Here is a 143361-nt window from a genome sequence, read left to right as displayed (position 1 = left end):
ATAGCACATAGACTTCTTACCCTATGAGCACAAAGGTTCGTCAGTTGAACATAAAAGTTACAATAATAACAACACCGCAAGTTGTTAGTAATCTCCGCTTTTATTTTGAAATGTAAAATAATAATAATGACTTCAAAGTAAAAGCATAGACCCCATTTTGAAAGTCGATTATTTATTAAATTGTCGTTTTGTTTGTTTGTTTCCTAATCTTGGGTGTCACGTGCGGATGTCATTTGTCAAGATACACATTTTTAACTATTGTTTTAGTAATAGTTCATGTTTAAAAAAAAAAAAGAATGACAACCGGAAGTCGTGTTGTTTTGTTGTTGCCAGCTGCCGCCAGACTGACTGAGCTTCGTGGTGGGGAGTCTGCACGTGTTCGGCGAAAAACAGGGGAAATTGGACTAATTTACCACTTAATTGATAATTTTTGCACTGCCCTGTGTGCCTCTTTGTGGACAGGTTGTAATCTGAGGTGTTGAACTCCTGACATCATGATTACAAGAAGAGAAATGGATGTATTGGCGCTAGCTAACAGCATGTGAGTTAGCGTTAGCTGAGAACAACATGCCCAGACGTGTCCCTTACCGCACACGCTGGGAGAAGGAAGGAATAAGGACCCACAACGTTACATAATTTAGTCAATTTTTGTATGACGAATACAATGGATTACCAGTTCCCAGAGCAACTTTACCCTTCGTTTTACAACTGTGGACCTCCAGACTTGGTCCTGAAACACTGTGCAGGAAACTGGGGCTGCTACGACGGAGTCCGACCTCAGGTGGGTCAGCTGTCAAATGCTACTATTTCACATACGCACACGGAAACATATGAATATAAACCATATTTGTAAATATTCTCAAGCCATGCATCGTAATAACAATACTTACATGTCAGTGATATTACAGGGTGTCCGCGGGGTCTTAAAAAGTATTAAAAGCTGATCAATTTAGCGAAAATTAAGGCTATTAAAAAGTATTAAACGGCAATTTCCAAGGTATTACATTTTGTAGCTTGTTTTCTATAAGTATATGAATTGTCGAAAGAGGTTGTATTCTACAGTCTGCCTAAATGTAATCATTGCGTAGGTGTGTAGTGTGATTCTGTGTAGTTTATTTATGGCATCACGTTGGATTTGACGTAATCTGAACAGGACATCGCACGCTCACTGCTCGATAGCGCGCGACGGTCCGTTACGCCGGTTGGTGTTATGGGGAAATGCAAGTTTGCGTCCAAATGGTGGGAAGATAAGGAGGAAGGACAATCAATACTGTATAGTAAATGTGAGGTGAAGTGTGTCGCCAAGGTAACCGGTTACAACTCCAAGTGGCGATGAGGTCTTAAAATGTATGGAAAGGGTCTTAAAAGGTCTTTCATTCGACTTCAGAATTCCTGCATAGACCCTGACAAAACATGTCACTCCTTTTGTTCACATCAGGACCACATTGCACAAGGTCTCCTTCAAAAACCTATACTTCTTAGACAATCACATCTGGACTACATTGTCCTAAATATGATACATTTTATTTGTTATTAAACCTTTATTCTATTTGTGAAAATCATAACAATGTTGAATCCACTGTTTTTCTTTGACATGTTCCAGTGTGGAGCTGTTTTTTGTTTTTACCTTAACAGGATCAGACTTTCTAAGATGTCACCTGTAATGTCAGTCTTCTCGTGGTGTGTTTGTGTTTTCAGGGTGGCTCTGGTCCTCTCTCCAGCTGGACCTTTACCTCCAGGCATCAGGTCAGAGGGGAGACATGGCGTCACACAGAGCCAGCACCAGTTCCCCTCCTGCCCCCCAAAAACTGTGAGTGCATGAGGGTCATTCAGGTCTCAGACAGCAGTCAACATCTGGAGAGCTGAAGCAGGAGAGACACTTGACTTAAAATCAGATTTAAAAGGCTTATGAACTTTTTTTGTTTGGGCACTTTTTCCAGAAATGCGACACAGTACCTAACATAAAAGGAAAAATACATGACATACTGCAATAGACATAATGGTGAAAGTACATTGCAAGAATAAGACAAATATATACAAACAAAACATAAGACAAAGAGATTATACAATAAAGTACTATTTAGTAATGGAAATATTGTAATAGACGCATGAACAGTGTATTATAAACCCAGGCGAGGAGTGACACTTTACACGGCTCAGTCTAACGGCCCGTGGGCTAAAATTGTCTCTGACATTTGTTGTACTGTTGTTTAAAAAAAGATGCCTTACAACTGCCAACATATTGGACAGTCAATAATTAAATGACAGTGAGATCACACAAAGTTCTGTTGAAGTAGGGCTGCACGATATTGGAAAAAACTGACATTGCGATTTTTTTTTTCTTGCGATATGAAAACATACAGGAATTGAAGAAAATACAGTTTTTTTCCCGCAAACCTTCCTTCCTTGAACTTAATGCTATACAATTGGTATTTTTTTAACTATATTTAACCGCACGAAGGATTTTAGTCACGGACGTCTGGATCTTAAGTAGGGATGCACGATATTGGTTTTTTGAAACCGATACTGATAACTTCCTGCTTCTCAAGACCGATACCGATAACCGATAATAAAAAAAAAAATTACGCCACTAATTATTTTAACGCGATTAACGCATGTGTATTTTTTTACTTTGGCCGCCCCGTTGTTTCAGAGCGCATCGAGATTAAAATACCATCTACAAGCTGATGCTGACAGCCCCACTCCTGCCGCCCGCTTGTGGCAGACCACACTTCCACGCTCACCGGCAGGCACCGACTGGCCATCTGGAGGACCAGGAGGGTGTGTGTGTGGCCCGAGCGAGCGAGAGAGAGACCTTACGTGCATTGTTGTTGTTAGCATCTGGTGTATGGCTAACGGATATTAGGAGCTGTTTAAATGAAAACAGAGGAGCGCCATTTCGCCGCAACTGCGCCGAGCACTTGACTTGATGCAGGAAGCAGACAGTGGGACATTGTACGAAAAGTCAGCACACTCAGCAACATGATTGCAGCGTCCAGGCAGCTCCGGTTCGAGCATATGCCTTGAGTTGCACATAGCTCCAACGCGCACGCACACACACACACTTTGTATTGTATTATTGTCTTCGTACGCTTTTAACACACCATCGTAGCGATGGCGATGTTTCAGGTGACTGATCAGGTTCGAAGTATTAGGGAGCGCTGGATTTGTGAAGAACTCCCCTCTTCCTAAACCACTAATACCACAGTACTGGTAAAACGGGAGGAGCCGAGTGAAAAACAAGCGCCCCTCATCCCAATCCACCCACACCGCAGTATTTTTTTCTTTTTTTTTACCCAACAAATATATTGTATATTATCGGGGCTATTAATACTGTTATCGGGTTTATCGGGATGACGTCATCATTCCTAATATCGGACCGATAATTATCGGGCCGATAATTATCGTGCATCCCTAATCTTAAGTTATCTGAGCAACAAGCTGAGCTAGCTCGGTTAGCACCGCCGAACTGGAGAAACACATGAAACTACTTTATTCAGTGTGTTTACCTTTAATCACCGGGTCCCTTTGCTTTGGAGGCTTGATTGTGATTGGTGGTTTGCGGTGCATGCAGAGCCTGCATGTCACTCACTCAAGTACCCCGACATGAGAGCCGTGCGAGGTTTCCTTTTGTAGCAAGCAGCAAAATAATTGTAACATGACGTGTTTGAGTTAATTTGGCTACTTAAAGGAATGGTCCACTCATTAGATAATTAATCAAAACTTCAGTATTTAGTGAAACGTTATGTTTAAACCATACCCTGAAGAAATCAGCGATATTCCCCGGTAAATAATGATTTTATAGCTCTTTTTTATCAAGACCTGTATATTCCGTCTGGCCGCCGCCATGTTTGCCATTTTCAGTAGTCACGTGATGGTCGTGACGTCATCCATGCGTTCACTTTGTCAACACACGGAAACATGGCGGTGTATTTCAGTTCGGACTCGTCAGCAGAGGAACAAGTTTTGACCAATGTGAAGAGATTGGATGGGGGAATTCAGCCATACATATCAGTATGACAATACGACACCCTCTGCCCTCAGACCCTCACATCGTACAAGGAAAAACTTCCGAAGAAAACCCCCAGTTTAAAGGGAACATGGGAGAAACCTCAGGGAGAGCAACAGAGGAGGGATCCCTCTCCCAGGACGGACAGACGTGCAATAGATGCCGTGTGTAAATTGAAAAGATAATACATTTGCAACATAGGTAGTCCAAATGTTTGGAAATGCATGTGTGTATAATGGGAAGATTATATAAGATACTATATGTATGCATGTAGTACCACCCTTGCTAGCGATTCCCTCTCTAGTTTAGCATACTCAGCTTCGTTGTCCCTGGCCATAGAATCACGATTTTATGGAGCCGGAAAAACTGGGGGGAAATACACACTAGCCGGTACTACGCTATATGGAAAGGCCACCAAAAACTGTCCTGGCCTGGACGTTAAAACGGGGCTAGCCGCTGCAATGGAAATGCGCTATAACATACCTTATTCTTACTCCGAGCACTACTTCTGCTCCTCCGTCGCTTCACACTTGCAGAGGGCGATTTCTCAACTGGCCGAACTGGTGTCCTGGTCGGTGATGACACCAGAAAGACCGATGGTACTGCATCTCCATTGAGTAATGGTTGTTCCATAAATCCCATGTTATGTTTGATCATACTCTCAGAGTAGTCGTCCGGAAATGTGAAATGTTCGCTGCATACATGAGCCTGTGAATCTCTCGGTTCGGGCCGGCCACATTTCGCTAGCCACTGCCTCCGAATGTACTTCTTATGCTTACCTTTTGGCAACAGATGGAACCGAGCATTCCGTGGATTGTTCCTATCCGAATTATGGCAATATTTCGCGATACAGTGAGGCATATTTGAATAGAGAAACTACAGTAAATAACATGGAGATCAACGTGTCTTCGAAAACCAAACGCATGGATTACGTCACGTCCGGGAAATGGCGGCGCCCACAGTGTTGATGTTATTTCGGTATATAATCAGTTTAAAATCACTGATAATGTCATCGGATTAAAAAAAAAAAAAGAGAGACTGGCAGAGACTGGTCTGTTTTATCGGATGATAATTATTTAAAAATGAGTGTCATGAGCATACCATTCCTTTAATTTCGCAAGTCCTAAACATTTTTTAAATATCGCACGTCCACGCGATGTGAATATCGCGAATGCACATATCGCGATTATCGTCACGACAACATATGTCATATGTAGGGGCAGCCCTATGTTGATGTAGGGCTGCTCAATTAATCGTATTTTAATCGTATTTTAATCGTATTTTAATCGCGATTATGGCTTGCAACGATTACGAAAATGTGAACAGTATGTTTAATTAAACAATTAATTAATAATAATAATTAAAAAATAATCGTTTTATAACGATTATTTTTTAATTATTATTATTAATTAATTGTTTGGGTTTTTCAGTTGAATTATACTTAAAGTTCAGGGTAATCAACTGTTAAAAACATAATGTTCACATTTTTTTATCCAATAAATGGATGTTTTCAAAGTCAATGAATAATCGCATTTAATAATCGCAATTACAATTATTGACCCAAATAATCGAGATTATGATTTTTGCCATAACCGAGCAGCCCTATGTTGAAGTACCCTTATATTTAATAAATCATCTGTTTGTGTGTTTGTATTTTGTCCAGCTGTCCTCTGGCCTTCGACGCCTCCAGATCCGCAGGATTTCCCAGAACATGTGAGTGTGAACATTCAACAGTTTACAAACCCCCCTCTCAGATTCAAGAGACGTCTGTCTTAATCCTGAAATGCCTGTTATCATATACAACACAGATTAAGAAGACGTGTTTCAAAGCACATCCAAGCTCGCCGACCTGAAATCAGTTTTAAGCTTATTTTAGTTCTGTGTTTTAAAGTTTGTGAACATGCTTTGTTTTCAGATGCAGAACTTCTTCATGGACCACTGCCAGGACGCCTTCGGGAGCATGAGCGAAATTCTGAATGAAGACTTAATCTTCAAACAAGGAACGAAAAAGGTGAGATTCACAAGAATATACTCTACTTTCTATAACGTGTATTTCTTTAATTTCTTATCAATCCAACAGTTCTTCAAATGTATGGTTGAAAATATGAATAGACGCAAATAGCAGTGGCTGCCTTGTGATCTCCAGTTGGTCCGTGGCTCTGTTAAAGCATAAATTCCATTTTGAGCAATTCCCCTATAGTGATACCACATTATCTTTACATGCTATAATCAATAAGCTGTTGATCTTGCTTTGTATGACGTTATAATTAGGGATCGACCGATATGGCTTTTTCAAGACCGATACCGATTATTAATAATAAAGGAGACGATAACCGATATTTGGAACCGATATACATTTGCAGTAAAATCAGAAAATCTTGGTGTCAAAATGTAGAATAACACAAACTCCAACACAACGTCTTTGAAATGCATTTAAGCATAATTATGTTTAATGAACTTTTAAACATCTTACAACTGGTTTCCTCTCTCTGCCCTTTTCTTTAGTGCAGCCATCTGCAATGAGTTGGAGAGAGACAAGAAGTAGGGCTGCAGGCTGACATGCTTACTAACGATGCTTAATTTATTGCATCAAAACAATGCCTGTCTATCTAGCATAACATCCCAATAAGGACTATTAACTATTAAAAGTGAGGCTATTGCAGTAGACCTAACGTTAGTCTAGTAGCCTCACTTCTAATATTTTGCTAAACATTTTCTAGATACATGTTGGCTAGCTAATGAGCTTCACATATCAACCTGAAAAACTGCGAGGCTCCACTCGCAGCCCCCCCCCCACCACAGTTACTCTGCTGCGAGACGCTGCACGCACCCCCAACTCTGACTGACTTCCCGCGTCCCTGTGTAACTGTGTCTGCGTTCTTTCGCACCTGCCTGTAATCTGAGAAGGTCCCGCCTCTCTGGCTGGCTCCCGCCGGAAAATCTTCAGTGTTGATAGGCTATTACTGAAGTGTCAATCAGATAGCGCTGCGGGCGGGACATTGCTCGTGTACACAGAGTGGTGACTGCAGCCAGAGAAACGGCCGCATCAGAGCCAAAGTTGTATCAGCAATTTTATTAAAAAAAGGCCGATACCGATAATCGGTCAAATGAGGAATATCGGCCCCGATAATCGGTCGACCCCTAACTATAATATGATGCGTTTGGTGTGTTTTGCAGATGTCTCGCATTGACTCCGTCTACATGAGGAAAATGGAAAGCCTCATCAAAAAGGGGAAGTTGAAAAAGTGAGTGGCGCGGACTGACCGGTGAATATCTGTGGCTGTGTGATTGTTGGGTTTATTTGTCCCATCTTTTGTCCAGGCGTCCGTTGTCATTTCCGTCCAAGGTGCTGAACGCGTACGGCTCCATGCTGTCGGACGTGTTGCCCGCCGTGCCCCCCGCCCTGCTGGGCTCCCTGCTGTTCGAGGAGCTGAATGAGCAGAGGGAGCGCATGCTGTTCTCCGAAGCAGCCACAGGGGGCGCTATGGCCTTCGTCCCTTTCTCACAGAGCAGCAGCGACTCTCAGAGCGGCTGCCTCCTCTACCCCGGGAACCAGGGGCTGGACTGCCTCAGTATCCTGCAGACTGCATACTTACATTTGGAGACCAGGGGTGTTTCTCAATCGCGAGTAAAGCTGCTTCAGAGCCACTATTTCAAGCATACTACGTCATCGAGTGCCGCCGAAGGACTGTTCCAATCTCCAGCATACTTGGAATTCTACCGAGCCCGGCGTACTTCGTTAGGAGAAATTTCGAGGCTGCACATGTGTAGACTCCGCGGGCCTTAAAATCCCCACAATGCTTTGCGCACAGACCAATGTAAGGCGGGGCCTCTCATATGACGCACACTTGCTCGCCTGTTCCACTCTTCGTTTTCCGAATGCCAGGAAGGATTCTTGCCTCGCTTCTGAAGCAAGATGCTCGGAAGACATGTGCTACCAAGCAAGCGTACTCGAGATTGAGAAACACCCCAGGGTTGTGATCCAATAGTGTGTGAAGCGCTAAAGGGGAAAACAAAGGAAGCATTGAAGCTACTTTTCTTATCACTAGATTCAAGGCTTTATTGTCATGTGCACTTTAGCTACAGTGTAGATATGGCAATGAAAAACGTAAGTCACAGGCTCCTCCAACAGAGCAACACATATATAAAACGAATAAAACTGATAAAATAGTGCAAAAGAATTTGAATAGCTGTTATCATGGCGGCAACTTAGGTCATTCCAGGTCATTTCACTCCGTTTGCAACCTTCCTAGGCAGAAAGACTATTTGGTTTCAAACCCAGGAGTGGAGTGCACCAGATGGGCGTAAAAAAGTAGGGCTTAACTCTAACGTCGGGCTTAGCTACGTCCGACGTAGTGATTCGAATTTACACCGAGTGCACCAAGCCTGACTAGTCTCGGGCGTAGCTGCGCCTGGTCTTAAGATGCGCGTCCACGTGAATACACGCCAAACAGTAATTGTTGCTAAGCAACAGAGAAGAGGGAATTCCCACAGCGTCAGCGATGACTCAAGGGGAATCCCAAATGGCCACACCCTGAAAGAGAAAGAGGGATTTGTCAGAGCTACAGCGGGAACTGACGGAGAAAGAAATCGGTGCTGGAGGGCCAATGAAACTTGTCTTATAGCCCGACATGCAGTTGTGCGATGAACATTAATCATGTCTCCCACAGTATTTCTGAAAGGCCCCGTTCGCGTAGAATCTGAGCGCAATCAGCACCTGCTGCAAGGTTGGGGAGAGCGCAGCGTTTCGGTCTGATCCGTGCCGGAGTTGAGGGGAGATCTCCTCGATTAAATCAAAAAGGGCTTGTCTGCGGAAACGAAACCCCTCTGTCAGTTCACTGAATCGATGTCCAGTGGGTTTGTTCGATCACGGACGACTCTTTCTCTTCTTAATGCCCTTTCATTGTTAAACATGTAAACAAGACGCCCTGCCATCGTTAATATCCTTCTTGCCTGTTTTACCTGGTTACTATGGATACTAGTCTGTCTTTCCGATTTACGCCTGCTCCATACGAGGCGTAAAAGTGACACCCGGGCGCAACGCATACAGGGCTTAAGTCTAAGTGGTGCACGAGTCATAACTTTAGTTTGGTCTTAACCTTCGGTTCTACGTCGGACGTAGAGTTATGCCTCCTGAAGACAGTAGCAACAATAACGGTGGGGTGTAAGTAAAGCTGTTTGGTGTTCTTGTTGCATTTTGTTTCTGTTCCTTAACTCAATCCCTCAGACTTCCAGAGAGTGGAGCTGCAGCAGCACAGAGGGACCGCCCCCTGTGTGAACACCATTAGCTCTGATCTGTGGAGCTTCCAGCTGAAGGCCCCCGTCAGACAGATCAGCACCGTCTCACTTATCAACAACTGTAAGAGCCAGAAAGCATTTAGAAATGTCATCAGGGGTGTGATGCGGCTCCGGATATTTGACCGCGCCTTGGTTCCCAGGTTGTGTGGCCGTGCGCTCGGACCACCTGTGTGGAGTCTGGAGGTTCAGTGAAGGAGACAAGCCTCAGCTGATGGAAGTGGTCAACACCAAAGAGGTCGCCACCTGCATCAGTGTCAGGTGAGTGGGACCCAGGGAGTTGAATCCCCCCCCCCCGAGGCGAGGGGTTCCTGATATGTGGCAAATGTAAGAAATTAGGACCATGTGTTAAAATAAAGATAATCTGCTTCATGTTCAGTCCTCATGTTCTAGGGGAAGTTCTGGTGGCGAGCGAGAGCGGAGCGGTAGACCTGTGGACCGTCGGCAGAGGGTGAGGACAATTAGTTTGAGGACAAAGTGTTGTTTTCAAATCCAATCAGAACTAAAAGTGACCTTTGCCCTTAGGATGCAGAGGGTTCGGGAGGAGGGGGAAAACCTGTACTTCAACGCCAAGTCGTCATGGCGATGGTGCGAGTTCTCCGCCCACCCCAGGGTGATGGTGTATGCAGACAGGACGGGGGTGGAGCTCACTGACATCAGGGCGAGTGGTGTTGTTGATGAATAAGACACTTTGGTAAAAGTCAACTAACTGATGACTTGCAGTAAAATAGATGTACCTTTTTGAGGGGAATTAAATGCATCAATCTTGTAAGTTGTGTGGTAAATATATTCATTCTTAGATTTAGTCGAAATAACAGCCAACCTCTTATCCTTTTCAGTTCAAGTTCCATAAAGAAACCTAATCATCTTCTTTTAAAATCTCAGCTAAACACAACGTTTTTTTTAAGGTATTGACTCTGTCCTTCCTCCTCTGTCTCCTCAGGTGAGTCCTGTCTCAAATCACACTCTGTTTCGTATCAGCAACACCGCCGAATGTCGCAGTGGAGAGAGACTCATCCTGTCCAGATACCTGGCAGACATCCACCCCTTCCACCACCTCATCACCACGCAGGTACGGAAACATTAACAGGGATATAAGACACAGGTGGCTTGTCCAAAGTTTATTTAAACACACAGAACTTCGTCTAACATAATAATAATAATGATACTAAAGCGTCCAAAGACACCAAATAATTCACGATAGAAGTTGAAGAAATGTGCAGTACCTCACTGAGACCACTAGGTGTCAGGGTTCTCATATTTGGTGCTTATATTTGAACAATTAGCCTGTAAATGTGTCACTGTGTCTGTTATGTGATTGTGTTGTTTCAGTTTCAGAAAGTATATATTTTGTTAGTGTCCTCTCTGACTTTACCCGTGTCTCTCTGTCAGCACTCGGCCTACATCATGGACGAGCGTTTCCCCTGCGTGCACATGCTCAAGTGGGATCACATGATGCAGTCTCCACCAATGTTCTGTCACACTTTCCCTGGCTCCGCCTCCTCCCGGACCGCCAAGGTTCTGCTGGGCTCCCACAGCTCTCAGGAGATCACCCTGCTGCAGTACTCAGGTCTGTGCAATATGACATTTCTACACATAAGTGTACAATGTTTCAGTGTGTCGTGGCTTCCTTCCTTATTTTTCTGTCAAGCCACTAGGCGCCTTAAACAGACATTTGTAACTCGTTTTCTTTCCTTTATATTTGTGTTACTTACAGTTGATGAGTTGGTTTGGATGATATTATGCAATGGGTTTGCTCAAAATAAAATAACAAACGTTTACACAAAGAAAAGAGGCCTTTACAATAGTCAAAATAAAAAGGCAAAACTCAAATAAAATAACAAACAACTTAAGTATTCTTTCTTGCTTTCTTTCTTTGTTAAGGCTTGTATAACTTAAAGGGTAGTTGGACGTTAAAAGCTGCCTCGACGGGGCCTTTCTAACAGGTTGCCCATCACTCTTACTTTAGAGGAGGCGTCGTGGGAATTGTAGTCTTTTATACTCTGGTTGACTACAGATTAGGTGGCCTTTCTTATAAAAACAAAATACTGGCTCTAACACAGTGTATTGAGTGTCCAGGTTTGGTTCTTTTCTTGTGTGTGTGTGTGTGTGTGTGTGTGTGTGTGTGTGTGTGTGTGTGTGTGTGTGTGTGTGTGTGTGTGTGTGTGTGTGTGTGTGTGTGTGTGTGTGTGTGTGTGTGTGTGTGTGTGTGTGTGTGTGTGTGTGTGTGTGTGTGTGTGTGTGTGTGTGTGTGTGTGTGTGTGTGTGTGTGTGTGTGTGTGTGTGTGTGTGTGTGTGTGTGTGTGTGTGTGTGTGTGTGTGTGTGTGTAGGGGGGAAAGCCGAAGCCTGTTCCAGTCGGGGTCCTCCTCAGGCGCTGCTCAGACCCAGAGACAGCCTGAGACACCTTCCTGTCCAACTCCCTCACCGCCTGGAGCTGGCCACCAGCAGACTCTCCTCACCGGCAGCAGGTGTGTGTGTGTGTCACATATTCAAGTACTTGTGGTGTGTAATTTTGAATTTGAGTAACTAACTGGTCATTTCCTTTGAAGAATTGAGACCATTATATGTTCGGAGCGGGACGAGAGTGCTCCCTGGGGTTCAAACACTATTTCTAATGTACCCTAAACATATGGTAGTAAAATGAACATTACAATACTGACATCATTTCTCGTTCATTTCAAATACAAATATTATAATTTTTAGAATTTATCTGCAAAAAATCAGAACTGATGAAAATATCAAAACTGCAGGGTTTTTATGAATCAAATGATGCAAAGAAGAAAAGTGCATTTTATAAACATCACAGTACAAATGTTCAAAAATACTTTAGACATTAATATTGTTGAAAAAACCTGGTTTTACCATCACAGATTTGACCTGTTAGACATTTAGAGAACATTTTATTTTACACACAAGGCTATAAATAGTAAAACGATAGCATTTCTTTCAGTGGTCTGAAAAATGTTAGCTGTATACACACTCTGTCACAGTGGTTTGAGCTCTGTCCTAACTGTACGATGTGTAATCTACATAATATTCCAGACTTTTACTTAAATCACACGTGGCTGAACTTTTGTTGTTGTGTATTCAGGTCTGACTTGTATCCAGAAGAGAGGAGGGGGCGAGGAGTGTATCTGTGTCCTCCAGCTGACCGAGGCGGGGGATATTTTCTACCAGATCCTGGAGCCCGAGCAGTCGCACACCCCTCCACCAGCTCTGGAGAAAAACACCATTTCAGAGATAAATCCAGCCCAACAACCACCACCGTCTTTGAGGCTCATATCGGAAGCATCGAGCGACGAAGACATAATCGGCCCGACTCAGACGCAGAGCTTTGTGGCTGAAACACAGGAGGAAGAACGGCCAGAACTGGACACGTACGCCTCCTCGAACGAGTCCTGGTCCCCAAGAAAGTCCCGCCGCATGAAGAATGTGCAGCTGCAGGTCATCGTCAATGACTACGACAATGATGAAACCGTGAGTGGACTGGACACGGGTTTGAACGAGGAAACCGTGAGAGAAGAAAAAGCTGATATTCCAGAGGAACCCAGCCGCGTGGAGGAAACGACGAGCGGCAGCCAGAAGCTCAGCGACGGCGTTCTGCTCACATGGAAACAGTGGCTGCAGAAATTGATGCAAAAGAGTCACAAGAATAAGCCCCGCCCACAGCGCAGGCAGCCCTTCAAAATCACAACTAAAGAACTCATCGACTTGTCGTCTGACGATGAAGCGAGAGGAGAGGATTCGGCGGAGAAGGAGCGCGTGGAGAACGTGAGGCGGGACCTCAGAGCGTGCATGGCCAACCGCTCGCTGCTCGTTCACAGCGCCGTCTCCGCCTCCCTCGGAGCCCAGGAGGTGGTGGAGGTGCCCGACGCGGTGAAGACCGACGGCTGGGGGGATCCGACGAGCGAGCGCTTCACTATCTCCTGGCAGGGGGAGGGGGCCTGGCAGGCGTGGTGGGCGGAGAACCTGGGGCTGAACAGGGAGAAGAAGGTGGAGGCTCTGAGGAGGAAGAGGAGGAGGGAGAAGGAGGTGAGGAGAGCGTCCAGCCAGCGCTCGGTGCTGTCCAGCAGCTTCTGCTCGTCTCTGAGCTACCAGTCGGACCTGAGCGACTTCTCGGATCTGTCTGGGTGGTCCTCGTCCGCCAGTTTGGGGGCGTGGTCCGACAGCGGGGGGGGGCTGTCCCAGGCGGAGGGGTCTGTAGGGAGGGGGATCCCACGAGCTGCAACACCCTCCTCCAGTCAAACAGACCCCACGCCTCAACCAGGGAACCAGACCCTCACTTCTCAACCAGGGAACCAGACCCTCACTTCTCAACCAGGGAACCAGACCCTCACTTCTCAACCAGGGAACCAGACCCCCAGCAGAACCAACGCCCCCCCAAACACACCTAAACCTCTCGACTCCACCCCGGCCACTGTGAGGAGGAGCAAACCCCAAGAAGACTACCTCAGCGCTCTGTTCGCACCGCAGGTAAGAGGGAGGGGTAACGACTACAGATCTTCCACACAGAAGCTTTGGTGGCGGTTGCTAGCAGCAGTTAGCATTAAATACGTTGATTTAAGATAAGATAATAATAAGATACGAAGTACTTTCTTGATCCCAATTTGGGAAATGTTTGCGTTGCAGAAACATAAAAAGGCATTAGCAGAAGTTAGCCTTAAATACGTTGCTTTAATAGTACGTTGGATTTTGATAGCGCTTTTCCTAATGCTCCAAGACGCTTAAAGGTGGGGTAGGTAAGTTTGAGAAACTTTGAGAAAGATAGCAATGAATATCTGAAGTGCTTTGACAAAAAATCCATAAAAAATATCATCTGTGGAAGCCGTGGCGCTGTGAAAAGCACGACCAATCATCTGAGCCGGCTAAAGTAACTGGATGGCCTACCTGCCTGTCAGCCTTCCATCGGGGCACAAACTGATCTCGTGCCCTCATTGGTCATGTGCGCGTTCGTGTGTGTTGGGGGAGGGGCTCCGGTTGTGTATTTTCAAATTCTAGCACACTCGAGCTGGTTTCTCCAAACTTACCTAGCCCACCCTTAAGATAAAATCAGAACAGAAACAATACAAAGAAAACGAGAGTTATTTATTCTTTAAGAGTTATTTCTAAGACAACATTTGATATAATGTTGATATGCACTTCTGCAACATGTAAAAAATCCGCTTCGCTCTCGAGAGCAGACTGGAGATGCAAGGCAAGTTTATTTATATAGCACTTTTCAACACAAGGCAATTCAAAGTGCTTTACAAAAAATGAAAGACATTAAGCATTAAAAAAGAAAAGCTAATAAAATAAACATTAAATAAATACATGGATAAAAGTTACAGTGCAGTTTAAGATATTCGTTCAATTAAAAGCAGCGACAAAAAGAAAAGTCTTCAAACTTGGATGAGCCCTTGTCTTTTCCAGGAAGTGTCATTTTCCTTTGTTCATCTTTCCCCCCGTCTTTCTCTAGGACGATGCCTCGCAGCACGGCGGTTATTTCCTGGAGGAAGAGAGCCCCGTGCTCCACGCTCCTCCACCCGTGGCCTCGTCCTCCTCCCAGTCCGCCTCTCTGAGGAGCGTCCGGACCGGTTTCTCCCAGTCCCTCACCCCCTCCCAGAGCTCCCAGGGGAGACCGGGGCTGTCCCAGGCACCACTCGCCAAGAAGAAAAAGCCTCGGATGGGATTCTGAGTGTGTCCGCCACGCGTGGAGCGGAGCATTTGGAATACCTGTTGTTCTTCTTCCTCCTTCGATGCATCTGGAATCAGAGTTTGTGAAATGGATGTATTACGGTTCACTGGGTTTGGACATTAGGACGCACGCTGGATCTAATGGATGATGGACTGACTGGAAGAGCAACCGTGGCTCTGTCCCTGAAGACGAAGACGACTGTGCTTTGGTAGGAAAACATTACCTTTGTTTTGTGACTGGGCCTTATGGGTAACGAGGTGTGTGTGTGTGTGTGTGTGTGTGTGTGTGTGTGTGTGTGTGTGTGTGTGTGTGTGTGTGTGTGTGTGTGTGTGTGTGTGTGTGTGTGTGTGTGTGTGTGTGTGTGTGTGTGTGTGTGTGTGTGTGTGTGTGTGTGTGTGTGTGTGTGTGTGTGTGTGTGTGTGTGTGTGTGTGTGTGTGTGTGTGTGTGTGTGTGTGTGTGTGTGTGTGTGTGTGTGTGTGTGTGTGTGTGTGTGTGTGTGTGTGTGTGTGTGTGTTGCTGGTTCACTTTTATCCCTCCATTAGACACTTCATTCCATAACACTCCGAGTCACAGAGAGTGTGTGTGTGTGTGTGTGTGTGTGTGTGTGTGTGTGTGTGTGTGTGTGTGTGTGTGTGTGTGTGTGTGTGTGTGTGTGTGTGTGTGTTTTTTTTTACTTTGTTGATGAAAGTACAACCTGCACTGTTAAAACCTTTTGTGTGATCTGCTTTAAATAAAACAGAGAGGATTTAGTCGGAGGATGTGGGTTGTTCTTGAAAACCAACGGGACATGTTTGAACTTGAGTCAGTGTTATTACCGAGGGGAAAGGACATCATATTGTGAATCTCTCCACGCCTGACCAACCTTCAACTAAGTGGATATAATGTTAAAGGTCCCATGTCATGCTTTCCCGGTTATTACCCGTCCCCTTGTTGTGAAGCTTTCTCTGCAGAATCCAAATGGACCAATCCGTGGAGCCGTTACGTTACGTCCGTGGATTGGCTGGGAGTCGGTGTGTGAGCACACACACCGACTCCCAGCCAGGCTGCGGGTAATAATAATAATAATACATTTATTTTGGGGGGCGCCTTTCAAAACACCCAAGGACACCTTACAGGGTTACAGATTTACAATTTACATTTACAATTTTACCTTACAAATTAAAACAGTGGATTTAGTGAAGTATCAGCCGGGGTAAGACAAGACAAACAATAGGAAATGGACTACAAAAGGACACGGGGTACAGATTATAGTGAAAATGCCAGGGTGTGTGTGTTCGGGCTGGGTTTCGCTGGGGGGGGGGGGGGGGCAAGAGCTCCAGCAAGCCGTTTAGGACAGAGAGTGAATACTAGGGTTGGGAAGCGATAAGAAAATGCCGGGTACCCATACAAAATACACAATTTCGGTTCTGCTTAATGGTCCCTAAACGCGGTAGACCCTGTATTCCACCGGATCCGCGGCGACCCGGTGGAATACAGGGTAAGGGCGGACTGGCCATCTGTGTGTTCTGGAGAATCACAGAACAGCCGGCGTTGCAGTGAGGCTCCACTACGCTAAAAAAGACAAGGCATAGTGTGCCTGTTCGCTTGCCACGGGCATAGCTCGGTTAAAATAAAACAGCTATTGTGCAATACATTTTTTATTTGTAAAAATGTCAGTTAAAGCTTAAAAGAATAAAGATATTTTTGTTATCTAAATGTTTGACCTTTCTTTTATAATTTTGGAATCGAAGCGGGGAATCGATATTACATTACATTACATTTAGCTGACGCTTTTATCCAAAGCGACTTACAATAAGTAGTACATTCGAGCAGGAAGACACAACCTTGAAGAAAACAGAATCATATAAGAACATCAGGTTTCAAAGAGACAATCGTTTCAAGTGCTACTCAACTGGCTTTAGATAAGCCAGTCCTTTATTAGTATATAAGTGCTCTGTTAGCAGTTCTTTGTTAGTAGTTCTTTGTTAGTCATTCTATCGCTCGAAGTGGAGTCGAAAGAGATATCGAATATAAATGTATTCTAGTAGACCTCAACAATGGAATTATGAGCAGTAGAAATGGCCAATGTCACGGGACCTTTAATGCCAGTGTGTAACAATTTCACTTTGCATTTATGTAATATTTTGGACAGAATTGATCAAATATCCAAACTTTATATATTATTATTCACCATATTAGCATTTACCCATCGACTAAATCATTGCTTTCGTTATCTTTAGATTTGATCCAAAATAACTTTCAACATCATTTTCAAAAAGAAAAATACCGACAACAGATTTAAAAAATAATGTTTTTTATAAGATTTTAGACCTTTTTTAAAGTACAGTGGACAAAAACAGAATAAATAACGTCATATCTACAAAGAACTATAAACATTTTTTTGTTGTACATCATTTACAGTTTTACATGTTTTTTACATTTTTAAAATATTTTTGACAGTCAGCATTATTTCTTTCCATACAGCATTTTCGCATTTTCGCTTTCAAACATCAAACTTTTTTTTTTCTTCTAACCTACATCCTAAAATAATTATATAAATATAAACCAGGGTCATCCATGCAAACATCCTTGAACACACACACTAACTGTTTCATCTGAACACCCTGTGAACAATTCCATCAGATTCCCTCTCGGACACAAACCTCCTGTCCGCTCATTTCATCCTCTAAAGGAGATTTTTAAAATGTGCAAATGAAACTTTCGCTACAGACGGTGAGAGCAGACGTGCATACGAACAGTCTCATGTCAACAAAACATCACGATGTAATCTTCTAAAGAAATACAAACTAGTTTCCAACCCTGTTATTAAGAAACCGTTATCAGTGCCTTACGTTGGAGCTCTTCATAACTTAAACGTGTAAAGTCGCCGCTCTCAGCTTCTGTACAACTCTTATATTAAATAAATACGTTTTGGCAACGACGTGAACAACTGAACTGAAGCCTGAGGTCGAGATGTTTTTATCGGCACCTTAGAGACCGAACTTTCAATCTAACAACGCTCCTGGAATGTGACATCTCGACACGACTACACATCGAGCAGGAAGAGTCCAGACTGCTCAGTAGTTGAGCGATTCTCCACCGGTACCGGAGCTTTCGGACAATAAATTAAAGACGACAGGTGGAGAATTCGAAGGTTTCTTTTGGGGGGGGAGGCAGCGAGGCGTCAGGCGTGGAGGTGTTGGCGGCGGAGGTGCAGAGGGAAGTAAGGACCCTCGGCGTCGCTGCCCAGAGAACTGCTGAGCGACTCCTCCCCTGAACTCATCACGTCCTCACAAGAGTCCTCACTGTGGACACAAAGGGGTGTACTGTCAGCATACAGAGGGTTACATCGTCTCGGTGGATGATTATGAACTTGTACAGTCAATGAAGACCAGTTTGAATTCTGTTTCCGTCATACATACGTTAACCATGGATACTGATTAATAGTAGTAACCAACGAGTATTCAAATCATTTAAGTCAGGGCTGTCTAACTCAAGGCCCGGGGGCCAAATCCGGCCCGCCACTTCATTTTATGTGGCCCCACAAGAGCTTGCAAAGAATATAATAAGTTTATTATAATGTTACGTGCCGCTTTACAGGATAACGTTGCCCATAAACTACATGTCCCACAATGCATCTCATTTTGTGACATGCGCAATGAAGAGACTTGCAATGATTTGCCCTAGACTTCTGCTTTCAGACGTAGTTAATTATGAAGTTATTACCCTATCCGATGATAATCCAATGCAGAGGAAATATTGTAAAATAATACATTATTTTATATTTATTATGCATATTTATCTATGTATATTTATATAGTCTTAAAGTTACCACCGGCCCTTTGAGTGCAACCATAATTCTAATGTGGCCCGCGATGAAATTGAGTTTGACACCCCTGCTTTAAGTCGTTCAACAAAGCAATGGTTTTTCTTGTAGGTCTTTTTTTTAAACATATTTGTACATTTAGAAAACTCCCGGCTGTTAATCAGAGTAAGTGAAATAGGAAGATCTAAGATGTGCCGGGTCATAGTCTCTGGGGTGGATACAACTTTTAAATAGATACGATTTGAGGAAATAAGGATTAAGCTCGCTTTCCCTTCTGGGTGTTTTAAAATAATTCCTCGGACGGGGATTTCCCGATGATACGGGTGAAGTAACATTTCCTCCTTTTTAAAGCAGAACTAGTTCCCATCGTCTGACCTCATGTTCTGTGACGCGGCTGAAAGTCCAGGCATGGCGTAAAACGGGAAGAACGAGGGTTTAAAACCAACATGTGATGATAAGTGGGTTTGTGTTAGTCAGCGGGGGAATGTTTTGGTTCCTTCTCGTTTCCCTGAGCACAGACAGAAATGCCATTTCACTTAAGGCGAGGCCTCTTTCGACGTCACGGAAACGTCTGTCAGTGGGACGTGACCAGCGCCTCGCAGACATGATCCCATCATGCAGAGTGTGTGTGTGTGTCAACACTTCAGAAACGTGTGTGTTGCTGCTTGCCGAAGTAACAGCACACTTTTATAATGTCCCTCTGACTTTCAAAGCACTCGTTGCATATGCGTGACTCTTACTACAGGGTTTGTTTAAAGGAAACAGAAGTGCTTCTCCAGTAGGAACTGTATTTCTGGTAGAGCAACTGGATCACTTCCACATCTTCCACATCTGGCGTGTGTCTGGTGAGACAACAAGGTGTGTCTTCCATCAGCTGTCATCACATGACGTCACCGTGACATCATCACAATGAAACTGAAAACAACCGAATCCATTTGATCTTATCCTTGTCATTTCTATTTGAGTCCGAGGGTCTAAAGGTATCTGCTCAGGTGTTTTAAGGCTGTGTTAGTTTCCTTGGTGGGTTTAAGGTGCTATGGCGCTTTTCCGCTGCAGGGCCTCGCTCGGCTTAGTACGGTATAGTTAGGCCTGGCTCACTTTATGCTGAGTCAGTGTCTCTGTAGGGTGTGTGTTGGGCTCTGACAGTAACTGCTGAGGTGTGTGTTGAGACTCTCAAAGTGTCGGTTTCTGCTCAGGTGCGTTTGCGGCGCTCACCTCTCGCTCTCGTCCCAGCAGTGCTCGGGGATGGTGGGCAGCTCGGGCACGGTGCGGTAGCTGTGCAGGTTCTGGGCGGTCCGCCGCGACACGATCCACTGCAGCTTCCTGTGGTTGGGCTTGCTGCATTCAGGCGAGGAGTAGTCCGACAGACAGCGAGCCACCCGCTCGCTCCACAGCCGCAGCTCCGCGTCCGTAATCTGAAACCGCAGCAGGTCAGTTTAGCTCATTGGCCCGCTACCCTCGGGGTACTTAAACGGTAACCTGGTGTCCGTTGACATGTCTGGAAGCTGAGGGACCCCATGTTAAAACGGGTCTGTATGTTTGAAACCTGATCAGCTGCTCAGGCAACACCTGAACCCAAAAGTGTGTAAGTGGGAGGGTTCAGCTAAAGTCTCACTATGGCCGACACGTATCAGGATCCTAGACGACCTATAAATACACGTTCCATTCCATTTTCAAAGCACAACCTACTTTAAAAAGGAACACTTCTTAAATAACATGTCATCCTTGAATAAACAATGAAACGCTGGTCCTTTACTGCATCGTAAAAGTGGCAAGTGCATGTTTACCTTGAGGTGTCTCTGGATGTGACAGGCTATCTCCAGCATGTCCTCCGACTGAACGGCGTGGATCTCCTGCCTCAGGAGAGACAAGGCTAGGACGGACGGCTGATGAACAAAAAGAGACAGGAAGTGCAGTGAGACAAAGAAATGTGTTTTAAAACAGACTCAAACTAGCATCGTAACAATAGGAGCTCATGTCGGAGTGCGCCATTAGGCTGCGGAGCTACACTAACACCGTGTAACCTTTGACCCTCAGTGAATTCCTACCTTTGCTTTAGAGAAGGAGATCCGGCACAGACAGGCTTTGAGTTGAGCTTCCAGTTTCTCCAGGCTGAGGATCTCCTTTCTGTTCACACACACACACACATTCAGGTTTAGAGGTGGTTTGGGGACAGTTCCCAGACAGGCAGAATGAACTCTTAATAAGTTAAGAATAGAAAAGAAGATACATTTAAGTATTGACTGAAGATTTGTAAGACCCCGTGACAATGCAGAAAAAACTGTAATACCGAAACTGAATATACACATTTATTATGTAATTGTGTTGGACAAATGTTATCAGTGCCCTTTCAGTATCACACACTGACAGCTGGTGCATCAGGTTGACCTGAAGTGACTCGGCTGATCTGAACTCGGGTTTGAATGTTGACATTCTTCAGAAAGGTGTCGCAATGAGAGCTGCAAACATTTCCTCCAGAGAAAACCCTGCTGATTGCTAAAAAGGTGACTCTAGTGGAGTACGTCTCTACAGCGAGTCTCTTCAAGTAGATTTTCCTTAAAATGACACGATAATTTAGTTTAGTTTATTTATAGTGTCGTCGACAGTCCCCATCGATGAACTGTCACAAAAACAGTAAATGGTGCAGCTTTAGCCGACATGGCTAATTTCCAGCTGTTGTTAAAACCTTGGAAAACACCCAGCTGGAATGTCCCTCAACTCTTATTACATTACGAGTACTATTTCACCCCTTTAAATGCCAATTGCTCTGCTGTGTTGCCTGGATGCTTAAAGATAACTGTGTCTTTCTCGCATGCCTCCCCGGCGAGCGAAGAATCCAAAGGTCTTAGTGAATCGTGTTGAACAACAAAACATCCTTTAAATCTCTTGCATAACGCAGTATTATCAAAGTCTCATGTATCCAGTCACGCGCTCAATTCTCTCCACACGTGCCTTTTGCTAAAACAGGACCATCGGAAAACCTGTGTGTTTTAAATAGTGGGAAAGCATGGGATTTGGATTATACTGCACGTGTGGGCATGTCTTCATATAGTTTTGCTGTTGATATTTAAATTAAGACTTTTCTACTTTTATGGATTCTTCGTTCCCCCTGGAAGCATAAGAGAAGTTTTCCTCTCGTATCCAAGGTAACATCAGGCGAGTCATTCACTACGGTGTGTGAGATGTACTGCACTGGATGTCCTGTGTCTCGCTCACCCGTCTGTGCCGTGTGAAAGTGCGATCTGGTGGTACAGGTCCAGGAAAGTTAAGGCAGTGACGGCTTTGGACTTGAAGTTGAGTTTCTCCGCGACGATCTTCTCCATGCGGCAGAGGTCGGAGGCGGTGAAGCGGCACTGGCCGATGCGGATGAGCTCCACCGGGGGGGCGAGGTTGCACTCCTCCTCCGTCACTTTGGCCGCCATGTGGAGGCAGCTGACGCTCACGCAGGAGAGGTGCTTTGGCTGGATCTGAGGGGGGGGGGACGTGAGTAAGAAACGTGAACATTTGACATCGCTAAGCTCATTTCATAGATAGAAGTATTTTATTCATTTTTCATTAAAGGTCCCCTATTATACTCTTGTTCAACAATATATTATAGGTCTGAGATATATACAAAACATGTCTGAGAGATTTGGTTACAAAGAACACAATGGTGCTCTAGGAGGAGATTCAGGTGATAAAGGGAGGGGGGGGGGTACCTTGGTTGCTGATTGGCTAATGGTTACTCAAGCCAGAATCTCTTTCCACATGTTGATGTAGAAGACACATGAAAAGGTGGATTTTGCATAATAGGTGACTTTTAACAAGTGTAATAAATCTGTATTAAACAAATATGTTTTAAGTATATAGGATATCTCAATTGTGCAGCCCCTTTTTTATGAATTTATACTATGACATATGCTGGAGAGGTTTCAGGCTTTTACAGACGCTAAAGCTGTAGTGTCTGGTCCAATCAGGGGTGAGCATCTCGTACCCTGATCATGGCCAGGAATCTGTCCAACAAGTTAACAGCCAGGACGAAGGTCTGGGTGCTGTAACCGAAGAAGCTGGTCAGACTCCACACGTCCTCCACTTTGGCATCTCTGCACTTGGCTGAAATCCGACTGTCATCCTGGAAAACAAAGACGTTCTGTTCAATAACCGGATTAGTCGGCCACGCACTGCTGACTACTTGCATTTTGGAAAAACAAAATAGGCCTGCTAGTCACACTACAGAGCAGCTTAGACCCGTGGCTGGCATGCATTGTTGTTTTTACTTTCAATAGAGATAACCACACCTCAACAAGGTCACTATAATCAAAATAACTTCCAAATGGGAGCCTTTTCAGAATACTCCTCTTTTACTGACTCGACTGTAGAATAATGAGTGTTTCGTTGTGCTCACCTCTGTCGTGGATTCAATGAGCCTCAGCCCCGTCTCTCTGGGGAGATAATGCGCCTCCTGCTCATAGTTCACCCTCAGCTCCTTCATCAGCTTGAAGGCATCCATGTCTTGGCTGGCACTGCAGGAAGTGATTTCTTAGTTTCTGCAAAACAGAAATCAACCAGGTTCAACATAAACATAACAAATAAACATTCATTAAAAAAAATCCCCTTTTTTTACAAATGCATTTCTCAGAAGTCACAACTATAATCCAGATCTATTGTCAATCTTTTAATTGCATTTATTGTAGTCTCACACACCATTAAGTTATTTTGTTGCGCAAATGAATTTATGATTATCTGATAAGTTGATTTGTTTACAATATTAATTCCCCCCAAAGAACATTAAGCAGTTCACGTATATCAGATAAGGCCTTTACCAGCCCAATTAATCAAGATAAAATATCCAAGAACAATTTATATAAATGAATTAGTTGTTAGGGTATTCTTCTACCAACTAAAAAACATTACCTTGCAGTTATATTTGAAGACCAACATCATTTTTACCAATTGTACTGTGTTAAATCTCTCACATTTGGAGACGACAGCAGAGACGTATTTGTAACTATGCACCATATAGACCATGGGAAATTTCTGATTCTGATGGCCCAAGATAATATGGGTTTTTATGTAATACCAGGTCAAATATTATAATAACAGTATGTATCCATGTTTGGTTAAAAATAGGGTTTTAATGTATCAGTATCTTGGCTGTTTGGCTTCAGATCATCGGCCTACATTTGGTCTGAGCACTAACGGGTCACAGCTCGAAGATCCGCCCTCTTCCCTCAGCTGGGCTTCGGTGTCAGGTTTCAGTCTACGGTAGACGCCTTATCTCTTCTCTAGCAGACAGAAAAACTCCCATTTCAAGGTTTTTTCTTTCACTAAACAACCTAAAGCACACAAAAACATAACTCACGGGCCTGGAGAGGCTTTTTTATTATCGTTTTACTAGATAATAGCCGAGGAAGCTAACGGTAGCTAGCTGTTTAAAATCCTCCGAGGAGCGGGGGAGGGGCTGCCGTTTAATACTCCAAACCTTAAAAAGGTCTTCAGAATAGTGTTTATCAACATTACCAAAGAAAAAAACTAATGTATTATCGAGTAATGCCCATTGTTAATGTATTAAACTGATACGTGTGCTCCTGGGGGTTTATCTTGGTTAATATAATCGTGTTAAAGAGCTCTGCTTTGACAGGAGATACATCCAAGGGATACCAATAACAACAGACGAGCAAAACAGATCTAGCAGTAGAAATGAAGCGTAACGGATTATAGCAAGGTGTTTTTCATTTTTAAAATGCGTATATGAAAGAGGAAACATTCACTACTTATGTTACTATTTCCTTACATTGACTGTACATAGAAACTACCGTTCAATAACATGATCTGTACGAACTCTGTCAAAATTGTGCGAATATTTTTTACAACATAAAAAGGCGAAATGCATTTAGCATCAAATGTACTACAAGCATTGGTATTGTATTTTTTTCGATTATAGCTACATTTAAGTCCCATTGTCTACCGTTCACTTCAATCCGATTTTTTTTCTTCTCTCTTCTCAGATAGTTGATAGAAGGCAAATGTACCTCGATTAGTCAGTGGTTTATAAATATGAGTTCAGTATATATTAATGGTTTACTCTACCTGTTATGGCAGCTCAAATCCACATATTTGTTTTCTTCTGCTGTAACGTATATACGTTAGTCCTTCTCGTCTTGTCGCTTCTTTCTCCTTTCTCTTGTTCTGTCTTTTGTTGATGTTCATATCGCTCACGCCCACTTACCGACGTCATAGGACAAGCAACCAATCAAACGCCTGGGTTTAAGAATAGACTTCACCCACTTTTGGTTTTACCAGAAAACATTTTACTACACAGCGAATGTTTTTGGTGTCGTTTTCCTTAATATCTAACACTATTGTCATGAATATTGTACTTCAGATCCATAATGAACTTATATTCATCAATGACTGTCACTGCAATTGAAAATAAAACCTATTACATGATACGATCCTACTCTGACTGATGTTTCCCTTAACCAATCAGCGAGCTTCATTTTGGCTCGTTCAAATAGTCCGCTCAAAATAGGTTATTGTTATTGGCTCGCGGCTACACACTCCTGAGGACCTGATGCAACTATAATTACGTACGTAGTGCCTTCTGGCTGTGTATATTGTCTTCAACCAACTTTATGACTAATTACCTACATATCAGCGGTGAATGTGTACAAACACTCCCCAGTCTGGGTGTGGACTTGTTGTGACATGCCCTCAAAGATGAATCATTTATTTAAGTTCAACCTAAAGCTTAGTGTGCCGCTTTATTGAGGAAATATACCACATTTGCAAACTGATGTATACAAGTCATAGATTTTTGGGATTACATCATAGTTCAACTTCCAGGTAATTCCTCTCAAAACTTTACATTTTGCAAACTCACAATGTGTTATTTAAGCTAAATCGTTAAGCTGTCTTTGGCTCTTTTCCGCTTTAACAAATGTAAATGTCCCCTCTGTAGGACGAATAAAGTTATTCTGATTTTGAGTTGTAACACAGTAACGCACAGAAATATGTGTTCACCCATAGACTGTAGATATCAAGAGTAATTCCTCAAAAAAAATGCTTACATGCTATCTTAAATTGCTGTGTTTTGGTAAATTGACAGCTTTTATCATTTTCAGGCTGATGATTCTGTATTTGTGTGTGTGTGTATTTACCTTATATATATATACAGTCTATGGTATTTACGCTTAAAGTGGGTTCCTTTGGGTGGTTGGGTTTACAAATGCATTTTTGAGTTGAGGTTAATTGAAATACAATGTGCTTGAAACATAATAAACATATATTTGATTTGTGTTGTCATGTCAACCATTTCTGACCCTTATCCTATATGCCGTTTTTTATACATACCTCTAAAAATATGCTATAAACAAGGTTGTTGTTGTTGTTGTATTGTATGTGTTCACAATAAACTGAAAACTATTTTTGGAGAATAAAAAGTATGTCACCGAAGATATCGTGAAGTACAGTGGGCTCAATATATACTCCCTTTTAAAAGTAGCTAAAGCAGGGGTGTCCACACATTTTTCACTGAGGGCCACATCCAGAAAAATAGTAAGGACTGTGCCACTCACTAGAAGTGGGGTGTTTTGCTTATAGCAAAATTAATCAAATGTAGGTAAATTATGCTTGATACTTGAATATGCTTTGAGAGAGAAAAACAGCTTACATCATAGCTTTGCAATAGTAGTGTGGACACCCCTGAGCTATAGACATATTGTAATAAAGAAAATATAATGGGAATATTCCACAGGGCCTGTTTTGTCCTCTGCATGTAGGTGGGCGGAGCCTCCTGTCTCCTCTCGTCCCCTCCTCGGAAGTAGACGTATCGGTCTATTCCCTTTATTTTTATATATTTTGTATAAACCCCTTTTCCCCAACACGTAGCAACATGAACACCAAGATGGACGATTAAACCGAAGAACGGGTCCCCGATTTCACCCCCATATTTTTCCTGGGATAGAGAGGGCCGGATGAAATCCAACTGTGGTTGTCTCCGCTTCGCAGGGGAGGTAAGGATTTGGGCTCAGTCTACTTGCTGGGTGGGAAGCAGCCATTTAAAGGTCCCTGTTGTGTAGTTAGCACCTTCGTCGCAAGGAACACACACAACCCTTCTCCTTTACATGACACCATAAGAAGGAAGTGCCAAACGTTTTTCAACATGTATGTGTTGGATACATTATACACGAATTTGTGCCCGTGTCATGTTAGCTAAAAAGCTGCTAGGGACGCTAGGCTCCTTTCCAGGGAGTAGTCGTATTCAGGTCAGAAATGGAAGTAAACACTTAGGAATGCACCTGCTCAAGGAGGCTCGGTGCTTTCCAAAAAAAGAATAAAAGGGAACTCCCGGAGGTGGTTGAAGTTCCTGCTAAATTAGTTTTATATTAGTTTCACTACTTAATTTACGTTACAGTTAGCATGAGCTATAGTGCAAACTACCCTCAGTTTGCAGTTATGTAACGTTAGCTTTATGCTAACACAATTTGTGGGTAACGTTACTACGGTTTATTGGGGACTGCTTGCACCATAGACTGTATTTAAACAAATTGAGAAATCGTAACGGGATGGTCCTTATCTAAAATGCCTTGAATAAACACACATGACCACCAGGTTTCCTCAGCTACCTTACATGATCAGATTGTTCCATTCGTTTTAATGCAAAGGAAAGCAGAAAAATAATGGGTTTGCCCAAAAGTAATTTATATATATTGTTCTACTTATCATGATTTGCTCTTTGGCTCTAAAAAGTCCTAGTCGGCACAACTTCTCAACATATACAGCTGATGAGGGGCTGCAAATAGATACCACCTATGTTTTAGAGGTCTTAAGCCAAACAGATTGGGAATCAAACTGCTATAGATCAACTGACTTTCAGTGAATATTGTTGTATATGTCCTACATTAGACTGTCTACATCTGGGGTGTCCACACTTTTTTCACCGAGGGCCACATACAGAAAAATATACGAAGGGCTGGGCCACTCACTAGAGATGAGGTATATTGCCTCATAAGTTAAAGGTCCCATGTCATGGCCATTTCTACTGATCATAATTTCATTGTTGAGGTTTACTAAAATAGATGTATATTGTGCAATTTTCCAAACTCACATTGGTTTCTCATACAGAATCTCTGTATAGTATGTGTATTCACTCTCTGTCCTAAACGGCTTGTTGGAGCTCCGGCCCCTCCCCCCTATGAGCCCAGTGGCCGTTTGCGAGACAGCGAAACCCAGCCCGAACACACACACACCCGCAGCCTGGCTGGGAGTTTGTGTGTGTGTGTGCTCACACACCGACTCACAGCCTCTGCCCTGCCGACTCAGGGAGGAGAAATCGGCGGAGCTGCATCTGAGAAAAGATTGAGTGTGTGTGCGTGAGGAAGTCTGCGGATTGGTCCATTTGGATCAATCCACGGGTTGGTCCATTTGGAACAATGGGTCCATTTGGGTATGGGCACGTCACTGTACCCAGGAAGAAAAAGAGAAATGTCCAACGAGGCGTTCTGGGGCAGCACAGACAGGTCTTTCCTGTGTTAGAGTTTTACTCGCTGCAGGGTGTACTTTGAGGGGTTGTGACTCTGCAGACCGTTTACATGCAGAACAACCTTCATAACACTCAAGGGGACGGGTGATAACCGGAAAAGCATGACATGGGACCTTTAAAATATATGTTAGCAAAATCAATCAAATTTAGGTCTATTATTTTTGATACTTGAATATGCCTTAAGAAGACAAACAGCCCGTATCACAGCTCTCCATAGGGTTTCATTTAATTAGTTACAAAAAGTGTTGGCAGCTCATCCCTTAAAGGCCGCCTATTATGCAAAATCCACTTGTTCATGTCCTTTATACATAAACATGTTTCCACTCTGTGTAAAGAGACTCTGAAAGCTCCAGGAAAAAAGATCGCTCACTTCTTTGTTCAGTTTGGACACCCCTGGTCTACATCTCTAATTTCTCAATCCGTAATGTTTTTTCCAAGTATTGTTTGTCTGAAAAACTGAGTATGATAATGTGATTCTGATGTGTCACTGACTCACTTTGCAGGTAGCTGTATCCAGTGGGGAGGTGGGCTTAACCAGGGGAGAGAATGAAGAACTTCGAACCCTGGGGAAGCCAGAGGCTGTCTTTTCTCCTGGAAAAGGCCGCCTCTAGGGAAGCCAAGATGTGGAAGCTCTACGTGCCAAAGAAGTACTCCTCACAGGTGAGTGTTTAACCCTGGTTGCGTCGAGGAAAAAATACATCTCACAAACAAAAACATTCTGGTGCTCGAACTTTGGCCATTAGAATAGCTGCGTCGATACAGCTTCGCTCAAGCAACAGACTCATCAATGTTTCCCCAAAAGACAACCGACTTTAACACTCAGTAACTGACTTTTCTTTTTAATATATTATTTATTTGTGACATTGTCAAACACAGAAAGCATACATACACATGTACAATAAAGGGAGTAAAAGAGACCATTCTACCAGGGTCAACAATACCAAAAAAAAAAAGCTGACCTTAACCACAACAAACTGAAATAAATAATAATAATAACAACAAAATCGACATATACAAGACATTCAAAGGCATTAAGCTACTCGACATGTAATAACTGACTTTTATAAATACTTTGGTGTATGTTTCTGGAGGAAGCGCTATCTCAAATCTTGACAGCATCAGTCGCAGTTCAGAGCTGGCTCGGGTCAACGATCCAAGACGGCATCAAAATAGAAAATACTCACATTGATATTGTTTTGATTGAGCTAATTCAATATTAACACATCCAGGAAAGCCCTCCCACAAATATCTTATCACATCGTTGTTGGTAGAAGAGCTCAAACCTTATGATAAATATGTTTTTAAATCATATATTGAAACAATTAGTTTCAAGTCTCAAGGTAAGAATAGAGCAGAATCATGTATGGGGCCGAAATAATAATATGATAGCAATGTCGTACAAGTATGTACGCTGTTCACATTACAAGTTACTGTAAAGTAAACCAATATAAGGGTTTTTTTAAGGTGGTTTTTTAATTCTAGAAATACATATTTTTCGTTTTGGTTTTTGAAAAGAGAGTTCGAATCTGTAAGAATTTCTAATGATATGGTTTTAAGACCTTAAATACATGGATGTTTTTTTCCAAAGTAGTCCCAGCTCGGATCACTTCCAGACATGTTTTCACGCATCAGCAATCATTCAGGAAAGCAGTGAGTCATTCAAGTAGGTTTTTTTAAATATATTTGCTTTGGTGTTTAAAGGTGCATACATAAGCACAGTAAGAAAAACTAAAACATAAAATAAGAGCCGTTATTCAAGTACACTTTAATTATTATGAAATGAAGAACTGTGTACAAGAAAAATACATTAAAAGAAACAATAAATAATACGGCAATTTGAAAAAATCGAGTACATCTGAGTTAAAAGTGGAAGAGAAGTTTGGAGAAGCGGAAGTATTGCGTAGAAATGTTAAATACTGTCGGAGGGGAAAAGCATCACAGTATGGAGTTTGAGGAAAGGTGTGTTAATGAATCAGCACTGACGCAAACGTTTCATCACACTCAGCCGATCTCACCCAGGTTCCATGTCTCGAGACACACCTTCAGACGATGTCTAAACGTTTGTTTCATCACACCCCAGTTTACAGGAAAGCCCCCGCAAGATGTCCGACACCTGTGAAATAATTTCCGTTCCGCTAAATCAGATCCCGTTTTACCTTGTATTTTTAAAAGATAACAGTTTATTTTAATAAGTCAATGATTCTTTTATAACGTGTTTTTTTTTTTTACTTGTCATTATCATTCCCCCTTTTTTTATTAATCAAACATTTTTAGCGAAACTTAATTGTCAGTTTTTCTTCTGGTTGGTAAAATGTCACTTTTAGTCATTTTGGTATATTCATTTTTCTCAAGAAATAGTGGTTTTTGTTCTCAAATATTCTCCTTTTTGGCACATACTATTTATTCTAATTATCATTAGCTTCATGGTTGTCTTGACACCATTTCTTTTTGAGTCAAATTATATTCTTGACCATGAGAAAACCTTCCGTCTCATTCTGGATCCTCATCATAAATAATGACCGTTTTCTTGAAAGAGAATATAGATTGATGTTCACAGCTTAATATGTTGCGATCACAAAACCTCCACAAATCTGAAATGTGAACATCACACAGAACACGGTATATTATCTCTGAAAGCTGATGTAAGAAAGCTCCTGATCAAAGTAATAAGCAGAAGCAGTGTATGTAGTCATGGTGACACTGTGATGATGCCTTGCCGTCATTACAAGTCTATGAATCACTTATTAGAAGGCATTGTTGTCATAACTATAACTCAGGTGACGAGAAGTACGAGACGCTATAATGTCCTCGAACAGAGACTGTCACCGTTGTGCAATAACCACGGCCTGTAACCATAAACAATGTTGCGCAATACCACTGCTTACGTGCCATACACACTTATTCTTACAATGTATTCATGTTTTTACTGGCTCCTACAATACTCTTATATTTCTACTTCATATTTTAAATGCTTATTTTATTTGTTTATTCCCCACATGGCAGTCATTTTAAAACAAAACATGTACGCTTATACTGTTTTATTTTTTTTATATATATATCTATAGCGCATGGTAGAAAGGAACGGGGAGAAGAAAATGTTATTTGACTTGCGCTTCTAAAACTAAAAATGAAATAACCGTAAAAAAGTCAAATAAAAGCAATATTCTTTCAGTCACAGTTGCTTACAAATACTGAAGCATATATCCAGAACACAAAACCAGAACCGTGGATGTGTATTTATTTGATACCATTGTTGTAACGCGTGCTTGCCTCTTTATTTAACATGTAACTCTGCTGTGCCTTGGCTGAGGAACACATAATGACTTCGGATTGTGCCGTGCTCTCAGGATGCAGACGTCACCCCTGCGCAGCGGGACGAGGCCGTGCGATGGCTGACGGATCTCCACAGCAGCCTGCAGCTGTACCCAGAGACCCTGGTGTTAGCTGTTAGCATACTGGACCGCTTCCTCGCTCCCATCAAGGTACGCTGACACCAGCAGTACTCCTTTTAATCATGCTAAGTATTTAGTCATTTAGTCACTTAATAGCAGCTGCTGTTTTTAAGACACATTTACCAGTGGGACATTGAGAACAAGACTTGAAAATCTATTAAATGGGACCATGCAAAATGCACTTCTTGATGTCTTTTATACATAAACATGTGTCCCCGGTGCGTCGGGGAACTCACGCAGCGTCAGGAAATAAAACCCTCTCTCTTTTCCTCCGTACCCACATCTCTAAAAACGGGGAACAACGGAGCTGATCCAGATTTGTGTCCGATATGACGTCATATCTGAAATGTGGACCCACGGCACAATCAGAAACGTTGCTATCAGAAACAATGCCCGACTGTTTTGGACGTGATATGGTCGGTGTTGACATTAGCATCGCTAACACTCAGAGCTAACCTGTGCTGGAGAGCATGTGTGTGAAGAAGCAGGAAGTAAAAAGGAACTCACCTTGTGGTATAACCGGCAAGAGAGAAAGCCTTTGAGCTCCAGACTGTTTCAGATCCTTGATAATCCATGATATGGCGTTTCATCACGGCAGCATTTAGTTTAGACGGTAGCTGCCGGGTCCCGCGTGAGCTCAGACCCCTCCAAAAGCTTTATACCCCAAATCAGCACTTTTGAAACAGGAAGTGAAATAGAGGGATATGAGGCATGGCTAGAATGGGTGATCTGTTTGGTATGTTGAGCAAAACACTTCATAGACATGTTTTTTTATATATTTTCATATATCTGACACCCATGCTATTGCCTAGAAATAGCATGATAGGTGACCTTTAAAAATGTGTTAACTTCAGACCAAGGCTAAAATGCTAACTAATGTCCAGGACTCATTCCTTCATTACTCTATTTATTACACAACACATTTGTCTACAACTGCATCTAATGTTATTGTACAGATACATTTTTAAAACTAATTTCCTCTCTTATTTGTTTTTGCATTACAATCATCAACATATACCACGATGGAAGTTTTATCAATTTTGTTCTAGCCCTTCGATGCATCTGTACAAATATGCTGACGAAGCTTCTGTTACAACTGACAGTCAGTGTTTACACAGGAACTAGAAGGGTCAGTTCTGAATGTCCTGCCAGGTCACCTGAGACAGAATGTTCCTGTTTATCAACTGAGGAATAAAATGTCCAAGGATAATCAGAAGCTGTACTTTTAGCCGACGTGGCAGATGTCACCGGCTGACTTTCTCAGCTGTCAGCAGCTAACAGCAGAAATGAAACTACGGTTGGCTCCATGAGGTGGTAGGAAAAGCTTTTATAGACCTTTTTACCGTAGACGTTGTATAAGTAGGAACAGCACAGATATACAAATCACTTCCAGATGATGTATTACACGATTATGTGGCATTTATTGTTGGCCTTGCATATCCCTATCCATATGGATCCTAAACGGTTAACGAGATGGAAGTTCAACATTAAACAATATAATAATTCATCATAAAAACATCAAATGTCTTCGAAAACAAACTTGTGAGCTGTAACTCTGAAGATGTTATTGTTTCGCTGATGGATCGTTTTGTCTTCAGGCCCGTCCGAAGTATCTGCGCTGCATCGCCATCGCCTGCTTCTTCCTGGCTGCTAAGACCTGCGAGGAGGACGAGGTGAGCACATGCAACACGACACACACACACACACACATTTATATACAAGCACACAGGGCTGGAAACTATAAAGGGACCACGACAGAATCACTTTATCTGGTTTTACATTTTAATTGTCTGCGAGAAAAATAAACATTTCTTATTCTATCAAATACTGACAACATTTCTCTCACATATCAAACGGAAGATCTGCATTTAGATATTATTAGTTATTTGCAGACGATGACAACGGGACAGAATAAGCATGCCGTGGTTTCAGACCTCGAATTATGTAAAGAAAACAAATTCATATTCATTTTTACGACTCAATACGAATGTTCTATCTCAGGAAGAGACAAGCGTCCCTCTCCAAAGACAGGATGTTACTGTGTCTCTCTGAGGAACACAATGTTCCCGGGTTATCAGAAGCCAGACTTGATAAGTGTGTGTGTGTGTGTGTGTGTGTGTGTGTGTGTGTGTGTGTGTGTGTGTGTGTGTGTGTGTGTGTGTGTGTGTGTGTGTGTGTGTGTGTGTGGTGTGTGTGTGTGTGTGTGTGTGTGTGTGTGTGTGTGTGTGTGTGTGTGTGTGTGTGTGTGTGTGGTGTGTGTGTGTGTGTGTGTGTGTGTGTGTGTGTGTGTCTGTGTCTCACAGCGTCTGCCCACTCTGAAAGAGCTGGCGGCCTCCAGCAGCTGTGGCTGTTCTCCGTCTGAGATCCTGAGGATGGAGCGGATCGTTCTGGACAAACTGAGCTGGGATCTGCACACCGCCACCGCACTGGACTTTCTGCAAATCGTACGTCTGACACACACACACACACACACACACACACACACACACACACACACACACACACACACACACACACACACACACACACACAGCCTCTCTGTTAGGACAGGCTCAGAGCTTTAAGGGCCCTCAAAGTCAGTAGGCTGAATTGTTTAAAGAGGCTGGTTGACCAATCACAACAGAGCCAGCCAGCTAACCAATCAGAGCAGACTGGGCTCTGGTTTCAGACAGAGGGTGAAAAGAGGTGCTGCAGCACAGGCAGTATGAGAACAATAAAGAGCTTTTTGAACATTAAAGCCTGGAGACACGTCCCAGTAGAGACACATCATTCTCATCAGTGCCATTAGTGACACCTGCTGGGGAGAAAATTTACTTTTTTGCTTCAGCTTAATAGGTTTTACTCATTGGTCGATGTGATGTCATTTCAACCATTATTGTCATCTGGCTTGGGACGATTATCACGACTGATGACATGAAATACTGTCTTGTAGATGTGATGATAACAATAGACACTGTCCAACTGCTAATGTGGATAGCAAATCTCTCTCTAATGACCTAACATAACGGTACGTCCACACAGCAGCTTTTCAAAAATCTTGAAAAGCTTGGAGCTGGGCGTGTCTGACAGCTTGGGGATTTTTTGCGACCAACAGCCAATCACATGAATCTCCTGCCCCCGACATACAAAGCAAAAAACCCCGGGGATTTTATGCGAGCAATATATATATATATAAACTCCCCAAACAGGCGAAAGCCTACCAGTTTCCCCCACTGCCTCTGCCACCTCCCTCCATGCCTGGTTCCTCCGGTTTGTATCCCGTTAATAGTTCTGGTCGTAAAGAACCGGGTGATTTGCTCCCGTAACTTCTCGTTTGGAATATGAGGAAATGAACTGCGGTCTGGCTCTCCCTGCTTACACGCGGTTTGATTGGCTAGCGCTTCTACTGTCAGATTTGCATAAACGTGTTTGATTGGCTGGCGCTTCCAGCTCAGCTTCAAAAGTTGAACATTGCTCAACTTTTGAATCCTGGAAATCCTGGAAATCTTCGCTTCGCTCCCCCACAATGCAGTTCGGCGAAAAGCGAGGCAAAGTGACGTCATCCCCATTCAAAGTCAACGGGCAGAGAAGCGGTGGAAGCGGTGGAAGATTTGTTTAAAGCTGCTGTGTGGACGTACCGTTTGGCAAAAATGTACACAAGAAATATCTAAACCAAAACGAGGTGGGGTCATGAACTTCACTGACCACATTCCTGCTCCCTAAGGCTCAAATCTGTAGGTCAAATATTTTAAACTCCACGAATGGTACGGCTCTAAATGTGTGTTTGGACACAATGCGGAGTACATTTTGGACGCAGTGAAGTCATAGAAAGAAGGAAATGGACGTGGCAGCACAAATGAAACCTCGGGCAACTTCACATCGATATGAGCTAAAATCTCACGTTACCCTGACATTTGACGTACTTTATAAGCATATAGAGACGAGCAATATCGAAGCGAGTTAGGAGGAAACATAAAAAAAGATCAGAGCCACAGAAAGCAAACCCAGTTTCCGTTTTATTTGTTTGTCTGTTAAAGACTGCATTTCGACCCCGATGATAATGTTTCACCTGCTTTTCCTCCCGTCCCATAGTTCCATGCGACGGTGTTGTCGTGCCGCTCTGGGTTTTTGGACTCCATGTTGGAGCTGAACCCCTCGCAGCACCTCGCCCTGCTCACACGGAGACTGTACCACTGTCTGGCTGACCACACACTCTTACAGGTACACACACACACTTCACTTCTTACCATTGATTCAAAGACAGAGGGAAGTCGCTGTTTGCCCACACTCTGAACACGTTTGTCCCTGCTGTGTTGCCGTAGCTCAGAGGATCCATGCTGGCCCTGGCCCTCATCACCCTGGAGCTGGAGACCTGTTGCCCTGATTGGCTGGCTCTCACCATCGAGCTGCTGAGGAAGGCACAGGTACACGCTGACTCTCACAATGAGCTGGTGGCCAATCAGAAGCTCTGAAGGTTCAGGGTCTAGAAGTTGATGGAGAAGTTGAACATGTTCAAGTTGTAAATGAGGATTTCTGGGTGTGTTCTTGCACACTTTATAATCTAAGAGAATATTCAAGTTAAAATCTGTGTTTCTATTTAATTGCTGTTATCAGCCATCATGAAGTTTCATTTTAGTTCCTCCAAATGGTTCAACATTTGATATACTCATATGCGTTATTCAAATCTCAAGAACACGGACAACGAGAACAACATCATTGTCACAAAGTTAGTTTCTGCTGTAGACATTTCTGCCGTTGCTGTCGAATTGTCAAAACGACATCCGGTAGCTTTAAGAAAAGTGACAGTCACATTTGAGCTGCTGAACATCATGTTAGGAAAGCTAAAGCACTTTGACAACGAGGCTCCACAGAGGCTCCAGGCATAATGAAATCATCAGGATGTCTACCATTTCTAAGCCTTTAGAGCAGGGGTGGCAAACTCAATTTACTCGCGGGACACATCAGCATTATGGCTGCACTCAAAGGGCCGGTTGTAACTTTAAGACTATATAAAAATACATATATAAATATTTAATATATATAAACGTATGTATTATATTACATTATTGCCTCTGCATTGGATTATTATGGGGTAGGGTAATAACTTCATAATTAACTACATCTGAAAGCAGAAGTCTAGGCAAATAATTGGAAGTCTCTTCAGTGAGAATGTCACAAAATGATTTAAAAAGAAAAGCCGGAAAAAAAAAGTGACATTTTGAAAAAAAGTAGAATTTAAAAAGAATAAGTCTGAGAAAAAAGTCAAATTTGAGATGCATTGTGGGACATGTAGTTTATGGGCAACGTGCTTCTGTAAATCGGCATGTAACCGTATAATAAACATATTATATTCTTTCAGAGCTCTTGTGGGGCCACATGAAATGAAGTTGCGGGCCGGATTTGGCCCCCGGGCCTCGAGTTTGACACCCCTGCTTTAGAGGATGAATGTGTTCCTAACAACCTTCCTCCTCCCTCAGATCGACAGCTCCGAGCTGATCCGGAGTCGAGAGCTGGTGGCTCGTAGTCTGTCCACACTGAAAGCTTCCCTGCCTCCCAACATTGTCTACATCTACCAACCCCTGCAGAGCAGCACCACCCTGCAGCCCCCGGACCCCTCGCCCTCCTGCTGCACACTGGGTACGTTCAGAATCAATCTAATAATATATTACATTTATATAGTGCCTTTCAAGGGACCCAAGGTCGCTTTACATGGTGAACAAACAAACAAACAAAAGGGGCAAATAATAATAACGTTCAAAGCGAGACTCCGCCCACTCATACAGCTGCTTGGAGTGGGCTGCATGCGTGGAATAAGGGAAGTATACAGGCCTAGAGAGAGAGGGAGCATTTCTCTCTTTACAAGTGAATGTGAACTTGAATAATGTTCTCCCTTTGAATGTAATAATTATGTTGGTTGTTGTTTGTGGAAGCGCCAGTGAATGAGCATTAACTGAGCTTTAAACATCACTTTAAATGGAAGATCCCCATAGGCCCCGCCCACTTGATCGGTATCGGCCGATACTGATTCCGGCGATCGGAGCATCCCTAGTTAAAAGCTATTATTGCTTATATGTTTCCTTATCATATATACCTCCTGATGGCAGACAGCAGCTCTCTCACCTCTTGGGGATCTGTTGCCACATGCAGTCGTAAACAGGATCAATTATTCTGCTAAATGTGTGATAGTTTATTCGAGTACCGACTCTCCCTTGAGAACTTCAACACAGAAAGGTATTTATGTCACTTTTTTCTTCCCCCAGGGATCCTCTCCGAGTCTTCCAGGGACCATGTCCTGGTGGCCCCTGCTGATGGGGGGGAGGAGAGCTCCGGCTCCACCTCCTCCTCCTCCACCAGCAGCATGCCAGGTCTCCTCTCTCCCCCCAAACTCCTGCACCGCCCTCGCCACCCGAAGGTGCAGAAGGTCACGCTGCGCTGCAAGGCGTCCGCGAAGCGCAAGGTACCACTGGCACTCTGTGTAAAGCATATATATGTTAATGTAGACGACATGATATCTGCAACATTTTGAAAGTCATTTAATTAGAGTAGTATTTCTTCTTTAAGCGTCCGTGATGCAAGGTTCTTAAATCTAAATCTTAGCTTATTGTTATGTAGTAAAATGTAAACAAACAGTCATATCATCGTCTCCTGGTACCGGCTTCTTCCAGCTCCAGCGTTTTTTATTCTCACCATCGTGGGGCTGACTCGCCAATCAGCTCGTCATGCTAATCTTATTACGCAACTTAGTTAAATACTAAGATTTACTACTTATATACTTACTAGATTCTGATTGGTCAATTTGGACAATCAGTGGTCTGCTCTTTATTGGATAGCAGACGGTGCTAAGGAAACTTTGATCGTGTGCTCTCGTATCAATCCGCAGAAAGTAGTCTGAAAACACCAGGGAATACTTTTTTAATATTTTCATATTTATATTTGTAAAGATCACAAAGCTTTGGATTGTTAATGACTAAACTCTCCTATGTAAGGAAATGGAAACAAAATCATGAACACAGCGCAATAGAAACAATGCAATCGCTTTGAATTCAACAAAATCATGTCCGATTATTGAGTTACGTAAGCAGTCATGTTATAAGCGTCAAGAGGGGTCTTGAGTTCATCTTTAATGACGCGCTCGCTGCACATTATCCCTTGCTAATCACTACTAGCATTGTTGCTAACAGCGTAAGCTTGAATTAACCAGGCAATGTTCATACTGTATTACACATCCAGCTACAAACATATACAAACAGCCTTATAAGTAATGAAAGTACCTGTGGGTATTAATATGTATATACTTGTATATATGTAATACTTGTATTTTTTTGTTTGGCCTTATGATGGCTAAATGTGGACGACCATTTTAGTTTTCATTTCACATAGCACTGTAAATTGCATGAAATAATGAGCTGTTGTTTTATGTATGTGTTGTGTGTGTGTGAGGACCCCAGGAAGAATAGCGAATAGCCGCTTTCACACAAAGTACTTTGCCGTACTTAGTTTCCAGCACTTCGTTCCCCCATGGAACTAAAGAGCAGATCGCGTTCACACCGGAATAAGTTCCCTGAGGGAAGATTACGCAAATGAAGCTGCTGACGTCACTTCTTCTTCTTCTGCTTTGGGTTTACTGGTAGACTGCAAACCACTTCACGACGTATACTGCCAGCAGCTTCTACTGAAGCCTTCCGAGTAAATCGCCAGAACGCCGACACCTCCTCATCTCCACCGCTCCCATGCTTTCTTTTGTGTTGCCATAAGTTAGTCTCTCTGCGTTGGTGCGCGGGGCTAATGCTAATGCTAATAATGCTAATGCCAGCAAATACAATGGCGGCTTCAAAAAACTTTTCAGAGTTTTCGTGGTTTGCAATTCGCCCAGCCAATCAGAAATTGGAACTTTTGTCTCCCCAGGAAACCACCTCTCTAGCAGGCACTGAAAAGGGGGGAAAGTTCTCATGAACTAAGTTCTCTTTTTGGTGTGAACGCAAAATCCCAGGAACTATCGGAACTAAACGGGAAAAGTACTCCGGTGTGAAAGCGCCTAATTCTAGTGCTAATGGGGATCCTAATAAAGAACAAGTAATTGGCTTAATAACTGATAATAAAGAAAGTCTGTTGCAGCCCGAGAGTCACAATACAACTGTGTGTTTGCAGGTGGAGGAGATGGAGGTGGACGACATTTACGACGGCATCAAGCGTCTCTACAACGAAGACGTTACCACCGCTGTCCAGGAGGGGGCGCTACCACCAGGAGCAGGAGGTCTGAGTGTCTGCAGCATCCTGATGCCCCGACAGGAAGGCAGCTCCTCCCCCTGCCCCCCCCTGCAGCCAGTCAGTGCCTCCTAGAGACCAAACAGGAAGCTCTAAACCAAAACCACCCCCACCCTGACATCAACATCATCGCGAGAATTACAAAGAAATAACGTTTTCTGACCAAACGGTGAGGCGATGGGCGACTCCCTGAGCAATAGGCGACAAAAATAAATGTTACCATTGTATACAAACTTAAAGGCAGCTCCTCTGGGAAAGTTGCTCATCACAGGTTTCCTTCAAATCGCTGCTTTGATGAAACGTACATTAAAATATGTCAGCGGTTCAGGTGGTTTTGGTTTCGGCGGTGCAAACCCCCAGTGTGACCTGAGGACATTTCCCATCATGCCTTGCAACAGGAAAACAGAGCCCCAAAAAAATAATTAAACATGAAAAAAGTACAAAAACAAGCTGCTGCTAATATTTAATTAATGATATCTGTTGAATACAATACTACAAAATGAAAAAAAAATTATAAATAGAAAAGATACCTTCAAAAAAACCTAGATTTTACTCCACCCACCCCCCCCCCCACATGTCTCTCTCTCACCGTTCGTCAACCTTTTATTGTTTTTCCATTCTCCTTATATTTTATATATTTATGTTTGTATTCTATCATCTTCTCTCTCCTACCTACCTCTGCATGTTTTCATCTCTCTGAAGTCACATGACGATTATCTGCATCCTGACAGAGAAACGTTGTTTTAGTGAAGTGCAATTTTAATTGTTATTAAGATGCTAATATAAAAATCCCTCTCAGCTTGTGACGGCTTGACTGAATGAACGTCTCAGGTTGTTTTATTCTTCCCCAAACAAAGAAAAAAAGGCTTCCAGTTTCTAATGAAGCCCCTTGAATGCGTCGTCTACGAGAGGTCTCTCATGGAAACATCCAGGTGTTGGGACCTTTACACAAAGGGACCTCGTGAAATAGAACTCCATGGTTTGAAGCACTTAAGAGGGGATTAAACCCATATATTCACATGTAATAAAAACAACCTTGAGTTATTTAAAGCATTTTAACATTGAGCTCAGAGACGAATGTGTGTTTTGAGTGTCTGAGCTTCACCAGAAGACGAGTGGCACTTTAATGTTTTCACCTTGAAGTTCTGTTTGATATGATTTTATTCCTGCAAAAAGCTCTGTTCCTCCTGCTGTGGGGCTGCTGGGCGCTGCTCCAGGTCACTCGAATGAACCAATAAATGAAGTATGGAAACTCAGAAAGCTCCGTGTCCTTTCTTTATCACACAGAAATGTTGTTCACAGGCAGCATGAGGTTACACTGTATTACCTAACTCCATAAGAACAGGTCTAACAGGAAGCTCTGAGTGTGTTCAAAGGAAACGCACACACACGATTTGTGCTTGTGTGCTACTGAGGGAACAACAACCGTATTAAGATTCTGTAAAACCAAGTCTAATCTCTTTACGGTGTTTTCAAAACTGGTAAACACATTTTCCGTATGGAGAAAAACGTGTGTGTCCTAGCATTACTATACGTGTGGGGACCTACATCTGTCTGGACATAATGGAGGTCCACATGAGGGGAACCATTCATTTTAGTGTGTGTGTGTGTGGTCTAGCATTACTATACTTGTGGGGACCTACATCTGTTTACAAAGTCACGTGTGGGAACTCTCCTCCCTTATGGGGACAAAATGGAGGTCCACGTATTTTAGGGTGAAGACTTGGTCAGGCATGTGTTGGTTAAGGTTTGGATACGTCTCCAGGAAATGCATGTAAGTCAATGTAATGTCCCCTGAAGGTGTGTGTGTGTGTGTGTGTGTGTGTGTGTGTGTGTGTGTGTGTGTGTGTGTGTGTGTGTGTGTGTGTGTGTGTGTGTGTGTGTTTTGAGAGAGAGCTGTTAAACAAGCTCTGTTGGTAGAACTGCCGGGTGGATCCACATGATGGGACTGAGGTGTTAGTCGAAGGGTGTGTCAGCTCTCATCTCATTCATACACCTTTTTTATTGTTGGCCTAAGTTTCACACGGCTCCAAATAACTCCATTAGATGTCACTCGTCAGACACTTTTATCCCAATTGTATAAGAAAGGAGAAAAAAGGCAGGACCCATCTTCGTGTCCTTTTTACTTGAGGTTTAAATAACACCGTTAGTTCAAGGATTACAAACTATGAAATTCATCACCGTATTCTTTCTCACCTCGAATGAGATGAGAATAGACAAGAACTATGAAGTTGAGAATACATGTATCCTGTAAGACAACATAATATAGTTATTAACTTCTTTCACCATCTGATTGGAGGTTAAACGGTAGTAAATGTTATTTTTCCAATCAATTATAGTAATGCGGTGACAGATTTATGCATTCATTAAAGCTTAGATTTATATTCGTAACTTTTCACTGCCTCTTTATGGGCACCACACAAAATGTCAGTTAGCTTCTAAAGTCATTAAGATCAATAAAAACTGATGTCAAATAAAGTTGTATAAAACAAAACACCTCAAACGTTGAAACATTTAATACTTTGATGTGAAAAAACTGTACAAAATATTGCAGCAAACTTAAGAGCGCAATCATTTACAAAGTGAGTGTTAAAGAACAATACGTGTGTTTTATATAATACTCACTTGTGTGATATTTTGTGGACATTTTAGAGAAAATTGGCACAACTCATCGGAACAATACATAATATGAAACCAGGGTAGGGGGTAAGCTTCGTCCAAAAGTAACATGTAATAACTTGATTGCTTAATCCGGACAAAGACGAATTGCAATTGATTTTGCATCTTAAACGACTACTTTCTTTGGTAGCTAATAAGTCATATTTTTTTTTCATCCGATTGACTTTTTTCCTGATCAGCAAATTACTCAAACACAACATTTAACGAGTGCTTTTTCATCATTCTTTGTGCATTAAATCCAGTTTTACAGATCTGTTATTACGGACACCTCGCTTCTGCTTCAGTGCCAGCAACAAGTAATGTCCGAGTGTAGTAGGATTAGATTTGATTGTACAGGTGTTCATGTTTTGTCCACTACTTCCCCAAAGTTCTTTTCAGGCCGTTTCTTTTGTCTCCACACATCGACTGAAAGCAGATCCCCCCCCTTGCTGATCTGCAAGTGCCAACACCTCCTTCTGCATTCATCCATCAGGCGACTCAGACCCAGCGTTCTTTGTCAAACACAGGATACATATCTGGTCAAACTGAACGCTCGGGTGCAGAAACGAGTGCTTCCTGTTGTTGCAGTCATTTGAATTCCTTTTTTAACCGTGTGTCGACACGAGCAACAGATGCTAACTGAGGGAACAGACTGTTAGCCAGCTCATAGAGGCCTGTTGTGAACCAGGATATGTTGAGTACGCAACCGTTTTATGTTAGAAATTAGTAGTACGGGTCGCCAGCACAGAGAAACTGCAGGATGCTAACCTTCATGTGCTAGGCAATATGCAAAATGAGCAGAGGTTGCATTATTAGCATTATTTAGCATATGCAGACAATAGTTTAAAATTGTCTTGGCCGTTTTTAACAATTTTAGAGTTGTTTTGGGGTTTATTGAGGATGTTGAATCAATTTCTGAAGTTTCCAGGATCAAAAATGGCAGTTTTATCCAGAAAGTTGACTGATTTTGATGAATTTTTGGTAGATTTGAACGTTTTTGTGGACTCAAACTGCCATTTCTGATCCTAAAGTTGTAAGAAATTGATTCACCATCCTTACTGTACTTCGAAAACCACACCAAAATGCTCCATATCGCCCAATAAATGTTGTAGCCATTGTCTGCGTATGCTAATAAATGCAAATTGCACAACATATGCAAGTTAGCATCCAGCAGTTTCTGACCTCGGGACACTTCCTACTCATGTCTAACAGAGCCTTCGGGTTCTCTACATCTCCGGGTTCAGCTGGCAACGGAGCAGAAGTCAGCGAACCAATCCAAACCCAGTTCATCCACCAGGAGAGTGTTTAAACCGAGGAGTCAGACTGGTGTCCGAGGAAGTGCTGCAGTGATTTGTGTTTTAGGAACGCAGCGATGGACGTCGACCTTTTGACCCTCTGCGTGCCGGACATGGTCAGAGGCCTCTCGGTGGGGGAGGCGAAGGAGAGGTGATGGCGACGGCGACGAGGGTGGGACTGGCGTTGTTTCGTGTGGGGGTTTTCCCCCCCGACTCCTCCCCCCTCAGCTCTGACCGGAGCCCCTAGCAGCGCGAAGACCTCCGGAGCGCTGCCGCGGCTCAGGTACTGCCAGGGCCTCTTCCCCGCCGTGTCCCTCAGCTTCACGTCGGCGCTGAACTTGGTCACCAGCAGCCTCATGATGTTCTTGTGGCCGTGCATGGCGGAGATGTGGAGGGGCGTGTAGCCGCATGTCGACCGGGCGTTCACATCGAAGGTCAGACCAGCTTTCTGAACTCCATACCTGAAACCAAGACGGAGAACATATCAGAATCAGAATCAGGGTTATCACCTTGACACGTACGAGGAATTTGACTTGATGTCGTGGTGCACACGTAAAAAGAAAAACACAACACAGATAGAGAACTGTTAAAGGTCCCATGTCATGGCCATTTCTACTGATCATAATTCCATTGTTGAGGTTTACTAAAATACATTTATATTCTGCAATTTTCTGCTCCTCGCAGCAGCCAGCCTCGCAACGTCCCGTCGAGTGTGTGTGTGAGGAAGTCCGCGGATTGGTCCAAACGTAAAAAGCAAAAGCATGACATGGGACCTTTAAAATAAAACTATAATTACATTAACAATAATAAAACAGATATAGTCAAATTAAATATAGCAGTAATTACAATGCAATAGAATGGAAAATCAGAAGGATAGAATATCGGTTTCTCATAGCAGAAAATATATTTAAAGTTTATTTTCCTTTGTTGGAGAATAGATATTCTTCAAGTGCATTTTAATAATAATAATAATTCATTGTATTTATAGAGCGCTTTTCATGGTTTTCAAGGACACTTCGCATGCTAAAATTCATCAAAGCAACACACTTAACATACGTAAAACAAAACGACAACTACAGATTTAAAGCCGTTCTGAAAAAGGCTTGAATGAAGACGGTGCCGTCATGGATGTGTGTTGTCAGTTTTGACGTACGTTTGCGTCGACTTCACACAATTAAGTAAAACATATAATATTTAGCAGCGTATATCTTACTATTGACGTCTCTGCCTCTAAAGTTCACTCCACTTTGTGTCAGTGGAGTTTCAAATATTTGACCCACGTGATTGGCCTTGAGGGAGCGGGAACGTGATCAGTAAACTTCTCGACATTCTTTGATTTAGATATTTCATGTGAACATCTTTGGGTTTGTGAATATCTCTTTCTTATCCGATAACTTTTTGACAAACAATGAGATATTTAGTTCAGGTAAAAACACATAATTGTACCAAGCAACAGACCTTTTGACCCGTAGGCTGCAAACCACGTCTTAAAGATTGACGATACATTCGACATCAGAAAACCATCCGAGCGACATTTTTGTTTTAGCCGATTAGTTTTCTATTTATTTATTTGTCTTCTGTCTGTGTGGGATTGTCGTTGCCCTGGTGGTGTTAAGCAGTATTTACATTGTTACCTATTTTTCTATAAAGTGCAGATTTGTTTACCTGCTTTTGACACATGCTCCGATAGAATAACCGTATGCTGTTGAAAAAACCCAATAAACAAAGTTTAAAAAGAAAACCTTCAGAGCGAACTGGCCCACAGCGAGCATCGTACCATAAGGTGTTGAGGACTCTGTGCTCGCCGTGCTTTGCGATCCAGTGCAGCACGGTGAAGCCGGAGATGAAGTCCTGCCTGTTGAGCAGCGACGAGTCCTCTCTGAAGAGGGTGTAGATGTCGGGCCAGGCCCCCGCCGCGCCCTTCAGCAGCCAGGCGTGCTCCTTGGGCTCCAGAGGAACCAGGGACTGAGGACAGGGCCAACATACACTTAATAAATGTTCTTTATTATTACGAGGAACTTGACTTGATGTCATGGTGCATACATAACGGAGTCTATGAACGGGAATCAGTTCAGTGTTGTTAAACTAACCACATGTCAACAATGTTTATTGTTTCCTGTTTGTTGACGAGACAAAGTAAAGAGCCTTTGTTGCTAGTTGTCAATCTTACTGATAATGACATTACTTTACTGTCAGCATCTAAAACCAGATAAGGACACTTCTGCGATATTTCGATGACTTAAAGGTGGGATAGGTAATTTTGGAGTGCGCTAGAATTTGAAAATACACAACCGGAAAAAATCTGCCACTTCCTCACAGAGCCCCTCCTCCAACACACACGAACCGCACATGACCAATGAGGGCACGAGATAAGTGTGTGCCCCGATGGAAGGCTGACAGGCAGGTAGGCCATCCAGTTACTTTAGCCGGGCCGAAGCAGATGATTGGTCGTGCTTTTTACAGCGCCACGGCTTCCACAGAGGACATTTTTTATGGATTTGTTGTCAAAGCACTTCAGATATTCATTGCTATCGGGATGTTGAGAGCATTCCATGGAATATAACAAAAAGTGTATCTCGAGCCAGTTTCTCAAACTTACCTACCCCACCTTTAAATGTAAGACAATATTTAGTCAAAGTCAACTTTATTGTCAATCTGTCTCCCACAATCAGTCTCAGTCTCACCCGTCTAGTGGGCCCTTCCTGGTCATTGGTGTTGGAGACGGGGGTGCAGGTGGAGCTCCTCCTCCCCCCTCTGACCTCCCCCAGGTCTGCCAGGCTGTGGCAGCTGGGGGTGGTGGAGCAGGACGACAGGTCGGAGGTGGACAGGTCGTATCGCAGGCTGAGAGACGAGGAGATCAGGTGGAGGCGGTTCAGCCGGGCCGCCTCGCTGCCTCCCCCCGCACGCGCCTCCTCCTGCAGGATCTGGTCCAGGTCGGCTCCCAGGCTGCGGCACATCCTGCTCCTCAGCTGGCTGCTGATTCGCCGAGCGCCCCCCCGCCGCAGCTGCGAGGTGACGGAGCCTACGCTGGACTCTGCGTCTTCTCGGTCGTCGTAGAGATCTCCTGCGAGCAGAGGGGGGGGAAGTACTCAGACCCTTCACTTAAAGAGGCCCTGTTCTGTTGTTTTAGGGTTCTACCTATCCTGCTGTGTGATATATAGGTTTTAGTGCAAGTCAATGGTCTGTAAAGGCTCTAATCCCTGAGTTTCTCTCCCACGTACAAAGATACATTAACTAAAAGGTTTAAAGGGCAATCTATTATCCTAAATTACATGATGTGTGTGAGATGTAATATGTAAAAAACATTCTTTAATTAAGTCCAACAGACTCTAGCTCTGACCTGTGGACAGATGCCAGGGCACCACACCAACTGTAGAGCTGTGGTCGTCATGGAGATGGTCGTTTGAGTGATGGAATGGTGACAAATAACCGGTTGGCTCCTGGTTGTCATGGAAATGGCTGTCGGCATGTTGCGACTCCAATTTTTGCCCCTGGGCTCTATGGAGTACTTCTTCGACTGTAGACCCGCCCCTAACCGCACCTGCTGACACAGCAGATTTAAAACAAGACCAATGTTAAACATCTTTTAACCCATCCTAGTACCAGGGGCAGTGGACAGCTGTTCACACACACACACACACACACACACACACACACACACACACACACACACACACACACACACACACACACACACACACACACACACACACACACACACACACACACACACACACACACACACACACACACACACACACACACACACACACACACACACACACACACACACGACCTGGGTTGGCTTGTGGCTCTTCACAGCTGCTGTTCCAGCCGGACCCTCTGGAGGAGCCCGACAGCGGCCAGTTGTTGCTGCAGCACTCTGGGTCGGAGGAGGTGGAGAAGATGCTGCTGTGGCTGGAGGAGAGCCTCTGACCTCCGCTCTGATCGGGCTCCAGGAGGACAGCTGTAGGATAAGCGTATTTGGGTCCATCACGGCGAGGCACCACCCCCGTATCTCCGTCAGAGGATGGGGTGAAGCGCTCCGCCTCTAAAGGGAGGCTCCGTCTGGTGGCGGACCCTTCCCCTGGAACAGACCCAGCTGTTGGCCCCTGTCTTCTCGGCCTTTCCTCCTCCACATCCTGGACGTAAATCTTCGGGAGCTTGCTTTCCGATGCATAAGAGGAGGAGGGTACAGAAGGAGAGGTCTGTGGCGAGGAGGCGGAGAGGGCCTTCCCCAGGTCTCCGAGAGGATAGTTGGGGGGCCACGCTCCTCCTGCTGAACCCCGCCTCACCTGGACCTCCTCCTCTTCCTCCTCCTCCTCCTCATCATCATCATAAGAGATGGCAGATTTGTAGCTCTGCCTGTGTCTGGCAAGGCGTGGGGCACTCAGCAGAGTGGTCTGATGAAGAGGAGTGGTCTGATGAAGAGGAGGGGTCTGATGAAGAGGAGGGGTCTGATGAGAAGAAGCGGTCTGATGAAGAAGAGGCACTTGATGAAGAGGAGGGGTCTGATGAGAAGAAGCGGTCTGATGAAGAGGAGGCACTTGACGAAGAGGAGGCACTTGACGAAGAGGAGGCACTTGACGAAGAGGAGGCTCCTGACGAAGAGGAGGGGTCTGATGAGAAGAAGGGTTCTGATGAAGAGGAGGCACTTGACGAAAAGGTGGATCCCGAGGAAGAGGAGGCTCCTTAGGAAGAGGAGGGGTCTGATGAAGAGGAGGGGTCTGATGAAGAGGAGGGATCTGATGAAGAGGAGGGGTCTGATGAAAAAGAGGCTCCTGGCGAAGAGGAGGCTTCTGATGAAGAGGAGGGGTCTGATGAAGAGGCACCTGATGAAGAGGAGGCTTCTGATGAAGAGGAGGGGTCTGATGACGAGGAGGGGTCTGATGAAGAGGCACCTGATGAAGAGGAGGCTCCTGGCGAAGAGGAGGCTTCTGATGAAGAGGAGGGGTCTGATGAAGAGGCACCTGATGAAAAAGAGGCTCCTGGCGAAGAGGAGGCTTCTGATGAAGAGGAGGGGTCTGATGAAGACGCACCTGATGAAGAGGAGGCTTCTGATGAAGAGGAGGGGTCTGATGAAGAGGAGGGGTCTGAGGAAGAGGCACCTGATGAAGAGGAGACACTTGACGAAGAGGAGGGGTCTGATGAAGAGGAGGGGTCTGATGAAGAGGAGGGGTCTGAGGAAGAGGCACCTGATGAAGAGGAGGCTTCTGATGAAGAGGAGGGGTCTGATGAAGAGGAGGGGTCTGAGGAAGAGGCACCTGATGAAGAGGAGACACTTGACGAAGAGGAGGCTTCTGACGAAGAGGAGGGGTCTGATGAAGAGGAGGGGTCTCATGTCTGACCACAGGTGTGGTCTTCACTTTTCTTTTCTCTGGGATCTGATTGGCTGCTGCTGTTCTACCACACACTTCCGGTGTGCTGCTCACCTGTTGCTGCTTCGTGTTCAGATGTGTCTGCTGCACGGTGTTGTTGTTGTAGGGCATGATCCCGGCCGCAGGTAGGCTCGTTTTTCCAGCGGTGACTCCCGGCGGGGCGGGTGTTGTCCCCTCCCTTTGCTGTGGTTTCTGCCGAAGCGTCTCTGCGTTTTCCGGGCAGGTATCGGTTCCTTTGGCGGCGGGAAGTCGCTCCGAAGAGCCCCCTCCGCCGTCACCGGGAACATATCCCTTGAATTTCTTCCTGAGGACCACATGAGAGACCCCCTCCACCTGTCGGACGGTGGCCACGGAGTTCACGAATTTCTTGAAGAGCTCCCGGTTTCGGTTCCGGTCCGGGTGGTCCCTAATGAAGTCTTTGAAGTGCAGAACCAGGTCCGCGTTTTTCACCGAGCCTCCGCTGATCTGGAGGAAATGCAACAGGGCGTCCTGAGTGAAGTCTGTGGCCATTCTGCTCCCAAACCCCGCTGTATGCTGCCTCTCTGCCGCGGGCTCAAAGGTCGCTAAGCTGCTTCTGAGAGGAACGGAGTTCCGCCTGCCGCAGGTATTTATCCAGCCCACCTGCTGCATTCCTGCAGGGAACTAACAACCCGGATGTGCACAAGTACCAGTGGTGCAATGTAACTAAGTACATAACTCAAGTACTGTACTTTGGTTAACCAGGTGCAAACAAGCCACATGTGGGAAAAAGAGTAGTTTGTTTGTTTTGTTTTGCGATCTCAAATTGTATTCACCTGCAAGTGCGATTGAGAAAACACGTCATTAAAAACTCGCTCTCACTGGCTACACCCATAAGTAAATACATTTCCAAACTTTGTTGATTGATTGACATCTGACATTTATAGTGATGGCACTCTCTGGAGTTTCTAAACAGCCATTGGATAAAAGCCACGTGTTAGAAGGGCGACTGTCAATCAAATGTCCATAAAGCAGGACATCGGGTCCCCCTAACTGTAGGCTACTTAAGTACAATTTTTTTAAGTACAATTTGTAAAAAAAGTATATTTTGATGATTATACTTTTGTACTTTTACTTGAGTACAATTTTGAATGCAGGACTTTTACTTGTAACAGAGTATTCCTACATTCTGGTACTTGTACTTTTACTCAAGTACAAGATCTGAGTACTTCTACTTTTACTCAAGTACAAGATCTGAGTACTTCTACTTGTACTCAAGTCCTACAAGATCTGAGTACTTCTACTTTTACTCAAGTACAAGATCTGAGTACTTCTACTCTTACTAAAGTACAAGATCTGAGTACTTCTCCTTTTGAATAGTTATATCTTTTCATATTTCTTACAATCTAATTGTGTTTTACCATTATATATGCAAAAGAAAATTCCTTGTATGTGTAAATCTACAATAAACCTGATTCTGAATATTTATTTTTGAACATGTTTTATAAGCAGAATAAATAAACTATTATAATGTGTTTGGTGTCTTGTTAAATAATGTTAGCAGGTTAAATATATCCCAATCTTTCATTACATAGTATTCCTGTGCAGATCCACTCCATCATTGGAAACATCCGTAAAAATTCACATATTAGTCTTTGAAGTGCACATTTTTTTCAACGTCGAATACTCCCCACTACTCATTTACATTATTTTCTGCCATGAAAAATGTGCAGGTATAAAAGGCTGCAGATGCTCAGCAACACAAGCAGAAGAGATGTCCTTCACACTGTCCTCATTATCCATTCTTCTCTATACACACCGTGGCCACCAGAGGGCGCACTGGAGCAGACCTGAGCCAGCACTGGGAATATAAAGATGATTTGACTTATAGTTCATATTCTCAAAACTAAAAGAGGTCCTACTTAAGGCCAAATCTCATGTTATTCTCCAAATAGGATAAATAAAACTTAAATCAAATGACATGCAATAAAGCACAACAAAAACAATATTATCTCTTTCTTATTCATAGTGTTTTATCGATGATTTGGGAGTTTAATGTTGGATAACAATATATTCAACTATAGACGATCTGAAGTATTTCAATGTATTTGATGCTTGAAAAAAACATTTATAGGACAAAAAGTTCCAAAAATATGGCTTGTGTATTTGGCTCCAATATAAACTGCTGTTTGATGCATATTCTGACGAAGTGGTGGAGAATAGCACAGCGTCACTTTCTCTCTTAAAATAGACAAGACTTTAAAACGAATTATAGCCGAGTTAAAAAAAAAAGAGTGTAATCTATCGGCTCTTGAATGCACCACTAAGCCAATTTACTTAATTGCTTGTTAAAGGGATATTCTCCCTAGAGGCTAACTACAAATACTTTCCACGAAATTATTCTCAAGATCAGTTGCAGCCATGTTGCACAATATTTTGTATGCATGTGATACTGAGAATAATTTTTTTATAAAAGCACACGTGTGTCAGTGTGGTTTGAAATGTAAAATAAAATGAAACAATTTCTTTGTCTTTCTTCCTTTTATTTTCTTTCTTTCCCCCTCATTTTAATGTACCAGTGTTATGTTTTTAGTTTGCAGTTTCTGTAGATTCAAGGAAGGCTAACATCATTTTCTTCCACTGATCTCACTGATATAATCAGCCTAGAGTAGGAACAGCTATCTAGCCTGTATCCAGATGATGAAAAGAGAGGGGAAATGTTATTCAATATTCAAATGTAGATAGTGTGTGTCAATATTTAATATTCCCTTTAATGTCCATGTCAATCTGTGGTTCTTGTCAAATTTTGAGAACGTACCACGATGTACGTACCGTGATGTACGAGCCTGCAGAAAGCTCCTGAACGCGTCATAGATGCACCTGCGTCTGAAGGACGCTAGCTTAGAGTCTCGCTCTGATTGGCTGGTTGATTTTAGAGGCGGGATCTCCCTGCGGATTCCAGCGGATGATTAGTCCATACACCTGGCTGTCAAGATAAGTGCGCCTACCTGTCACTTCCTGCTGTCGGTATTTATTCATTTTCACTTCTTTTTTTTCCCGAGTAGAGACAATTTGTCACAGCCATATTTGTATGAATTCGTCTAATGTATCCCGCACGGTTTGTGGACCCTGCGAACCAAACGTTACGACCTTGGCTTCATGTTCGTCTTAAAGGACTAACCCCCTGGACACTGCTGGGAAAACACCGCCTGGGTGCATTCAACCACCGCGGCTCAATTCCTTTTAATGTGGACTCATATTGCCGTGTTTATTAATAAAGCAGCAGCAGCAGCGCAGCGAGGGACTGTGCCTGGTGGAAAGGTAAGCACCGCAGAGGCGTTAGCATGCTCTCAGTGTTTCTATGCAGCACTGATACACACTCACACACTCTCTCACACACAAACTCACCTACACACACACACACACACACACACACACACACACACACACACACACACACACACACACACACACACACACACACACACACACACACACACACACACAGCAGCAGGCCTGGCGGGGGATGCATGTGGGCTTTAAACGCAGTATCACACATTATTCGGACAGATACACATGATTCATGGACGTGTGTGTGTGTCAGGTGTACATGTTTGTGTTCTGTTCAGGGCCGGATCAAGCTTTTATTGGGCCCTCCCACCCCAGCCCTTAATTACCCCCTGTAGTGTATACACAAAAAAGTCATGTAACACTACGACTAATACTGTTTCAGTACTGCTATTGGTCCTCAATCACAAGAGACAAGAAAAACACAGCAAGAGAAACCATCAGTATTTGTAATGTCTGTCACAATACATCCATTCTCTCTTACAAGCAAGACACCATGATAGCAATACATATTAGTTTATGACCATACTATAAAAAAACAGTAGTCCCTTATAGCTGCATGTTTGTACACAAGACAATCGTTTTAGTTCATGTTTTTCCTGTTCATTTTAACATCTAGTATCTTTTTTTCAATTTAAACCCACCATGAAAAGCAAGTGTGAGGAAAATGGAGCGAAGATTTATGTGTATGACCAAAGGTAGATGTAAATCTGTGAGGTGGAGCATGAACTTCCATAGTGGAGTCTGAACACACTCGGGGGTGTTTTCACCTATTCAGCTTGATTCTGTACAGACTGGGTTTGATTGACATGCAATTATCCTCCTGTTAGGGTGGGACAAGGACAAACCACTCCTTTATTATTCCCCAAGGGTCAATGTACTACGTGTGCAGTCTCTTTTGCAGCTGTGTGCACTGTGAATAATACTAAATGTCCACGGACACCTGCTTTCATCCTTGTGCATCTTACCACTGCTTCCCAAATTGCTGTTGCGGACAAATCTGCAGCAAAATCTACAACTTTATCAATCAATCAATCAATATTTATTTATATAGCCCAATATCACAAATGTTACATGTGTCTCAGTGGACTTCACAGTTTGTACAGACCAACTTTATGACCAAGGTTGCAACATACATTTAAAAAAGGAAAGTGAAACGAAATGGTTGTGACAGTGAGAATGGATCCGTACCCTCGACATGATTCACGATAAGTAAATGTTGAATTATACCAATTGTATCATTAATATGTTTTACAATTGGTATAATTCATTTGATTTGTAGAGCACTTTTCAGGGTACTCAGAGACAGTATACATGCTAAAATTCTTATAAAAACACACTTAAAATATACAAAACATGGACTAAATATGCCTGACTTGTTAGTCCTACATACTGTATCTACTAATGTGCAGGTCACCATTCAAACATGTTCACTGTCTTTAGAAACACCACACAACTCAGTAAACACCTTAACATTTTTGACCTTTTTATATTATTTAAAAACGGCAGCTAGTATAATATAATAAAGTAATATACTATAGTGTAAAGATCAGTGTTCGCCTATGGGCTTCACATTGTGTTTAAAGTTCAACACATGTATGCAAGATATGGCTCAATATGGGAAATGCTTAATATGGGAAATGCTTAATATGGGAAATGCTTAATATGGGAAATGCTTAATTAGCAACGATAGCCGATAGCTGTTGATTGGTTATAATGGTGAACGGCCGAATGGTGCGTCACTTTGAATGTTCCGACCGCAAGGAATTGTGGGTCGCCTCTTTCTCTTTTCCTTTCATAGAGGATGATTCATTGTATCCTATGCTAAAGGAGATGATAAAGGAAGCATTGCAGCTTCTTTCCTTAGCATTGTGTGTGTGTGTGTGTGTGTGTGTGTGTGTGTGTGTGTGTGTGTGTGTGTGTGTGTGTGTGTGTGTGTGTGTGTGTGTGTGTGTGTGTGTGTGTGTGTGTGTGTGTGTGTGTGTGTGTGTGTGTGTGGTGTGTGTGTGTGTGTGTGTGTGTGTGGTGTGTGTGTGTGTGTGTGTGTGTGTGTGTGTGTGTGTGTGTGTGTGTGTGTGTGTGTGTGTGTGTGTGTGTGTGTGTGTGTGTGTGTGTGTGTGTGTGTGTGTGTGTGTGTGTGTGTGTGTGTGTGTGTGTGTGTGTGTGTGTGTGTGTGTGTGTGTGTGTGTCCCCATTCCAGTTGTATTTGACTAAAACGGTTTGCTTAAAGACAAGATATCAATGTTTCTAAAGGTATAAGTCATAGTAAATTGTATATGTATGTGTACAAATACACATATGTACTTTACTCAGCATGTATTCCCCCTGCACAGAGATGTCTGCTTAAATCACAATGAACGTGACATTTGATTAAATTGATGAGCATCTCATTGAATCTTGAATAAAACCATCCAAAGAAAGTGTAAATAAACCTCTTTCTGCTTCAAAAAGGAAATAAAGAATGAATGCATTTTAAACAAAGTGTTTCTTCCTCTCCAGGCATGGATGAGAGGTTATGTGTATCCCCCGCCCGCCCTCTGTCGCCCTGACCTGTGACCCCCAGCCCTCCCTCTGTGAGCATGTATCGCAGGAACGGGCTCTCAGATGGCACCAGCATCCACTCAGTCACCTCAGAGGTAACACACACACATGTAAGACGAGATGAGACTTTCTTTATTGTTGTGCCAGAGTTACACAAATACCATAAACATAGTAGTAACACTGTACACTAACGAGAGCAATTAAATATCTACAGGAAACAGACGGTCACATAATTAATGTAAATATTACCAGTATTTAGTAAAGCAAAAAACATAGTGGCATATACGTAATTGCACGTTATCATGGCACATTATTCATAATAATAATATAATATAATATTGCACATGTTATATGTACTGACCATTGTTGCACCTTGTATGTTCACCTGGATCCACCTTCTTCGTATATCCTCCAGAGACCCACCCATTCATTTGTGTCCTCTGTGGAGCACATTGGGTTTTGGTCCATTACGTTGAGGTTATACATGCCACAGCTTTAAAGGTGGGGTAGGTACGTTTGAGAAACCGGCTCGAGATACACTTGTTGTTATTTTCCATGGAATGCTCTTAACATCCCGATAGCAACGAATATCTGAAGTGCTTTGACAAAAAAATCCATTAAAAAAATTCATCCGTGGAAGCCGTGGCGCTGTAAAAAGCACGACCAATCATCTGCTTCGGCCCGGCTGAAGTAACTGGATGGCCTACCTGCCTGTCAGCCTGCCATCTGGGCACAAACTTATCTCGTGCCCTCATTGGTCATGTGCGCGTTCGTGTGTGTTGGAGGAGGGGCTCTGTGAGGAAGTGGCAGATTTTCTCCAACTGTGTATTTTCTAATTCTAGCGCACTTGAGCTGGTTTCTCCAAAATTACCTACCCCACCTTTAAGTCCAATTGTACTCCACAGAGGACATCCTGGGCTTTTCAAACATATGACATATGTGGGGGTGTGGCTTTGAAAAAGATAATTTCATTGTATTTCAAAATGGCGTCCATCAACACAAGCACTATTTATAGAAAGAGAATTGGTAAGTTTGTAATTACCAGTGTTGTGAGTTCAATATTTTAATGAATTATATTAAGGGAACATCTTAGAAGTTAGTGGAGTGAGTTTTCAGAGCAGTGTAACACTTAGTTGACCTCAAACTAAATCACGAGGACATGGGGATTTGCTAACTTTTTATTTCCCCCGTTTCACACACATGGAGTCCACGATGGGCCAACACTAACACGTAGGGTTCTGTCGGGTTCATGGCAGACGGATGCAGTGGGAAAACATACATCAAGTGCCTCAAGGGTCAGATGTATCTCTGCATTTCAAAAAAGGACGGAGTGCTACAAATGAGGGCTCAGTATTTGTTGCATTGAGTTGTTGTGTTCTAATGTTGTCTAAATGTACTTGTATGTTAATGTTGTTTGTATAACACCTGAGGCCTGTACTACGAAGCAGGATTTTCGCTTAGCCGGCTAACTTCAGGGAAAACTCTGGGTTTCCGGTCCTACGACGCTGGTTCTCTTTTTAGCGGGCTAGATCTCCATGGTAACTTATGCTTAGCGGCTAACCTGGTCGGGACCAGGTTAGGTTGCAGGCTAAGAGCTCAACTCAGTGAAAGCACCGCCTGCTGACCAATCAGAGCTCAGTGTGCGGAGTTTAAAGCGATCAAGTCATATTACAGGATAGAGGAAATACAGAAAAACTGCCGTTGCAGGAAAGACGGCCGGCAAAAATCACCGACTGTGTGAACGTGAACATTAATAGAATATCACCTCCATCTTCAGAGCAATCTGACTATTATAACATTAGCGTTAAGAAAGCTTACTGAAATATCGGCCACAACATAAGTAACCGGATCAGAGTACATTAAGTACAGTCCGCGGCACATCACTTCATAATGTATCATATATCTCCTGATCTGAGTCAGCTGAGCCGTATCTGGCCGTGCAACACTCACAGTGTCACATACTGTATGCAGAAGTATTATTTTAAGCAACACATAAGTTGACGAAACACTCGAGACAAATGTAATTGAAGTCAGATCGTGTTTTAGACGGGGCAGTGATATCATAAACCTGTTAATGTACGCATTCAAACACGTGTTCTGTTACCAGCTGTATTCACCTTGCAGGTGCAGCTCTGTGGCTTTTATCCTGATCAAGTGTTTAAGTCATGGATGTTTAAAGTTTAACTTCTTCATGTGTCTAATATTAAAGTTGACTTTTCATTCAGGAAGTATGACGCTGCGCTGTCAGTACGCTTCTCCATGTTTGTGATTGGTCGAATGCTCCAGATCCCACCCCTTTCATGTGAGCGCGCACCTAACTAGATAGGACACGGCTGGCTTGAGCGATCCACTTGATAACCCGCGTCGTAGGACAGTTTAGCGCGAGCGCGTATGTTTTGGATTAGGCCAACCGGCTAACTCAAACATATCCAGGTTAGGTTGAACCAGCTTCGTAGTACAGGCCTCTGATGACCTCTACAAAGGACACACGATAAAACAAAAATAAAAATATATATTGTTAGTGTGTGTTAGTCATTATGTTTATACCACCCTAAAGATGTGTGATAAAAAAAAAAGGAAATTTGAAACCTTTTTCTTTCAGGGTCTCGGGACACACACATGCATTCTCAAGTATTTGGACTACCTCTGTTGTAAATGTATTATCTTTTTCATTCACACACGACATCTATTGCACGTCCTGGGAGAGGGATCCTCCTCTGTTGCTCTCCTCAAGGTTTCTTTCATTTGTTGGGGTGTTTCCTTGTCCGACGTGAGGGTCTAAAGACAGAGGGTGTGGTATGCACCGTAAAGCCCCCTGAGGCAAATGTAAAACGTGTGATATTTGGCTGTATAAATAACCTTTTATTGATCGATATATGCGATGTAGTTATGGGAGAACGGTGACTCCAATGCCTCAAGTTTACAAAGATAAACATTTCACTGCCTTGTGACTCCCAGATGTATTAAGACGGTACACAGTTCCATGACAACAGCTGGTTGGATATAAAGCGGTTGCTATGGTTTCAGGCCAGCAGCAGCTCTGACTCTCTGGATGGACATTGTGTGGACTACGCCAAGAGCTACGATGCCGTCGTGTTCGATGTTCTCAAGGTGACGCCGGGGGAGTTTGCTGTGAGTACCATTCACATATCATATTTATAAAGCATAGCATCAGACTGCTCCCTCTTCAAAGCTTTTACGTGTTAAAGACACAACTTTGAAGTGCACTTGAAACAATATCTGTTAAATAAGTTGGAACTAATTCCAATCTATCAGCAAATACATATTTAAATATTCAATTTAATCAATGTATCAATGTTTCTATATGACCAACATAAGCAAACGAGACCATCAGCAATAATATGTTATTTCTATAGTTCAACTTAATGCATGTTAGTAGTTTATCTTTTTGTATTAACTTCATAGATGGATATTGACTCACTGATTCCCCTTTTTATAAATTAACACTGAATTACATTGCCCTAATGAGAAAGGGATTCTAAACATAAATCATATTGTACATTATTTAAATTAAAGCACTGCTTACTACAACGTTTTTCCGGACACATTATGTGATGACAGCATTTCCAAATTACCCAAGCATCTATTCCTGCATTATATACTATTAAAAAAAACATACCTATACATCTGTAATTGGCCAATATAGCTGCTATTATCGTCATTATTACCTTCATCATTGATCCTAATTACCTATGTATGTATTCTCCCATCATCATCATCATCATCATCTCTCTGTGTTGTTCAGTTTCTTAATCTCCAGGGCCCAGGAGTTCAAAACTTTTAATCCCTATCTGATCTGATCAGATTTGGATTTGGGTAGTTCAAAACCAAAAAACAGGATTCACTTTGATATCCGACCAGATCAGGAAATCCAATCCAAGCTTTAATCTGGATCAAATCTTCAAAACGGGTAGTTCAAACCGACGACACAGGATTGGGATCAGTTTGATCCCAAAAAACTGGATTAATAATAATTCCTTACATTTATTATAGCGCTTTTCCAGTGCTCAAAGCGCTTTACAGATACACATTACACATATTTTTTATACATGCAATGGTCACTGTGGATAATACCCACAGGAGCAAGTTCAGGTGAAGTGTCTTGCCCAAGGATTATCCTGATCCCACAGAGGGGTGGGTTTCCAGTGGATTACCAGAGCAACATGTACTGAACAATTCATTTTAAAATATGTTTCAATTTAAATTAGATGGCAAAGTTTGTTAACTGAAATAATACACCATTTTTAGCCTTCGTGGGAAATACATTTTATTTTTCCATTTTTGCTCACGTTTGTGGTGGCCTATTTTGTTTTCAACCAAATGTCGATGACATAAATGTTTATGCTCATAAAAGTATCACAGCAAAGATTGTCAATCACAAATGTAATTTAGATTAAAGGAAAAATATCTTCAACAAAAAAAAAGTCCATCATCTGTCATCACCTTTCAAATTAAAAAATATAATTAGACATTATAGATGTCTCTGCAATGTCTTGTCTTCCTTGTAGTATTCTTCATATCCACTAGATGGCGCTCGGTAGGATTTAAAGCACTGATATTCAGGATCTAGTCATCTTGAAAAGTCTGGATCAGGATCAGGGCGATCCTATCCTGAATTGCTTTGAACTACAGGGACAACATCTGGCCGACTTGTCTGATCCTGGATCTCAAAAAATGGGATTTCAAAATCGGATTGAGATTCAAAGTTTTGAACTCCTGGGCCCTGTTTATTGAAAGATAATATGGATTTCTTTCTTGTTATTCCAGAGCCAGATCACTCTGATGGATGCTCCAGTCTTCAAAGCCATCCATCCAGAGGTAAGAAACACCTGTGTTGTGAAGTGGTTGGTGCTGATCATCCACGCCTCCATCACCACATTTTAACTTTGGAGGAAAAGCAGCGTTCCAGCTGTGGTGCACGGAGTCATGTATATCCAATCGGCAGAGATGTCAAAAGTACACACATCCTTTACTCAAGTAGAAGTAGAGATACTCGTGTTTAAAAATACTCTGGTGAAAGTAGAAGTACTGACTAAACTTCTTTACTCAAGTAAAAGTAAAGAGGCTTTGAAGTGTACTTGAGTAAAAAGTACCCATAACTAGCAGCTGTTTTAAAGAGTACCTGACCTCCCTTTATATTAATAGAACAATAATGTCATTGTTAGCTAATGAATGTTACCATGCTGAACAACGGCAACATGACAACGTTTCCATTGGTCCCTCTTCTTTAGAGAAGACCAGGAAGTGATGGATACACGGATCGTGTTCCAACCAATAGGCACACAGTGACTCTAAAGAATAATGACCACGCACCAACACACATTCAGACTAAAGGAACCAGCTGTTTGGAAAATGAGAGAAGTAGAAAGTACAGGTATTTGAGTTCAAAATGTAAGAAGTAGAAAGTACAGGTATTTGGGTTGAACATGTAAGAAGTAGAAAGTACAGGTATTTGTGTTCAACATGTAAGAAGTAGAAAGTACAGGTATTTGGGTTCAACATGTAGAAAGTAGAAAGTACAGGTATTTGTGTTCAACATGTGAGAAGTAGAAAGTACAGGTATTTGGGTTCAACATGTAAGAAGTAGAAAGTACAGGTATTTGAGTTCAACATGTAAGAAGTAGAAAGTACAGGTATTTGTGTTCAACATGTGAGAAGTAGAAAGTACAGGTATTTGTGTTCAACATGTAAGAAGTGGAAAGTACAGGTATTTGAGTTCAACATGTAAAAAGTAGAAAGTATAGGTATTTGTGTTCAACATGTAAGAAGTAGAAAGTACAAGTATTTGAGTTCAACATGTAAGAAGTAGAAAGTACAGGTATTTGAGTTCAACATGTAAGAAGTAGAAAGTACAGGTATTTGGGTTCAACATGTAAGAAGTAGAAAGTACAGGTATTTGGGTTCAACATGTAAGAAGTAGAAAGTACAGGTATTTGAGTTCAACATGTAAGAAGTAGAAAGTACAGGTATTTGAGTTCAACATGTGAGAAGTAGAAAGTACAGGTATTTGAGTTCAACATGTGAGAAGTAGAAAGTACAGGTATTTGTGTTCAACATGTAAGAAGTAGAAAGTACAGGTATTTGTGTTCAACATGTAAGAAGTAGAAAGTACAGGTATTTGTGTTCAACAAGTGAGAAGTAGAAAGTACAGGTATTTGAGTTCAACACGTGAGAAGTAGAAAGTACAGGTATTTGAGTTCAACATGTAAGAAGTAGAAAGTACAGGTATTTGTGTTCAACATGTAAGAAGTAGAAAGTACAGGTATTTGAGTTCAACATGTAAGAAGTAGAAAGTACAGGTATTTGGGTTCAACATGTAAGAAGTAGAAAGTACAGGTATTTGTGTTCAAAATGTAAGAAGTAAAAGTAGTGGAGTAAAGTACTGATACCAGAAACATGTACTTAAGTACAGTAACAAAGTATTTGTACTCCACTCCTTCCCACCTCTGACAATTAGCAAATGTGTAGGCATTTTGAGTGAGCAGCTGTTACTCTGCAGCTTTATTATATGATTTATTCCTGGTTTATGTGTCAGAGAGAAGAACAGGGTCAGGTTAAAGGTCTGTCACCTTAAGACCTCCACCTGTGGATGGCACTGTCTGTCCATTAGTACCGCCTCTTTGGTCCTTGTTAGCATGTTAGCATGAAGGCTCTTTCTTTCCTATCCTGTGTACATTAAGCTTCTTAACACTCACATGCAGGGCCGTTTCTAGCTTTTTGGGGGCCCTATGCAAGATGCTGTTTGGGGGGGCCCTAGTTTTTAAAGTTTTTTTTAACTACACTGGGGGATTCCGAAGCCTTTTAAGATGATCTGTGGAGATGCATCAGTCTGTTACACTTTAAGAGGAAAACAGGCTAATTTCACGAAAACAAAGCAATTGAAACTTACAACAAATTATATTAAAAAGGGAAACAATAAGGCTCCTCTATGTCAATAAATACAAGAGATGCAGCATTTTCTCAACAATGTGACAGCCCAACGAACATTTGAACTTTATTACCCCACAAACACTAGCCACAGCTTTGCTATCATTGCAGTTTAGTTGTATTTATATCCTACATTTGATTTTTAAGCATATAAGGCTTCACCGAACACAGGAGGGGGCTTGGCTGTCTACAAATAAAGACAGCTAATTTTAATTCTCCCCAAATATATTGAGGCTGAACCTGAACTTTCAGCTTGGGGGCCCCCTAGTGGCCGCGGGGGCCCTATGCATCTGCATAGTCCGCCTATAGGAAGAAACGGCCCTGCTCACATGTAATGTAATATACTTTTAAATGTTGGCCATGAGGGTTGTGCAATAGGTCGCCATTGTCAGTAGGGGCGTCTGTATATTGTGTTTGCCTAAATGTCAGTGATGATATATGTATGTATTTTAATATTTACTATGTTTGTATACGTCCATTTACGGGACAATAAAGTATATCGTATCGTATGATGAAGTAAACAAATATACTACACATGCTGTCTTTCTCATTGTATAGCCTGAAGCAAACTCGCCTAAACTATCTGTTCCGGTTATTACTGTGATGTGTTAACAGAGCAGAGTTCCTTAAATGTGTTTCTAAATGTGTCGTTCTGTCAGGAGCTGGCTTGCTGTGGATGGAATGGGAAAGAAAAGCACCGTATGGCTCCCAACATCGTGGCATTCACACGCAGGTTCAACCAGGTACGTTACAGCGTTTCTTAAGCACTTTTTAATTGCTTTGTCACTTCAATGTTTTTAGTAAAATCCTTGAAATTTGTGCAATATCGAGTATTCTGCTCTTATATTCCAATTATAGGTGGGGTAGGTAATTCACTTCAGAAACACTTGTTATATTCCATGGAATGCTCTTAACATCCCGATAGCAATGAATACATTAAATGCTTTGACAAGAAATACATAAAAAATGTCACCTGTGGAAGCCGTGGCGCTGTAAAAAGCACGACCAATCATCTGAGCCGGCCCGGCTAAAGTAACTGGACGGCCTACCTGCCTGTCAGCCTTCCATCTGGGCACAAACTTATCTCGTGCCCTCATTGGTCATGTGCGCGTTCATGTGTGTTGGACGAGGGGCTCTGTAAGGAAGTCAGATTTTTTTCGGCTGCGTACTTTCAAATTCTAGCGCCCTCGAGCTGGTTTCTCCATTCTTACCTACAGTACCTTTTTAAAGATGCACTAGCGAGCCAATATACTCTTCTCGCATTGTAGAAGAAAATGGAAACCATAGAGTTAATTTCTTTGCGTTAAGTGGACTGATTGTATCCTAAAAAAGCTCATTATTATATGGTAGTGTTGTTGGGCTTAATCTACTTTTCAGTTTTTAGTGCTTAATTTAAGACTTTTATGTTCACTTAGAAACTCAACTGATGTCGAACAGTAGCTCCATGTTGGGGGTTGGGTATTTAAGAAGTCTGTTCTCATGCTGTATGATAATAGTTTTAGTCTTTATAAAAACCTCTGCTTGATCATTCTGGCTTCAAATAAACTCTTTTAACAGATATAAAAAGACTCAAAACTTTGTTTGTTTCCATGTTTGCCATATATCAAATTATTTCTTAAATCAGCAGCAGTCGCATGTCATCTGTATAGAAGCTCTAATAAACCTACAGTACCACTATCATGATGTGTACAGCTGATTATTGACATCAGACCATGTTGCTTAAATCCAGTGTGAGACAAGCATTGGACTAAAAGTCAGGATATGTCGACAACTCTTGTTAGGTGCAGATCTGGGGCCTGTACTACGAAGCTGGTTCAACCTAACCTGGATATGTTTGAGTTAGCCGGTTGGCCTAATCCAAAACATACGCGCTGTCGCTAAACTGTACTACGACGCGGGTTATCAAGTGGATCGCTCAAGCCAGCCGTGTCCTATCTAGTTAGGTGCGCGTTCACATGAAAGGGGTGGTATCTGGAGCATTCGACCAATCACAAACATGGAGAAGCGCACTGACAGCGCAGCGTGTCATACTTCCTGAATGAAAAGTGAACTATAATATTAGACACATGAAGAAGTTAAACTTTAAACATCCATGACTTAAACACTTGATCCAGGATCAAAGCCTCAGAGCTGCACCTGCAAGGTGAATACAGCTGGCAACAGAACACGTGTTTGAATGCGTACATTAACAGGTTTATGATATCACTGCCCCGTCTAAAACACGATCTGACTTCAATTACATTTGTCTCGAGTGTTTCCTCAACTTAATGTGTTGCTTAAAATAATACTTCTGCATCCAGTATGTGACACTGTGAGTGTTGCACGGCCAGATACGGCTCAGCTGACTCAGATCAGGAGATGATACATTATGATGTGATATGATGTGATAAAGGGACACATCGACGTCTGCACTCAGTGTACTTATGTTGTGGCAGATATTTAAGTGCTTTCTTAACGCTAATGTTATAATAGTCAGATTGCTCTGAAGATGGAGGTGATATTCTATTCATGTTCACGTTCACACAGTCGGTGATTTTTGCCGGCCGTCTTTCCTGCAACGGCAGTTTTTCTGTATTTCCTTTCTCCTGTAATATGACTTGATCGCTTTAAACTCCGCACACTGAGCTCTGATTGGTCAGCAGGCGGTGCTTTCACTGAGTTGAGCTCTTAGCCTGCAACCTAACCTGCTCCCGGCCAGGGGGGTATACTACGAAGCAGGATTTTCGTTTAGCAAGATAACTTCTGGGATTTCCGGTACTACGAAGCTGGTTCACTTTTTAGCGGGCTAGATCTCCATGGTGACTTATCCTGGAACCTAGTCTGTGCTCCGAAGCCGGTTAGGTTCCAGGATAAGAGATCAACTCAGTGAAAGCACCACGCCTGCTGACCAATCAGAGCTCAGTGTGCGGAGGAAATACAGTTTAAACTGCCGTTGCAGGAAAGACGGCCGGCCAAAATCACCGACTGTGTGAACGTGAAAATGAATAGAATATCACCTCCATCTTCAGAGTGATCTGACTATTATAACTATTATACTATTATGTTAAGAAAGCTTAATTAAATATATGCCACAACATAACCGGATCAAAGTAACATTACGTTGCCTACAGACGTCAATGTGTCCCATTATCATTCATATCACTTCATAATGTATCATATCTCTCCTGATCTGAGTCAGCTGAGCCGTATCTGGCCGTGCAACACTCACAGTGTCACATACTGGATGCAGAAGTATTATTTTAAGCAACACATAAGTTGACGAAACACTCGAGACAAATGTATTCTAATTAAAGTCAGATCCACTCGTGTCTTGGCAGTGATATCAAACCTGTTAATGTACGCATTCAAACACGTGTTCTGTTCCCAGCTGTGTTCACCTTGCAGGTGCAGCTCTGTGGCTTTGATCCTGATCAAGTGTTTAAGTCATGGATGTTTAAAGTTTAACTTCTTCATTTTTGACTAATATTATAGTTGACTTTTCATTCAGGAAGTATGACGCTGCGCTGTCAGTACGCTTCTCCATGTTTGTGATTGGTCGAATGCTCCAGATACCACCCCTTTCATGTGAACGCGCACCTAACTAGATAGGACACGGCTGGCTTGAGCGAACGAGTTGATAGCCAGCGTTGTAGGACAGTTTAGCGAGAGCGGCTAACTCAAAACATATCCAGGATAGGTTGAACTAGATTCGTAGTATACCCCCCAGGTTAGCTGCTAAGCATAAGTTACCATGGAGATCTAGCCTGCTAAAAAGAGAACCAGCTTCGTAGGACCGGAAAGCCGGAGTTTTCCCTGAATTTAGCCGGCTAAGCAAAAATCCTGCTTCGTAGTATACCCCCTGGTCTGTGGGTGCAGTTACACATAGACTTGTGTTTTATTATGTGTTTGTATGCTGTTGTTTTTCAGGTGAGCTTCTGGCTGGTGAGAGAAATCTTGACTGCCCAGACGATGAAAATCCGAGCAGAAATACTGAGCCATTTCGTCAAAATAGCAAAGGTGAGTTAAAATTACTGATGTCTTTATTAAAGGTTCTTTATACCATTGTCAGGCCATTGTTATCTACATTGTTATTTACTGGCTAAAGATGTTGTTAATCTTATATTATAGGTGGGGTAAGTAAGTTTGAGAAACCGGCTGAGATACACTTTTCGTTATATTCCATGGAATGCTCTTAACATCCCGATAGCAGTGAATATCTGAAGTGCTTTGACAAAAAATCCATATGAAAATGTCATCTGTGGAAGCCGTGGCGCTGTAAAAAGCACGACCAATCATCTGCTTCGGCCCGGCTAAAGTAACTGGATGGCCTACCTGCCTGTCAGCCTTCCATCGGGGCACAAACTGATCTCGTGCCCTCATTGGTCATGTGCGTGTTCGTGTGTGTTGGAGGAGGGGCTCTGAGAGGAAGTGGCAGATTTTTTCCGGTTGTGTATTTTCAAATTCTAGCGCACTCGAGCTGGTTTCTCCAAAGTTACCTACCCCACCTTTAAGGTGATTAGCAATTTGGGACTGCACTGGAGACGCAGAGTTTGATGCATAGAGGGTTATTTTTAAATGAGATAATGAAATCCCGGAGTCAGTCAGTCTGCAGGATCTTGACGGAGGAACCGCGCTGGCTTTTCATAACGAGTTGCAGCTTCCTTTTCTCATCTCTACTATTCTATACAAGTCTCTCTTGGGACTGAAGTCCTGCTCTCTCAGATTAATCTCTCATCAGCCTCACACAGTCGAGGTCGATGATACTCAGTTGAATCCCTCTGAACAGTACCTCTACAGTTTGTCCTCCTCATGAACACACACACACACACACACACACACACACACACACACACACACACACACACACACACACACACACACACACACACACACACACACACACACAACACACACACACACACACACACACACACACACACACACACACACACACACACACACACACACACACACACACACACACACACACACACACACACACACACACACACACACACACACACACACACACACTTTCTTGCTCTGCTCAGTATGACCCAGTTTGTATAACATTCACACACACGTTATGCAGCCAATGCTGACTAGACGCACCTCAACATTAGACGTTGTACTCGATACGGGTTGTACTCTAGTATTTAATAATACAGAGCATGTTGTTCATTAAATATCTGTCTTTGTTCCCAGAAACTGTTGGAGTTGAACAACCTTCACTCCCTGGTGTCGGTGGTGTCCGCTCTGACGAGCGCTCCTATCTTCAGACTCAGCAAAACCTGGGCGGTAAGATATCCCACAATGCACTGCTTGATTAGAAAATAGGAGCCAGCACCCCCTTCAAATTAGTGTGTGAAGCAGCGGTGTTGGCTAATCAATATATTCCATTCCATGCATACTTTATATAAATAATATCCTGCTTTTATTGTGTTAACAGAAAGTTGGCCCTACAATAGTGTTTTTGTTTGTCCGACAGTTATCTTCACGGTTCATCTGTATATTTTTCTTGGTTTATTTCTATTTTGAGATGTTTGTATTTTAGAATTGTTTTATTTCTACTCTTTTAATTAAATATATTATTATGTGCAATTTGTTTTATGCTGCTGCAACAAAAGAATGTCTTAATATGAGTATATCTTTGAAACGGACACAAAAGAATGCAAAGAGAAATTGCTGAAACGTGAATGCATAAAAAAGAAACATCCCAGCCCTATGTCAAAGGCGTGTCCTTGTCTCTTTGTTTTGCGAGTATAGTCAATCTATAAACCGAGCGTTAGTGGTTACCCTGAAGCCAACATGCTCGAAGCCAGTGGTTAATAATTGATTAATTCATTTGAATACAAATTCAAGTTAGTATTAAAGGCATAACAAGACAGAAATGTATAATTCTTTCTTTAATAGAAATGTTCCTTCCGTAAAGTGTCCAAACCGGGCTTTTCTGGATAAGCGCATTTTTAAAAATAGCCATTGTCCATGCCGGTTTCAGTTGGACGATTTGTCACAGTTGCTCCGATCAGATCGGCCTCCTCCATTTTGTAGATTATTTACGACTTTTGAATCCACATAAACACATCGGCAAAATCCGGCTTACTTTGAGCACGTGTTTTAAACAGTTTAATCCCTTTGTGAATTGTTTCCACTTCCGCCGTCCTTTCATTTCTTCACACAGCGGGAATCCAAATGAATTAATCCTGAGTCCAATAACCATCACTCCAATAGTGCTCCTTGATTACGCTTTCATCCTCCTTTCACACAATACTTCACCTTCATCCAGTTTGTGACAGCAGCTGTAGCATTTTGAGACTTTTAAACTTTAAATACCGCTGTTGCGCCCCTCCCCCCTTGTGTGTGTGTGGGGGGGGGCGCAACTTCCAACAGGAGTCATTTGGGGGGGGCTCTTGGGAACATCAGACATTTTATAGTTTTATTTTCTATATTTCTTAGCAGTCTGCTGACGTGTCTTGTTATGATGGAGGGGTGTTGATGTGACTTAGTATGTCAGTAGCATGGCATTTGTTTATTAGCATCAGATTGTTGGACAGACTGGAAGCAGGTGCCACATCGCCCACAACAGTTTGACTCTGACTCAAATCGACTGATTCGGTTCATTAAGAAATGAAGAATCCATATTTGTGTGTGTGCCATCGTTCCCTCCAAGACTCTGAATCAGAAGGTTTACTCCATGACTCGATCTCTGTTGCAGTTGATCAGTCGGAAAGACAAGGGCACATTTGAGAAGCTCAACTATCTGACATCCAAGGAGGAGAACTACACCTGCATGAGGGAATACATCCGCTCCCTGAAGATGGTGCCCTGCATCCCATACCTCGGTAAGGTGTGTGTGTGTGTGTGTGTGTGTGTGTGTGTGTGTGTGTGTGTGTGTGTGTGTGTGTGTGTGTGTGTGTGTGTGTGTGTGTGTGTGTGTGTGTGTGTGTGTGTGTGTGTGTGTGTGTGTGTGTGTGTGTGTGTGTGTGTGTGTGTGTGTGTGTGTGTGTGTGTGTGTGTGTGTGTGTGTGTGTGTGTGTGTGTGTGTGTGTGTGTGTGTGTGTGTGTGTGTGTGTGTGTGTGTGTGTGTGTGTGTGTGTGTGTGTGTGTGTGTGTGTGTGTGTGTGTGTGTGTGTGTGTAGAACAATGTGGGCTATCTACCCTTACCCACAATTCACACAGATAAGTTCAGCTTCAGAACAAAGTGAAAAACAAACAATGGCATAAAATATTATTAAAATGTCGGGTTGTAATAGATTTATTTATTTTCTTCTCAGAGTACCAGAATGCGTAGTTGATATGTTAGTATTTCTAAAAATCTCGTGGGGCAGAATCCCCCCAGACCCCCTGCTGGGGTTGGGTTTTCAGCTTGTGTGCCTTTTCATGTTGCACAGTTCAGCTTTGATTCCATCATCTCATTAATACTTTAGTTCTGTGAAGGGATATATGCACTGTACTTCACTTTAATTAATATTGTCTGCCGAAAGGCGTATATATTACAGCACATGTTTTTGTTAAATAGATTTGAGTGGTTCAAAATTTCGGGTCGCGATTTATTCCATCCATCTTCTCCCGCTTATCCGTGGTCGGGTCTCGGGGGTATCAGTTCCAGCAGAGAGACACAAACGTTCCTTTCCCCTCATCAACCAGCTCTGACTGGGGGTCCCAAGGCGCTCCCAGGCCAGAGAAGAGATATAATCCCTCCACCTGGTCCTAGGTCTACCCCTTGGTCTCTTCCCAGCTGGACGTGCCTGGAACACCTCCCTAGGGAGGCGCCCAGGTGGCATCCTAACTAGGTGCCCGAACCACCTCAACTGGCTCCTTTCGTCGCGATTTATTGACAAAGGAAAAAGTGGGTCCCGAGGCCTGACCAGTTGAGAACCACTGGTCTAAAACATAAACAGAATACAATAATTTGCAAATCCTTTTTGACATTGAATTGAATACACGACAAAGACGAGATATGTGATGTTCAAACTGGTCAACTTAAGCAACACGTCCCAAACAAGCTGGGACAGGCATGTTTACCACTGTGTTGCATCCCCTTTCCTTTAAACAACACTCGATCAGCGTTTGGGAACTGAGGACACTACTTGTCGAAGCTTTTTTAGGTGGAATTATTTCCCAATTCTTGCTTGATGTACGACTTTCAGTTGCTCAACAGTCCGAGGTCTACGTTGTCGTATTTTGCGTTTCATAATGCAAAGGGAGGCGGGTCAGGATAATTAAATAATAAACAAATAATACGTTTTTGATATTAGAGTACAATCTCAAATCGGCATTTATTACTGGTTGCTAGGAGACTACTCTTGTTTTATTGTCGCTAATTGATTTATGCTTTACTCGATGTTAAGTATCGCTGTACAACCGTCGGTAGTTTCCCATGTGAGAAGGAAGGCAGAGGGTAGTGTCGTGAAAGATTGGAGTTCAATCACTGGAAACACGAGCAGAGTTGTGCGTATTTTATTGCAAGATTGGTAACATACAGATGATAGAAATAATCTCAATGAAGCAGCATATACACACACAGAATACCTGATGCTTACTCTGCGCACTGACACAGCGGTGATTCCACCTTTTTAACAGTCCCTGGTATTTCCTTGTTCATTTAGAAAAGTTGACTTTGATCACTTTGACATTAAGTGTTCAGAAGACCTTCAATCCATCGTTTTATTAACATTTAAGTGAGATGAAATTAAGCAACAACTGAAATGATCGATAAAATGTTTGGGGGGAAATAAATAACGAGATCTATTTCCTGTAGACTTGATCCCTATATATTATACATACATACTCAATATGGCCACCAATAATACTCTGAAATACCAGTGTTTTACCAAGTTTGATCTCTGGATATAAATTCCTTTTGTAACTATTAAACATGCAATGCTGACTTTATTTAGATTCCTATTGTAAGTTTTGTATTTTAAACTCGAGCAGAGATATTCCAGCCACTAAATGAGAAAGCGTGTTAATGGACGGTGTTTGCATTGGGTCGTATCATCATGGTCACTTTCTTCAGAGAGTACGCTCCCCCTCTGAACTCGGCCCAGTAGACGCCGTCCTGGTAGCGGCTGCGGTAATGCCCCCCCCGGTACCACACGCCGTTCATGTTGGAGTGAGCGCAGGCGTTGTACCACCACCCTCCTTTCTGGTAGTGGGCACAGTTACCTGGAGATACAAGGACTTAGATTAGACCAGGGGTGTCCAGACTACGGCCCGGGGGCCAAATGCGACCATTTTGAATCGTTCTAAAAGTATAATGAAATGTGGCCCACAAATAAACATCTGCTATTGTACTTCTAAAATATATATGTTCAAATATATAACAGTATTCATGTGTTAATAAGCCACATTTTCAGATACATTCAGTCAATTAAACTCGGGGTTAAGTATCAAGGATACATCGACATGTTGTCTGCACGGGCTGGCATCGAACCCACAACCTTCTGTTTAAAAGACGACCTATCCCTCTCAGCCGCAGTGAAAGCACACCAACAGCTATGACGGCCTTCTCTCGTACTTGATCCCCTCACCTGTGTAGGCGTCGTTGTCTTTGTCCAGTGTTGTGAACTGCTTGCCGTTGTGCCAGGTCAGCGAGTCTCCAGCGTTTCCCTGGTATCGTCCCACTCGCAGCCGGTAGAAGTCCGCCTCGGACTCGATTCTGAAGCTGGCGTACTCTGCGCGAGTCTTACGTCCGCTCCAATCCTCCAGAGTCACCAGCAGCTTGTAGGTGGCCTGGTTAGTCAGCCAGTAGATGTTCTCCAGACCCAACCAGTGCTCCCCATCAATGTTTCCAAACCCTTGCTGTCACAAGAGAGAGACGTTTAATTAGCTGCATGTAAGCTCGTCCAACTGCTCGAACCAGAGGTGGAAAGCATGACACACGTCCTACACACGTCCTTCACTCAAGAAAAAGTGCAGATACTCGTGGTTAAAAATTATCTGGTAAAGGTTCTGAGTAAACTCCTTTACTTAAGTACATTTCAAAGCCCTAACTTCTTTACTTTTACTTAAGTACATTTCAAAGCCCTAATTCTTTACTTTTACTTAAGTACATTTCAAAGCCCTAATTCTTTACTTTTACTTAAGTACATTTCAAAGCCCTAATTCTTTACTTTTACTTAAGTACATTTCAAAGCCCTAACTTCTTTACTTTTACTTAAGTACATTTCAAAGCCCTAACTTCTTTACTTTTACTTAAGTACATTTCAAAGCCCTAATTCTTTACTTTTACTTAAGTACATTTCAAAGCCCTAATTCTTTACTTTTACTTAAGTACATTTCAAAGCCCTAATTCTTTACTTTTACTTAAGTACATTTCAAAGCCCTAACTTCTTTACTTTTACTTAAGTACATTTCAAAGCCCTAATTCTTTACTTTTACTTAAGTACATTTCAAAGCCCTAATTCTTTACTTTTACTTAAGTACATTTCAAAGCCCTAACTTCTTTACTTTTACTTAAGTACATTTCAAAGCCCTAATTCTTTACTTTTACTTAAGTACATTTCAAAGCCCTAACTTCTTTACTTTTACTTAAGTACATTTCAAAGCCCTAATTCTTTACTTTTACTTAAGTACATTTCAAAGCCCTAACTTCTTTACTTTTACTTAAGTACATTTCAAAGCCCTAATTCTTTACTTTTACTTAAGTACATTTCAAAGCCCTAACTTCTTTACTTTTACTTAAGTACATTTCAAAGCCCTAACTTCTTTACTTTTACTTAAGTACATTTCAAAGCCCTAATTCTTTACTTTTACTTAAGTACATTTCAAAGCCCTAATTCTTTACTTTTACTTAAGTACATTTCAAAGCCCTAATTCTTTACTTTTACTTAAGTACATTTCAAAGCCCTAATTCTTTACTTTTACTTAAGTACATTTCAAAGCCCTAATTCTTTACTTTTACTTAAGTACATTTCAAAGCCCTAACTTCTTTACTTTTACTTAAGTACATTTCAAAGCCCTAATTCTTTACTTTTACTTAAGTACATTTCAAAGCCCTAACTTCTTTACTTTTACTTAAGTACATTTCAAAGCCCTAATTCTTTACTTTTACTTAAGTACATTTCAAAGCCCTAATTCTTTACTTTTACTTAAGTACATTTCAAAGCCCTAATTCTTTACTTTTACTTAAGTACATTTCAAAGCCCTAATTCTTTACTTAAGTACATTTCAAAGCCCTAATTCTTTACTTTTACTTAATAGGAAATGCCAAAACAATTCCCCCATTTTAATTAATGTTTTTAAAATGTAGTAATTATTTGTGTAAAAGTAATGATACTAGGCAAATCTACTTAAGTATTTGTACTTCACTACCTCTGGTTCTGAGACATGATTTAATAGGAACTGCCAAAGCGATTCCCCCATTTTAACGAAGTTATGTTTGTCCTCCCTTTGAATCCACACCATCCACGTTTTCCAAGCATCGATAAGAGACTGGTCATGATGTAAGAGGGAGAGGCGAAGAGCCGTGGCATTGCACGACGTGTCCCTCCGTCTGAATCACTGCTTTCAATTACATCACACATGCGTTCAATCAGGAGGGAGTCCTCGTCCATGCCAAATGTCAGTTGGCTTAAAGAGGCTCGTTGACTCATTCGGGGGGGGCTGGGGGACATCTTGGAAGTGCTCCTTTGGGGGGTTGGTTATTTGAAAGTGATGAGAAAATTGCACGTTTTGGGGAGGAAGTTGAACTTTGGCAATGAAAAGTTTCACCCTGTGCACCAGTATTTACGTAGCTGAGAGTCTTCAGAGAAATAGCTTGGCAACACAGCATGGTTACGTCTTTGAATCAGTGAGCAACGCTGAGAGCATGATTGATTTGATTTCAGATTTGATTTTTGGTGGGTTTCTGTAGTGATTACTCACATCTTCCAGACAGACCAACAGATTGAAGGATTACATCGAGTTGGAGTGGTTTTGATTGTTTGGACGGGGGAATCCTACTTTGGTGATCCCCTAATGTTTCCGTGATGTCATGGTTTCACTTAAGCTTTGAAATATCTGAAAACCAGATTATGGATGAAAGATTGCTTTGTACAGATATTCGTGTTTTCTAAGGGGATGAGTCATCACCATCCTCTGATGTTTCGTCGATTGCACCATCGGATTGACATTTGTGTTTTTGTCGGGTATTTGTATTAACTTTTGGAAAACAGCATGTTCATGTTGCCCTGAATTGTAAGACTTTGGTAATCCCCTTACTTTTCATCAAGCACGATGAGGTCAACATATTTGATTACATTGTTTACATTGGTTTATACGGAGCCCCTAAAGGGACATGGGAAAAAAAAAAAGAGACAAAAAAAAATAAAGTCAGAATAACGGATTCGTTTCTCGTGCGCACGAGAAACGAATCCGTTATTCTGACTTTATTTTTTTTTGAGAAAGTTACGGATGCACCAAGGAGGAAGTGGAACACGAGACAACCATTTCATTGCAGACTTTTATGTTTACGTGGGGAAATGACAGTGCATACATTATTTGAGATATATTTTGAAGTCAGACTTAATTGTATGGACATTTCGGCCAGGGGTGTAGAGCTATTGGTTTAAGCACCGGATTGGCAAAAAACAGGAGAGTCTGTAAACCAGTCCGCTTTGATCTATGAATTAATGTCCGTGACTCTCAGAGTACCTGCTGCCCGCAGCTGACACACACACACACACACACACACACACACACACACACACACACACACACACACACACACACACACACACACACACACACACACACACACACACACACACACACACACACACACACACACACACACACACACACACACACACACACACACACACACACACACCGGTACCGAAGTGGGCCGCCCGTTGACAGTTTACGTGGGCTGGGCTGGGTGCGAGTCCCGGGTTGATTTTTAGTCCTAGTCCGCCCATGATTTATAGCTGTTCAATGAAGGTAAACACAGTGTAGGCGGTGCGTAAAAGCTCTTTGAGCGCTGGTGCTGCTCTTCTCTGAGTTACACGTCCCGCTGCCTCCTGGAGTGACCACACACCCCTGGCCGAAATGTCCTTAAAGTGAAGTCTAAGTACGATATATATCTCAAATAATGTATGCACTGTCATTTCCCCACGTAAACATAACAGTCTGCAATGACATGGTTGTCTCGTGTTCCACTTCCTCCTTGGTGCATCGGTAACTTTCTCAAAAAAAAATAAAGTCAGGACAACGGATTCGTTTCTCCTGCGCACGAGATACTAACCAGTTATCCTGACTTTTTTATTTCTCCCTCTGTTTTTTTTTTTTTTCTTCTTGTCCCTTTAGGGGCTCCGTAGGTTTATGACCAAATACTTTGGAAATTAGTTTCATTACCATCAACCCAAGCTATTCCTTTGGGGTTTTGTGCTAATTAGCAATTTAGCATGCAAACACGCTACAGTAAGAAGATGAACAATGAGGGTGGCTCAGTGGCTAATGTGCTGGACTTCGAATCAAGGGACAGCAAGTTCGAGTCTCACTGCAGTCAGCATGTCGTTGTGTCCCTGGGCAAGACACTTCACCCTAAACTGCTTCTGTGCGGATTGTCCACAGCACCGAATGTATGTTAGTTGCTTTGGATAAAAGCGTCTAACAAATGACTTGTAACTGTACCAACTTCCCATCTGGACGTTAGTATCGTCTTTGTGTGCATGTTAGCATTCTGACCTTAGCTCAACCACTGAGCCCACATGCATCCTCACGTCTGCTAACATAGATATACCGTACTTTTCGGACTATAAGCCGCGACTTTTTCCCCATTTTCTTTGTACAGCTAACGGCCACTAGGGAACCTCCTGAATCTATGGATTTCACAGGTAAAATTAACCACCTTTAACGCTATGGGCTCTAGGACCGGTCCGCCTCGAAGCGGCGGGCTCCAGCAGGAAAAGCTGGAGGCCGGAAAAGAGTGAGACAGGTAGCGCCAAAGTAAAAGTGGAACCGAGAGACAGAACGACGATTTAGCTGCTGCGGCTCATATGCAGGTGCGCTTTGTAGTCCGAAAAGTACGGTAGACAGATACATAACATCGACTTGTATACAACCTAAAGGTCCAAGATCAATGTTTAGTACCTTGTAAGTCTCCCAGTTTCTAAAGAAGTTCACGGAGCCGTCCGTACGCCTCTGAATGACGGTCCAGCCACCGGGGTCCCGTGTCTGGTCACACCACACCTGCATCAGGCGATTGGTCTTGTCTGGTTTCAGCAGGAACATGCCGCTGTTGGTGTATCCGCCCTCCGCAGCTTCCAGGCAGTCTTTGAAAGGACCTGCAGGAGAGACGATATGCTGACGAACTATCGTGCATATTGATAAACAAAGGCCTTCCTGACTGATTCGTCATTGTCATCGTTATTATAATTCAAACAACCTGTCAAAGGAACAGACACGGCGACATTTAATAGAACATATTCGTGCAGCTGGAAAAGTAACGTCACTGTTGCCCATGTGTTCTGTCTGCCACATTTGACCACTTATTTCCAGTGTCTGTGATGCAGGAAAGTATCAGTGTTCTTTAAAGGTCACCTAATATGTGAAATCCACTTCTCCATGTCTCTTCTACATCAACATGTGTCCCCTCTTCTTCATGTCTCTTCTACATCAACATGTGTCCCCTCTTCTTCATGTCTCTGCTACATCAACATGTGTCCCCTCTTCTTCATGTCTCTTCTACATCAACATGTGTCCCCTCTTCTTCATGTCTCTTCCACATCAACATGTGTCCCCTCTTCTTCACGTCTCTTCTACATCAACATGTGTCCCCTCTTCTTCACGTCTCTTCTACATCAACATGTGTCCCCTCTTCTTCATGTCTCTTCTACATCAACATGCGTCCCCTCTTCTCCATGTCTCTTCTACATCAACATGTGTCCCCTCTTCTCCACGTCTCTTCTACATCAACATGTGTCCCCTCTTCTTCATGTCTCTTCTACAATCATGTGTCCCCTCTTCTCTCATGTCCTCTTCTACATCACATGTGTCCCCTCTTCTCATGTCTCTTCTACATCACATGTGTCCCCTCTTCTGCATTCCTGCTTCTACATCAACATGTGTCCCCTCTTCTTCATGTCTCTTCCTACATCAACATGTGTGTCCCCTCTTCTTCATGTCTCTTCTACATCAACAGGTGTCCCCTCTTCTTCACGTCTCTTCTACATCAACATGTGTCCCCTCTTCTTCATGTCTCTTCTACATCAACATGTGTCCCCTCTTCTTTCATGTCTCTTCTACATCAACATGTGTCCCCTCTTCTTCATGTCTCTTCTACATCAACATGTGTCCCCTCTTCTTCATGTCTCTTCTACATCAACATGTGTCCCCTCTGTGGAAAGAGACTGAAAGTTTCAGGAACAAAGATTTTCTCTCTTTTTGATCAATTTCTATAAAAACCTGTCTGAAAATGAGCTGATCAGATTTTGGCCCCTTTATGATGTCATCACGATGTGTTGTCTTGTGTAACCATTAGCCAATCAGCAACCAAGGTAACCCCCCCCCCCCCCCCCCCCCCCCCCCCTTATCGCCTGAATCTCCTCTAGAGCACCATTGTGTTCTTTGTAACCAAATGTCTCTCAGAGGGGCGTGGGGAGGGGCTCCTTATGTTCATCTGAAGTAACAGACGGAGAATCAGCACTTTGGAAACAGGGCTGAAACAGAGGGGATTATGGGTAATGCTGCGATGATCTGTTTGGTGTTTCAGCCAATCAGAGACATGTTTTGTATATATCAGAGACCTGTAATATAGTGATGAAAAACAGTATAATAGGGGACCTTTAAAAGATGATGAATAGCATACAATGTCCTTCACAGTGTGTGGGCCGTCTCATCATCAAAAGCCGCCCTAGAGAACCTTGCAGGAGCAGTCTGTACACTGGTTACTAGTTTCCTTTGCAGGGGACAAAATCACATCGCAGGGACTGTACTGTATACTGCAGTTTAGCCACCAGCCTGTTTTGAGATGGATCCAGTCTGTTTTAAACAGAGGGGGACAATCCAGAAACAGGATTAACTTTTCAATAAAGCCCTCCAGTGAGTCCTGCTGGCGGACTGTAGCCAGATGTGATGGTTTCACTGAAGGAAGGCACGACAACTGCCAGATCTGCTACCAAACGTTCGGGGTAGTGCCAGATGCAAGAACAGACTTTCCACAGTTCTTATGGAAAGTGTTTTTGGTGCACTCAGACTCCCTGTGGGTTGGGCCATTAGTGTCATTATAGGATCTCGTTAATCACTTGCAGCTGCAGTCACATTTCAAAAAAGGCATCTGTGAGCATGTTGTCATAGAGCTTTATCACTGACGAAAAATGATAAGTGGACGCAGTTTAAAATGCTCTTTTATGGGCTTCAGAAACCCATCAAACTGTTTTACAACACGACACACACACATACTATACTGTCACATATGTATATATTATTACAATAAGCAGTAATCTATTTCACTGTACAGCATTTCATTTTACTTGCCTATAGGTAACTTCTTCTGCATTACTTGCACTACATATGTCTTGCACTATTTTATTTCTTCAATTGGTTCTTGCACTATTTTTATTTGTTTTATTGTCTTATGTCTTATATAATTGATGTTGCATTGTTGGAGGAGACTTGGACTTGAGATGTTAAGTGCCATAACTACACTGTAGCTGCATATGACAATAAGGCCTTTGAACTTTGTCGAAAACATCTTTTCATTTCGAGATGAGGCTTAGATTGAGTGTCTGTGTGGCCAGGTTATATAAAGGGGACATATCACGCAAAATGCACTTTATGATGTCTTTTATACATAAATATGTCCCCGGTGCGTCGGAGGGAACTCACGCAGCGTCAGAAAATAAAACCCTTTCTCTTTTCCTCCGTACCCAAATCTTTTAAAAACGGGGGTATAAATAGCGGACACAGATTTGCTGCCGATATTACGTAATTTCGGACGGTGGACCCACAGAAAGTTGCTATCAGAAACAATGCCTGACGTGTTTTGGACGTAATCTCGTTTTTGTTGACATTAGCAAACCTCGCTAACACTCAGAGCTAACCGGTACTGTAGAGCACATGTGTTTTTAAAAAGCAGGAAATAAAAAAAGGGAACTCACCTTGTGATAAACCTGCAAGAGAAAAAGCATTTGAGCTCCATACTGTTTCAGAAATAATCCTCGATGTGGTTTAAACAGGATGGCGTTTTATCACAGCAGAATTTAACTTTATCTCCGGTAGGATTCTGATCAGGCATTAGCTCCGCCTCCTCTTTTCTTTTTTTTTCAAGCTAAGGACCCAAAATCCGCGTTTCTCTAACAGGGCTGGAATAGAGGGATATGAGGGATGTCTAAAATGCATGATCTGTTTGTATTTTGAGAAAAACACGTAGACATGTTTTTAAATATTTGTATATTTCCGAGACCCATAATATATGCCTTAAAATAGCATGATAGGAGACCTTTAAATGTATTTTATAGTTGTATTTGTGACATCGCTTATTTAAATTGGTATTTTATTATAATTTGTATTTATTATATTATAATTATTATTTGTATTATTTGTTTTAGAGGTGTTAATATTTTTTTGCATTTATTCATTTAGTCTTATATCTTTTATTTTACAGAGGGATCATATTTTATTTTATTGAATTTTCTTGAAATTATCATACCTTTTTTTTTACTTTTTGTCCCTTTTTAATTGTTATATTATATTGTGCAAACAGTTTGATTATAAGTACATCTCTTGTTTTTTGTTTTAACTTGTGATGTGTGCCTTGTTGTTAAAGCACTTTGAGCTGCACCTTGTATATGAAGTGCTATACAATCAAAGCTTTATTACCATTTGTATTCTCTACTTACCAACGGGCGCACTTGTAAAGCTGTATGCAGCGCTTGGCATCGTGGGCAGTGGAGGTGATACTGCTTTAGAGTTCTGGTCGTTCTGTATCTCATTATTCATGCGGTTGATGGTGTGCCGGGTGTATTTCTGAGGATCGTAGGGTCTGTATCCTCCGGGAGACAGTTCAGGCATCTGTACGGGAGGCATCACAGGGGGTCGTGGGTGGACCGGGCGTACCCGTTCCTGCACCACACCGTACGAGTGTCCCCCCCGCTGACAATGCTTCTCCAGGTGCAGCAGGAGGGCGCTCTGGTTGTTTGCGAGGGCCGACAGACGCTGGTACTTGTGCTCCAGCTCGCTGTAGCGTAAGCCGAGCGTTCCCATCTGGTTCGTGTGGTTGAGCACTCGCGTCTCCAGCTGCGACGCCTCCAGAGCGTTGTCTCGTTTGCGGATGATCTCGTGCAGCAGTTGCATGTAGAGCTGCGTCACTCTGGAGTTCATGTTGCGGCTCTCCTTGCGCAGGAGCTTGACTTCATTCACCACCCCCCCGTCGACTTGGATCAGCTGCTGCAGAGCTTCGATCTGCCGGCGCTGCTTCTGAAGCTCGGTGTTCAGCAGCTCCAGCTCCTGCTTGTTGACCCGGTTCTCCAGCAATTCCTCGGGCTCCCTGGAGTTCACACAGATGGCCCCGGTGCTTTTCTGCTCGGGGACAATAAACGTGTAGGAACATTTGTCCGTTTGGGAGCGGCTGTGGTCAACGACGGCTCGTTTTTGCCGATTTGGGGCGAAGATGAACTCTCTCTCCGGGATCTCATCACTGTTCTCGATTTCCTGAGTGCCTTCTTGGAGAGAGGACTGGGGTCTGGAGAGCAACAGGAGCCCCAGCAGCACCCCCGCAGGGAGAATCATAGCACAGTCCTGCTGCACGAGCCAAGATGATTCCTGGAACAGAGTGGGGAGAGATGATCAGTCGGTCTCTCACTGCATCAGCTAAAGAAACACGCTCACATCAGGCGGAAATCCACTGTTATATTCGACATGTTTACATTATCAGAGTCAGTCAATGTTGTTGTCAATCTTTCAGTTTGTGTGTACAGACGGAGAGATCGAATCCCGAATATTAAAATATGTATGTGTTTGAATTCACATCAAACAGTCGATGTTTTGGTGATGAATAGAAAAGCATTACAAATCATTCTGCTGCTTTCGGGTATTGAACTTTGATCAGACCTTTGGCATATAGAAAAATGTTTTGCATACAATCACAAATATGTAAGACCCTTTATGTCATTGCAGATTCACCATTGACACCTTTTTGAAACACCTAAATCCCATATATTTCATCGTCAAAGAATGTCTCTTATTAATTATTTTTTATATTTTAAATGGTGTCGGACTTTTGAATTGACCCTAGCTTGTAGTGAGGCTACTTTGTAACTGATTTCAATCAATGTACGGGAAAAGAATCTGCTCTGTAGGATGTGAAGGGCGACTGTGGCCAGAAGGTTGTGGGTTCGATCCCAGCCCGTGCAGCCAACATGTCGATGTATCCTTGGGCAAGATACTTAACCCTGAGTTGCTCCCGATGGCCAACGGTGTGTGAATGTTAGTTCCTAGAGCAGTGTTTCTCAAACCTTTTCATACCAAGGACCACTTAACCAATAAAAAAACACTCGCGGACCACCTAACTCCACAAATATCCAAAAACACATCGTTTTTTACAAATCGCCTGAAAATTGTACAAACAAGTGGCAATGTGTGTGATGAAGGTGCTTATCTGGGCTATATCATGCAATCAAAAGTTAAACGTAAGCTCGTTCCATTGCAGAGATATTCCCGCTAGAGTGCGAAAAACTTAAATAAATGTATTTATTTCAAATGTGAAATTTTACCAATATACTCACGGACCACTAGGGGGCGCTCACGGACCACCAGTGGTCCGCGGACCACACTTTGAGAAGCACTTAGAGTAAGGTACACTGCTCTGTGTGAATGGGTGAACGACATGTATGTAAAGCGCTTTGAGGGGTCTTAAAGCGCTATGTAAGTCCCGTCCATTTACCATTTAAAAGAGGAATGTACAGAAATTAAGATATTTTTGTAATTACTGTAGTCACTACTTTAATCAATAATTAAATGTCGCTGTCCAACTCCTCACCCCAGGTCTTTCAAACTGAATTCTGTGCAAATCCATGAAGCCAATTACCAGATAAACAACTTGACCACATATCCCAGGACTGCATAGCAAAGCTCGGACGTGGCATCCAAACACGTCCACTTAGTTGTGCCACTATTGCTTAAGCCAAGTTTGATTTAAGCAATTACGTGTACCGACACATCTGCAACAGTTCAGGCGAGAGATGTGAGATGTTCTGCAGCATGTCAGACTTTCTTTCGTGTCTCGCTTTCTATGGAACATGACATCAAGACACCCACTGGCCCCAGAGAACCCGCTCGGAGAGACACGACCACACGTGTGTTTTTTAAGATCGATCTTTTCCAGATTGATCTCGATTCGTTATCGTTTCTCTGTCCAGGAGAGCGGTTAAACTGCTACATGCGGGATGTTATCGTGCAGATCTGTGTAGAAGTGGTGTGATGGACCAATCTGCACAATGACTACTTTTACTTTTGGTACTTTAACCATATTTTGATGATGATACTTTCGTTATTTTACTTGAGTAACATTTTGAATGCAGGACTTTTACTTCTAACAGAGTATTCCTACACTCTGGTACTTCTACTTTTACTCAAGTACAAGACCTGAGTACTTCTACTTTTACTCAAGTACAAGACCTGAGTACTTCTACTTTTACTTAAACTACAAGATCTGAGTACTTCTACTTTTACTCAAATACAAGATCTGAGTACTTCTACTTTTACTCAAGTACAAGATCTGAGTACTTCTACTTTTACTCAAGTACAAGATCTGAGTACTTCTACTTCTACTCAAATACAAGATCTGAGTACTTCTACTTTTACTCAAGTACAATATCTGAGTACTTCTACTTTTACTCAAGTACAAGACCTGAGTACTTCTACTTTTACTCAAGTACAAGATCTGAGTACTTCTACTTTTACTCAAGTACAAGATCTGAGTACTTTTACTCAAGTACAAGATCTGAGTACTTCTACTTTTACTCAAGTACAAGATCTGAGTACTCCTACTTTTACTCAAGAACAAGATCTGAGTACTCCTACTTTTACTCAAGAACAAGATCTGAGTACTTCTACTTTTACTCAAGTACAAGATCTGAGTACTTCTACTTTTACTCAAGTACAAGATCTGAGTACTTCTGCTTTTACTCAAGTACAAGATCTGAGTACTTCTACTTTTACTCAAGTACAAGACCTGAGTACTTCTACTTTTACTCAAGCACAAGATCTGAGTACTTCTACTTTTACTCAAGTACAAGACCTGAGTACTTCTACTTTTACTCAAGCACACGATCCGAGTACTTCCCTGCCCTCTGGATGATGGTGAGTGATATCTCTATCTCCACAGTGTGCCAGGGCATCTGTTAGAGGTCAGAGGGGAAGCAGCAGGGAGCCCATAAAGTGAGTCCAGACCCGACCGCCAGCTGTCAGTCTGACTTGTGAGAGGTGTCGGGACGAGCTGAGCTCTGTGGGTGACCTCACCGTCGATCAGCAGCAACAACAGTGATACATGAGTTTGTCACGCATGCTTTATCCCTCCCTGTCTTTGCCCCTGTGTCTCTTTCAGTCTCTCACACACACACACACACACACACACACACAGGAACAGTTGTCACAAACGCGCGTCTGGATGCTCAGGCATGTCTTTAAACCACAGGGGGGGGGGGGGGGCTGGCTATCCTCACTCGGCACACATGGTTTGGCCGACTGACCGTAAAAGAGTAGCTGGTGAGTTAATTCTCAGTCCCTGTCGGAGTCGTTTCACGAGTCTGACGTGTATCCTCCTGCTCTGCCTCAACGTGAAGCTTTCCTCAGTGTTGCGCGCTTACACACCATCAGTGTTTGACGTTAACGCGGCTCAGCGTTAGTCTTTACATATTTTCATGATTAAGATCAATGAATAAAAGCTGTACCTTTTTCATTGATCACAATTTCAGAGGCAGTAAACGAGGCATTGTGACATTTAAAAAGAGTCGGAAATAAACGGACATCGTAAAATGGAAACATCTCAAAATAGACCGAACTAAAAAGTAAAATATTTATATAATGACAGTGAAAGATATATATATCTATCTATCCATTTTATTTATATAGCGCTTTTCACAACTCAAAGACGCTTTACAGAATGAGGGAGGGTAGGCAAACAAGGACAGGCAAACAAGTAAGTAAAAAATAAAAAGGCAGTCAAGAGGAAGTTGATTGAGAGGGGGGGGCTTGTGGGTAGACAGAGTTGAAAAGATGTGTTTTGAGACGGGACTGAAAGACTGTGGGACTCAGAGTCACGGATATATATATATATATATATATATATATATATATATATATATATATATATATATATATAGTCACGAATATACCCTATGAAGTGTCGATTACAGCTCACAAAATATAAAAGTCGGATATCATTTACATTAATTTCACCGAGGTCTTCAAAACCGGCCTTAAGACCCTCTTCTTTCGGCAGGCCTTCCAATGAGCATGGTACACCTGGAGTACTGCCATTGTTATCGCTATCTCCGACTTTTATTTTTGTACTCTATTTTCTATTTTATTTTTTGATTTCTTATTATTATTATTACAATTATTTGTTTAATCTCTCAAAGTGTATCGGTATCCCTTGTTGTGAAGCACTTCAAGATTTGTCTTGGCAGATGAGAAGCGCTATATAAATTACATTTATTATTATTATTATTATTAATTACACTGTCGATTTAAGAAAGTCGATATTTCTCCTCAGAAAAACCCGTTTCCCAGCGTACTTCCAAGTGGGATGTTGCTTAAAAGCAAAGGATTGTTATCTTTATTAGTGTTGACCTTTACATGAGGACTGGTAATGCATTAAGAGAAGTTTAATCGGGCGTGCAGCACGAGTGGTGAAACTTGCTTTACTACTATTTCGGGGTTTATTTGAAAAACTGATTATGCGAAAAGTAAGAAATCTGGAAAGGTTTGATACTTTCACACGGATCAACGCAAAGGATCTGACACTTTGATAAGAGTCACTACCAGAAGCTTTGTGTTGGGAGTGAAGGAGTGCGTTTGAGTTAAAGTCCATATTAAGGACCATGAAAGGTTCCCTGTGGAGTTTCTGACCTCAAGTCGAGCTACGGAGTTTCTTGACTTGTGGGTTCATGTTTTGTTTGTCTCTCACAATACGACACGTGGGTCATGACAATGGTTTCACATTACTGAAGTCCTCAGTTCTGGGGTTCCTCGTTCCACACCACTGCAACGGCACACTATTCAACAAGCCATTGATGACAGGACTCTAAGTTTATCTTCTTTAAATCAGAGCTTTAAAACAAATCTATCAAGCTGTAAACATGACATGCAAGACATCCAACATGTTTCCCAGCGATGAGAGTATTGCTTTAAACAAATCAAAGAGAACAATCTGTGATGCTCAAAAAGTCAGTGATAGGAAATGAAAGGCTCCACTCACCTCCTTTTCCTTCAACCTCCTGCCTGTCTATGACTTCCTCAGCAGCAGTGAGTAATTCCTCATGTCCTCTGCGCTGGTCCAGTATTTAGTCAGTGGAACGTCTTCACATTATTCCCCTTGGCCCGCTGTCAGTCACTTTCTTCATGTGGAAAATGTTCAGCCCTGAGGTCTCTGCACAGGACCCCAAATGTCCACTCAATGCACAGCCGGAGCTCTCCCGCTGCGACTTCATTCATCGGCACCTTGGTCATGTGATGAGTCATCAACTGAACTCACGCCTGTTTACTCGCTTCAAGAAAGAGAGCCTGGAGCTCCCTCTGTAATCCTGCCATCACCAGGGAGATCTTTAGCAGGGAGCCCCGGCCACGCCCCTTTCTCCTCCCCTTGACAACAGGGAGACCATGGAACCCCCCCCCCCCACCAAAAAAAATAAACCCATGTCCCCTGCAGCCCCCCCCCCCCCCCCCCCCACCCCCTGCATCTCGCACTTTTTTCCACTTGTTTCCCGGCAAACCCATGACTGTGTTGCAGTTGGGTCAGGGTTTTAGAGAATGTATTTTGATCTACGCTTGTTGTTCCTCTGGATTATACAATATAGAAATACATGTTTTTGGCCTTTCAGGTGTTGCTAGGAGACACGCTGTCAACATCTATGTTTGCTGCTTATTAGAGAACATCGCATTGTATTTATCCACATCATGTTTTCATGTCCACACAAAGCCTTGACTGCATACAGATTTCCGGCAATTCAAACTTTCCATCCTGTGTGTGTGTGTGTGTGTGTGTGTGACCTCTCTTTACACTCCATTTCACTTAGTTCTCAAATACACACCTGCAGCGGTTTGTGAGTGTATGCCACACAGTAGCAACACTATCGCCGGGCAAAAACATTTGTCACACACACTTACAGTGACTGACATACAAGTACATACACACTGATAGGTACACACACATGCATACATATTAACAGGCACATACAGCTACACAAGACACACACAGTCAGACACACAAACCCGAACATGCACATAAATACACACAGATGGGTACAACCACACACACACAGCCTCACACACACACACAAAGGCACACAAACTAACAAACAGATGCTCTCACACACACACACACACACACACACACACACACACACACACACACACACACACACACACACACACACACACACACACACCCGCTCTTATTTATACTCTTACACGCTGAGATGTTTATCAGGGAGAGCAGGGATTGTCTTTTCACACACTTTGCCAAACGCCCAGGTGGAGTCAGGACAGCGTGTGTTATGTTGTCATAGAAACGGCTACTGGTTACATAACACCTGACAAACACTTTCAATACACATTCAGTGACTTGATTGTTTCAGATTGCACGGCTGCATGTCTTTGTCAATGGATGACATCAGGAGAGGCTGAATAGGGAAGGGAAACTGATTGATACCTTGCATGTGTAGATGTAGCGGTTGTGTATGCTTGAAGTCAACACACTTGACTAAATAAACAAAAGGACACATTAGTATACTCGTAGAAATGACTTCATACGAAGTGGAAACGTCCAGATGCAGCGGAGTGTGATATCAGAGCCATTAATCTTCCTCTGTGTAGACATGCTTAGGAAGCCTCGTAATGGCTTCACACGTTACGTCGTGCAGTCCCGCATCTTTTCCGTCCTTCCTGTGCTTCATAAAGGACGACGTGTCCCGGCCTCTCTCCCGTCTCTTCTTCTTGTCATGCACTCCGCTGGGCCTCGTCATGGCCGACAGGTAGTCATGCAAACAGAACACACTGGAGGACAGAGTCATGCCTGTTCCTGACCGATGGAGCAATGCATTACTGACTGTACTCGACGAAACAGATGGCGCTCGGATGGTCTTTCACGAGCCTTCAGGAAGTGATGCGTTTTACATTTGCTTAGAATTAGTATGAGGAGGAAGGCCATGACTGGACATGTGAGGAAAGACACTCACCAGACTTTCCAGTCCAAAGTAAAAAGGACAATTCCACCTAAGAAAAGTTATAATGATAGTATACAGACAACGGTGAGGGAACAACATGTAACTTATCAAATCAAGAATATAGCAGAAAGCATATGATGATGTGTTTGGTATTTTACTCTAAACTTTGAACACACACACACACACACACACACACACACACAGACATTCACAGTGACACATACACATACCAGCAGTATACACACATCCATACACAGTGACAGCTACACAAAACATACACACTAAAATACACAGAAAGCATATTATGATGTCTTGGTATTTTACTCTAAACTTTGAACACACACACACACACACACACACACACACACACACACACACACACACACACACACACACATACATACCTGCAGTATACACACACACATACATACCTGCAGTATACACACACACACACATACATACATACAGTATACACACATACATACCTGCAGTATATACACACACACACACACACACACACACATATACACACACACACACATACATACATACTTGCAACACACACACACACACACACACACACACACACACACACACACACACACACCTCCAGTATACACACATCCATACACAGTGACAGGTACGTACAGCTACACAAAGCATACACACTAAAAGACACAGAAAGCATATTATGATGTCTTTGGTATTTTACTCTAAACTTTAACCGAATTGAACTTTATGTCTCAATCGGTTTGGTAGCAATAACAATGTATACCAAAAGTGTCTTTAGAATAATCATGTTGTTCAGAAATAGTTTGCTAGCTATTCCAGGAGATCAGAAAGCAGGGTGACGCAGGGTATAGCATACGCTTTTAACACATAATGGAAAGAGGCACCAAAGAAGACCAGCAGTGCTTTTCCATGGAGGCAGTTTGAGAGCTGGATCCCGATGCCTTAACACTTTTATCGTGTTTCCACGGCAACGGCGCCAGCTCACCAACTCACTGCCCAGCGAACACCAATATCTAAGAGGTGCTTACATCAAAGTCAGTATTAAAGTGAGCGACATCAGTTCAGTGTGTTGAAGAGTAGAAAGTTACTGGAAGAGTTTTGCTTGCAATTTAATCTGGCTTTGAAAGTATAAAAGCAACATGAGCCCAGTTTTGCCGTAGTCTGTCATTGGTGTCCTTGTGAGGAACATTGGTGGTGGCATTGCTTGGAAAAGCGGCGATGTCATGACGTGGCGCCTATCAGACTCTAGTTAGTGGAAAAGCAAATGGGTTTTTAGGAAATCCACAAGTTCACCAATCTCCAAACCAAAACTAGCCCCGGCATGGAACTCGAGCAAAGCAAATGTAAGTGGAAAATGGGTAAAGGTTTGTCAGACGAGTATGATTGCTCTGCAGCAGCAATTAAATCCGGTATCAGATCTCCCAGGTTTCCTCGTTAAAGGATCTGCATCACTTGTGAAGCAGCAGGATCGCATACCGTCTGAATGGGGAAGGATTTGATGGACACACGCTGAAAAAACAAAAACGTTGACTTTAATTAAATGTATTATGTCAACAGATTTCTCATCACTGTAATAGGCAATAATATTAAGTCGAACCTAATATTTTAACTTAATATTATTGCTTTCAACTAACCTTCGCGTCGAAAGGAGCCAGTTGAGGTGGTTCGGGCACCTAGTTAGGATGCCACCTGGGCGCCTCCCTAGGGAGGTGTTCCAGGCACGTCCGGCTGGGAAGAGACCGAGGGGTAGACCTAGGACCAGGTGGAGGGATTATATCTCTTCGCTGGCCTGGGAGCGCCTTGGGACCCCCCAGTCAGAGCTGGTTGATCTCGCCAGGGAAAGGAACGTTTGGGGCTCTCTGCTGGAACTGCTACCCCCGCGACCCGACCACGGATAAGCGGGAGAAGATGGATGGATGGAACTAACCTAATACAGTGATGGGAAATCTGTTGACATAATGCATTTAATTAAAGTCAACCTTTCAGTTTTTTCAGTGCATGGAGACTGGGTTTCGCTGAGCGTCAAAGAAGCAGGGAGACAGGAAGTAAAGCTCAGCAGACGGAGCCCAGCTGAAACACATTACACACGAGACTTCGTTTCTGTTGGGATGACATCAACCATACATATTTGAAAGGCATTTTGTGTTGTGTTATGCAGATGTCATAATTAAGTTTGAGCTGCCAGCACAGCTGATATCATGGACAGCCAATATCTCAGTGGAAGCAGGGTGTCTCGTGGAGAAGAATGCAACAGGCAGTGGAAAGGTTTCAAGCCAAGATTCAGGAAAGATTAGCAGTTTCTAACATGTTGTCTACGTCTGTATGGGAAAGCATATTTTCAGTGGCGCTACATTTCTGTTTTTTACGTCTTTTTTTACAATTAGTTATTTTGCCAACGTCCTTTTTTCACCAGCGACACTCCAGTTAGTGGCATAACATCCTGATGCTACTGTGATGGATAAAGGTGTCTGGGTGGATGATTTATTCAGGTCATACAAAAACCCTGACTTGCACTTCACTAACATGTTGTTTGATGCCGTTTATTCCATTTAAAGGGGCCCTATTATTACTTATTACAACAGAGCCGGCCAGCTAACCAATCAGAGCAGACTGGGCTCTGGTTTCAGACAGAGGGTGAAAAGAGGTGCTGCAGCACAGGAAGTATGAGAAAAAATAAATGGCTTTTTGAACATTAAAGCATGGAGACATGTCAGAGTCACGGCCCGTCCACACGGCGGCGTGCGTTGAAGCTTCAATGCTTCTGCCCATTCACTTTGAATGGGGCGACGTCCCGCTTTGCCGAACTGCATTGTGGGAGCGTTGCTCGCTTCAAAAGTTGAGCAATGATCAACTTTTGAAGCTTCGGCGGAAGCGTCAGCCAATCAAATCATATGCCAGTACAAGCTCTAACCAATCAAACCGTGTGCTTGTGTGTCCGGGGCGGGAGATTCAGGTGATTGGTTGTTGGTCGAGTTTCAGACAAGCTCACAGGCAAGCTTCGACGCACGCCGCCGTGTGGACGCTGCGTAAAGGAACAAAATATGAACCTGGAAATGAGCAGAATAGGGCCCCTTTAAAAGGTGCATAGTACCTGAAACCACTTCTACCAACATTACTTCTACTAACATGAGATGGCTATTTCATTCAGACCTATGAACTGTAGCTTGTTGAGTAGGATTTTATGATCGATCTGAAACTTTCTAGAAGGCAGCACAATCGTTTTTCTGGATGGAGCAGAGACTTTTATCAATGATTGAAACGGCAGCTGTGATTGTGCAGTGACCTCATGCTGCGGCTCTAATATGTTGAAATAATTGAATAGCTTTAATGTCAAATTGGAGCCAGATACAGTATCTGAGGTGTCCTTCGCCCTCTCAATGGAAGACCGCTGTCCAGGTTGCATGAAGGCCAGCCAGCGGAGGGTGGATCCAGAGACAGAAGGCGTCTGTGACATTAAGCGATCCGTACGCCAGGAAAGCAAGACTGGAAAATAGCATCTCTAGCTTTGTCAGGGCAGCAGTCGAGCTTTTGATCACTCAACACACACAGCCATTATACCCGATGCTGTCCAATAATTACTCATTGCAATCGTTAAAATGCATCTTGACAGTAGAGGGAGGGAGGCGTTTTCTGGTGACCCATAGTTTTTAGGATTCAAGACTCAATTCCTTTAATCATGTGAAAGATATGAGACGTCTGTTATCATGAACACAATGAAAGCTTCCAATCACTTTGTCCTAGTCTCAGTGGTGCTATACTGTACATGCGATGTCGTTAGAGGGTATAAAACAGAAGTGTATTTTAGTTGCAGAACCTAAAATTAAAGATTACTAATTTCCATGTTGCATCACTTTTAAAAGGGCTGATGTAATGTGTCCTGTTGGATCGCAGTTTGGAAAGATTGAGAAAGCAGTCAAATACATATATATTTTCTTAAGATCCACAATATAGCCTTCGCATATTACACGAACGAACAAAAATACACAGCTGCACAGAGCAACATACACACGAACACACACACTCTATTAAAAGGAAATAACAAACTACAGATATATAAAAACATTTGAAGAACATACGTGAATAATAGATGAAGTATAATCCTCCATCACTATGAAGCATCCAGGAGTCTCAGGTCTTCTGGGTCGGGTCTGCTCTCTGTTCCGAGAATAACCACTAAACATGGAAAAGCAGGTTTTAGTTATTATCGTGCACGTCCGCCGAAACACTTCCGATTTTTAAATCCCGACTTAAAATGCACATATTTGCCGCTGCTTTTAATTGAGCTGCCCATACTCACACTACAGTAGCCTTTTAGTCATGTATTCTGTACCTGCTGTGTTTATTTTATTTATTTATTTCATTACCTTTGCTTATTATGCCTGTTTTTAAATGCCTTTTTAATAATGTATCTGTTCTTAAATGTCTGTTGCTTTTAATCTGTAAAGCACTTTGAATCGCCACGTGCTGAAAAGTGCTATATAAATAAAATTGCCTTGCCTTGCCTCGTTGATAAACCTACCACCATTTTTTTTTTTTAAGTACCGCTTTCTAGATAAGGATTTAAAAAAGGCGAGATTAATATTTTTCTTATGTTGCAATTGTGTCTTGACATTTTTAAAGATTCATTTTGTATTAAAAAAGATAAATTGATTCAGTTGTCCCCAATATTTAGATTTTTTTGTCATTGGAAAATCCTTATACTTCAGGACAGTAAACATCTTCACACACACACACATTCACAGTGACAGACACACATACATAAACACACACTGGTAGATACACACACACACACACACACACACACACACACACACACACAGATATATACACACACGAACACACACACACAGTACACCTCCAGTCAAATATACCAATTACATTTTCATTAACCCTTTTCTTTACCGTACTTCAACAGTTTTCACAGGTGCAGTATGGCTCATCAGTTTATTGAAGTCCTGTGAATGTTATGACCGCACTTTCCCCATCACCGCCACCTGGTCTTTTCCAAAGCCCTATTAAAATGCTATTTCTTTCTCCATCTTCCACATCGTATCCCAACTTCTGACGTATCCACTTAAACATGTCCAGACAATAAAAGAAAAAGTCTAGTAATCACTCCAAGAGAAAATGGTCTCCCTTGAACCATGTCTGTTCTTGCCTTTGTTTGTGGATCAAAATACAAAGCATGGGTGGATTGCGTTTAAGGCTGCTCTGGGAACAGATCGGTAGCCTTTTTTTCTTTCAAAAAAATAAACCGCAGGATTATAGAGAGAACATAATTATGGGATACCACCAGACTGAGATGAAATAAGTGAGAAATGATTGTAAAACTGCTGTCTGAAGAGAGTCCAATTGAAACACATGCTTATGCTTATGGAATGAACAAGGCCTGCTAGCCGTAATTTTTTGCAAGAGTAGATATTAATACATGGGGTGATAAAGTATTTAACAAGTGTGAAACTCAATTTTCGTGCTTGAGTTTATTGTTATGAGCTGGCCAATGTGGAGGTTAACTCCTAATGGACGCAATGGGATCAATAAATGTACGTTTAAAGTTAAATTATAGACTGACAACTAATTTATTCCCTCATATGACCCAGATCAAGAAGCTTAAACATCTTAAATCCATTCTCAAGTTGATGACTCAAACTGGCTTCGTGCCTCTGCAGATGTCTTTCTGTTAAGTATACTTGGTGTTCTTCCTTGGATTGACTTGACTTGTGAAAATTAGCAGTTTTATTAAGATTCTTCCAATAAAGCTTTGAACACCGGAGTCCCTCAGGGCTATGTACTCAGACCATTCGTGTTTACACTGTGCACACATGACTGCAGCTCTCAACATGAAGAGAATCCTTGCAACATTTCAGATGACACTACCATCATTGAGAGGAAATAAACAACCTTTCAGACAGGTGTTTAGAGAACGACTTGCTGCCAAATTGATCATCACACATCTTGGTGAATATAGCTCAGAAATAGCTGAATTTCTTAAGGAAACTTAGTAAAGTGAATATCCTTGCCAAGTTCTTATAAAAGAAAAATCTTGTTTATCTCAATGGAATTCATCCTGACTGGAAACCTTTAAAAACTGGCATGAATAATGCTCAGCCCAGGACGGAAAGGCTTGATTAAAGTTGCCCAATACATCATTGGTACCATTCAACCAAACGTGATATTTGAGAAAAGTGGGCTGCGCAGAGGAAAGGGATATTAAAAAACAGTAATTACGTTTTTTAATAATTAATAATAATAATTCCTTGCATTTATTATAGCACTTTTCCAGTGCTCAAAGAAAGCGCTTTACAGATACACATTACACATACATGTATTTGTTATACATGCAATGGTCACTGTGGACAATACCCACAGGAGCAAGTTCAGGTGAAGTGTCTTGTTTTTAAACTAGGCCTTGACAAAAGGCCCATTCACAACACAGGGCTTCAACATTGGGTACCATATTGACGTGTTGGTAATCCAGCCCTCCAGCCTAACTTAAAATGGACCTATCATGCTATATTTGAATACTATATTGTAGGGCCATACCTATATAAAACATGTATGTGAAGTTTTTTTTTGAAAATACCAAACAGATCATGCATTTTAGCCATGCCTCATTTCGCTCTATTTGCTCTATTCCAGCCCTGTCTTCACAAGGGCTGATTCTGTGGCAAATGAGCTGCAGCTGACCACGCCCCCCTGCAAAGGAGGGGGCGAGGCACGAGCGTCATGTTACCATGCGGTTACCATGCGGTTACCATGCCACGCAACCTCTCATTCCCCTGATAGGTGGAGAGTTGGCCATAGGCGGAGCACCCCGTTTCTGACGTCAGAGCAATTTCAAATCTGTATCAGTCTGTATCAGATCCATTGCAGCCCCGTTTTTAGAGATTTAGGTATGGAGGAAAAGAGAGGGGGTTGTGTTTTCTGACACTTGGTGAGTTCCCTGACACACCGGGGACACATATTCATATTCATGTATAAAAGACATACAAAAGTGCATTTTGCATAATAGGTCCCCTTTAAAGTCATTATAAACAGACACCTTTAAAGTAATTATAAACAGACACCTTTTTTACTTAGTTCATTCTACATGTGTGGCCCACCAACCAACTACAGCTGATATTGATTAACATTTAGTTGGTACTTGTGTAGATTTAAACTCTGCCAGTCCTCCACTTAAATCATAACGATGCATGAGTGGATATTTGTAATAATATTCTCCAGTGCATGGTTACCACCACATGAGACACACACTGCCTAATGGAAGAACTGAGGTAATGGGTATTTCACCAGAGAAGCTCAGTGATCTGGAGCCAATACATACTGCCCACTTAGGATTCCTACATCTCTTACCTCCTGTTGAATGTTCAGTTAAATTAACCTCAGCCTTGTGCACAGTAAAGTCTTGGAGCCCTGAGGTGTGTGTTTCCTAGTTTCCATAAGCCAGGAGAGGCCTTTCTAACTTGTGCTCCCACTGTACATTCTTACACAATTTAGCATCATGCCTTGGTGACAGCTGCTTGGTGTTTTGTCCCAAACATGATTTACAATTGCAATAGCGTATTCCCTGTTTGGGAGATATGGGTCTGTAGGGCTTCTACATCTGCTCTCTACTTATCAAACTGAACGCACACAGTTGGAGATTCCCACAGAGAAACAAACTGAATCTATTGATTATTTATTGAGTATCTTATAGCTTGTACCTTGGCCATTACACATTTGAATGGCTTAAGACTTAAGAGTTCAACTTATGCACCAGCAATTGCAATGGTCTTGCTTGTTTGAAGTGAATGTCAGCACTTCTCTTGATGTCCTTATGGTTTATTGCACTCAGTCAGTCGCTTTGGATAAGTGTCAGATTATTATCTGATAAACTGCATCAGAATGAGCCTGGCTCTCAAGTAGGGTTGCAAAGGGGCGGAAAGTTTCCATGGGAAGTTAAGCTGGGGAATTTTGGAAACAAAAAAACATGACATTTCAACAGATTTCTTTTTTAACGTAGAACAGAACAAGTTTTAATTATTTTATTGAACAATTATTTGTTTCATTGAAGGACGAATTAAATAGTTAAATATTACTCATCCCCCCCAACCCCACTCATTAAACAATGATCAAAAATGCACCCCCCATCCAAAAATCCCATTCAAAATGTTAAATGAAAAGAGCCCCTCTCCCTCCACAAAGTCCCATTAAACATGCAAATCTTCCTTCAAGCGATCCTCTGCATTTTGGCTAAACCCTTTCAGTCAACGGGCTCTTCCTGGGCCTCATCAACATCCAACTCTTCCTCTTCCTCTTCACTGTCCAGCCTGTTGAGGATGGCTCTGTGTCCGGCTCAGAGAACCTTAGGTTTGCCCGAATGCCAACCAGTTTTTCCACTCTCACCTTTGTGTGGTCTCAATAGCCATACCGTAAGCAGCGTGCTATGGCATGGATATTCAAGTGTACTTGAATGGCATCTGTTTGTTTTAGTCAAGATTATGCTAAAATATACTTTCCCCAACTACCGTACTTTCCGGACTATAAAGCGCACCTGCATATAAGCCGCAGCAGCTAAATTGTCCGTCTGTCTTGCTCTCGTTCTGTCTCTCGTTCCACTTTTACTTTGGCGCGCTACCTGTCTCACTCTTTTCCGGCCTCCAGCTTTTCCTGCTGGAGCCCGCCGCTTAAAGGTGGCGGGCGCGGACCGGTCCTAGAGCCCGTAGAGTTAAAGGTGGTTAATTTTACCTGTGAAATCCATAGATTTAGGAGGTTCCCTAGTGGCCGTTAGCTGTACAAAGAAAATGGGGAAAAAAGTCGCGGCTTATAGTCCGAAAAGTACGGTACATTTAAGTTCCCCATGAAGAGCCAACCTTCAATTTAGAAAATTCCCAGTTTATTCGCATAAATTCCCGTGGAAAGTTTCCATCTTTGAAAATTCCCGGAATTTTGCAACCCTCCTCTCAAGTGGAATAGTCTACTACCATTGAAACTTCAGCTACAAATGATGCATCAACAGTCAGTCAGGATGTGTCTGTAATAAAGTTTAAACGGAATGAAATATAAAACAAGCTCACATTTCACTTCATCCAAGGGGTGGGGTTACTGTACTGTCGGGCGCAGAGCTTAGGACTTCTCACAAAACTCACACACAACTACAAAAACATGAATTCAAAACGAGTAAGCGATCACACAACCACAACATCCCATTCATAGAAATGAATCCTTCTTCAATAGACATCTTTCCTTCATTGTCTCTGTAAGCAGTCACTGGAAGTAACCGCTGTAGGTCTGGAGCCTCTGTGATAATGGCAGCTAAAGTTACACTGCGATGCTTAATTAGCCCTGCAGCCATTTCAACACATGGGACCAGGCGGAAACCAAGATGGTGTAGTGTTCGAACTCAGAATAATGTGTGGGCGAGAGAGTCTGTGAAGCCTTTTGTCTCGCTTGAACATGAGAAATAGGATTCATCCATGTTTTGGAAAGCTGTTAGCCAGCAAGCTGTTAATTGTTAGATCACTGCTAAACATATGTTGCCTGCCAGTTACTAAACAGCTTCTGATGTATGAACAGCTCCCTCTGGACTGGAGTCCAGCTAACCTAAAGTATCCTTGGAAAACCAGGTCTGATTTATAATTTGACTGCCAAAGGAAACATGTACTGTAAACGATGTCCGACCACCTCGTACAGAATGAGTTAATCTATGCAAACATCTGAAATCATAGTTGTATTCCTGTGCTGTGGTTTTTAACGGTAATATCTTGGAGATTTTACAAAACCATTTGGTGTGTAACTTCATATTCTGTGTTTATTTATTCAAAAAGTGTGGTTCGCCCCGGTGAGGCTCAGAGTGAGTTTCCTGTCTGGTATTTAGTAACTGTTTAAACACAGTAATTAAGACAAATTATAGGAAAGTGAGAGACGAAAGTGATGTTTTCCAGGTCGGTTTTACAACACGATACATTTGATGTGTTTGTGTGGTTTCTCCTCCTGTTCTGGAATCAAGAAATCAGACCTTCAGCGTGAATTATCTTTTGTAAAGGCACAAAAAAAGTATATGTATTACACAGTATTATACATGTACCACCTGTATGACTTACAAGCTTGCTCCGTTTATTCATGCTTTACTGATCTGCTGTTGCTTGTTTGAGCCCCAGTGTGTAACAATAACAACGTGTATCGGTGTGTGCGTAACGTCGCCCAAATCCAGATGTTCTGTCGTTAAAAGGAATGGGTGTGTGTACATTTGATTCATTGCTCTCGTCTGCAGAACTTCATTGCAGAAGTGAACACTTTGTCAAAGCAAAGCTGGAGTCAGGATGTGGCGTCTTGTCTCCTGCAGGGATCTACCTGTTGGACATGATCTACATCGACTCAGCCTATCCTGCGTCAGACAGCATCATCGAGACGGAGCAGCGGACCAATAAGATGAACAACCCTCCTGAGGGTCATCTCCGACCTGCAGGTGTCCCTGCAGCTATGGTAACAATCTGATTACACTCGAGACCATAGTGTGATGGGAATACAACACATTACTATTAAGATACTGGAAGTCTGCAAGTTAGGATCACAACAACTTCTGTCCCATGTGATCGTGTTCTTTATTAGGATCCCCATTAGCACTAGCACTAGCATTGGCTATTCTTCCTGGGCTCCTCACACACTCAAAACATACATAAACATACAACAAAATTAAAACAAAACAAAACAGCTCATAATTTCATGCAATGTACAGTGCTGTATGAAGTGAAAACTAAAATGGTCATCAATTATCTTATCCTAACGGCCCGTCCACACAGCGGCGTGCGTTGAAGCTTCAGCGCTTCTGCCCATTCACTTTGAATGGGGAGACGTCACGTTTCGCCGAACTGCATTGTGGGAGCGAAGCGTAGATTTGCTTGCGTTGCTCGCAACGAAAGTTGAGCAATGTTCAACTTTTGAAGCTTCGGCGGAAGCTCTAGCCAATCAAACCGCTGCTTGTGTGTCCAGGGAGGGAGATTCATCTGATTGGTTGTTGGTCGAGTTTCAGACACGCCCGCCGGCAAGCTTCAACGCACGCCGCTGTGTACCGGCATATGATTCGATTGGCTGACGCTTCTGCCGAGGCTTCAAAAGTTGAACATTGCTCAACTTTTGCAGCGAGCCACGCCAGCAAAGCTCCGCTTCCCACAATGCAGTTCGGCAAAAAGTGACCTCATTCAAGTGAATGGTGAAGCTTTCAACGCACGCCGCTGTGTGGAAGAAAATACAAATAAGTGTACATAATAATATATGCAATACATAGCCACAGTTCACATTGACTTTGTAATACTTCAATATCTTTTTAGCAACCTTTTGAAATGCACTTGAGCATGTTGCTGAGTGATGTGGACCGGAGAAGAGTTGCAGCCGACCACGGCTCTGTCCTGTTTTCTGTCCCATCTTTGATTTAGATTTAGATAATACAAACCTTCCTTCCATTGTATGTCGTGTTTGATAGTTATGTTGTGCATATTGCGCTATAAACCTTTGTGATAATACATCTGGTGAGTGAGTCACTGTAATATCTCTGACAACATTTAATAAAATAGAAGTTGACCTCTGTCTGACAGTTAACCATTTCCAGCACTCTGGTTCTGCAGGAGCTCTGCAGTGCACATCGTGCTGCCTTATGTTGTGCTACTTGTAGTTTGTTTAAATCTGTTTCAGCAAGCACTCGACCGTAAAACCAAACAATAATCAAGCTGCCACAGAACCAAAACTTGTCTACTGCCAGTTATTCAATGCAGCGTTTGCACATACTATTGAAACATCATGTCGTCTTCAACGTCGTCCTTCGGCAGCAGGAACTTCCTCAGGTGTTCATCCTCAGAACTACAAGGTGCCCATCGTCACATGATAGCAGATGTGATGAACCGTCTCATACTTTGGAAATAAATGAGCATGCTTGTGGTTAAATAGGCTTTTGACTGAAACACACCATTTCCTGCAGTCAGGCCAGTTTGAATGAAACACATGCAGGTTCCTTTTCCTGTATAGCAGGGGTGTCAAACTCAAGGCCCGGGGGCCAAAATCCGGCCCGCGACTTATTTTATGTGGCCCGCAAGAGATTGCAAAGAATATTATAATACGTTTATTATACGGTTACATACTACTTTACAGTATATCTACATATGTTCATTTAAAATTAATTTCTTATTTTATAGTTATTTATTTATCTTTGAGTTTATCCTTAATTTTATGAATCTGTGCTGTCCTGTTTTTCAATCTCACACCTGTTGCTGTTAAACTACTGGGCAATTCCTTCCCCACGGGGATTAATAAAGGTTAGCTTATCTATTTTACAGAAGCACGTTGCCCATAAACTACAATGTCCCACAATGCATCTCATGTTGTGACATGAAAGAGACTTTCAAGTGTTTTTCCCTCGACTTCTGCTTTCCGACGTAGTTAATTATGAAGTTATTACCCTATCCAATAATAATCCAATGCCGAGGCAATAATATAATATAACACATTATTTCATATATATTATGTATTTATATAGTTACAACCGGCCCTTTGAGTGCAACCATAATGCTGATGTGGCCCACGAGGAAATTGAGTTTGACACCCCTGCTGTATAGCAAACATATTAAAATGATATATTTGCATGGGTTCTTCTTCTGTCCGAGACAAACGGGCCTGATGAAAACAGCTGGTAAAAGCACTGAGTCAGCAGCTTTGGAGCCACTGCGAGTTCAAGGGTCTTCAGCTTTTCTTCTGATTACTCAACATGCCATCGTTCAGCATCGTTTTACCAGAAGCCAAGTTATCAGCAGAGGTCTCCTACTCTCTAAAACAAGCACACTTACTTATTAAAGCTTAAAAACACAGAATAAAGCAGTTTCTTGTTAAAGATTTGAGTGTCCCCGGTTAACACAGGCCATAGGGAACACAAGCTAAAGTTTCCTCAGGTTGTTTCAAGACGTCCGATAAATCGCTTATCCGGTTAAAATACACAGTTCAAAAGCACCAACAACTGCATGACAAATCATAAGTGTATTCGTAGACATCTTAATCCAGACACGTTCCATAATACTGTCTTATTTCACTTCCTTCCTTCCTTCATCCTTGTATTCACTATATTCCACTTCTAGTTGTAAATGTTGTGTGTCTATCGTCACTAGATTGAGTGTTTCATCTCCTATCCCTTGTTCCTTCAGATTACTTGGTGACTCTGCCTCATGTCCAGAAGTATCTGCTGTCAGTTCGCTACATCGAGGAACTCCAGAAGTTTGTAGAGGATGACAACTTCAAGTAAGCTCCGAAATAACCAAGACTTCCCCTAAAAACTCGGTCGACCTCGACTTCATCCTGCATCCTTTCCTGACTGTAATCAAACTGACGAAAGCCTTTGCGTTGCAGGCTGTCTCTAAAGATTGAACCTGGCAACAGTTCCCCTCGCATCGCTTCCTCCAAAGAAGACCTGGCAGGTGAGACACACACCGATTACAAACTTGTTTATTGGAATCACCTATTTTGTTTTTATTAATACTATTAGTTTAACTGTCACAGCAGAGCAGACAGAATGGACTCGAACGCAATTCAGAAGCAGGCAGTTTACACAAACGTCAGGTAAAATACATGTCGTTAAAACGAGTAACAAAAGCTCAAAGCAACAAAACAGACAAAGACAGAGAAAAGGGCACTGGGTGGATCTCTGTCTCTTAAATTGCCTCCACGTTTAACCAACATGTGAGTAGAGAAACGATCACTGCACCCAACCCAGTCTCACTGCAGCAATATTTCATAATGTCATAATGTCAGCTGGGTGGAGGTGACGCCATGCCCAGTTTGGAGCTTTCTAGCAATGAGGAACTGTAGATCTTAACTACCGTACTTTTCGGACTATAAAGCGCACCTGCATATAAGCCGCAGCAGCTAAATTGTCCGTCTGGCTTGCTCTCGTTCTGTCTCTCGGTTCCACTTTTATTTTGGCGCGCTACCTGCCTCACTCTTTTCCCCCGCTTAGAGGTGGCGGGCGCGGACCGGTCCTAGAGCCCATAGAGTTAAAGGTGGTTAATTTTACCTGTGAAATCCATAGATTTAGGAGGTTCCCTAGTGGCTGTTAGCTGTACAAAAAAAAAGGGGGAAAAAGTCGCGGCTTATAGTCCGAAAAGTACGGTACTTGAAGACTGTCCAAGAGTCCGGTTTATTAAAATAGTTATTGAAGAGGGTAGGCTGGTTTGGATGAGTGCGTAAGGTGTAAATATGGACCGATGTTTGTTGGGTGGGTTAGAAGCCATCATGGATTTTATATGGGACATTTTGATGAGACTTTCGGATGCTACAGAAGTGTTTACGGAGGTTCCCTCTGTAATAACAGTTGTCAAAATGGTTAAATACGGGAGAAATCAGTAGAGGTGGAAGAAGTATTCAAATGCTTTACTTAAAAGTACCAATACATTAGTGTCAAAATACTTCATTACAGTGAACGTCATGCATTCAAAATACTTACTTACCTAAGTAAAAGTACTATTTGTTACGATCTCAGGCACTTAGGATGTTGGACCCAATTGCAGACAGGGAGACGGAGGTAAAGTATTGTAAGATACCGTACTTTTCGGACTATAAAGCGCACCTGCATATAAGCCCGCAGCAGCTAAATTGTCCGTCTGTCTTGCTCTCGTTCTGTCTCTCTCGGTTCCACTTTTACTTTGGCGCGCTACCTGTCTCACTCTTTTCCGGCCTCCAGCTTTTCCTGCTGGAGCCCGCCGCTTAGAGGTGGCGGGCGCGGACCGGTCCTAGAGCCCATAGAGTTAAAGGTGGTTAATTTTACCTGTAAAATCCATAGATTTAGGAGGTCCCCTAGTGGCCGTTAGCTGTACCAAAAGAATGGGGGGGAAAGTCGCGGCTTATAGTCCGAGAAGTACGGTACTTTATTTTTCCATGACTGGCAAAAATGAACAAAAAGGTAACCACCAAAACTCTAGTCGAGATGACAAATCAGAGAACAAAAAATGAAGGCGCTCACGCAGGGAGGAATCAAAACCCTTTCATGAGTACCAGGAGCATAGACCAGACGGACTGACACTGACACTGGGAGACAGGGGAATTTAGACACAGGGTAACTAGACACAGGTGGGAACAAAAAGCTACTTTACATTTGTATGCGGACGATACCGTGATGTGCTCTGCAGGTCCCTCCATTCAGGAGGCTGGTGTTAAATTACAGGCTGTTTTTAACACTATTCAGACTCAGCTCTCTGAGCTAAAGCTTCTTTTAAATGTGGATAAAACCAAGGTAACGCTCTTTTCTAAAGCAAAGAGACACCAGAGCCTGTTTTAGATATTGTAACTACGCAAGGAATAAAATTGAAGTTGTTGCCTGTTACAAATACCTTGGTATCTGGCTTGATGATTGTCTCTCTTTTAAACTTCAGGTCACTAACCTGCTTAAAAAGCTGAGGGTTAGGCTAGGGTTCTTTCTTCCTGTTTCTCGCTTGAGGCCAGGAAAAGGCTCTGTGACCTTTGACCTGTGCTGGACTATGGGGATCTGGTCTATATGAATGCACCTGCCCATTGCCTGGTCAAGTTAGATGCTGCGTATCACAGCGCACTGAGATGTGTGACAAACTGTAAAGCATTAACCCATCACTGTACCCTGTATGCAAGGGCAGGTTTGCTTTCACTAGCTGTACGGAGGCTCAGTCACTGGTACATTTTATATACAAAGCCATGCTAGGGAAACTTCCATCTTATATCTGCTCCCTGATCTCACGGAGAATTGTAAGTGGCTATTGCCTGAGATCGAATGCTGTGGTTTTATTAAATGCGCCAACTGCTAGGACTGTCTTAGGGAAGACAGCTTTTAGATGCAGCTCCTCTGTCTTGGAACAGTCTGCAAATTAAATGGAAACTGAACAATCTGGTGCCACTAAATGTTTTTAAAGCTCGGTTGGATGCTACTCAACCGGAAGCTGTTGGTACCTGTTCATGTGGATAATTATGTAAATGATGCTGGATGATGTCCTTTTGTTGTTCTGTTTATGTTTTTATGTTTCATGTGGAACTACTTGAACAGGTCTCCCTTGGAAAAGAGATCAATGATCTCAATGGGATTTATCTGTATAAATAAAGGTTTGAAATGAAATGAACAATCAGGGGCGGGCTGACACTGATGAGCACAGGGGACACACACGGAGTGACAGGTGAAAACAATCAGGAAATTAGACACACCAGGGAAACTCAAACTGACGACAGACACGAAACACGGGGGAAAGAGACCAGACGAGACACAGGGGAAACATGACGAGGAGAACGGAAACACACCTAGACGTAGAAACGTGACATGACACATAACCTATTAACACAATGTGCTTCAGGTATACAGATGTAAATAATTATTGTGCAGAAGAATGTATATAATTATATTTATATGTGACATCAGGTACATTTTACTGTTGTAGATAACAAAGTAAAATATGTAAACAATTGGACTCTTTTGTGACTTAAAGAGGTGCATTTTTAGATATGCTGTTATTATATTGTTTCTCTTTTTAAATGTAGTGGAGTAGAAGTATAAAGTAGCACTTATGGAAGTACGTTAAGTACAATACCTCAAAATTGTACAGTAATTGAGTAAGGGTACTTTGTTACTTCCCACCTCTGGGTATCCTGGTTCCAGTAACAGGGACTGTCCCGTTTAGATTTCCAATTTGAAACGTTTTACTAGGTATTCAGAACTCTTCTGCTGAGCGTGCAGAATGCTAGCTTAGCCACCATGAACTAGCGTGTGTCTTAACGAGCTAATCGTGGAGTGATTAAGGCGTTGTGAGGCAGGGGAACTCATTATAGCGGGTTCCTGTAACTCGACTTTACCACACATATGTTCCGTGATTTCCAAATTGTAAACTTTTTCCTCTTGTTTGTGGGAAAGGTTCTAAAACAAAGAAACATTCCTTACCACATTATCAGTTTCCCCACGAAGCCAGTCCCCTCAGACCGCATGGCAGCTGTGTGTTGGTGTTTGTGTGTGTTGTGTGTGTGTTTGTGTGTGTGTGTGTGTGTGTGTTTTGTGTGGTGTGTTGTGTTGTGGTTCTTAAGGAAACTTAGTAAAGTGAATATCCTTGCCAAGTTCTTATAAAAGAAAAATCTTGTTTATCTCAATGGAATTCATCCTGACTGGAAACCTTTAAAACTGGCATGAATAATGCTCAGCCCAGGACGGAAAGGCTTGATTAAAGTTGCCCAATACATCATTGGTACCATTCAACCAAACGTGATATTTGAGAAAAGTGGGCTGCGCAGAGGAAAGGGATATTAAAAAACAGTAATTACGTTTTTAATAATTAATAATAATAATTCCTTGCATTTATTATAGCACTTTTCCAGTGCTCAAAGAAAGCGCTTTACAGATACACATTACACATACATGTATTTGTTATACATGCAATGGTCACTGTGGACAATACCCACAGGAGCAAGTTCAGGTGAAGTGTCTTGTTTTTAAACTAGGCCTTGACAAAAGGCCCATTCACAACACAGGGCTTCAACATTGGGTACCATATTGACGTGTTGGTAATCCAGCCCTCCAGCCTAACTTAAAATGGACCTATCATGCTATATTTGAATACTATATTGTAGGGCCATACCTATATAAAACATGTATGTGAAGTTTTTTTTTGAAAATACCAAACAGATCATGCATTTTAGCCATGCCTCATTTCGCTCTATTTGCTCTATTCCAGCCCTGTCTTCACAAGGGCTGATTCTGTGGCAAATGAGCTGCAGCTGACCACGCCCCCCTGCAAAGGAGGGGGCGAGGCACGAGCGTCATGTTACCATGCGGTTACCATGCGGTTACCATGCCACGCAACCTCTCATTCCCCTGATAGGTGGAGAGTTGGCCATAGGCGGAGCACCCCGTTTCTGACGTCAGAGCAATTTCAAATCTGTATCAGTCTGTATCAGATCCATTGCAAGCCCCGTTTTTAGAGATTTAGGTATGGAGGAAAGAGAGGGGGTTGTGTTTTCTGACACTTGGTGAGTTCCCTGACACACCCGGGGACACATATTCATATTCATGTATAAAAGACATACAAAAGTGCATTTTGCATAATAGGTCCCCTTTAAAGTCATTATAAACAGACACCTTTAAAGTAATTATAAACAGACACCTTTTTTACTTAGTTCATTCTACATGTGTGGCCCACCACCAACTACAGCTGATATTGATTAACATTTAGTTGGTACTTGTGTAGATTTAAACTCTGCCAGTCCTCCACTTAAATCATAACGATGCATGAGTGGATATTTGTAATAATATTCTCCAGTGCATGGTTACCACCACATGAGACACACACTGCCCTAATGGAAGAACTGAGGGTAATGGGTATTTCACCAGAGAAGCTCAGTGATCTGGAGCCAATACATACTGCCCACTTAGGATTCCTACATCTCTTACCTCCTGTTGAATGTTCAGTTAAATTAACCTCAGCCTTGTGCACAGTAAAGTCTTGGAGCCCTGAGGTGTGTGTTTCCTAGTTTCCATAAGCCAGGAGAGGCCTTTCTAACTTGTGCTCCCACTGTACATTCTTACAACAATTTAGCATCATGCCTTGGTGACAGATGCTTGGTGTTTTGTCCCAAACATGATTTACAATTGCAATAGCGTATTCCCTGTTTGGGAGATATGGGTCTGTAGGGCTTCTACATCTGCTCTCTACTTATCAAACTGAACGCACACAGTGGAGATTCCCACAGAGAAACAAACTGAATCTATTGATTATTTATTGAGTATCTTATAGCTTGTACCTTGGCCATTACACATTTGAATGGCTTAAGACTTAAGAGTTCAACTTATGCACCAGCAATTGCAATGGTCTTGCTTGTTTGAAGTGAATGTCAGCACTTCTCTTGATGTCCTTATGGTTTATTGCACTCAGTCAGTCGCTTTGGATAAGTGTCAGATTATTATCTGATAAAACTGCATCAGAATGAGCCTGGCTCTCAAGTAGGGTTGCAAAGGGGCGGAGAAGTTTCCATGGGAAGTTAAGCTGGGGAATTTTGAAACAAAAAAAACATGACATTTCAACAGATTCTTTTTTAACGTAGAACAGAACAAGTTTTAATATTTTATTGAACAATTATTTGTTTCATTGAAGGGACGAATTAAATAGTTAAATATTACTCATTCCCCCCCAACCCCACTCATTAAACAATGATCAAAAATGCACCCCCCATCCAAAAATCCAATTCAAAATGTTAAATGAAAAGAGCCCTTCTCCCTCCAAGAAGTCCCATTAAACATGCAAATCTTCCTTCAAGCGATCCTCTGCTTTTTGGCTAAAGCCTTTCAGTCAACGGGCTCTTCCTGGGCCTCATCAACATCCAACTCTTCCTCTTCCTCTTCAGTGTCACTGTCCAGCCTTGTTGAGGATGGCTCTGTGTCCGGCTCAGAGAGCCTTAGGTTTGCCCCGAATGCCAACCAGTTTTTTCCACTCTCACCTTTGTGTGGTCTCAATAGCCATACCGTAAGCAGCGTGCTATGGCATGGATATTCAAGTGTACTTGAAATGGCATCTGTTTGTTTTAGTCAAGATTATGCTAAAATATTACTTTCCCCAACTACCGTACTTTCCGGGACTATAAAGCGCACCTGCATATAAGCCGCAGCAGCTAAAATTGTCCGTCTGTCTTGCTCTCGTTCTGTCTCTCGTTCCACTTTTACTTTGGCGCGCTAACCTGTCTCACTCTTTTTCCGGCCTCCAGCTTTTCCTGCTGGAGCCCGCCGCTTAAAGGTAGCGGGCGCGGACCAGTCCTAGAGCCCGTAGAGTTAAAGGTGGTTAATTTTACCTGTGAAATCCTAGATTTAGGAGGTTCCCTAGTGGCCGTTAGCTGTACAAAGAAAATGGGGGAAAAAGTCGCGGCTTATAGTCCGAAAGTACGGTACATTTTAAGTTCCCCATGAAGAGGCCAACCTTCAATTTAGAAAATTCCCAGTTTATTCGCATAAATTCCCGTGGAAAGTTTCCATCTTTGAAAATTCCCGGAATTTTGCAACCCTCCTCTCAAGTGGAATAGTCTACTACCATTGAAACTTCAGCTACAAATGATGCATCAAACAGTCAGTCAGGATGTGTCTGTAATAAAGTTTAAACGGAATGAAATATAAAACAAGCTCACATTTCACTTCATCCAAGGGGTGGGGTTACTGTACTGTCGGGCGCAGAGCTTAGGACTTCTCACAAAACTCACACACAACTACAAAAACATGAATTCAAAAACGAGTAAGCGATCACACAACCACAACATCCCATTCATAGAAATGAATCCTTCTTCAATAGACATCTTTCCTTCATTGTCTCTGTAAGCAGTCACTGGAAGTAACCGCTGTAGGTCTGGAGCCTCTGTGATAATGGCAGCTAAAGTTACACTGCGATGCTTAATTAGCCCTGCAGCCATTTCAACACATGGGACCAGGCGGAAACCAAGATGGTGTAGTGTTCGAACTCAGAATAATGTGTGGGCGAGAGAGTCTGTGAAGCCTTTTGTCTCGCTTGAACATGAGAAATAGGATTCATCCATGTTTTGGAAAGCTGTTAGCCAGCAAGCTGTTAATTGTTAGATCACTGCTAAACATATGTTGCCTGCCAGTTACTAAACAGCTTCTGATGTATGAACAGCTCCCTCTGGACTGGAGTCCAGCTAACCTAAAGTATCCTTGGAAAACCAGGTCTGATTTATAATTTGACTGCCAAAGGAAACATGTACTGTAAACGATGTCCGACCACCTCGTACAGAATGAGTTAATCTATGCAAACATCTGAAATCATAGTTGTATTCCTGTGCTGTGGTTTTTAACGGTAATATCTTGGAGATTTTACAAAACCATTTGGTGTGTAACTTCATATTCTGTGTTTATTTATTCAAAAAGTGTGGTTCGCCCCGGTGAGGCTCAGAGTGAGTTTCCTGTCTGGTATTTAGTAACTGTTTAAACACAGTAATTAAGACAAATTATAGGAAAGTGAGAGACGAAAGTGATGTTTTCCAGGTCGGTTTTACAACACGATACATTTGATGTGTTTGTGTGGTTTCTCCTCCTGTTCTGGAATCAAGAAATCAGACCTTCAGCGTGAATTATCTTTTGTAAAGGCACAAAAAAAGTATATGTATTACACAGTATTATACATGTACCACCTGTATGACTTACAAGCTTGCTCCGTTTATTCATGCTTTACTGATCTGCTGTTGCTTGTTTGAGCCCCAGTGTGTAACAATAACAACGTGTATCGGTGTGTGCGTAACGTCGCCCAAATCCAGATGTTCTGTCGTTAAAAGGAATGGGTGTGTGTACATTTGATTCATTGCTCTCGTCTGCAGAACTTCATTGCAGAAGTGAACACTTTGTCAAAGCAAAGCTGGAGTCAGGATGTGGCGTCTTGTCTCCTGCAGGGATCTACCTGTTGGACATGATCTACATCGACTCAGCCTATCCTGCGTCAGACAGCATCATCGAGACGGAGCAGCGGACCAATAAGATGAACAACCTCCTGAGGGTCATCTCCGACCTGCAGGTGTCCTGCAGCTATGGTAACAATCTGATTACACTCGAGACCATAGTGTGATGGGAATACAACACATTACTATTAAGATACTGGAAGTCTGCAAGTTAGGATCACAACAACTTCTGTCCCATGTGATCGTGTTCTTTATTAGGATCCCCATTAGCACTAGCACTAGCATTGGCTATTCTTCCTGGGCTCCTCACACACTCAAAACATACATAAACATACAACAAAATTAAAACAAAACAAAACAGCTCATAATTTCATGCAATGTACAGTGCTGTATGAAGTGAAAACTAAAATGGTCATCAATTATCTTATCCTAACGGCCCGTCCACACAGCGGCGTGCGTTGAAGCTTCAGCGCTTCTGCCCATTCACTTTGAATGGGGAGACGTCACGTTTCGCCGAACTGCATTGTGGGAGCGAAGCGTAGATTTGCTTGCGTTGCTCGCAACGAAAGTTGAGCAATGTTCAACTTTTGAAGCTTCGGCGGAAGCTCTAGCCAATCAAACCGCTGCTTGTGTGTCCAGGGAGGGAGATTCATCTGATTGGTTGTTGGTCGAGTTTCAGACACGCCCGCCGGCAAGCTTCAACGCACGCCGCTGTGTACCGGCATATGATTCGATTGGCTGACGCTTCTGCCGAGGCTTCAAAAGTTGAACATTGCTCAACTTTTGCAGCGAGCCACGCCAGCAAAGCTCCGCTTCCCACAATGCAGTTCGGCAAAAAGTGACCTCATTCAAAGTGAATGGTGAAGCTTTCAACGCACGCCGCTGTGTGGAAGAAAATACAAATAAGTGTACATAATAATATATGCATACATAGCCACAGTTCAAATGTACTTTATAATACTTAAATATCTTTTTAGCAACCTTTTGAAATGTACTTGAGAATGTTCCTGAATGATGTGAACCGGTGAAGAGTTCCAGCTGACCACGGCTCTGTCCTGTTTTCTGTCCCATCTTTGATTTAGATTTAGATAATACAAACCTTCCTTCCATTGTATGTCGTGTTTGATAGTTATGTTGTGCATATTGCGCTATAAACCTTTGTGATAATACATCTGGTGAGTGAGTCACTGTAATATCTCTGACAACATTTAATAAAATAGAAGTTGACCTCTGTCTGACAGTTAACCATTTCAGCACTCTGGTTCTGCAGGAGCTCTGCAGTGCACATCGTGCTGCCTTATGTTGTGCTACTTGTAGTTTGTTTAAATCTGTTTCAGCAGCACTCGACCGTAAAACCAAACAATAATCAAGCTGCCACAGAACCAAAACTTGTCTACTGCCAGTTATTCAATGCAGCGTTTTGCACATACTATTGAAACATCATGTCGTCTTCAACGTCGTCCTTCGGCAGCAGGAACTTCCTCAGGTGTTCATCCTCAGAACTACAAGGTGCCCATCGTCACATGATAGCAGGATGTGATGAACCGTCTCATACTTTGGAATAAATGAGCATGCTTGTGGTTAAAATAGGCTTTTTGACTGAACACACCATTTCCTGCAGTCAGGCCAGTTTGAATGAAACACATGCAGGTTCCTTTTCCTGTATAGCAGGGGTGTCAAACTCAAGGCCCGGGGGCCAAATCCGGCCCGCGACTTCATTTTATGTGGCCCGCAAGAGATTGCAAAGAATATTATAATACGTTTATTATACGGTTACATACTACTTTACAGTATATCTACATATGTTCATTTAAATTAATTTCTTATTTTATAGTTATTTATTTATCTTTGATTTATCCTTAATTTTATGAATCTGTGCTGTCCTGTTTTTCAATCTCACCCTGTTGCTGTTAAACTACTGCATTTCCCCACGGGGATTAATAAAGGTTAGCTTATCTTATTTTACAGAAGCACGTTGCCCATAAACTACATGTCCCACAATGCATCTCATGTTGTGACATGAAAGAGACTTTCAATTGTTTTCCCTCGACTTCTGCTTTCCGACGTAGTTAATTATGAAGTTATTACCCTATCCAATAATAATCCAATGCCGAGGCAATAATATAATATAACACATTATTTCATATATATTATGTATTTATATAGTTACAACCGGCCCTTTGAGTGCAACCATAATGCTGATGTGGCCCACGAGGAAATTGAGTTTGACACCCCTGCTGTATAGCAAACATATTAAAATGATATATTTGCATGGGTTCTTCTTCTGTCCGAGACAAACGGGCCTGATGAAAACAGCTGGTAAAAGCACTGAGTCAGCAGCTTTGGAGCCACTGCGAGTTCAAGGGTCTTCAGCTTTTCTTCTGATTACTCAACATGCCATCGTTCAGCATCGTTTTACCAGAAGCCAAGTTATCAGCAGAGGTCTCCTACTCTCTAAAACAAGCACACTTACTTATTAAAGCTTAAAAACACAGAATAAAGCAGTTTCTTGTTAAAGATTTGAGTGTCCCCGGTTAACACAGGCCATAGGGAACACAAGCTAAAGTTTCCTCAGGTTGTTTCAAGACGTCCGATAAATCGCTTATCCGGTTAAAATACACAGTTCAAAAGCACCAACAACTGCATGACAAATCATAAGTGTATTCGTAGACATCTTAATCCAGACACGTTCCATAATACTGTCTATATTTCACTTCCTTCCTTCCTTCATCCTTGTATTCACTATATTCCACTTCTAGTTGTAAATGTTGTGTGTCTATCGTCACTAGATTGAGTGTTTCATCTCCTATCCCTTGTTCCTTCAGATTACTTGGTGACTCTGCCTCATGTCCAGAAGTATCTGCTGTCAGTTCGCTACATCGAGGAACTCCAGAAGTTTGTAGAGGATGACAACTTCAAGTAAGCTCCGAAATAACCAAGACTTCCCCTAAAAACTCGGTCGACCTCGACTTCATCCTGCATCCTTTCCTGACTGTAATCAAACTGACGAAAGCCTTTGCGTTGCAGGCTGTCTCTAAAGATTGAACCTGGCAACAGTTCCCCTCGCATCGCTTCCTCCAAAGAAGACCTGGCAGGTGAGACACACACCGATTACAAACTTGTTTATTGGAATCACCTATTTTGTTTTTATTAATACTATTAGTTTAACTGTCACAGCAGAGCAGACAGAATGGACTCGAACGCAACTTCAGAAGCAGGCAGTTTACACAAACGTCAGGTAAAATACATGTCGTTAAAACGAGTAACAAAAGCTCAAAGCAACAAAACAGACAAAGACAAGAGGAAAAGGGCACTGGGTGGATCTCTGTCTCTTAAATTGCCTCCACGTTTAACCAACATGTGAGTAGAGAAAACGATCACTGCACCCAACCCAGTCTCACTGCAGCAATATTTCATAATGTCATAATGTCAGCTGGGTGGAGGTGACGCCCAGTGCCCAGTTTGGAGCTTTCTAGCAATGAGGAACTGTAGATCTTAACTACCGTACTTTTCGGACTATAAAGCGCACCTGCATATAAGCCGCAGCAGCTAAATTGTCCGTCTGGCTTGCTCTCGTTCTGTCTCTCGGTTCCACTTTTATTTTGGCGCGCTACCTGCCTCACTCTTTTCCCGCCGCTTAGAGGTGGCGGGCGCGGACCGGTCCTAGAGCCCATAGAGTTAAAGGTGGTTAATTTTACCTGTGAAATCCATAGATTTAGGAGGTTCCCTAGTGGCTGTTAGCTGTACAAAAAAAAAGGGGGAAAAAGTCGCGGCTTATAGTCCGAAAAGTACGGTACTTGAAGACTGTCCAAGAGTCCGGTTTATTAAAATAGTTATTGAAGAGGGTAGGCTGGTTTGGATGAGTGCGTAAGGTGTAAATATGGACCGATGTTTGTTGGGTGGGTTAGAAGCCATCATGGATTTTATATGGGACATTTTGATGAGACTTTCGGATGCTACAGAAGTGTTTACGGAGGTTCCCTCTGTAATAACAGTTGTCAAAATGGTTAAATACGGGAGAAATCAGTAGAGGTGGAAGAAGTATTCAAATGCTTTACTTAAAAGTACCAATACATTAGTGTCAAAATACTTCATTACAGTGAACGTCATGCATTCAAAATACTTACTTACCTAAGTAAAAGTACTATTTGTTACGATCTCAGGCACTTAGGATGTTGGACCCAATTGCAGACAGGGAGACGGAGGTAAAGTATTGTAAGATACCGTACTTTTCGGACTATAAAGCGCACCTGCATATAAGCCGCAGCAGCTAAATTGTCCGTCTGTCTTGCTCTCGTTCTGTCTCTCGGTTCCACTTTTACTTTGGCGCGCTACCTGTCTCACTCTTTTCCGGCCTCCAGCTTTTCCTGCTGGAGCCCGCCGCTTAGAGGTGGCGGGCGCGGACCGGTCCTAGAGCCCATAGAGTTAAAGGTGGTTAATTTTACCTGTAAAATCCATAGATTTAGGAGGTCCCCTAGTGGCCGTTAGCTGTACCAAAAGAATGGGGGGGAAAGTCGCGGCTTATAGTCCGAGAAGTACGGTACTTTATTTTTCCATGACTGGCAAAAATGAACAAAAAGGTAACCACCAAAACTCTAGTCGAGATGACAAATCAGAGAACAAAAAATGAAGGCGCTCACGCAGGGAGGAATCAAAACCCTTTCATGAGTACCAGGAGCATAGACCAGACGGACTGACACTGACACTGGGAGACAGGGGAATTTAGACACAGGGTAACTAGACACAGGTGGGAACAAAAAGCTACTTTACATTTGTATGCGGACGATACCGTGATGTGCTCTGCAGGTCCCTCCATTCAGGAGGCTGGTGTTAAATTACAGGCTGTTTTTAACACTATTCAGACTCAGCTCTCTGAGCTAAAGCTTCTTTTAAATGTGGATAAAACCAAGGTAACGCTCTTTTCTAAAGCAAAGAAGACACCAGAGCCTGTTTTAGATATTGTAACTACGCAAGGAATAAAATTGAAGTTGTTGCCTGTTACAAATACCTTGGTATCTGGCTTGATGATTGTCTCTCTTTTAAACTTCAGGTCACTAACCTGCTTAAAAAGCTGAGGGTTAGGCTAGGGTTCTTTCTTCCTGTTTCTCGCTTGAGGCCAGGAAAAGGCTCTGTGACCTTTGACCTGTGCTGGACTATGGGGATCTGGTCTATATGAATGCACCTGCCCATTGCCTGGTCAAGTTAGATGCTGCGTATCACAGCGCACTGAGATGTGTGACAAACTGTAAAGCATTAACCCATCACTGTACCCTGTATGCAAGGGCAGGTTTGCTTTCACTAGCTGTACGGAGGCTCAGTCACTGGTACATTTTATATACAAAGCCATGCTAGGGAAACTTCCATCTTATATCTGCTCCCTGATCTCACGGAGAATTGTAAGTGGCTATTGCCTGAGATCGAATGCTGTGGTTTTATTAAATGCGCCAACTGCTAGGACTGTCTTAGGGAAGACAGCTTTTAGATGCAGCTCCTCTGTCTTGGAACAGTCTGCAAATTAAATGGAAACTGAACAATCTGGTGCCACTAAATGTTTTTAAAGCTCGGTTGGATGCTACTCAACCGGAAGCTGTTGGTACCTGTTCATGTGGATAATTATGTAAATGATGCTGGATGATGTCCTTTTGTTGTTCTGTTTATGTTTTTATGTTTCATGTGGAACTACTTGAACAGGTCTCCCTTGGAAAAGAGATCAATGATCTCAATGGGATTTATCTGTATAAATAAAGGTTTGAAATGAAATGAACAATCAGGGGCGGGCTGACACTGATGAGCACAGGGGACACACACGGAGTGACAGGTGAAAACAATCAGGAAATTAGACACACCAGGGAAACTCAAACTGACGACAGACACGAAAACACGGGGGAAAGAGACCAGACGAGACACAGGGAGGAAACATGACGAGGAGAACGGAAACACACCTAGACGTAGAAACGTGACATGACACAATAACCTATTAACACAATGTGCTTCAGGTATACAGATGTAAAAGTAATTATTGTGCAGAAGAATGTATATAATTATATTTATATATGTGACATCAGGTAGCATTTTACTGTTGTAGATAAACAAAGTAAAATATGTAAACAATTGGACTCTTTTGTGACTTAAAGAGGTGCATTTTTAGATATGCTGTTATTATATTGTTTCTCTTTTTAAATGTAGTGGAGTAGAAGTATAAAGTAGCACTTAATGGAAGTACGTTAAGTACAAGTACCTCAAAATTGTACAGTAATTGAGTAAGGGTACTTTGTTACTTCCCACCTCTGGGTATCCTGGTTCCAGTAACAGGGACATGTCCCGTTTAGATTTCCAATTTGAAACGTTTTACTAGGTATTCAGAACTCTTCTGCTGAGCGTGCAGAATGCTAGCTTTAGCCACCATGAACTAGCGTGTGTCTTAACGAGCTAATCGTGGAGTGATTAAGGCGTTGTGAGGCAGGGGAACTCATTATAGCGGGTTCCTGTAACTCGACTTTACCACATATGTTCCGTGATTTCCAAATTGTAAACTTTTTCCTCTTGTTTGTGGGAAAGGTTCTAAACAAAGAACATTCCTTACCACATTATCAGTTTCCCCACGAAGCCAGCCAGCAGACACAATCACATGCAGCTGTGTGTGTGTGTGTGTGTGTGTGTGTGTGTGTGTGTGTGTGTGTGTGTGTGTGTGTGTGTGTGTGTGTGTGTGTGTGTGTGTGTGGTGTGTGTGTGTGTGTGTGTGTGTGTGTACGGGTCGGAGCTTTTCGGAGCACTTCCTAGTCGACATGAGGTTCATGGTACTTTAAAAAGACCTTGATATGATATATGACAAATGTCACTTATTTCCTGCATCACGGGCCCTTCATTCGCAACATCAACATGATTACGTACACACACACACACACACACACACACACACACACACACACACACACACACACACACACACACACACACACACACACACACACACACACACGCAGTAAGTCAGTGTGATTGTTTGTGTGTTCCAGGTCTGTCTGAGGTGTCGGCCTCCATGAGGTACAGCCGGCGGCCCACCTGCCCTGACACCTCTGTGGGGCTTCGGATGCCCACCCCCCCGCCCTCTCACCACAGGAAGAGCCATAGTCTGGGGAACAAGTGAGTTGTATTCAGGATCTATCTCACCTTATGTTAAAGTCTGACCCGCACACTCTCAGTTAGGAAGTGTGTGAAGAACATGAGCACGACTGCGTCTTCCTCATCATCTCTGTATGCTTGTAATTTTTTTTTATCAAACGTACATTTAAACATGTTGTGCTTAGAAACAGTTACTTCCCAACTCAGAACTACAAAAAAAAAAAAAAGAACAAATTAAAAGGGGGCATGAAAACTACATTATATACTAAACCAGGGGTGTCAAACTCAATTTCATCGCGTGCCAAATTTGCATAAAGGTTGCACTCAAAGGGCCGGTTGTAACTATATAATATATATATCAAATATTATATTACATTATTGCCTCTGAATTGGATTATTATCGGATAGTCCAGGGCAAATAATTGCAAGTCTCTTCAGTGCGCATGTCACACAACGAGATGCATTGTGGGACATGTAGTTTATGGGCAACCTGCTTCCGTAAAGCGGCATGTAACCGTATAGTAAACGTATTATATTCTTTGCAGGCTCTTGCGGGGCCACATAAAACGAAGCCGCGGGCCGGATTTGGCCCCCGGGCCTTGAGTTTGAGACCCCTGTAACTAAACCTATCCAACAATGTCTACAATGTTGTATACACTTTAATACCAGGAGGAGTACAAGATGTTTTAGACTAAAAGTATTTCCCCTGCCTCTATAGTGTATTCAGTATTTATACTGGAGTGGTTATACCTACTGTGCTCTGAGGTCGTATTACATTATGCATATAGACTGCACATTTGAATGCTTCTCTCACAGCTGCATTTCGTTGTCATAGTAATCTGTGCAACAACACTAAAGTGGAGTCTGATCTAATTTAATAAAATATGAAAAGTGAAAGGAGAACAAGAAGCTCTCAACATGTGTGTGTGTGTGTGTGTGTGTGTGTGTGTGTGTGTGTGTGTGTGTGCGTGTGTGTGTGTGTGTGTGTGTGTGTGTGTGTGTGTGTGTGTGTGTGTGTGTGTGTGTGTGTGTGTGTGTGTGTGTGTGTGTGTGTGTGTGTGTGTGTGTGTGTGTGTGTGTGTGTGTGTGTGTGTGTGTGTGTGTGTGTAGTATGATGTGTCAGTACGGCATGTCAGAGAGCCGGAGCGCCACGTTTCCCATCGAGAAAGCCCGCCACCTGCTGGACGACAGCTTCCTAGAGTCCAACAGCCCGGCCAGGAACGACCCGTACAGCAACTCTGTGTCCAACGGCCTGTCCATGGGTACGTACACTGTGCCATCATCACTGTGGTTACTATGTGCATCCCACATACAGCTGTGGAGGAAGAAAAACATGTATGTTGTCTATACGTGAGTGTGTGTTAGTGTGTGTGTCTTTATGCTGCATGAATAACTTTAACCCTCTGTGCTTTATTCTTTTTTTCTCACAAACATGAGACCTAAAGAATAAACTTTTCGTGTTTGTTTTTTTAATAACAGGCAGCAGTGAAAGCTCTTTTGGGGAGGAGCTGTCTCCTGGGATGGAGAGGTGAGAGCAACACATCACATATAACCTACACATATATAGTACACTGAGGAGCTCTGCTAATACTCTCGGACCATGTGTCAAACAGGGGCCGCATGTACGCCACACTGGGCCCCAACTGGAGGGTCCCTCTCCGAAACTCCCCCCGGAGCCGCAGCTACGTTTACAGGTCAGTGAGAGGGAGACTTCGCCTTCATGGGGCGATAAGTAGGGATGGGTCCCGAGCCCCGGTATTCAATTATGATACTACCGGGGCTGAATTATGAAAGACAGTGGTACCGCTAAGCTCCGACGGTCTTTTTATCGGTACTGGAGACATGTAAAAAATATATGTCATGTATATTATTGCTACACAAACTTTATATTGCAGTTTTAGTGTCGCCAACTCTGTTTCTAATACGCAAAAAGACTGCAAGATGCGTCTATGATGCGTCTAGTTTTAGTATTTTCGGTCTTTCCAATCCAGGCGAGAGATCTCTCTCTCCCCGCCTGCTTGGAGGGGGCGGGGCAGTTTACACACACGCAGCTGCTACACACACACACACACACACGGAGGAGATGGCGGAGAGAACGCGCTCCGAGGTGGTTAAACTTTACCCGTCTCGATGTGGAAAATGCTCGTTACCAAAAGTGCAATAAGAGTTTAGCATGTAAGGGCGGTAACACGAGCAATGTGTCTAAACATTTAGCAAAAGTGCTCCACATCCAGACGGAGGAATGCACCGGGTTCCACTGTCTTTCTAGTAGCTCTGTAGCCCCGTCCACGAGTAACGTTTCCACGTCAGGTGTTCTGTATGCTAGCAGCAACACACGGAGCTAACTACATTATACAAACATGGGTTATGATTAGAGGTAACTGAGTTATTTAGTTTGTTAAAGTTTCAGCTATTCTGTTTACAGTTCTGTCATCAGATTATCTAATCTAAAACATTGTTGTTTCTTTTGATGTGAAATATTATTTATTTAATTTAAATAAAAAGCAATGTTAGTTTTGTTCACAATTTGTTTAGTTAGTTTACCTTTTTTTGTTCTCCAAAAGAACCGATAAAAGACTGGACCGATCAGCGGTATCGATAAAAGTAGTAGTACCGTTAAAACCTTAACGATACCCATCCCTAGCGATAAGAGTTAGACTCATGTGTTTTACTTACCGCATCCGTCATTTTTGACTCTACTGACTGAGCTGTAGATTCCACTTACGAGCTACGCGTACATGAGTAAACTAGTAACAAATAAAAACAAATCTAAAGCAGATAAAACCTGATAGAAATGTTAAAAAAATCACGTTTTAAAGCATATCAGAAATGTGATGCTAGTTTTTAGCAATACATACATTTGTACTTAATGCCAATTGCTTATTGTTATCATGCCTTATTGAAGATGCACTTGTCTGTATGTGGCCCATAATGAAATGTAGCGCCCTCTGCATGTTGTTTTTAGTCCTATATTAGTTGTGAGTATATTTATGTAACTCGACTAGAGTCAATGCGGATGTTTTAGATTGGCTATATGTACTAAGGATATATAAATAATAATATCATTTGAACCATACATGCTCCTACTTTTTGTTCCATGGCTATCTGTAACAAGTAGGGATGTAACGATATATCAAATATATCGCGGTAAATAAATGTCTCAATACCGTCGTAAGACTGACAAAATCTACCGCGATTTAAAAAAAGTTTTTTTAAAAATAATTTTTTTAAACCTTTATTTAACCAGATCTCTTTTTCAAGAGAGACCTGTCCAACATAGTGAAAAACTAAAGTGAAACTTGATTTATTCTATTGCAGGGTCTGATTATTATATTGTTGACACTTTAAAATACTACTATCCTACTAAAATGCTGTACAAATTAGATGTATTATTTAATAAAGAAAAAAAATTCAAGTAAAAAAAAATAAAATAAATTGTTTCCTTTATTTTCAATATCGCGATAAATATCGTACCGTGGACTTTTTATCACAATATTATCGTTCCGTGAGTTTTTGGTATCGTTACATCCCTAGTAACAAGACTTCCTGGATCCTTCTATCGTAAAACATTTGATGCTAAAGTAACATCGTCCTTATGGCGCATAAGGCTTTTCTTTTTGTCGCTGCTTTTAATTGAACTATTCATATCTTAAACTGCACTGTAACTTTTATCCATGTATTTTTCCTTTTAATGTTTATTTTATTAGCTTTTCTTTTTTAATGCTTAATGTCTTTCATTTTTTGTAAAGCGCTTTGAATTGCCTTGTGTTGAAAAGTGCTATATAAATAAACTTGCCTTGCCTTATGTCGTATTGTGTTTGCATCTCTTCTCCTCTCTCCAACAACGTCAGCTCCTCCGCTGCCAACTCCTGCCACGGCTGCAGCGAGGAGGACAACGTGACAGTTGAAGGGCCGCTGAGGAGGAAGACCCTTCTGAAGGAGGGGCGCAAACCCAAGGTACATTTAGATTTCACTGAGATTCAAGATACTTCTCTCGAACACGGTTGAGTATGTGAACAAAGAATACCGCCTTTACAGCTCACGCCAAAACATGGTTCACTGAGAACTACACCTGCACACACCAGTCTGTGTTGGACATGTGTGTGACATGTTGTGATCATGGATGTAGTTTCTGTTGTGTGACATGTATGTTTGCATTGTATTGTTCTGTAACTAATGCTGTTGATGTATTGTGATTTTAAAAAGGCGTCTCTTATCTTCTGGAAGCGGCCCCATTTCCTGTTGTGTGTGACAGTTGGTCCATGGCGGCTGTCCACGACACTATAAACAAATCAACTAAATGCATTTTATGAAAAAAGTGAGTGAGATGTTTTCAGAATCACGTGTTTTTGTTTTGTCGCAGTTGTCTTCGTGGACCAGATTCTGGATCACTCTGTCTGGATCAACTCTGACTTTCTTTGGGGCCAAAGCTCTGAGGGCCTCTGAGAGAAAACATGTGGGTTTGCTTTCATGCCTTTCAGTCCTTTAGACTTAAGACTGTTAAACACCTGAACTAGGACATCCATAGCAATTACCTGTTTGCAACTTACAGTACAAACGATGTGTCACTTGTATATAGACTCTTATTGCACTATTTCTATTCTATTCTATTTGACTTTATCATTTCATATCGGTTCCGTTCAGCCCTCTGTATTCATGCAGATACAGTGTGTGTAGTTCTGACTCCCGTGCTCATGTCTTTGCCCCAGTATAAGTCCAGCCCCTGTAAGAAGGTGTGTGTGACGGGGTGGATGGTGGTGCTGCCAGACAACCCGGCCAGACCCAACATCTTCCAGCTGAACGACCCTGACAAAGGTCAGCTCCCTCCCTCCCCCCCCCCCCCCCCCCCCCCCCATACAGCGCCAGCTCCTTCCTGTGTTCATCAGAGAATCACAACTTGTGTCTCTTCACAGGAAATGTTTACAAGTTCCAGACAGGATCCAGGTTCTCAGCCATCATCTGGCACAAGAACCTGGAGGAGGCGTGTCGGAGCAGCAGACCTCAGGTAGGTTACACACACACACACACACACACTCGCAGATCTTCCACTATTACATTTATTTCTCACTTTAAATAAACAAACTGAGGTGTTATTGTTATTATTCTTGACATTTAAAGACATTAATTACAAGATATGATATCTTGATATATATATATATATATATATATATATATATTGATATATTGATATGGGCAATGATGTATGTAGTGGGTTACATGTTATAGGCATTTACAAAGTTTGTAGTCCATTGTTTAATAGTATTTTATATATTCATCATATCAAAGTTGCAGTGCAGACGGCAAATTACTTCATCCTTCTTCAGCAATGTCTTGCCTTTAAGAAAAGGTCCAGGGTACGCCCAGAAATGTAAAGGTGTCAGTCATCCTCTTTTACTCTCTCAGCAATATTCTTGTTCCTGTTCACCGTTAAATAACAAAATAACTTTACTTCATATGTTCACCAGACACATGACTCATTATGGAAGCTGAGGTTGCTCTGTATCTGCTGAATATATATATATATATATATATATATATACATACCGTACTTTTCGGACTATAAGCCGCGACTTTTCCCCCCATTTTTTGTGTACAGTTTACGGCCACTAGGGAACCTCCTAAATCTATGGATTTTACAGGTAAAATTAACCACCTTTAACTCTACGGGCTCTAGGACCGGTCCGCGCCCGCCACCTCTAAGGGCGGGCTCCAGCAGGAAAAGCTGGAGGCCGGAAAAGAGCGAGACAGGTAGCGCGCCAAAGTAAAAGTGGAACCGAGAGACAGAACGAGAGCAAGACAGACGGACAATTTAGCTGCTGCGGCTTATATGCAGGTGCGCTTTATAGTCCGAAAAGTACGGTGTATATATATACAGGTTTGCTAACAGGTTTGCCAACAGAGCCTTATATGGTCATGATATAGCCTGACATTAATATTTTGTTGCAAATGGGAAAAAAATATCAAATCGAAAAGTAAAAGCCTACAAATATTTGAGTTATTTGTTAAACTTTGGATGCATTTCCCCCCCAGCCTAACTGTCCAATTCCTTAGAATCCCATGCCTCCATGACTGCATTACTAATGGATTTTAGTTATTTTTTTAGTTTCTGGTCGTAGCACTTAAAAGGTTTGGCTTATTTGACGCTAATATATCTGCAGCACTCTCGCTGTCCCGAGGTAGTCTGGTTAATGGCACTTATTGTATGTTGCTTTGTGTTGAATCATCAGGACAAGGAAATACAATTATGTACACATTTTGTTTTTTTCCAATTTCTTAAAATATATATTAAATATGTAATGCTCTTCTTTCCACAGATACCAGCAAACCTCATGTCGTTTGAATGAGAGCAGACTCCAACCAGCGGGACGTTAATGTGCCAAACTCATGGGGTTTGGGAAGCAGAGACTCAAACAGGGACCCCAGTGGAGAGATGAAGAAGTGATGATGAAGAAGTGATGAAGAAGCTGGATACGTGACTGTGTACGCCAACACCTGCTTTCTTTCTTTACCAGGACTAAATTAAATGTGAACTGTGGACAACTTGAGTTAATGGAGGACTTTGTTAAGCTGCTTAAAACATGTGAACGGCGTATGTTTTTTGGCCCATGTTGGGTTTCTGTTTGGGGCGGACGAGGAGCAGACCAGTGTTAAACAGCCTCTCCATGGAGCTCGGGGTTTAACACAGAAACCCCTTACCACTTTTAATCGAGTGGTTACATTTGTGAATCTATTTCTGCATTTCATCATACCGGGAAAAAGAGTAGGAAACGAACCGACGGAAAATGCGACGGTTTTATTATCACGGTGGAAGAGCAGAGGAGGAGTCTTCGTCGCCTTCGGCCCTGTGACTTACGGACTGAACATGTTCCTAAATTGTAGAATTAGTAGTCGTACGTAAACACTAGGGAAGCATGAAGAGGGCTTTTAGAGCCTGAAGGTCACTCACCCCCCCCCCCCTCGCTACCTCAGCTGGTAGTCCGCCTGCTCAACAAGGTTTACAAGTAGCAACGAGCCACATTTTCTACAGAACAAATCTCAACACCAGGTGATCATTACAATCAGTAGCCAATCAGAGGAGCCAGCTGTTTCCAAGCAATGAAGTACAACACTTTGGGTGGGTGTAAATACTGTGTTTATTTGTAAAAGAGTTTATTTTTTGACAGTTGGCCATAAAAGGGAAACATTATATTCGATTCGCCAATCTAACTTCAAAATGAAGGAATGAGGGAAGACGTTGGTAAATAACCTGCGTCAGAAGCAGCATTGCATTTTTGTTTAAGGGTAATTGTTTATCACAACTTGGATTGTTTTGAAGACGTTTGGACTTGGTTATGAGAGAGAGAGAGAGAGAGAGAGAGAGAGAGAGAGAGAGAGAGAGAGAGAGAGAGAGAGAGAGAGAGAGAGAGAGAGAGAGAGAGAGAGAGAGAGAGAGAGAGACATCCTTTTGTAACGCTCCAACACATTGTACGTGAAAGGCGAAGGGGCGGGATATATCTAAGCGGTTGACCAATCACAACAGAGCCGGCCAGCTAACCAATCAGAGCAGACTGGGCCCTGATTTCAGACGGAGGGTGAAAAGAGGTACAGGCAGTATGAGAGAAATAAAGAGCTTTTTAAACATTAAAGCAAGGAGACACGTCACAGTAGAGACACTACATACCAATATGAAACTAGAAATAGGGCCTCTTTAAGATGAACACCCTTTAAGGATGCATCGGGAAACAAAGGGTTCAAGATAATCTGATTCATATGTTGGTTTGTTTCCAATCTATCAGCTAAGATCCCAGTTGTGATAAACCCGAATGGTCCTTCTAAGAGTAGAAACATTTCAATGGAGAAGAACTAATTAACTAATGCCATATTTGTTTCCCTGTTGTAACTGTCAGTCATTTATTTAAAATATTGCAAAAAGAAGATTGAGAAACAATTACAATACTTGTCAAGTGTAATCATGTCGTAAAGAATTTCATAATTTTGATGTTTTTCATTCATGTCCTTGACTTAAAAAAAAAATGTGGACTACTTTTAACATTTCTTCAACTAGTCCAAATGTTGTGTGATTCAGTCGTGAAGGCTGTGTGTAATATGAAGAGGACCACAGCTGTGATTAAGCCCATTCAATACAAGTCTAATCATTTATAGAACAGCTAATTTCCATTCGTTTCTGTAGGAAATCCATCAGCAGCTGAAACTCGCCTATTTTGATTTATCGGAGTGTGTATGAAGGGTATAAATTGCAGAAAAAATGGAATTGCATAACCCGAAAAAGTCTTTGCTAATTAATTTAAAAAATAACCATGGAAACCGATGGTTGAGAAAACACACCATGTGGTCCTTTTTAAACCACAGCGCATTTCTTCTTATTGTGAAAGTAGAATTTCATTTTCATCCAGTAAAATAGACCATAAAATGTGCACACTCTACACCAGGGGTGTCAAACTCAATTTCATCGCGGGCCACATCAGCATTATGGTTGCACTCAAAGGGCCGGTTGTAACTATATAAATATATAATATATATAAAATAATGTGTTATATTACATTATTGCCTCTGAATTGGATTATTATCGGATAGGATAATGACTTAGTAATTAACTACGTCTGAAAGCAAATAATTGCAAGTCTCTTCAGTGCCATGTCACAAAACGAGATGCATTGTGGGACATGTAGTTTATGGGCAACCTGATTCTGTAAAGCGACATTTAATCGTATAATAAACGTATTACATTCTTTGCAAGCTCTTGCGGGGCCACATAAAATGAAGTCGCGGGCCGGATGTGGCCCCCGGGCCTTGAGTTTGACACCCCTGCTCTACACATCACCTGTGAATTACTGAGCCTGTGTTTTGGTTTTTATTAAGTATTGTACCATTTTATTATTGCAGACGAGCTGAACAAGGTGTACTGCATTGATGGATATTACTGCATTACTTTTACGATGAGTGTAAACAAACATGTTGCCGTCATGTCACTTTGCTGTTGATGTACACTTTATTCAACGTTTTTTATTTCACACGCTATTTGAAGACTACCACTTCAGTAAATATGTATAATTAAAGAAACAGTTGAACATGTTGGGGTTGTAGCATGCTTGTTTAATATCTTAAGACTCTGAAGTGAAATTCAAATGATTTTATCCGTCCAGTATAAACTGTGTCACGTATACTACGTTTTTAGGTCCCAGTGAGTGGTAGTTTTGATACTTTAACTATATTTTGATGATAATACTTTTCTACTTTGACTTGAGTAACATTTTGATTGCAGGACTTTTACTGTAACAGAGTATTCCTACACTCTGGTACTTCTACTTTTACTCAAGCACAAGATCTGAGTACTTCTACTCAAGTACAAGATCTGAGTACTTCTACTTTTACTCCAGTACAAGATCTGAGTACTTCTACTTTTACTCCAGTACAAGATCTGAGTACTTCTACTTTTACTCAAGTACAAGATCTGAGTACTTCTACTTTTACTCAAGTGCAAGATCTGAGTACTTCTACTTTTACTCAAGTGCAAGATCTGAGTACTTCTACTTTTACTCAAGCACAAGATCTGAGTACTTCTACTTTCACTCAAGTGCAAGATCTGAGTACTTCTACTTTTACTCAAGCACAAGATCTGAGTACTTCTACTTTTACTCAAGTACAAGATCTGAGTACTTCTACTTTTACTCAAGGACACGATCTGAGTACTTCTACTTTTACTCAAGCACAAGATCTGAGTTCTTCTACTTTTACTCAAGCACAAGATCTGAGTAGGCTACTTCTACTTTTACTCAAGTACAAGATCTGAGTACTTCTACTTTTACTCAAGTACAAGATCTGAGTACTTCTACTTTTACTCAAGTACAAGATCTGAGTACTTATACTTTTACTCAAGTACAAGATCTGAGTACTTCTACTTTTACTCAAGTACAAGATCTGAATACTTCTACTTTTACTCAAGTACAAGATCTGAGTACTTCTACTTTTACTCAAGCACAAGATCTGAGTACTTCTACTTTTACTCAAGCACAAGATCTGAATACTTCTACTTTTACTCAAGTACAAGATCTGAGTACTTCTACTTTTACTCGAGTACAAGATCTGAGTACTTCTACTTTTACTCAAGAACAAGATGAGTTATTTTCCCACCTCTAGTCCCAGCGGAGTACGATGACTGTTTTAAGTATTGGATTGGATAATAATAATAATTCAAAGTATGAGATTATATACATTCCTTAATGAGAGAATACTTCCTATCAAACGAGATAAACAAGAACAAGTTAATCTTACCTCTTTTGACTTATGTTGTCACCTTTTTGAAAAGCCTGATTTTATTTAACTCTCCTATTGTCTTCGTCCCCCCCCCCCCTTACTTTGGTGTCCGCAGTCAAATTTGCTGTTTTAACTGCTTTTACATTAACACAAAAACCATTAATCTTCACCACATTTCATTTAACACCCTTTCAAACTGTACATATTGTATCAGACTACTGGTATACATGAAAAACTGCAGCGAACAAAGAATAGACACTGAACATGTATTGCGTGTGCCAGGTTTGATCCATGTGGGGGGAGGGGCACATAAGAGCGGGAAATGTGTTATTGTTCTGTGTGTGTGTTTGTGTGATCCATGTGGGGGAGGGGCACATAAGAGCGGGAAATGTGTCAAATTCTGTGTGTGCGTGTGCCAGGTGTGATTCACAAGGGGGGATTGGGCACATACTGTAAGGGGGGGGGCACATACTGTAAGGGGGGGGGAACACATCTAGTGTGTGCGTGTGTGTGTGTTTATCTGATCCGGATGGTTACTAATTCCTTTTCTTTATGGCAGTCATTTTTGACCGGGATCACCAAGATGACTAAATCGTCCAGAATTCAATGAAAGTGGTGATCAGCAATGTTATATGTTTTAAGGTCTACTGTGAAGGATATCATTAAGCCTTGATGCAATCGAATGTAAAACAAAAAAGTTATGATTGATGAAAGTAGTAAATCGGTCAGATTTGACCCGAAGACAACAGGAGGGTTTGAACCGTACCCATAAAATAGAAGTGTTAAAGTAAATCCAAAAAGGCATAAATTAGTGTAAAAACACCTAAAAACATACATGCCAATTTATTAAACCAGTGTACTTACGGAATCAGAGCCTGAACTCCACCCTAACACCGAGCTGGTGCATGTGACGGGGACAACGCACTGCAGGAATTGTATATAACAGAATATAATGTGGTGCAATGGTCAGAAAACAGAGGAGAATATAATATTGGTGGTGTTTTAATTAGATTTGAAAAACCTATCCCCACGAACAGTCTGTAGGCCTACGTCTGGGTGTTACCGTCTGTGTTCAGGACAAAGTTCTGAGGTTTGGTGGACGGTTCGATCCGCCCGATGCAAAGGAAGACATCAACACACACTCTGGGGAAACCCTGAGGAGTTTCAGTTTAGTAGAAGCAGAAAAAAAAGAATTGTGACATGATGTCGATGCACAGGACGAGGCGTGCTCACAGTTTCTTTTGTCGTGCCAGGAAATCCACTCATCCAAGTCTAAAATCGTCTTTTTGCAGAGAACCAAACGCTCGCCAAGTCCTCAGCTTTAGAAAAATAAACCTGATGCTTTACACAAGTCGATGATTCATAAAAGCAATGTGCGAGTCGTGTCAGGTAGATAACTATAAAATTACAGACATCTCAGTTAGAGCACAGCAAGTGTGGACAAATCAACGTAAAAGATTTACAACGCAGGGTAGGAAGCCTACTTTGTAACATCAAAGGAACTGAAAAAGGCACGTCACATCTCTCAAGCCGACATTGAAACCAGTCCCGTAGAAAAGTGTATTCAGTGGACCTCACAATATTTCACATGGTACACGACAATGTACCAGTCGACACACCAATCAGAACACAGCGTCCTCTGGCTCCTCTGGAAGAAAAAAAAAACCTGGATGATATTTTACCTTCGGGTCAAAATCTGATGGCAAAGGAAGTGGTCTCCTTCTGTGTTTAAGGCAAGCCTGCTTTTCTTTAAAAGATGTTATCGAACGTCTCACCCTGATAAAAAAAATCCTAAATGACTAAACCATGGATTAAAGTCAGCTTCAGATTATTCTCCCTATGCTAACAAATCTGCCAGAAACAGTTACGCTTAAAATATTTTACATTATAATTAAAGTGTGGTTTATTTTGGAATTTAGGTTTTGCTGGTGCCGATTTATCTTTTTAAGTTATTCGTCCAAGTTTAGAAGACCTACAAGGAGCCCATCAGATCCAGTTTCGATGTGTGAGTCTGTGTGTAGAGGAAGAAACAGATAAAAACTAAATGCTTTGGTCCATGCATGTTGTAGGTTCGTATCTCAGAGCACACACTCTGGTCCTAGCAGTCTGTAGATTCAAGTGGCTTCTATCCGTTCTCCTTCCACAGAACTAAGTGAATGCTATGGTCCGGCATGCTGGTGGCGAACACCAGTCCAGAGTCATTGTCCCCGTCCAGGCCGTTGAGCCAGGAGGTGACGCCGGGCAGGAAGCTGGACCCCCGTTTGGACTTCCTGTAGGCGGGGAGCGGCCAGCGGCCCGAGATGGCCTCCGTCCTCAGGTCCATCACGTACAGGAAGTGGTTGTCGAAGAGGAGCGAAAACACCTCGCCGAAACTGAGCAGGGAGAGGTTGGCCGGGTCCTGCGTCTTTATCACCCTGAGGACACGAGATACGATCATTGTTAGACAAATATCACTCGTCCCCGGCTTGAGCTTCAATCTCAGGATCCATGTATCTGGCAGTAGTCCTCACACACAGAGCATTTGGTACAACTAGTTCCTGAGCAGTGTCCTTCACATGCTGATATCCAAGAGAGGGAGTTACACAGTCACGAGATGGAGGACTGTTTGCAACTTAAAACAATGTATCTAATATATCATATTCCAATTACTTGTATATAGACACTGCACTATTTCATTGTCATATCTACACTGGAGCTATGCACACATGACAGTACTCTTGAATGGAATCTTCAGGTGCTACAAAGCTAAAGGTACACAGAAGAACGAGCTGTTTGAGTGTCACCAGCTAACAGAGGCTTCAGAGCAGGTGCTGTCCCTAAATGATCTCAGAGATGTTTCCTCTCCTACCTGAGAATCTCGAAGCTGGCGAAGTCCCACTGATAGACCCCGATGTCTGAGCTGCAGACGATGTAGCGCCCGTCAAACTGCAGGCGGGGCTGCAGGCTGATGCTGCGGTCCTCCGACACCGAGAGCGTCTTCAGACACTTGCAGTTGATCTCTCTGCCTAAAGGCCACACCTGAGGGACAGGGGTTACCACATCAGATGCACGCTTACCAGTAAAGCAGCTCACATGATGAACAATGAGACAAGTGAAGGAAAGAAAGGTCTGGACCAGTGTTTCTCAAACCGTTTCATACCAAGGACACTTAACCAATAAAAAAACACTCGCGGACCACATAACTCCACAAATATCCAAAATCGCATCGTTTTTCTAGAACAGATTACAAATCGCCTGAAAATGGTACAAACAAGTGGCAACATGTGTGATGAAGGTGTTGCGCTGGGCTATATCATGCAATCGAAATTGAAACTTAAGCTCGCTCCATTGCGGAGATATTCCCGCGAGAGTGCAGAAAACTTACATTTATTTATTTATTTCAAATGTGAAATGTTACCAATATTCGCGGACCACTAGGGGGCGCTCACGGACCACACTTTGAGAAGCACTGGTCAAGAAGAAAGGAGCCTTACCTTAATTTCATACTTATCAACACTCAGGAGGATGTAGTCCCCAGGGCTGTGCACCACCGACTCCACTTCACTTTTCTGCAGAATCACCTGATGGGGACAAGATGCATGTTTGTGGACAGCAAATAGTACAGACTTATTACAACATATTTGTTTGTCACAAATCCTCCTAAAAATAGAAATCAACAAAAGATGATTATTTCAGTAAAGGTGTGAATAATGTACAAAAATGCTAATTCCCTCTAATACTGCACATTTTGAAGCAATTCCGATATCAGATGATTTATCTATTCTTTCTAAATCTTGAAGCCCTGGAGCCATCACATGACTCAGGGTGTCATAACAAGAGGAAGTGGTGGGGGTGGGGGGGGGGGGGGGACATTGAATGAGTGACCTTTCAGTCAGAGTAAGGCTGGAGCCACACGAGGACGGTAACGGTCGTATCCGCTACAGTTCTCCATCAGATAGACGGTTCGGCCACACGAGGCCGACAGGGAAACGCAGATAACGGCTCCCAAGGTGAGTAGATCTGCAGACGCAACGCTCTGTGGGCCAAACGGCTCCGTGTGGACGCCCTATACGATCATTTCCTGATAACGATGACGCAATAGCCCCGCCTCTCCCCACCTATCCTTCTCACCCCCGTCATTGCTGATGTGTTTCGCCAACAACAGTTTTCCGAGTGTTTCCAGCCAGGTCCCGGTACCTCCCAGGACAGTGCCTCCAGCAGACCCCCCCCCCCCCCCCGCACGGCAGAGTTTCCGTTAGCCGAAATCTAAAATTCTCCGGTCAAAATGTCGCTTATTGTTTCGGTGTCCTTTGACACGCAGTCACATCATTAGCTCGAACTAGCTGGATCTGATCGATATGGACATGAACGCGAGTGAAGTCTAATCGGACCGGAGAGAGAGATCAGCTGCTGCTGACAGAGAAAAAGAGCCCTGCCTCTCCCCACCTCTGCTGCTAAATCCACCGCGGAGAATAAACAGAAGGCAACCATGGCAACCACGCTCGGAAGTCTTCTTCGCTGCTTTTGGTGTATTTTGTGGCGGAAGTACAGCGCCACTTACAGGCCCGGCATATGTACTACAGCGTCTCCAGCGGGTCGAGCGGGTGGAAGGACACGTTGCTGGTGCCTGTTGCGTGTGGACGGAAGACTTTTTTGATAACGATTTTGGTTCGTTAGCGTTACCGTTCTCGTGTGGCTCCAGCCTAAGAGGTGAGGATCCTGACGTGCTCTTTAAGAGGCGAAACCTCTCTCCCCCCCCCCCCAGTCCCCCCCTCCTCTTTATTATATATATTTTTTTGTCTTTGTATTGTTTTATTATTTTAGTTTAGTCCTGTTAGTCTGTACAACACTCTCCTACATTTTGGCCTCATGGTCTGTTTTGGTTATTCTTGTGGTTTGAATATTGTACGCCTCCAAGTGAAGATCAACGATGTTGTATGGCTTGTCAATTGATGTACACTAGTAGCTTTGAACTGCTCCATCCAACCTATCAATGCACCAAATGTATTTCCTATGTGTCCTGATCCTGACCTTGGTGACCCACTCGGTGTGTCCGGTGAGCGTGTTGAGGCAGGCCCCCGCAGACAGAGCCCACACCTTCACCGTGAAGTCAGCCGAGCCGCTCACCAGCACGTCCAGCTCGTCGTTGTAGTCCACGCTGAACACTGAGCACACACAAGAGTTTATCAAAGGGTCAGAATATCAAATGAGTGTTCTTCCAAGCACAAAACTTACGTCATACATTCATAAATGTCATTGCTTTCGGCTGATTTGGATTATCCTTTGTGGACATTTTATATCAGAATACCTTTATTCGTCATTTACATTGTTACAGCAAGTAAATTAAACATATTACACAATTTACAAAATAAACATCCAGTAACAGTTTTGAGATAGCAGCCAGGTGACAGTATTTAAAGGTGGAAGTATATATATATATATATTTCAGTTATTTACTTTGTATATATATATTGCACATAAGTAGTATTGCACAACAGGGGTGTTATAGTCTAGTCTTTGTTGTTATGTGTGGGGGGGTCTACCAGGGGCCGTGGACGCTGAATGAATTGAGGCAGCAATGATATATGTTGGTAGGCGAAAGTTAGCATTGTGGCTAACACACATTTATGATATACTTAAACGTTTGTTCAGCAAGATAATCTCCACTTATTAACGCGCTTTGTGATTTTTGAAGTCGTCTCATTTGGTCGCTTGTAAGCAACCGCCATTTTTACGACACAAAGAAGCTTCAGACATGTCGTAGAACAAAAGGCGAACATGTCCTCAGCGTGTCAACCTCAGACCTCAGGCTTCATGACTCAGTGCTGCACCACATGCCGTCTGAAGTTCATCGCCCGATCACATGACAAGGCCCAGGACAAATATCATCTAGTATGTTCTACCTGCTCCCGTGTGGCCCCTGAACTGCTGGATCTTGGCCCCTGTGCTCCACTCCCAGCTGGCGATGGTGTTGTCGAAGGACCCGGTCACCAGCTTCTGTTCATCGAACTTCACCGTGGCGCAGGTGTGCGTCTGGATCCCATAAATGCACTGCCCGGTGCGCACGTCCCATAGTTTGGCGGAGAGGTCGTCAGATCCTGAAAACACGAGCACAGCTGTGACGATGATGAGGACACCTAATGTTTCTGGGTTTAACGCATTGTAACCAAAATAAAACTGTCCGGTCATATTGTCCAGTAAAAATAAATACAATCAAATTAGATAAGTGTATTAAAACAAATTATATTTGAAGGTCGCATAATTCTTCTTAGAACTGGCATAGTTGACGCATAATGTGTCCAGAGGGCGGCGCGGCGTACCTGTGCAGAGGAGGCCGTCCTTGTAGTAGAGGGCGTAAACTCGAGCGCTGTGCCCGATGAGGGAGGAGGTCTCGAAGGCCTCCTGGTCCTGCAGCTGCACCATGCGGAGCTTAGCCTTCAGGTACACCCCCTTCCAGTGTGGGGCGTCCTGAATGGACTCATCGATCCTCCAGCCCAGCTTCCTGCACACGCCCTGCCACACCTCGGTGCACGAGTTGATCAGCTGCAAGGAGCAACACGTCAACATCAACATGTGTCCCCTCTTCTTCATGTCTCTTCTACATCAACATGTGTCCCCTCTTCTTCATGTCTCTTCTACATCAACATGTGTCCCCTCTTCTTCACGTCTCTTCTACATCAACATGTGTCCCCTCTTCTTCACGTCTCTTCTACATCAACATGTGTCCCCTCTTCTTCACGTCTCTTCTACATCAACACGTGTCCCCTCTTCTTCACGTCTCTTCTACATCAACATGTGTCCCCTCTTCTTCATGTCTCTTCTACATCAACACGTGTCCCCTCTTCTTCACGTCTCTTCTACATCAACACGTGTCCCCTCTTCTTCACGTCTCTTCTACATCAACACGTGTCCCCTCTTCTTCATGTCTCTTCTACATCAACATGTGTCCCCTCTTCTTCATGTCTCTTCTACATCAACATGTGTCCCCTCTTCTTCATGTCTCTTCTACATCAGCATGTGTCCCCTCTTCTCCATGTCTCTTCTACATCAACATGTGTCCCCTCTACTTCATGTCTCTTCTACATCAACATGTGTCCCCTCTTCTCCATGTCTCTTCTACATCAACATGTGTCCCCTCTTCTCCATGTCTCTGCTACATCAACATGTGTCCCCTCTTCTTCACGTCTCTTCTACATCAACATGTGTCCCCTCTTCTTCATGTCTCTTCTACATCAACACGTGTCCCCTTTTCTCCATGTCTCTTCTACATCAACATGTGTCCCCTCTTCTCCATGTCTCTTCTACATCAACATGTGTCCCCTCTTCTTCATGTCTCTTCTACATCAACATGTGTCCCCTCTTCTCCATGTCTCTTCTACATCAACATGTGTCCCCTCTTCTTCATGTCTCTTCTACATCAACATGTGTCCCCTCTTCTCCATGTCTCTTCTACATCAACATGTGTCCCCTCTTCTCCATGTCTCTTCTACATCAACATGTGTCCCCTCTTCTCCATGTCTCTTCTACATCAACATGTGTCCCCTCTTCTTCATGTCTCTTCTACATCAACATGTGTCCCCTCTTCTTCATGTCTCTTCTACATCAACATGTGTCCCCTCTTCTTCATGTCTCTTCTACATCAACATGTGTCCCCTCTTCTTCATGTCTCTTCTACATCAACATGTGTCCCCTCTTCTCCATGTCTCTTCTACATCAACATGTGTCCCCTCTTCTCCATGTCTCTTCTACATCAACATGTGTCCCCTCTTCCTCATGTCTCTTCTACATCAACACGTGTCCCCTCTTCTTCACGTCTCTTCTACATCAACATGTGTCCCCTCTGTGGAAAGAGACTCTGAAAGTTTCAGGAACAAAGATTCTCTCTCTTTTTGATCCATTTCTATAAAAACCTGTCTGAAAATGAGCTGATCAGATTTTGGCCACTTTGTGATGTCATAACGATGTGTTGTCTTGTGTAGCCATTAGCCAATCAGCAACCAAGGTAACCCCCCCCCCCCCCCCCCTTATCACCTGAATCTCCTCTAGAGCACCATTGTGTTCTTTGTAACCAAATGTCTCTCAGAGGGGCGTGGGGAGGGGCTCCTTATTTTTATCTAAAGTAACAGACAGAGAATCAGCACTTTGGAAACAGGGCTGAAACAGAGGGGATTATGGGTAATGCCGCAATGACCTGTTTGGTGTTTCGAGAAAAGGATACAAGATTACAAGTCCGACCAGACGTTTGATGGCACCTTTCAATCAACATCCAGTCAATTGAAGTTTCCCGAAGATACAGAGCCTTTACGAGCTTAGACAGGAATTGAACTTGCAGCCTGTACGCGTTAATCACACTTCATTATTCACCTTATTCCACTGCTTGCAGACCAGGCAGCAGGTCAGCAGGGTCTCCGTGTCCAGCCAGTGGATCAGGCAGAAGGCCAGCTCCAGGGGAAGCAGGCGCAGGAAGTCTCGCTTCAGCAGGGTCTCCAGTCCATTGGACAGATGACGCAGCTGCACGGCACCACTGAGAGAGATGAGGTGGTCCAGAGACTGGTTTCGCTGCTGGTCGTTCAGAGTAAGGAAAGCGACGGAGACTGACTCCAGCCACCCCTCAAAGGCTGCCTTCTCCATGGGCACATGAGAGCGACCTGCAACACCTACAAGGCAGCGACACTTTATGTATACAGCACCTTTCAACACAAGGCAATTCAAAGCGCTTTACAAACATGAAAGAAATCAAGAAACATATTATAAAATGGCATTTAAAAAGATAATAAAACATGAATAACAAAGGTACATGGATAAAAGTTACAGCATCTGAAATGTTTAGCTCTGACTCTCAATCATTGCTCACTTTTTAGCAGAAATAGTTTTCTTTCACCTCACTTTCTTTCTACTTTCTTTTTAACTTATCCTTTAGTTATTTAAAGTGTTTCACGCTAAGCGAACTCTCCTTTTGGAAATGTTAATCTACAACCCAATATTCCGAAAAGTCAACGGATCCTGGCCGTATTCGTGTCGTATATCAAATTAATTTGCTCCCAGACATTCATGTGGCTTGCTAGCTTTGGACCCCATCTGTACCCCCAATACACGTCGGGGACTTTAAATCAGCCCATCATTTATCAGGGTATATGCAGGAATCCTTAAGTCAAAGTAAGACCTTTTTTAAGACCCTTTCCATACATTTTAAGACCTCCACTTGGAGTTTTAACCGGTTACCTTGGCGACACACTTCACCTCACATTGACTATATACAGTATTGATCGTCCTTCCTCCTTATCTTCCAACCATTTGGACGCAAACTTGCATTTCCCCATAACGATGGTGTTTAACAACCGGCGTAAACGGACAGTCGCGCGCTATCAAGCAGTGAGCGCGCGATGTCCTGTTCAGATGACGTCAAACCCAACATCAATAAACTACACAGAATCACACGACACACCTACGCCATGACTACATTCAGGCAGACTGTAGAATACAACCTCTTTGGACCATTTATATACTTATTGAAAACAAGCTACAAAATGTAATACCTTGGAAAATGCCGTTTAATACTTTTTAATAGCCTTCATTTTCACTAAATTGATTTATCAACTTTTAATACTTTGTAAGACCCCGCGGACCCCCCGTCTAAACACAAGATGACACAACTATTACAAGAAGCCAGAGAGTAGACATCTGAAAATGTGTTTAGGATAATTTGGGGGATAACAATATGATGTTGTACCGGATCATGAAAAAAATATGTCTTGACTTTAAAGTCCTGAAACATATGTATGACAGTTTTACCAAATTGTAATTTAATAAATCCCGAAAGAGATGAAACAATGTGATGTTTATCTGACAATCTCATTACATACAATATATAATATAGATGCAATGAGTTACACAATGTATCAACCATTTGAGTGAATTGATATCTTGCCGTTTAAGATGTACTGTTAACATTACTGAATGAAAATATCTTCTACTACCTTGAATGACAACTAAGTATTTTACAGAAAGCATATGATGTTAAAATGAACATTTTAAAAAGGCATACTTGGTGGTCTTGAAAACAACAGAAACTGTGTTCATGCATTAATCTTTTACATAATCCCATCAAACCAAAGAGTCGCAGTTTTAACATGTCAATGGAATACTATTTTCACAACTGGTTAAACAAACGACCAGTTATGATAAGTTACATCACATTAGCATGGTTGTATACCTATGAATTTATCCCATTTTTAATGATTTTACAAGCCAAAAATGCACGTTAGCCAGAAGCTGCATCCAAGCAGACACAGTGATTTGACGCTTTTGTGTCAAATAATTCAATGGCATAGTAAACTGCTGACAACAATGTGAGGTAACTCTTATGAACAATTGAAGTCCATCGGTTTGTGCATTCAGTCTGAATAAACTACCTGGCTAGTTAGCAACTTTTGTAGCAAACGTTAGCTAAGTAACACAACTAAACATTAAATAGCAAACTGGCTACCACTAGTAACACCCCAAACAAAGCAATGAACAGGATAAATGACTGTTAGTAAATTAAGTTACATTTAAAAGTATAAACTCAAAATGTCCACCCACCAGAGAGTTGCAGGGAGTTTCTTTATCGCCCCTTTCCTGGCTTACTGAGTTCACATAGCGAAGTTAGCTGTCGTAAGCTAACGCTAACCTGACAGCAAGCAAGTTGAAAGGATTGTCCAAGTAACCTAGCTTCGTAGCTAACGTTAGCTAACCGCCATTATGAGAGTACTTGATCATTTAGATGTAAAATAGAGCGTTTCTAGCAGAGTAGCGTTAGTCTTCTATTCATTGTTTACGTTAGTAGCATTAGCGTAGGGAGATAACGTTAGCAGGTTTCTGACAGCATGAAACCGAAGATAATGGGAACGCTATCTGAGCAGAAGGGAGGACTTCACCCTCAGTTCTGTCTGACAGGAGGAGCCTTGGGAGTATTTACCTCTAGCCCGAAACAACCAGAAGCATTCAAGTGGACTTATATAGAATGACATTATTAATTTATTCTATGTCCATCCGCTACCACTGGAAAATCAATATTATTTTGTAGTTGCCTTAGTATGCTTTCTCTTCATGAGACCTAATTTGCCTGAAATACAAAAGATAGGGCTCACTTACATGTTTTATAAGCAGGTACACTGGCTTCCGGTGTCACACACAATATGGATCGGGTGAAAATTATGTGACAGTACTTCCCAAGCATACTTTTATTAATTACATTCAATTAAACAAAACATTCCTTAAATCATGCAACAGTTAAAAAAGCACCTTAATTCCCAAATGACCACTTGTGTTTTTGTTTTATTCTTGTTGTTTTCTGTCGATAATGCCCTCAGTTTTTGAATTAATGTAATAAACACTTTTTATGTATAGAAATAATTGTTCAATAAGGTAGAAACAAATAAAAATAAATAAATATGTGATAGTACTGTTTGCTCCAGACTGAACTTAAAGAACAATGAATATGTAAATAATAAAGAATATTTGATGTTCACCCCGCCTGCCTCTCTACTGTATAGACCCCAGTCAGGTGAATATGTTTATTTATATTACTGGGGGAGCCAGTAATTCACCGATTCTTCAAGCATCCAAATCACGGGAGATAAGAACGTCATGTACTAGCTTTGTGATATATAGTTTACGAATAAATATATCTGCAAAGATGTTTTAATGCAGTACGTGTCCACAGCAAAAACCGACATGACAAATCATTCCTTAAAATTCATCTTCATTTAACTTTTTTGTTGATTTAAAAATCTACCAAAAAACGTAACTCTATCACCTGTATTTGCTGTGGTTTATTATTTTAATGTACCTGATTCTTAACAAAAAATGGTATGCTTTTATTTGTGTATTAAACTACAGCATTTGTAAACTTTACTATTCTGCAAGACTACTATAATCTGGAATATTTAGGGATGTCTATCTCGTGTATTTGCTTCTCTTTTTTTTAGCTTTTTTAAACTATATTAGTTATATATATTAAGACTTAAAATATACTGTATATAATATATAAGTAGGTCATTCTTATACAAAAGGTGATTTTCGGGATAATGGTTTCCAAATTAATCATCTGTCCTCTTTGTCGGCCCCATTGCACCCTCTAGAGGACATTTGGAGGTAATGCACACAGTGGTGCATCTTCATGAGAGGAAGTAGAAATCATTTTACAACAAAACTTATAATTGAAAAAAAAGGGGTTTATATGATTTGTGTACAGGTCGAATGGCAAACTGTTAAGGGGTGAGATTATAATCTGTGATTTAAAATCTGAAAATGATTAAAGAAAATCTATCTGCAACAGATCTGTCCAGCACTCAGTGATGGACAGAAACTAAGTACATGATTCAACTGAGTAAAAGTATGTGAAGAACAGATCGGTCCATTTCAGAATAATATATATGATATGTTTTATAATGCTTGATCATTAAAGTGTTCTCAAAGCTGGTAAAGGTGCAGCTAGTTTGAATGACTTTGTAGACTGCGGTGTAGCTTGTGGATTTATACTCCAGGTGGAACTAAAGTCTGATTTAACACTCCTGGGACCCGAGGAAAAAAGGCGTCTTCCAATTTCCTTTTTTTTGTGATTTCCTACCTATTTAGTGTTAAAAAAACATCTTGCAATTTAGACTTTTTTAATTTAACTACATTTTTAAATGGTATGTGCACTGTAGGACGTCGGGACCATTTTAGTTTGAAAAGACAGTCAAAATGAACAGATAGACTTACGTATTATGGTTATAGAGTGATATTAATACAATAATACATTCACCTTTATTTAAAACATAAATAAGTAATTGATCTGAACATTGCTGTTTATTTGGTCACTAAAAAACTAGTTTGGTTTTTGGTGAATCTTTCCAGACCTTCAAAGACTTTGTCAATGTAGTGGGAAAAGTACCTCATTGACTCCAGTCGGTCATCTTGACTAGTTTTATGGATGTGGTCTCCATTTGACCTGCTCATAGAAACAAAGCTTGCATTCCTGAGGCAACTCTCATTTGTCATGGCTCCACTTGACATAAAAACAACAATAAGACATTATGTGCTACTCTTGGCCCCCTCTTGGACATGTCTTTCCAGCTCGTCCCTATCTGTCTCTATGTCTATATATCTGTGCGCTCATGGAGCCTCCTGCATCTCCCCCCCCTTCTTCTTGACCCTCTTCTATCCCAGGTGTGAAAGCCTCATCTCTCTCATCACCTGAGAGCTCAACATCTGAATCTCCCTGAACTTTCTGGTACAGAAAATGTCTGCTTCAGTTCCGTCTCCTGCAACAATATTGAGTCATAAAGTCCTGACGTCCACTAGGATGGACATTTATAAAAGAGCTGGTATTTGAAAACTTTAATTATTTAATTGCTTTCAGAACTAATTATATAGTTCCTCACATGTTAATAAACAAGAACACATGATTTCCATGTTAAAAATAACAATTATTCAACAATATTTGACTTCTCCTGCTTATAACATTTTGTTTTTGGTATGCCAGCCATTTTGGATGAAAAGAAAGAGGAACTTCCCAGCATGCAATTTTAACCAATGACATATCACTGGAAAGACCAGGATGTCCTCTGTGCAGTACATCAGGGTATTGATAGAGTACCTCAAAAGAGTAAAAGGAGATGCATGTTAACAAAATGTCCACTACAGTGGACATTTTCAATGGGCTGGGTCCCGGGAGGATATTTCACATCATTCATCCACATCTGTAAAGAAACTAAAGGTAGTGGAGCAAAAGTACACCATTTACTAAAATGTACCTAAAATGTGATTGAGTAAATGTATTTAGTTACTTAGCATCAGTGGATTTTGAGTGCCGGACTTGTTCTTGTAACAGAGTATTCCTACTCCCTTGTACTTCTACTTGAGTACAGACCTGAGTACTTCTACTTGAGTACAGACCTGAGTACTTCTACATGAGTACAGACCTCAGTACTTCTACATGAGTACAGACCTCAGTACTTTTACTTGAGTACAAACCTCAGTACTTTTACTTGAGTAAAGACCTGAGTACTTCTACTTGAGTACATACCTGAGTACTTCTACATGAGTACAGACCTGAGTACTTTTACTTGAGTACAGACCTGAGTACTTTTACTTGAGTAAAGACCTGAGTACTTCTACTTGAGTACATACCTGAGTACTTCTACATGAGTAGGCTACAGACCTGAGTACTTTTACTTGAGTACATACCTCAGTACTTTTACTTGAGTAAAGACCAGAGTACTTCTACTTGAGTACAGACCTGAGTACTTCTACATGAGTACAGACCTGAATAGTTCTACTTGAGTACAGATCTGAGTACTTTAGTACAGATTTGAGTACACAGCAGTACACGGATCCTCCACAGAGCGACACCGCCCCGCTGCAGGGTGGAGTTTCAGCAGCACTGCAGAGAGCGGATAGGGAGGGGAACTGAGAACAAGTCGCTATCTGGCTTTTCCCCTTGCTGAAAAAAATCTATCAGGAATAACCGAAACAACTTCAACAATTTTTATTTTTTGCGTTCCAAAGTCCAAGGGGCCGCCGGCGGGAGTGGACTCACGCGCTCAGGTCAGACTTTCTAACTTTGAAAAGTTTCCACCATTGTAGCAAGAAGTCCTTGACGTCACCACAGGCACGAGCGAGAAATCTTCCTAAAAGTGCTCAGACTCAGGCCTGCTGCTGTACAGACGGGCTTCAAACCGCTGTGTGTGAGAAGAGGCAGTTAGGAGACGACGTGCTGTCCATTATCAAGCGCCACACACACAGAGGGACACATATGCGTTTCCTCCACACATGAATGTCCTGTGGGCTCTCACTGTTCATCAGAAACATGCAGTGTTGTGTTCACGTTTCCGTCTGGCGGTTTCTCTATGAGGTCTCTGTGTTTCTTCAGAGGGGGAAGAAGTGTAGGAATACTCTGTTACAAGCAAAAGTCCCCCAACCCATTTGTTAGTCATGTACAAAAGTATTCAAAGTATACTTACAGTACCAAAAGTGGAAGTAGGCCTACTTATTATGGAAATTGGCATTTCCTTATTATATATGATATGTTTTGATTATTATTATTATTGATGCATTAAAGTGTTATTAAAGGTGCAGCTAGTTGTAATGACTTTGTATACTGCAGGGTAGCTTGTGAATTTAGTAACAAAAGGTACAATATAATTGTAGTGGAGTACAAGTCCAAAGTAGCAAAACATTGAAATACTCAAGTAAAGTACACGTATCTCCACATTGCAGTTCTTGAGTACATGTACTTCCCACCTCTGGTTTTCTTCCCCATTCAGAAATGTGCTCTCTGTCAGAGTTCCCTGTGTTAAAGAGGTGCTTGTCTGGAGACCACCTCCACACTGCGTCCTTTCTGACCCACAGCAGCTCCACAGCCCTCATTGTGTCAAAGCAGCTATAATGTGAACTTCTGTCACTTCTCTCCTGTATTCCTGCGCTCTCAAAGCTGGGCGTGTTGCTAGCAGAAGAGCAGCAGAGAAATGTAGCCTCAGGGTGTACATTCTTACACCACAGTGGAGGAATTTGTATAGAGACGTGTTTACTTTGAGCAATAAACTTGTGTCAGTAGCAGGCTATAAGGCAGGCTAGTGTCTGAAAACATGCCAGACACGACAGTGAGTCCGCTGGTGGAGATTGCGAGGCCTAATGGCAGTCTTTCCTCAGTGTGGCAGGGTGTGCTACATGTTGGCACATGATGGGACTGCTCCATGCAACACAAGCACACACGTCCACAAATTCTATTGTAATTGTGGCCAAAAACCAGGAGTTTAAATGCAGAAGTGGAAGAAGTACTCAGATCTTGTACTTGAGTAAAAGTAGAAGTACCAGAGTGTAGGAATACTCTGTCACAAGTAAAAGTCCTGCATTGCACATGTTAGTGAAGTGAAAGTATAAAAGTATTGGCATCAAAATGTACTTGAAGTAGAAAAAGTCAAAGTACTGATTATGCAGATTGACCCATTTTCTAATATTATATATTAAATAACTGGATTTGAATCATTGATGATGATTACTACAAAACATTGTACCCATATAACTGTAGTATTGTTACAGTGTACTGTTTGTCAGAGAAGAGTCTTTAGTCCAAGTTTTTTAGAGAAGAACTGTTTATTACATAATTCTTAACCCCTTTTTTCCCTAAACTACTTAATGTGCTAAAGATGTTATATGGAATAGTATGAGTTGGATTACACTACGTATGTAATAATCTGGTGATCCAGTTCTTAGTGTCAATCAAAAATAAAGAAGAAATAATTGTCCTCAGTCGGACAGAAGTATAAATGGAAATCTGAAAAAAATGTAACTATATAAAACAAAATAAGATATGTTGATAAAGACTGAATTATTTGGACAGCAAGTTTTAAGACTAATTCACAGAAGGACACCAAAAACAAATTAATCTGAGTTCCAGAAATGCTAAATAATTAAAAGAAATCTAAGAAAAATTCACAAAAGGGAGGAAAATTAAAAAAATAAGGTGGAGTATTCTAAAGGAAAGAGGAACTTTAGTGTACCCGAACATTGGTCATTATTATTCATAGGAGGTTTTGTTGTTGCAGTTGGCTTGGTGTCCCTTCTCCTTCAGTCACTTCCTGTGTCCAATGCTGGGAGGGGTGGAGAACTTTGGTTTGTCCCAAAATGTTGATGCAGATGACCAGAGGATGAATTCATTCTGTAAATACAGTATGGTGATGGAACAATCATTCCTCTTGTGCCACAATCAGGCTACAATTGTTAGTTTTACACGCAAAATGCAGCCCTGTTATTCATGTGTGTAGAGGGACACAGTGTCATACGACAAGGCACCGCATTTGCAATCTTGTAGTCCTAATAGCCGCTTTCACATCAAGTACTTTGCCGTACTTAGTTCCCAGCACTTCGTTCCCGCATGGAACTAAGAGCCGATCGCGTTCACACCGGAATAAGTCCCCTGAGGGAAGATTACGCAAATGAAGCCGCTGACGTCACTTCTTCTTCTGCTTTGGATTTACTGGCAGGCCGCAAACCACTTCACGGCGTATACTGCCACCCGAAGTCCCCGGCCGGAAGTCCCCGAGTAAATCGCCAGAACGCCGACACCTCCTCATCACTCTACCGCTCC

General features: G+C 42.3%; 9 protein-coding genes across 9 annotated transcripts; 5 read left to right on the top strand and 4 right to left on the bottom strand.

Annotated features, from left to right (window-relative positions):
- The first annotated feature begins 341 nt into the window (after nt 1–341).
- Nucleotides 342–15295, top strand: taf1c (TATA-box binding protein associated factor, RNA polymerase I subunit C). Its single transcript, XM_034096299.2, has 15 exons — nt 342–781; nt 1699–1810; nt 5673–5722; nt 5925–6020; nt 7187–7254; nt 7331–7581; nt 9237–9368; nt 9448–9565; nt 9684–9755; nt 9830–9965; nt 10248–10376; nt 10697–10874; nt 11636–11773; nt 12397–13778; nt 14761–15295. The coding sequence occupies exons 1-15, from the start codon at nt 653–655 to the stop codon at nt 14977–14979; spliced, it is 3210 nt and encodes a 1069-aa protein (XP_033952190.1). The 5' UTR covers nt 342–652; the 3' UTR covers nt 14980–15295.
- A 1961-nt stretch (nt 15296–17256) lies between these two features.
- ccng2 (cyclin G2) lies at nt 17257–24966 on the bottom strand. Its single transcript, XM_034096188.2, has 8 exons — nt 24855–24966; nt 23170–23311; nt 22759–22896; nt 22002–22252; nt 20834–20912; nt 20573–20671; nt 20001–20200; nt 17257–18264 (listed from the first exon to the last, which is right to left on the bottom strand). Exons 2-8 carry the CDS (start codon nt 23272–23274, stop codon nt 18144–18146), a joined length of 993 nt encoding a protein of 330 aa, XP_033952079.1. The 5' UTR covers nt 23275–23311; nt 24855–24966; the 3' UTR covers nt 17257–18143.
- A 1592-nt stretch (nt 24967–26558) lies between these two features.
- ccni (cyclin I) lies at nt 26559–41264 on the top strand. Its single transcript, XM_034096187.2, has 10 exons — nt 26559–26779; nt 28812–28968; nt 31656–31790; nt 33359–33433; nt 34064–34204; nt 35832–35960; nt 36062–36163; nt 37217–37376; nt 38000–38196; nt 39888–41264. Exons 2-10 carry the CDS (start codon nt 28855–28857, stop codon nt 40077–40079), a joined length of 1245 nt encoding a protein of 414 aa, XP_033952078.1. The 5' UTR covers nt 26559–26779; nt 28812–28854; the 3' UTR covers nt 40080–41264.
- A 797-nt stretch (nt 41265–42061) lies between these two features.
- On the bottom strand, nt 42062–50279 carry LOC117456339 (uncharacterized). Its single transcript, XM_034096186.1, has 5 exons — nt 47754–50279; nt 47298–47498; nt 46642–47021; nt 45735–45922; nt 42062–44418 (listed from the first exon to the last, which is right to left on the bottom strand). Exons 1-5 carry the CDS (start codon nt 49963–49965, stop codon nt 43968–43970), a joined length of 3432 nt encoding a protein of 1143 aa, XP_033952077.1. The 5' UTR covers nt 49966–50279; the 3' UTR covers nt 42062–43967.
- A 2068-nt stretch (nt 50280–52347) lies between these two features.
- LOC117456503 (ras-specific guanine nucleotide-releasing factor RalGPS1-like) lies at nt 52348–98093 on the top strand. Its single transcript, XM_034096415.2, has 10 exons — nt 52348–52614; nt 55141–55277; nt 58210–58314; nt 59971–60021; nt 62790–62873; nt 66037–66126; nt 67315–67407; nt 68825–68951; nt 97816–97955; nt 98082–98093. The coding sequence occupies exons 2-10, from the start codon at nt 55221–55223 to the stop codon at nt 98091–98093; spliced, it is 759 nt and encodes a 252-aa protein (XP_033952306.1). The 5' UTR covers nt 52348–52614; nt 55141–55220.
- On the bottom strand, nt 70554–85825 carry LOC117456036 (angiopoietin-related protein 2-like). The gene is made up of 5 exons (XM_034095750.1): nt 85514–85825; nt 79935–80856; nt 76186–76379; nt 71643–71913; nt 70554–71277 (listed from the first exon to the last, which is right to left on the bottom strand). The coding sequence occupies exons 2-5, from the start codon at nt 80821–80823 to the stop codon at nt 71078–71080; spliced, it is 1554 nt and encodes a 517-aa protein (XP_033951641.1). The 5' UTR covers nt 80824–80856; nt 85514–85825; the 3' UTR covers nt 70554–71077.
- An 8651-nt stretch (nt 98094–106744) lies between the features above and the next one.
- Nucleotides 106745–116040, top strand: LOC117456502 (ras-specific guanine nucleotide-releasing factor RalGPS1-like). Its single transcript, XM_071205073.1, has 6 exons — nt 106745–106905; nt 108373–108398; nt 108891–109028; nt 111722–111815; nt 111924–111991; nt 115910–116040. Exons 1-6 carry the CDS (start codon nt 106745–106747, stop codon nt 116038–116040), a joined length of 618 nt encoding a protein of 205 aa, XP_071061174.1.
- Nucleotides 115999–125087, top strand: LOC117456038 (ras-specific guanine nucleotide-releasing factor RalGPS1-like). The gene is made up of 9 exons (XM_034095751.2): nt 115999–116036; nt 117126–117277; nt 117495–117543; nt 117629–117709; nt 119867–119972; nt 120379–120471; nt 120725–120830; nt 120929–121020; nt 122330–125087. Exons 2-9 carry the CDS (start codon nt 117127–117129, stop codon nt 122357–122359), a joined length of 708 nt encoding a protein of 235 aa, XP_033951642.1. The 5' UTR covers nt 115999–116036; nt 117126; the 3' UTR covers nt 122360–125087.
- A 2168-nt stretch (nt 125088–127255) lies between these two features.
- fbxw2 (F-box and WD repeat domain containing 2) lies at nt 127256–137150 on the bottom strand. Its single transcript, XM_034096497.1, has 8 exons — nt 136830–137150; nt 134613–134905; nt 132569–132791; nt 132152–132346; nt 131280–131413; nt 129743–129829; nt 129118–129287; nt 127256–128683 (listed from the first exon to the last, which is right to left on the bottom strand). The coding sequence occupies exons 2-8, from the start codon at nt 134877–134879 to the stop codon at nt 128395–128397; spliced, it is 1365 nt and encodes a 454-aa protein (XP_033952388.1). The 5' UTR covers nt 134880–134905; nt 136830–137150; the 3' UTR covers nt 127256–128394.
- Nucleotides 137151–143361: the final 6211 nt, after the last annotated feature.

The sequence above is a fragment of the Pseudochaenichthys georgianus genome, chromosome 12 (assembly GCF_902827115.2).
Source record: "Pseudochaenichthys georgianus chromosome 12, fPseGeo1.2, whole genome shotgun sequence".
In the NCBI taxonomy this organism is placed as follows: domain Eukaryota; kingdom Metazoa; phylum Chordata; class Actinopteri; order Perciformes; family Channichthyidae; genus Pseudochaenichthys; species Pseudochaenichthys georgianus.
This window is presented reverse-complemented; position numbering and strand designations above follow the sequence as displayed.

Bases quoted from the DNA above. Each gene is read 5' to 3' on its own strand.
- LOC117456038 (XM_034095751.2), top strand. From the start codon at position 117,127: ATGATGTGTCAGTACGGCATGTCAGAGAGCCGGAGCGCCACGTTTCCC. The intron at 117,278-117,494 runs GTACGTACACTG...TTTTAATAACAG, and splicing joins GTCCAACGGCCTGTCCATGG to GCAGCAGTGAAAGCTCTTTT. The intron at 121,021-122,329 runs GTAGGTTACACA...TTCTTTCCACAG, and splicing joins GTCGGAGCAGCAGACCTCAG to ATACCAGCAAACCTCATGTC.
- ccni (XM_034096187.2), top strand. From the start codon at position 28,855: ATGAAGAACTTCGAACCCTGGGGAAGCCAGAGGCTGTCTTTTCTCCTG. The intron at 34,205-35,831 runs GTACGTCTGACA...CCCGTCCCATAG, and splicing joins CACTGGACTTTCTGCAAATC to TTCCATGCGACGGTGTTGTC. The intron at 35,961-36,061 runs GTACACACACAC...GTGTTGCCGTAG, and splicing joins CTGACCACACACTCTTACAG to CTCAGAGGATCCATGCTGGC.
- ccng2 (XM_034096188.2), bottom strand. From the start codon at position 23,274: ATGGATGCCTTCAAGCTGATGAAGGAGCTGAGGGTGAACTATGAGCAG. The intron at 20,672-20,833 runs GTAGGAATTCAC...TTTGTTCATCAG, and splicing joins TCTCCTTCTCTAAAGCAAAG to CCGTCCGTCCTAGCCTTGTC. The intron at 18,265-20,000 runs GTGAGCGCCGCA...TTGTGTCCACAG, and splicing joins TGCTGGGACGAGAGCGAGAG to TGAGGACTCTTGTGAGGACG.
- taf1c (XM_034096299.2), top strand. From the start codon at position 653: ATGACGAATACAATGGATTACCAGTTCCCAGAGCAACTTTACCCTTCG. The intron at 1,811-5,672 runs GTGAGTGCATGA...TATTTTGTCCAG, and splicing joins CCTCCTGCCCCCCAAAAACT to CTGTCCTCTGGCCTTCGACG. The intron at 7,255-7,330 runs GTGAGTGGCGCG...TCTTTTGTCCAG, and splicing joins AAAAAGGGGAAGTTGAAAAA to GCGTCCGTTGTCATTTCCGT.
- LOC117456036 (XM_034095750.1), bottom strand. From the start codon at position 80,823: ATGATTCTCCCTGCGGGGGTGCTGCTGGGGCTCCTGTTGCTCTCCAGA. The intron at 71,914-76,185 runs GTACTAAACATT...CTCTTGTGACAG, and splicing joins GAAACTGGGAGACTTACAAG to CAAGGGTTTGGAAACATTGA. The intron at 71,278-71,642 runs GTGAGGGGATCA...TTGTATCTCCAG, and splicing joins AGACAACGACGCCTACACAG to GTAACTGTGCCCACTACCAG.
- LOC117456339 (XM_034096186.1), bottom strand. From the start codon at position 49,965: ATGCAGCAGGTGGGCTGGATAAATACCTGCGGCAGGCGGAACTCCGTT. The intron at 47,499-47,753 runs GTCGTGTGTGTG...CTGTGTCAGCAG, and splicing joins AGAGCCACAAGCCAACCCAG to GTGCGGTTAGGGGCGGGTCT. The intron at 45,923-46,641 runs GTGAGACTGAGA...CCCTGTCCTCAG, and splicing joins AGGAAGGGCCCACTAGACGG to TCCCTGGTTCCTCTGGAGCC.
- LOC117456502 (XM_071205073.1), top strand. From the start codon at position 106,745: ATGCAAATCTTCCTTCAAGCGATCCTCTGCTTTTTGGCTAAAGCCTTT. The intron at 108,399-108,890 runs GTGAGTTTCCTG...TGTCTCCTGCAG, and splicing joins TCGCCCCGGTGAGGCTCAGA to GGATCTACCTGTTGGACATG. The intron at 111,992-115,909 runs GTGAGACACACA...TGTGTGTTCCAG, and splicing joins CTCCAAAGAAGACCTGGCAG to GTCTGTCTGAGGTGTCGGCC.
- fbxw2 (XM_034096497.1), bottom strand. From the start codon at position 134,879: ATGGAGAAGGCAGCCTTTGAGGGGTGGCTGGAGTCAGTCTCCGTCGCT. The intron at 131,414-132,151 runs GTAGAACATACT...GTGTGTGCTCAG, and splicing joins CAGGGGCCACACGGGAGCAG to TGTTCAGCGTGGACTACAAC. The intron at 129,830-131,279 runs GTCAGGATCAGG...TGTCCCCATCAG, and splicing joins ACACCGAGTGGGTCACCAAG to GTGATTCTGCAGAAAAGTGA.
- LOC117456503 (XM_034096415.2), top strand. From the start codon at position 55,221: ATGTATCGCAGGAACGGGCTCTCAGATGGCACCAGCATCCACTCAGTC. The intron at 58,315-59,970 runs GTGAGTACCATT...TTGTTATTCCAG, and splicing joins TGACGCCGGGGGAGTTTGCT to AGCCAGATCACTCTGATGGA. The intron at 66,127-67,314 runs GTGAGTTAAAAT...CTTTGTTCCCAG, and splicing joins ATTTCGTCAAAATAGCAAAG to AAACTGTTGGAGTTGAACAA.